Source organism: Phasianus colchicus, chromosome 1, assembly GCF_987193195.1.
Source record: "Phasianus colchicus chromosome 1, bPhaCol1.hap1.1, whole genome shotgun sequence".
Classification (NCBI taxonomy): Eukaryota; Metazoa; Chordata; class Aves; order Galliformes; family Phasianidae; genus Phasianus; species Phasianus colchicus.
Window position 1 is genome coordinate 22,383,840 of NC_143436.1, and position 144,179 is coordinate 22,528,018.

At 38.0% G+C, this 144,179-nt stretch overlaps 2 protein-coding genes across 6 annotated transcripts; both read left to right on the forward strand.

Moving 5' to 3' along the window:
* Nucleotides 1–25,619: 25,619 nt before the first annotated feature.
* On the forward strand, nt 25,620–88,571 carry POT1 (protection of telomeres 1). Of its 5 annotated transcripts, none has more exons than XM_031615053.2 (20): nt 25,650–25,768; nt 33,566–33,697; nt 37,864–37,936; nt 39,348–39,433; nt 43,000–43,110; nt 43,928–43,975; nt 45,170–45,284; nt 54,917–55,047; nt 60,161–60,451; nt 63,417–63,572; nt 72,413–72,576; nt 73,224–73,312; nt 74,364–74,408; nt 74,816–74,972; nt 79,181–79,386; nt 81,338–81,473; nt 83,162–83,256; nt 83,693–83,784; nt 85,774–85,879; nt 86,891–88,571. In XM_031615053.2, the coding sequence occupies exons 1-20, from the start codon at nt 25,652–25,654 to the stop codon at nt 87,001–87,003; spliced, it is 2,463 nt and encodes an 820-aa protein (XP_031470913.2). In that variant the 5' UTR covers nt 25,650–25,651; the 3' UTR covers nt 87,004–88,571. The 5 variants fall into 5 exon arrangements, with proteins under 5 accessions (XP_089992975.1, XP_089992992.1, XP_031470913.2 ...); XM_031615063.2 differs by lacking the exon at nt 25,650–25,768 and adding an exon at nt 25,928–25,961; XM_090136860.1 differs by lacking the exon at nt 25,650–25,768 and adding an exon at nt 30,865–30,885.
* Nucleotides 88,572–128,105: 39,534 nt separating this feature from the next.
* On the forward strand, nt 128,106–142,492 carry GPR37 (G protein-coupled receptor 37). Its single transcript, XM_031615092.2, has 2 exons — nt 128,106–129,241; nt 139,437–142,492. Exons 1-2 carry the CDS (start codon nt 128,615–128,617, stop codon nt 140,253–140,255), a joined length of 1,446 nt encoding a protein of 481 aa, XP_031470952.1. The 5' UTR covers nt 128,106–128,614; the 3' UTR covers nt 140,256–142,492.
* The last annotated feature ends 1,687 nt before the right edge of the window (nt 142,493–144,179 follow it).

Genomic DNA, 144,179 nt, shown 5'->3' on the forward strand with positions numbered 1-144,179 from the left:
TGCTCTGAGTCTCTCTCCTCACTGTTAATCTGGAGATTCCAGAGCTAGGCACTTGTTTCCCCCAGACTGGACTGCATCTATGCATATACATGAGACTGAGTTCAAAATGATGACTTCAAATTAAGTGACTATTCACGGGGAATAAACTTTCCTAATACTTGTGTTGTATGTTCCAGCAACATGTCTATATTCCACCAAATAATGAAGTTTTTGGTTGCCAAAGAAGGCCATCTGAATCTCATCTATCCCCAGCAAGGTTTAAAAGACAGAGGTTGTTAAGACCTTCACTTTCACAAAACTCTTTTTATCATACCACCAGCATTTCTTTTGGGTTTCGATCATCTACTCTCACTTGTTCCCTTAAGCTCATCTCCACTGCTTGTGGAGAAGTGTTTGAGGCAGAAGCAAGACAGAACAAATCAAATGAATGGTAGCACATTTTATTTGAAAAGTCAAAGACAGATTAAGAAAATGGGCCATGCTCTCAGAAAAAACCCAGTTTTTTACCCCTGGCCAATTGCTGATGCAATTCTTTCATTATTTTTCAAACCAGAGATAAGGAAGGTATACACTTACAAATGTGGTGTTCCCTTCTAAATTTATTTACAAGTGTGTCTATACAAATTTGCCAATATGTAAACAACTGCATGTTTACCTGAGGTGAATCTAATAAATGTTTAATGCATTCCAAAGCAAAATAACCTTTTCAAGCCAGTGCCACAGCTGAATCTAATGCTTGCTGACAGACTCTATTTTGGCAATTATTTTTAAAGGTCTGTTTCTCTTCATTTTATTAGTGCATGATAAAGTCAAGCCCTAAGGCGTCCGATTTCTGAGGTAAGTGATGAAATGCAGTAGTTACTGAAGAGGACTAAATTAAAAAGATATAAATGTATTATATTTGATAAAAAGATCTCCACGCAAAGTGAGTTTTCAGAAACTTGGTATCTTACATACTGTAGCTAGTATAAGGGGACAATACTTTATTGACAACCCATGCTTTATATTTAAGTTTGTATGTCTTCCTGTTGTACTAGGCGATAAGGTACATGCAAGGGAGCAGATTAACTCCTCTGACTTTATGCTGTTTGGAGATAATTGTTAACTGACTTGGTAGGAAAGGTATTGACAAAACTAGTAAGAAGGGCAGAAAGCTGGCAAACCATCAGCATCTATTTTGCAAGCTATTGATGATAAACCTCTTCATTTTGGAATTGCAATGACAGACATAGTATTCTGAACAGAAAAACTGTCTATCATTTCAGAACATGTTTTCTTGTCCAATAAAAAAACAGGTTTCACTAATTATCTACATGTTTCTAATACCAGGAGAAAAGGATTTATAGTAGAATGCTGTTTCATCTTCCTAGGACTACCTATTTACATTGCATGGAAAAGTCTTAAGACTAAATAATGTTGTGAAATATATAAATTTAAAAGGAGTTTGACTGTTTTTTGGATGCATAAAAAATACTAAAGCGTCAGTAGAAAACTAATCAATACATGTAAACATCTTTTGAATGTAGATGTGATGGGAAAGCTTGTGAGATCAGCGATAATCCTCACTTATATTATTCAAACTAAATGGCATTTAGTAATAGCACAGCAACACTGTTTCTAAATGACCTATGAGTCATAGTATCATAGAATCATTTAGGTTGGAACTAAACGATCTTAAAGGTCCCTTCCAGCCCAAACCATTCTATGATTTCCTGTGTTTGTTGCCCCAGACTTGGATACAGTACTCCAGCTGGGGCCTCATGAGAGCAGAATAGAGGGAGACGACCCTTGCCCTGCTGGCCACCCCTCTTCTGATGGAACCCAAGATACCATTGGTCTTCCAACCTGGAAGTGCACGCTGCTGGCTTAGTTTCATTGCATTGCATGATTTCCCACTCAAGAAAAGAGACCAACACCCTCCTCACTGCAACTTCTTTTCAAGTAACTGTAGAGAGCGAGGAGGCTTCCTTTCAGAGATTTCTCCTTTTTTTTTTCCAGACTAAACAGCTCCAATTAATTCAGCCTTTCCTCATAATCACTGTTTTCTAATGCCTGCCTCAGCTTCATTGCTCTTCTATGCACACACTTCAGCAACTCCATATTTTTCTTGTAGTGAGGGGACCAAAGCCGAACACAGTACTAGATACAGTACTAGATGTGAGGTCCCCTTTTATGTGGCAGTGGTGAAACAATTTTCATACTGACTGGAATGGTGCTATGGTGCTGTCTTTTGGATTTAGGAGAAAAACAATACTGATAACATACTGATGTTTTAGTACCAGCTGAGCAATGCTTATAGTCAAGGACTCTCCAGCTTCTCCTGCTTCCCTTCCAGTAAAGAGGCTGTGGTACATAAAAAAGTGGGAGGGCACACAGCCTCGACACTGGATTGTGGTATGTATCATGGTAGAGTTCTTACTTAAAATAAACTGGATCAAATTTTACTGTTTTTCCCTCTGATGGTGTGGGATATATGCTGTGAACATCTCAATCGTAAATGTATCCAAAGAGAATATCATGAATTCCAACTCCAAATACAATAGAATTGAGTGGCCTGTGTACATATCCATGCATGAGAAAGCAAGAAATGAAAAACATAGCTATTTTAGGAAGCATGCACTTTCACCACATGGACACCTCTTCAACTTGAGTGAATGGCTTTCTGCAGTTCCATTAGTAGGAATGTATTTTTTAAAAGCTTCTTCGACCTCACTGACAATTCTAACATCTCTTTTTCAAGTAAGCAGAAGTATGACTTCTAAAATACGCAAACCAAGCCAGTGAATTTTGTTCCGTTATGGTACGAATTCAGCCATAGTGAGATGTTCCAATCCAAGTATTTTTCTCCAAGAAAGATGCAGACCAAATGAAAAGGTGAGAGGAGAATAACGAGAATACATAGAAACATGCCACATGCGGTAAAGCCTGAAGAAATAGGATTGCTTGCAGTCTTTAAATATATAAAACTGTTGAGAAAGGAAGTAAATTGTTCATAGCTTCTGTAGTGGATAGGAATAATGTGTTTCAGTTTTGCCAAAACACATTTAGACAGCAGGCAGTAGGGAAATATTTCATAAAATCAAATGATTAAACACTGCCAGTGTAAGCTAGGTTTTTTTTGCCACTACAGGTTTTTAATTGGTCAATCAATTCCTCATCAAAAATTATTTACTTCTAGTTTATCTTGTGCTGAAAATAGTAGCAAACGGATTACATGGCCTTGATTCTTTCAGGTGTATCATCTATTAGGCATATTTGCAAGACTTGAAATTCTTCCCAGAATCTAGGAGAATTTACCATTCAGAAAAGGCTCATTATTCTCTACATTCTGATCTCCCAGCAATTAAACTGTCCTCAACAAAGACAGACTGTGAATGCACTTACTCCAATAAAAATAAACAAATCTACTTGAAGAAAGAGGACTTGACTCACCAATAACGTAATCATAATTCAGGTTCAAAAGGAACTTTAGATATCATCTAGTCCTTTCAAGTCCTCCAGGCAGCTACCTAAGTGCACCAACAGGGTTCAGTTGCCCTGACCACTCTGTAAATCACATTCTATGTAATCTCTTTGCCAAGGATTTGCTGCCTGTGTCAATCAGTTATGATGTGGCACAGCTGTAAAATCCTGGTTCAGACTTCTGTGAAGACAAATTGTGATAAAGAGCAGTGAGAAGCTTTATATGGTTTTCCTAACCATGCACACTCTGCACACTGGACCCTAAACTGCACGTGACCTGAGGCTTTTTATCTCTGACCAAGATATAATGTAGGTGTGCTGTTTGTGCTTTATATGTTGTTAATTCCGGCGTTGTTGACTTGAGTTTCTGGCTTGACCTCAAGCATGCCTTGTCACCACAAAGATCTCTGGTGATCTGCCACCACAAGGTCTACTCTCCTTTTCTCTGCAAGGGAACAGTCTGTCTGCAAAAAGCAATTTGTGCCTGTTGCTTCTTGTCCTACCTGTGAGCACAACAGAAAACAGTATGGCTCCATCTTTTCATTCTCTTCCATCAGGTTTTTACAAACATTGATAAGATTCCCCTGAGACTTCTCCAGGCTGAAAAGTCCCAGTTCTCTCAGCCTCTTCACATGTAAGAGATCTTTTTAGTCACCTTCTTGGCCCTATAATGGACTTGTTCCAATATTTCCTTCTCTTATACTGGGGAGTCCAGAACTGGACATCATACTCCAGCTTTGGCCTTACTAGTGCTTAATAGATCGAAAAGTCCCTCTGACTGGCAGTACTACTGTCTGGCATATCAACCACTCTTCCCACTGTATCATATTAACTTGTATGATATTAAACTTGCTGACAGTAGACTTTGTCCACTGTCCAGATCACTAATGAAGGAGTTAACTTGTATTGTTCCCAGGACTGAATCATGAGATATTCCACAAGTGATTTTTACACCAGTGATCACAATTCTCTGGGCCAGTTGCTTAGCCAGTCTTCAATCCAGCTCATTGTCAGCTTATCTAACCTATATTTTGGCATCTAATCTGTGAGGATGTTATGGAAGACTGTGTCAAAAACCTTACTACAGTTGAAGTATTGTAAAGGACTATCAGGTTGGTAAAGCATGATTTCCCTTTTGTACATCCATACTGACATCTCCTGATCACCTTTTTCTGCTTTTTCATTGTGTGTCTCCAAGAAGAGTCTAGCTCAACCATCCTCGTTTCAGCCTTAACCTAAACAAATTTAGCTTTGCAATCTCTACATCTGAATTACATGCTAAAGTCCCATAAACGCCTCAGTGGCCCTCCACTGGATCCTTTCCAGTTTGGTGATACTTATCTTCTACTCAGGTAGCCAAATAAGGTGATTTATCCTGGCAGATGAGGGAATGGTTGTTGATGTAGTCTACCTAGACTTCAACAAAGCCTTTGACACTGACTCCCACAGACGCTGTCAGCCCATGGATTGGACAAATACACTCTTTGCTGGATAAAGAACTGGATGGAGGGCCAAGTCCAGAGAGTAGTGGTGAATGGAGTTAAATCCAGCTGCGACTGGTCATGAGTGGTGTTCCCCTGGGGTGAATATCGGGTCCTATCCTGTTTAATATCTTTATTAATGACCTGGATGAGGGAATTGAGTGCACCCTCAATAAGTTTGCAGATGACAAAAAGTTGGGAAGAAGTGTTGATCTGCCTGGGGGATGGAAAGACCCTACAGAGGGATCTGGACAGGCTGGATTGCTGGGATGAAGCCAGTGGGATGAAGTTCAGTAACACCAAGTGCTGGGTCCTACACTTTGGTCTCAACAACCCCAGGCAATGGTACAGACTTGGGGCAGAGGGGCTGGAAGACTGTGTAAATGAAACGGACCTGGGGATGTTGACTGACGATTGTCTGAACATGAGCCAGCAGTGTGCCCAGGTGGCTGAGAAGGCCAAAGGCATCCTGGCTTGTATCAGAAGTAGTGTTGCCAGCAGGAACAGGAAGGTGACCTTCCATCTGTAAGGGCAATGAAGCTGCTGAGGGGTCTGGAGCACAGGCCTTATGAAGAGTGGCCGCAGGAACCGGGATTATTTTGTCTGGAGATGAGGAGGCTAGAAAGGTGGGCCCAGGTGAACCTGATGAGGTTTGACACGGCAAAGTGCAGAGTTTTACACTTAGGCCAGAGGAATCCCAGGCATCCATACAGACTGGAAGGAGTGGTCCTGCAGAGAAGAACCTGGCGGTCCTGGTGGATGAAAATCTTAACATGAGCCAGCAGTGTGCCCTTGTAGCTCAGAAAGCAAAAGATATCCTGGGCTCCATCAGAAGAGGGGTGGCCAGCAGGGACAGAGAGGTGATTGTCCCCCTCTACTCTGCTCTTGTGAGGCCCCATCTGGAATATTGCATCCAAGTGTGGAGCCCCCAGTACAAGAAAGACAGGGAGCTGTTGGAGAGGGTCCAGAGGAGGGCCACAAAGATAATCAGAGGACTGGAGCAACTCCCCTACGAAGACAGGCTGAGGGAGCTGGGCTTGTTCAGCCTGGAGAAAAGAAGGCTGCAGGGTGACCTCATTGCAGCCTTTCAGTACCTAAAGGGAGCCTACAAACAAGAGGGGAATCAACTCTTTGAAAGGGTAGATAACTGCAGGACAAGGGGAAATGGTTTTAAGTTGAGGGAGGGAAGATTTAGGTTGGATGTCAGGTGGAAATTCTTTACAGAGAGAGTGATGAGGTGCTGGAATAGGCTGCCCAGAGGTTGTGGATGTCCTGTCCCTGGAAGTGTTCAAGGCCAGATTGGATGGGGCCCTGGGCAGCCTGGTCTAGCATTAAATGTGGAGGTTGGTGGCCCTGCCAGTGGTAGGGGGGTTGGAGATTCATGATCCTTCATGACCCTTCCAACCCTGGCCATTCTGTGATTCTGTGATTCTCTGAGGCTCAGGTCAGACTTTATTGCTCTCTGCAACTACCTGAAGGGAGGTTGTGGAGCGGTGGACAGTTGGCCTCTTCCATTTAACCAGCAGTGGGACTAGGTGGAATAGCCTCCACTTGCATCAGGGGAAATTCATGCTGGATGTTAGGAAAAAAATTCTTGTCTGAAAGAGTGGTCAGGCACTGGAACAGGCTGCCCAGGGCGGTGGCAGAGTCACTGTTCCTGGAGGTGTTCAAAGATTGTTTACATGTACTGAGGAACATGGTTTAGTGGGAAATATTGGTGAAATATTGGCAGTTGGACTGAGTAATCTTTGGAGGTCTTTTCCAACCTTGGTGATTCTATGGTTGTATGATTCTATGCTTGGTTAATAAGACATACAACAAAAATAATATAAACTATCTATTCCTTCTCACTGGTGTTTCTCATTTCCATAACGCTGGGATGAGGTGAAATGGGATGGACATTCAACAAATAACAGAAACAGGGAAACTGAAATTAGAGTAAGGCAAACCTGAGATGTTTTGCTTTTTTGAAAATACTTGCTGTTCCTCAGAAAGTGAAATTCTTGTGCATTTGCTTTTGTTTATTCTTTCCAACAACAAAAGAAAGAAGAAAAGGTCTTCAATTATAAGATTTTTCAAGATGCTTTCAGTCAGTGTCATAGCTTTTATCACTGTCAAGAAAAAAAAAAAACAAACAGAAAACAAAACCAATAATTTTATACAACCTTGCTTTAATAAGTTCCATGTGAAAAATGGGACTGAAAATTTTAGGCCAATTGCTGAATCTCATGAAAACGAACCACGAACAATTTTTTTTTTTTAAAGAAACAACACATCAACAGATCATAATAAGGAGAACAAAATTTATAACATTTACTTGTATAAAAATGACTGACAGTATTATTGATAATGTTCTAAAATATAATAAAAATTAAATGAAGTCATATAAATGTATGTCTAATAAACATTTAAAACATTATCTAGCCCTCATAAGCCATATGCTGGAAGGTTGTACATATTTTCTTTCTACATTTTACTACTGTATTTCCAAAAAGCAACATTTTAAGGTTTAATAGACATAGTCTGTAATAAAATGGTTAAAGCAGGTAGTTTAAAATGCAAATTGTGTATTCTCATGCTTTGTGTGAAGTGGGCCCGTATGTGCAATATGGTTACGGTGAGAGTTTCCTGACAGCAAGAAAGATTTGCCTGTTTTTTCAGAGGTAGTTAAGAAATAAAGCAGCAATCAAACAATATTACCATCATGCCACATTTCCAGCCCCTAGTCTGAGGAGAGCTACTACTCTCAAGTTATAATTATTATTTATGATTCATTCTTATCTCATATAATCTGTCTGAGATCACTGATTTTCTATAGAACTCAGATTGTCTCAGAAGAGTACATTTAAACTAATAGCAAACTAGACTGACTCTGTGATGAAACTGATGCCAAAGTGTTTTAAACAGAAAGGGCAGAAAAACAAAGAATCAAAGCAAAAGGACAATGTGCAAAATTTACATCTTTGTTCTTGCTTTTCAACAAAGAAATGCAATAAAACACCTGTCTTAAAGTCTGCTTGCTCCTTTCACTATCTTTGCCCCTTTGTCTTTTAAAAATAGCTCTGCTGAATGACTCTATGCTTTGTCTTCACTCTGAGCTCCTTTTTAGTTTCTCATGCTACATAAATTGTGGCACATAGACAGCTTGGTTACATGTACTCATACAAGCTCACACTTATTCCAACCAAATTAAAGTTCTCTTTTAGACTCAGGGCAGATTATTCAGAAAGCTCTGTTTAAAGCCTCTCTGCTTCCACTACCATCTGGTTGATCATTTAAGCTAACAGATTACATGACTGCTAGTGCAGATGAAGTCTTTAAAAGCATAAAAAACTTTAGCCTATGCTTTCATTGAAACAATAGGGACTTATTACTAAAATTAGTGGGTGCTAACTTCATATATATGCCATTTATTCTGAGGCATTTAAAGATTAGGATAAATAATTTTGTAATGATAAATCACAGGAATAGTAGGCCACTGGAATAGATTTCAGCTTTTTTTTAAGGCTTTCATCTTAAAATGAAATTACAGAAGTGGGATTTGGGTGGCATTCCAGTCCAAATCAGCCTTGACGATGTGGTTGAATTGTGCACCAGGGACCCAGCTGCTCTGGGGATAGAACTGGATCTCCCACAATGCTGTAGACCATGTGTCCTGTTGAATTTAGCTTTACAAGAAAGAAACAACCACCGGATTAACAAAAGATCCCAAGACTAAGCCCCATTCCTTATCAAAACTACTGCTGTGGAGCAGAAAGGGGCAGTCTACTTCACAAGGAGGGGAAGCCACAGGTGAGGTTAGGTAAGCAAAGGCGTCACAGTCTCCATCAGCGCACAAGCCTGTGGTATCTGAACAGGGTGAGCATAGCAGAGATGTCCACTGAGAGTCCTGTCAAGCAGACAAACCATAGGAAACAAATCAGGCATGGCAGCCATCCAGAAAATCAAATCAACAGCTTAGGAATGGCAGTGGACAGTAATGGAAATAGGTAGCTGTGCAGTATAGCAGTGATGAGGACAAGGGGTCCAGGATTTAGGTGAAATGGGGTTCATGGCTGTGGACAGGGTGGGTGGATGGGGGACCCAGGTGTGGCACTAAGGTCTCTCAATGTCCTCAGGATCCTGACAGCTATTTCACGTCAGAGTTCAGGAGCCAGGAGCCTCAGCAGAAGATATTTTCACTGCTAGTAAGAGGAAAATGTTCTCAGCAGGGCCTCTAAGTTGTCCCCCTACTTCTGTAGCAAAACATCCCAGTCTCATTAAAGTTAGAATTACCCTGGGTAACAGACTGTGAAGGAAAAGTAAATGACTGTAGATAGACCCATAAAACCAAAGAAATAATTAAATAGGTCCTTGTGGATAAGTAGCATTCCAGAAAACACAGCAATGGTTCAGCCTATTTATTATTTGGTAGATGGTGTTCTGACTTTATGGGAAAGTGCTTATTACTTCTCCCATTTTCAGTATTGATCCTGGTATTGTAAAAAATAGTACTTGGATTACAATGCCAGCTGGTTCCTGGAAAGATATAAAGTACACAAACACATACCATCCTGGCCATTTCATCCATGATTAGAGTTAGTTAAATTTAGAAAGAATAAAAACCTAGAAATACAGATCAAAAGAGATATTCCTGTTCACCAATTCTAGACTCTTGCTTTCAGTTCCATTATTCAATTCATAAGCTTGGCATTTGAAGTACTGGTGTTTTTGCCATCACTGTTTTTCCATTTCTTTGTTTTTTGTTTGCCTTTTGGAACGGTACTGCAGGCTTCTTTGCATTCCGTGTAGTCAGGATGTGCAAGTGCCAGCACTAGTGGGTCTAAAGAATAAAACTTTCCTAATGGATTTTAAAAAGAAATGATTAATTATATGACTGGCAGTAACAAGCTATGAAAAATAAATAAATAAATAAATAAATAAATAAATAAATAAATAAATAAATAAGTGATCAATTCTTATTCTTCATTGAATCTGTGAATGCAAAAGGATAGAATATTACACAATTGATAAATAGTGTCACATGCAGTGGGGCAAGAGTGCATCAGTGCAGTGTCCTCAGAAGCATCACTGATTCACTCTTAATGTTGTTTATCAAACAAGTTAAATAAATGTTCTGACCAGGATTAACAGCTCCATTTGATATCCAGATAGCACTGAAGTGTTGCAAATAACTGTGGTAGAAGGACTCTTCAGCTGACAAAAATTCAAGACAGTACAAGCTACCAAGTGAGATTATTTTGTTTATCAATTTTGCTTCACTCTCTTTGTCCTCCTCCAACTTTTCTCTAGTCTGGAGCAGAGGTATGCTAAGAGTTGCCCTATAATGGATTAACATTTAGAAGTATTTGCTTTCCTCCAATTTTACTAGTTAATTCAACTATATAACTATTGCCACTCTGTGTTTATATTATATTTATTTTATATTTAAACTACCATGGCTACATCACCACCACCAACAATGAAAGGTCACTAGAAGCAGCATTAGTATTGGCAAAAAAATTGAGTGCTGGAGTAATAGATTGCTGTGCAAATTTGGATAACCTCAAGCTAGTCTTAATCATAAGAGAAACTAAACTGGCCTCTGGCTTTCTAGGATCACAGAAACATAAATTTACCTTTGAGCATTTTTCAAGGGAAATAGTTTGGGCTAATACAGCTACTCATTAGTTTTGTGTAATGTCTGATTATTTTTTAATACAGTTATAAGGAGACTTATAAAAAGTAAACATCCCAAGAAAAAATGCTAGTTTCTTCCATTTGAATTGCCGGCTGCCACTCTGAATGTTGTGAGCTGGATCCATAACTTTGTGAGCACCTGCCAATACTTTTGAGGAGGGAAATCTGATCTAGAACAAAAAGAAGAAAACACAAGGCTAGTCAGAAGGGCTTGTAATAACTTACCTCAGCTACTTAATAAAATTATGATGGTTTCCTTTGAGGGAAATCACATTTTTACAGCATTAGAATCCATAAATTATATTTTTTAAGCCTGAAGTAAAATTTCCGAGGGGATAATTCTTTTCTTTCTTAGATGAATTTCCACTGGAAGAGAGAAGCAAAATGGTATGCGTTATATATACACTGATTATACAATTTATGTATCTATATACACATACATATTGCATTAATTATATAATATCATATATAGAATCATGTAATCGTTTGAATTGGAAGTGACCATTAAAGGTCATCTGGTCCAACTCCCCAGCAGCAACCTGGGACACCTACAGCTAGATCACACTGCTTAGAGGGTGCAATTTTTTCTGCATGGAAGAATTCAATGACACACCTTTGCTTCATATGCACTTTCATGTCAGACATCATTTTGTCAGACTGACCCTCTGCTGCCATCTCTCACACAGTAACACAATAATGGAATACTGGCAGGAAGATGCAACCTCTACTGCTGTACCACCACTAACCGTCTCATTTCATGGGCCAAAATAATGCAATAGGAGACATTAATTTTGGGACAGCCCTTGTAATACTAGTGACACACTGCTGGCTCTTTATGCAACATGTAGTGCTTTTCCTGAGTTGTGGAACTTAACTGTCTGTGCTGGCAAGGTTTTGGGGGGTTTTCTGCAAGATTTTGTCAAGTGCCATCTGTAACTCATCCAAAGACTTCCTGGGTGTCTGGATTACTGGAGTTAGAAAATTCCAGTGAAGGCTTCCAACAGGTAGTTTTCATGCAGCCACTGTATTTCCCAGGATAACAATGATTAGGAGCAGGTTTTTTTGTATCAGCTGGTGGCAGGATCCAGAAATATTCTCAGTAGATTTAATTTACTAGCATAATTCTCAAGTTCTCATCTTCCCTTAGTTTTTACCTGATCTCTGTAAAACTCCCTCTGATCTTCTACAACCCAGAATTAGTAATACTGTGTTCAGATAAAATAAGTTGGATTTTTCGTACTTCTTTTTAGTAACAGAAAATAGAAAGGGGAATGCTATGGCTCCTGTTTGCTAAAACAAGCAATGATCATTTCCTGTAGCTGTTTTCAGGAGATGAGCAGAGTGAATAGTGTACTTACATACAGGAAATCATTGAAGGCTTTGTGAACAATCTGCTTCACAATTTGCAAGCTGGAACAAGTATCTGGGACCCAAAGAAAGTAAAAAAATCATCCTTATATTATGCAGCATTTTTCATCTCAAACAACATCAGGCTTTGTGAATTTACAAGCTTGCCAGGTGAAACAGTCAAATTGATTTCCTGAAAAGTGTTTTGAGAAGAGTGGTTCAATTTGTCAAATTTGGTAGTTCTCTTTGCTGACAGAGAAATGTCTGGTGTAGTAGCATAAATCAAACTACCTCCAGTAATGTTTGCATGCATGTAGCAAGAACAAAAGGATTTTGTTATTACCCTGGGCTCTCTGACACATAACAGGCACAGCAGAGCCAAGAATGCAGGTTAGTGCCAAGGCTATGAGGCAAAAGCAATTCTATAAAAGATTGAAAGACACATTTCTAGTCTTGTTTGTGCCATAAATCCTTCAAGGACTTTTGTGACTTTGTGAATATCAATTACACATCTCTGCCCACACGTCCAAGTAGTCTTAAGCTTCTGCTTACAGCTGAAAAGAGTCCTGCTGATTTGGTCAGCACTGAAAGATCACTTACAGTCCTCTGAAGCAACACCGTGTACGTTGCTCTGCTAAACAACAAATTTGCTTTGTCTCTGTACAGAGCCAGCTATTGTTAGTCAAAAAAGCCAATGCAGTTCTCAAAAAGCTGACATAATCACTTCATGCAAGAGACCACCAAATCAATACAGAAAACAGTAAAAAAAAAAGTTGGCATTCCTCCACATTTCTACATCATATCATGCAACACAATGCACTGTCAATAGGTTATATCATTTGATGAAGTTTAATGATCTCAGTGAAACTTAATTCTGCCTTGGAACTCCATAGATTCAGACTTGTTATATATGTTTAAATTTTTAGTTTTCCTTTTCACTCTTTTTAGATAATTTTGCTTCTTACAGCTTTTGGTAACTGTTAAAACATTGACAAAATCAATTTGAAAAAAAACACAAATTATATATAAATAGAAAGTAGGAGAGAAAACCTACCTTTTTTTTTTTTTTTTTAAATTTACTGCTGTATATATTCCACTAGTTTAATACCCTGTTCTTCTCTGCAGGAGGGAAATAAAAATAATGAAAACTATTGTTGTTTCAACTAAGTTGAAAACTTCTTTGCAAACACAACTTCAAAAGAATAAAAATATTTCAGTAATGCAAGACTGAAATTGTTTGTATCCAGTCAGCAAAATAAGTGGTTTTGTTTTTATTGCCTGTTGAAGTGCTTGAAGTTAAAGGCTGTATTCTCCACATTTTTTGAATACACATGCCAAGAACTTACAGATATGGACCAAATACTTCCTCAAGGGAAGTTTGTTGAAGCACTGTTGTTTTTTTTCCTAGATCAGTGAGATTTTCTGAAGTAATTCTGCTGCATGGCAACGGTTGTTAGATAATTTTTAATGAAGCCTTCCTATTACCTTCCAGATTCCTTTCTTTCATTGAGATTTAAAAATAGCTTGCACTATTTCTGAATTAGTCATATTTGAAGCCAAGACTGGAGGTTTCCTTGCAGGTCTCTCAGAATTGTTTGCTGCACAGAAATGTTGACTTCATGAACGGTGAAGAGAAGGAAGAAACTGACAAATTTTTCAGGCTTGAATTGGAACATAAAGACAGATTTCTTCATGAAATAAATCATGTGAAATCCATTTCCAAGGAGGCATTTGACAAGCTGTCAAGATATTGGCTGGACAAGCATTGGGTAGCACTACACAGGAGTGAGACAGTGACAACAGTGAGGAAACATGTCATTTCAGCTCTGTATTCTATTTCTTGAGAACCAGATGTCATTGGAGAGAAATCATTCTTCCTGTCAGATTGATTTTATGTACTAGAACTCTACAAGCTGACCATTTCAAAGATGCACATTCACAAAGTGTAAATTTTGAGCCTGAAGTATGCAGATTCCTTTCACAACCAATGGGTGAGACACACAGGTGATTACTTTCACAAGTTCACTCATCTCTTGGGTTCTTGTTGGACCATTTCTCTAGTCTGTCAAGATCCCTCTGAAGGAGAGATAACACACAACCACGCCTCCCAGTTTTTTATCATATTCAAACTTACTGAGGGTACAATCTTTGCTGTTATCCTGGCCATTAAGAAAGATGTTACACTGCATTGGACCCATGATTAACTCCTACATCTCTATCAACTGTCCTCCCACACGATTTTGTCCTGCTGATTACAATCCTTTTAGACCAGCTGCTCAGCCAGTCTTTATTCTGGCTGTCAATTGTCTCTGAATATATAAGAAATAGAGTTGATAACTCTACTAAAGTCAAGATAAACTCAAGTCAAGTCTCCATAAGCAAGCTTGTCACCCCATCATAAAGAGTTATCACATTGGTGATAATGATATTCCACTTCAGAAATGCACGCTGACTATTCTCTACAATCTTTTTGTCTTTTATATATTTGGAAAAGGTACCCAGGAGGATTTGCTCCATCTTCAACCTACTTCAACATTCACAGGTTCATCTACCACAGCATGTGTTCAGCAGTACTCTTTCACTAAAGGCAAGTCTTACTTCCTCCAGATTTTCCCATTGGTCTTACCACCTGGAATTCCTCTTACCAATAAAGACAGGCAAAGGGGTCATTGACTAACTCAGCCATCTCTATGTCTACTGTCACCATGTCTTTTGTCATCGTGCCTTTTATCACCCCATCCCATTGAGCAACATGCATTTTCCTTAGTCTTCCATCTGCTGCTGATACATCCAGAGGTCCTTCTTGTTGCCTCTCATGTCCCTTGCCAGGTTCAATTCCAAGTGGGCTTTAGCTGTCCTCCCTTTCAGTGACTATTTTTATTCAGAGGGATTGAACTGTCAAAGAGAAACATCAAACCAGGACATATCAGCTGTATGTCAACTGGGCTTCCTTTTCCAGGAAATTTCCCAGGAAATATTTTGGCCAACTTTCTGCCATAGCCGCAGTAAAAGTTTTTCAGAACTGAGGTCAACATCTAAATTCATAATTTAAGTTTCTAAGTTCAAATTCAATATTCAACATTTCTGGAAACAAACAAGAACAGTTAAGTGTTGCTAACCTTCATTAGAAATCTCCCTGAGAATGAATAGTTTACAAGTGTGACCTTTCCTTCCTTTCCATGTCTGCTTGAAAAAAATATGAAGTTAGGACGCAGACACGTATGCACGTACATGGCGGGCTTTATTGTGCATGTTACATCTCCTGCACTTTAAAATCCTGATGAAAAATCATGAACATTTTTTCAACAGTATTAGAGAGTATCATTATTTTTCCATTGATTTAAAGGAAAGGTATTATGTTAATCAGAATCATGGCCTCACCTGATGAGCTCTTACATCTCACAAGACCCAACTTTACTTAACATCCTTTGGGTTTTTATGAGAGCCTTATAAAATAATAAATTCTGTGGGGGGACTCTTCTGCTTAAATAATCAATAAACGTAAGACCTAACCGTTAGTCTCCTCTTTCTTGAAGTTCTTAATCATCTATGCCCTAAGGAATATTGTATTTGTATTTTTTAAACATCTTGCTTGTGAGTAAAATGTTAAATGTCTCTTTTACTGTTTCTCATAGTCATCTTTTTCTCGTCCTATTCACTTTCTACCTCACTTTCCATTTCATTTTTTCATATTGCTTTTGTTTGGACTTCTATGTAGACATGCCTATGACAGTTAAATAATTCATATCAGGACTGTTTATTACTTTCCATAAATATCCCTTAATTTCTGATATCTCACTTTTAAAGAAGTCCTGAATCAGTTCTCAGGTGACAACAAGCAACACTTACTGATGTTGGTGGAAGCTGTGCTCTACCATAGGTTATCATCTTAAGTGGTACTGTTAAATTAAACATTTCCAAAGAAATGTTTTCTGACATCCATACAAGAAATGAAGACTTTTAATATTCCAAGCAGTGTGTGATACTTTCTTTTGCAAATACACTGTGTGGAGAAATCACTCTATATTTCAGTGATTATCATGTTACAAGTAAAATTATGGTAGTAAACAGACTACCAATTCATCAATGTATTACTACTGTCTTGCCTGCGATCTTCATGATTGTAATCTCTGCATCTTCCACAGTACCCATGCCCTGAGAAAACTGCAGAAAACCCTCTCCATAGGGGCCACAACACTGACCCTCAGTTTACAGAAACTCTTGCATTCTTGTGTTCCTTCTCAGACACCAAGAGTTTCGTGAAGCTTCAATGAAGAAGGCTAGGTGAGTTAAAAGGCAGAATTAATAGGCAGGGATGGTATTTTCAGTGTTTAAAGACATTTACAAAGTAATTATCCTTAATCACTATTGCATTCTTTTCTTTTCCTGAAATGATCTCATTTTGTGATTTCCAATATCATTTAACCAAATACACTAGCTGCAGGGTATTTGAATCCTCTGAAATGGTTATTGGATATTGCTCCAATGAAGTTAATGACTTATACTTTTTTTTTTCTTTTTTTTAATCTCGTCCACCACGGTTCGTGCCTTCTGGATTTTTTTCCCTTCTAACTTTTTCTCAGATGTGGAGACCAGTTTGTGTCAGACTAACAGGAAAATGGACAGATAACTCACTTAGAAATTTGACCGGTGACACCGCCATTGTTCAATGTGCTGCTGTTTTAAAGTTATGTCTCATCAGGCTGACTACATTACCTCACTGCCCTTCTTCCTCTCCCAGTGTTTTTCTCTTGTCTTCTGGCTGAAAGGACTAACTGTCAGTAGGTGTTGCTCCCTTTACTACAATTTGGTTTTAGTTCTTATTTTCTACTGTAATAAAAATAATGAATAATAATCAAATTTGTCCACTCAGAGAGAGATTTAGAGCAGAATGTCAAAAGAAATGATAAAGTATTTTTTTCTATTAGATAGCAATGTCTGTTGAATATCAGGTAATCTCTTCAGCACAATGTGGTTTTTGTTCTCATTTTCTACTCTAATAAAGATAATAATCAAATTTGTCCACTCGGAGAGAGATTTAGAATTGGATGTCAAAAGAAATGATAAATTATCTTTTCTAGTACACAGCAATGACTGTTGAATATAAGGTAGATCAGACCAATAAAATACATATCTCATATATTATTTATTTAAATTAAAATCCACAGGCTGAAGCTGAGCCCATCAGTGAACCTGTTGGCACCTCTGTGAATGCGTATTTAAGAAAGAAAAGAAAATGCTAGCTAAAGGAGGAGAGAACAGGGATAATTACATAATAGAGATGGAAACAGAAAGAAAACATCAAGGTCAGAGGGGCAAAGGTGGTGCAGATTGCTGAAGGGCTGGGACACCCAGGAGACCCACAGCACAGCAGGAGAAAAGGGCAAAAAGGAATGGGCGACAAACAGAAATGTCTATGCCATGACTGCCACCTTCTCTGAGCCCTTCATGTTTTCTATGCATATACCTGGGAAAAGGAGGGATTGGATCTCACTCCCATTCTCTCTATTTGTTCTCCACTTAGTTGAGGGTGAGGAGAATGAATGAGGCAAGGTGGGTGCTTGGCTGCCAGGCAGGGCCATCTCACCTTGGTTTTTCAGTAACTTTTTTTTTTCCTATTGTTGCTGACCTCTTCACCAGTCCCTACCCTTAAAATGAAATTAACTTTCATTGAAGAATCTACCTATATAAGTCACAGTAGCAGAAACTCACACAATCCTCACTAAGTATTTTAGAAATAGTCTGACATTTGATAAGACATATTTAGACATGGTGTCTTTGATCAATTATGATGTTGTTTAGTGAACAGAATCACAGAAAAAACAGTCATATTAAAATAGCAAATAAATCCTCATATTCACTGAGGTTAAGAAAAACATGACTACATGAGTGTTCCTGAAGAAATGTCCTGTTTTCTTAAGGCATACCTACATCCCCCTCAACACAATCTCTACAGCCATGAGTGATATCAATATTAATAATAATATGCAAACAAATTTATCTTCTCCTCTAAGAAAAGACTCTGTTGGCAAGAGCTGCAAGCTCCAAATTTGGTGTTCTTTTTTGCTTCTTTAGGCTTGACTGCTTTCTTAAAGACAATGAAATCAGAATCAGGAAGCCTTATCCATATTCATTGCAAATTCAACATCCAACTGCAATTGTTCACAATAATGAGATGCTTGGCTGAACACCTAAGTTTAGTCAGTACTGGTGAAATTATGACATATCAGAAAACATTGCTTACAATGTTTATTGCTTTATACTACTAATCAAATTATCAAATAAATTAATGCAAACTATTTTAACACCACAGCATTTCTTCCTGGGACATATAAAAGATAACAGTCAAGCCAATAACACTAAAACACTAAATGCACAAAACTGAATGACATCGTCAATAGACAAAACAGAAAGAACAAAGAACTGATGTGGCATGAAAATGTGACAATGAACAATCATGCAAGATGGTGTAAAATTAAACTAAATGATAGTTTCTAAGCATTTATTAACCACATTCAAATAGATGCAATGAACAAATACTAAGCCACAAAAAGATACATATTCTAAATATTTATTTCATGGTCTGCACAGGAAAAGACTCCCTGACTAGTTCCTGATTACTGGCTTCTTTGGGTTCAAGCAAACAGCTCTGAATAATGCCATCTGGGAAAAATACAGCTTTAACATGTGAATAAACTTGAATTATATAAATGTTTTATATAAAATCTTAAAGAATCATCAAAAAATGAGTTGAAGTTGAATCATCCAAAAATGAGTTGAAGTGACCTTAAGAAGATACCTTACCCATCCATCTATTCTGAAACAGATCAGCTAGTTAAACTAAATCTTCTATTAATCTGGTCCAAAAAAAATCCACACATCAATGCAAATTTGGAGAAAATTATTCCACACCTCAACACTTTATTTTTTGTCAGAAAGTCTACGTAAGGTGAATCATTCATTTTGGAATTTAAGCTTATTATCTTCCTTTTTAATATAGCATGGACATGGAGAAACAATTATTTCTTCTTTAGTTCCATTTTTTTTGTATCCTACATAACTCCACATGAGAAAAAATACCCTTGACTTCAAACTAAATAACCCCAGGTCTCTCCATCCGTCTTTGGAGGTCAGGTTTTCTAAGCCTCTCATCATTCTCACTGGGATCCTTTCAACTTTCTCCAACTGACCTATGTTTTTCTTGAAGTTTTATGACAGAAATTGAACACATTACTTCAGCTTATGAGAGGCCTTGGACAGGAAGGTTACTTTATGTCTCTTACAGGTTGTATATGCCATTTGTTCTTCTTCAGAATAGAATGACATGGCTGACTCACATTCAGCTTGTGAATCAGTCCTTTTTTTTCTCTAAATGGGTTTCCATTTAGCTGGCCCTTTATCTCTACATGTTTATGCAGTCGATTATTTTTGCTTAAGTGTTTTGCTTGTCTCTTTTGACTGCATATTATTTTTTTAAATAATTTTCTTCAGTTTCTCGAAATGCTTTTGTATTACAACAAGGAATCAACATCCTCAGTACATGACATTTTTTGAGAGCTTTTCTTCAGATTACCATGCTTCCTAGGTGTGCTGAATTTTGGAGACCATAACAAAAGCTCTGTTGCCAAAGGTGTCAGATCATAAAGGTATATTCTTATAATTCTGGAGGTCCTGAAAATCTGTTTTGACAGCATTATGGAAATTAAGCCTGTTAGCTCTCAGATAAAGCTGAGTAGTTTATTAAATGAGCTCTTAACACAGATGAAGAATCCTCACTCTTGCAAAATTTCAGGTGGATTTAAGTCCTACCGAGTCCACATTAGAAAATGAGGACCACACTGGTTCACTTAAAAAACTGGCCAGTAATGAATGAACAATGAACTCTTAAGCAAACACCAGAAGTAAAGATGAGTGTATCATCACTAAACTGTTTTAACTGATGTTATCTTAAAGAACAGAAGTCTTTCCTCTTTACTCAGTGGTTGATGGACACTTACTCATTTAATCTAAGGTCAAAACCCCAAAGGTATACTTTAATATTTAGGATATATATAATATATAGTAGAAAATGAACAAACGCTTGGGTGGATATTTGATACATACAGAAACTCCAAAAAAGCCTGAATTTTCCTCAATTATTATTATTCTTTTTAAGTTTTCTCTGGGTTGGAGAATCTAGTAGTGTCTATAAAATCAGCACCGTCAACTTATAAGTGAAAACCAACTAGCTTACTCAATAGAAACAGGCTCTCCAGCAACATCTCCTGCCACACTTCCTCTTGTTTCCTGATGCATTTTTTCATTTCAACGTAAGTGTCTCACTGCATTATAGATTAACTCCAGTTCTAGTGGTCTTAGTGTACTTTGACTGTAAACCTAATGGGGTGGAGGCTGGCTTTTTTGTTCTCTATTAGATTGTTAAACACAAAAGGATTCTACTTCATAGAATTCCACTGTGAGGACAGTAATGCCTGTGATAATAACCAAAGTTAGACATTCATTCCTGAAAGAGAATATTTTCAAAATAAACTGGTTCATAAAGAAAAATGCTAATAATAATTCTCAGGCTTTAGTACATATCAGAGGAAAGCAATTGCATCAGTTAATGAAAATAATAGAGCAAGAAACAATTATTTTGCAGGTAATACTTGAACAGCTCTTGCAGAAATAATTCTATTTATCTGTGCTCACACAATTGGACCCTTCAATAAGTTCTTTAATGACTTCCTTGAAAATATAAGCCTAGTTTCCTATCTGCTGTTGTATACACCTGAAGCAGACTTACCAAAATTCACACACAATAAATGACATAAAAAAAACTTCTCTGATATGAAGCACGAGCATAAGATTTTTTTAAGAAAAAATCAAACACTTCAGTGGTACCATATTCATTTTAACTATCTTCTATGTACAAACACTGCATATTATTTTTTTGTTGTTTTATTCTGTTGAACAGATATTCTTGGTTTTATTCCTGTGTTTGAAATGAAAGAAAAGGTCAACACATCAAAAATGTTGGGGTTTCCTTTCATTATCCTACTCCCAAGACATGCATCACACTAGCAGGTCAACTTAGAGAGAAATAAGCCTTTAAGTATCAGTGAAGTAAGTACTAACCTCTTCAGCTGGTCAGACAGGTGAGGTGTTAAGGTAAAATACAATATTTTCACATTCTTAAAGCTAAGGAGTATTTCATGTAATGAAATTTAATGAAAAACAGCTACAAGTACACATTATTTCTCATTTCTTCAGAAAGTTGTTGGATGGCTGCCTCACTGGAAAATAAAATCCTATTGCTAAGCAAATTGCCTAAGAACAGAATCACTAAGCAAGCATACTTAATGACTGTATTGAATTTAGAAAAGAAAAACGTCTCAGATTTAATAATAGTAAACAAAAGTCTAATTTTCAGTATCTCTAATGATTCAGTGGATAGGAAAGCTTTGAAAACAATGGAAAAACTAACAATGACTTTCAACAGCTTTGGGTCAGGTTCCAAACTTTATACCAATTACAATAACTCTTCATTTGCTATTAATGTCTATCTTAATGCTCAAAACCCCTGTAAGTTTTGAAGCGGCCAGCAGGCACAAGAGACTCCACATATCATAAAACACCCTCCTTAAAGGAGAACTTGGAGATTTTCAGACTTTTTTTAAAGCTGCTGAACTACAGAACTGCCACAAGCAGAGATATCTCCAGAATCACAACAGTAGAGACCTTCCTTCTTCACACCACTGCCAACATTCAGCCTCTTGCTTTTTCCTAGATCATCTCCTGTTTCATTTACTTATCTTGTAGGAATGGGAGAAAATTGTTTCCTGCCCTGAATCTTTCTTCACCCACTACTTCACTCATGAATTATCTGAAGCTGGCTTCTTCTGGCCAGGGCGCCAGTTATGATTCTGCAATGTAAGCCAGCTACTGAAATACCAGCAATAGTCTGTGAAAGTGTTTCATTACTATCATATAGCATATACAATCCCTACCCTATGCAATTTGGCCTAATAAAAGGCATTATCCTTCTTTGCAAAATCTTGTTTCTTAAATTACAATAATTTATCCATTAAATAGCCATTAAATGTATGCTCTTTTTTTCATATCCATATAAGCTATAACATAAGTGAGCTCAAATTACACAGAATAGTATTATAAAACAAACTATGAAGAATTAATTATTTGTATTTTTGTATTATTTGTATTTATTTGTATACTTCTTGTACACTTATTTCAAAAGACTCTCTTATCCTTGTCTTTGCATTTCAGGCTTGCCAGCAGTGATAAAAAAAAAACTTATAGATGTGACTACCTTTTAGAGAAGGAAAAACATTTAAGCACAACACTTTGTAGGCAGACGTATGACATAGTCATATGATTCCTTATTGATTCATTGCACACAAACTATATTTATAAAGATGCAATTAGTCAAAATGTTTTCTGGGAAATCGCTAAAATTAACTAAATACTTACACAGTCATCATCTTAGTCATTTTAATAAATTTGAACTAGCGTCTATTAGTCTATCAGTTCTTTTAATATATAATTCTAGATGTACTACAAATGATCTCTGCCCAATAATTGATTGAACTTGGCTTAATCCATAAAAATCTACTAAAAAATCAAGTGCTGTGAACAAAAGCAAGCATTAAAGGAGCTGAAATGAACTGTGTTTAGATATGGAAGCAGTTAGAAATAGTTTTGATTATTTTACTCTTTTACAGTAGCTCTAAAATGAAATCAAAGCTGACCCTTTTTGAGATCTGCATTGTTTCTCATCTGTGTATTTCATTTTCACATTTAACATTGTTTCAGCAACCTATAAAATGTCTCATGTTCAACATAGAAAACATGATACAGAGACAGCTGCGATCAGACAATTCTGCTATTATTTAATAAGATATTGGAATAAAATAAAGTTAGGCAGTATTTTCAATACTGCTTATGGACTTGACTGTCACTACAACATGTGCTTTTTAAAACATTTGGAAATCATAGAATAACAGAATTGTCTTAGTTGGAAGTGATCTTCAAAGTTTATCTAGTCTTACTCCCCGGCAATAAATAGGAACACCTGGACACAGCTACATCATGTTGCTCAGAGCCTCCTCCAGCATGACACTGAATGTCTCCAAGGACAGGTTATCCACCACCTCTCTGGGCAAGCTGTTCAGTGTCACCCCACCCTTATTAAAACATTCTTTCCTTATATTCAGTCTCAATCTCCCCTCTTTTAGTTTGTAATCATTTCCCCTTGTCCTATCACAACAGACCCTGCTGAAGAGTCTGTCCTTTTCTTTCTTAAATTCTCCCTTTCGATTCAGAAAGATTGCTCTCAAATCTCCCTGAAGCCTTCTCATTGCCAGGCTGAACAGTCCTTATCATCGCCAGCCTGTCCTTATAACGGTGGTATTCTATCTCTTGGATCATTTTTGTGGCCCTCTTGAGCTTGCTCCAACAGGTCCATGTATCACCTGTACGGAGGACTCCACACCTCAGGTGAAGTCTCACCAGCGCAGAGTAGAAGGGCACGATCACCTCCCGCATCCTGCTGACTACTCTTCTCTTGATGCAGCGTAGGATCCAGTTGGCTTTCTGGGCTGCAAGTGCATATTGCTGGATCATGTCCAGCTAGCTATGCACCAGTACCACAAGGTCTTTTAGCAGGCCTGTGCTCCATCTTTTCATCCCCCAGCTTGATTTGATAGTGGAGATTGCCACAACCTAGGTGCATGTCCTTGCATTTGGGTTTTTTTAACTTCATGAGGTTCACATGGTCCACTGCTCAAGCTTGTTTAGGTCTCTCTGGATGTCATCTCATCACTCCAGGCCTTCAGTTGCAACACATAACTTGGTGTCATCCACAAATGTCTTAGTTTCCTTATCTAGGTCCGTTTCCTTGCCTTTTCCCTTCTCCTTCCACCTCCCTGGGGCATGGATCTGTGGGTCCCTTCACCCCCTTGTCATGGAAACCAGGCCAACCATGACAAACAATTTGCTAAGGGAGCACTCGATCCTACTGTCAGTGTCATTGATGAAGATATTAAAGAGCATCAGCACCAGAACTAAACTATGAGGAACACTACTGATCTCTGTCTGGACACTGACGCATTGATCACCACTCTCTGTGTATAATCTTGCAACCACTTCCTCATCCATCAAACAGTCTGCCCATGAAATCCATATCTTTCCAAACTGGACAGAAGGATGCTGTAGATTTAAAAACAGAGGTCATAGGAGAGGACAGAAAGTACTCCACTAGAATTCCACAGCATTTCATAGTCTAAGTATGATTAAGTTGATTTCTCTGCAGCTTTTAAGATAAACAAAGGATGTGGGCTAGTGATACCAATTTTCTCAGCCTATTAACTCTGCTGCGTCTGGATTTTCAGGTGGCCAGATCATTTGTCCTCCTGGCAATCAGATGTGCTTAAATTCCCCATTATTTATAAGATACCAGTTACTTCAGCTTCAGCTCATCAGGCAAATAAGCTGAGAATCTACTTTGTTATCTACCACAGTTTTTATTAAAAAGTTGAAATTTTTGGCCTTCCATATCTGAATTGGGACATAAAAAGTTGCATGGAAATTATTTATCCAGTCAGCTCTAATTTGCTGTATGTAGTCAGCAAAAAGTATTTTCACATCAACTTGATGAAATCAGAGGACTATAGTGATGATCTCCAGAGGTGCTTTCCAACCCTTGCAGGTTCTATAAGTAGCCAAGAAAGGCTTAGTAACATTAAATATACTATTTTTTCCACATTGAAAAAAAAAAAAAAAAAAAAAAAAAGCCATGACAATTTTATTTATTTATTTGTTTACTTATTTATTTTAATACAGTGGGCTTTTTTGAACCTCTCCTGTGATAGCAAGGTCTAAATAGCATTTTTGCTTCTAAACAAGCACACTATATTAATGTACAGTGAAAGCTACGGAATTAATCACAGAATATTCTTAGTTGGAAGGGATCACAAGGATCATCAAGTCCAACTCCTGTCTCCACATGAGACCAACCAAAAATCAGACCAGATGCCTAAGAGTCCAAACAAGTGCTACTTGACCTTTGGCACCTTGATATCATGATCACTGCCCTAGCAGCCTGTTCCAGTACCCACTGAAGAACTTTTTTCCTGATATCTAGAGTGATTGTTCCCTGGTTCAGGCTGGTGAACAGTGAAGCATATGGAGAACAGTGATGATCATGGCACAGGAATCTGTTTCAGAAAAGGCAGTGAAGATGGGTACAGAACATAAATTGGTTACAAACCCCTCGCTAGAAATTTCTTGAACATGAACTGACAGAAGTTCCAATTTTTGAACCATCTTTTAAAGTAATCAGCAACTTAACTGAATGAATTCCAGAAGAGCATGGAGAGGCAACTGCAGTGGGAGAATAGCACAGGTAGGAAAAGGAGAAAATGATTTCCTGTGGGATTTCTGGCGAGGAGGAGCAAACAAAAGAAACCAGAGCCGAGCTCCCAGGACTACAGAGATGAGAAACTACAGAAAAGCGAATGCCCAGCACGCCGCCACTTTTCCCTTCCCTCCCGCCCACCCAAGACCTCCCCGCCCCCCACCCCCCCGCTGGCCTTCCCGCGCTGCCCCCCTCCTCTCGGGCCGCGGCTGAGTAGCGCCTTTTTGCCTTCTCACAGCGCATGCGCCTTCCTGCCTTCTCACAGCGCATGCTCTTACTATCCATCGGCACGGGCAGTACGCATGCGCGGGTCCTCGCTGTGAGCAGCGGGCGGAAGCGGGAAGGCGGTGCAGCGTTGGAGCGTTCCTGCCGCGCTCTCGAGCAGGTAGCGGCGGGACGCGGAGTGCTGTCCTCACCCAGGGCTGTGGGGAGGAGTGCAGCTGCCCTGTGCTGCCCGGACTCGGTTTTGCTTTCAGCGTGAGCCCTTGCACTTCTCTTCTACTTGAACTGCCCCGCAGCCGTTCCCTATGGAGACCGAGTGACAGATACAGTGTTACAACGGTTGGAAGTATCCATATGTATGCTATTATTTCTTTTTTCCTAACCCTGTTTAAGCCAGTTTGACCCCGAGTACTCAAAAGAAAAACGTTTCTATCATCAATGCTAATAACCTTGTAGTTCTAATACTAAAGTAACGCATCCAGGCCGTTGGTTTTAAACCTCGTGGTTTCTGGCAGCCGTTGGCTTAATGGCAGTGCTCACAGTTCGAGCGCTGAGCTTCCTCTCTCTGCCTTCACAGGATGCGTGCGTAGTGCAGTTCTGCTGCTTCTCAGGGCTGAAGTGCTGCCGAGATAAATGGCAGCAACAGTACATTTTCCACCAGATATGCATAGATTTGGCCTCTGCTAAGCTGTACAATTAGTGGATTACAAATTGAAATGAATAAATGAGTTTGTATTAATTTCTAAGAATTCTTATTGTATGCTAGTAGTAGCATACAAAAATGGGCTGAACTCAGTGCTGTGCGTGTGCCCCTGAAGGCATGTGCCAGCACATGTTAAAGTCCAGCAGCCAAGGGAGCAAGGTGTCACGCTCCTCTCTTGGCTTTTCCTTCTGTTTAGTTAGCTGATGTTGTGTTTTCTCCTCAGGTTACAACATGAGGGGAAAAAACTTCCAGACTAGATCTTTCTTCTTAAGTTGTCCTCTTGGTTTTATTAAAACTGCAGTACAACAGAAGATTGCTCCTGTGAATGATGGGAGGATCAATCCAAATTGCAGGTGTTCTGTCTGTTCAATGTTTTTTATGAGAAAACTGAACAGAAACTGTAAGACTACATTACTGTGTCTACATATATGTTTGTGTTAAAGGTGGACCATGGCCTCCTTCAGTCTTGTTTTAGGTCTTGCAGAGTGATCCCAGATATTGTGTTGACTCCTTTGTGTGTTTATAGGGGCTTCAGAAATCTACCATTTTGGCTCACCCCATCAGTTATATGCTGATGTTCTTGGCTGTTTCTTCATTCTTCATGGCATTTTGGTGAGATTTCCTCCGAGTCCACAAAATCATGCGTTTATTCTCTGATCTGGAGAATGACTTAAAGCACCTCTCTGCAAGTAGCATCTGCTTTGATAGATAAGGAATTTCCTTAAATTGCCTTAAACTGCTACAGCTTCCTTGTCCCAAAATGACATTAATCCTCTTTATGGTATTTTCAGTGAAATGTTTCTTGGTTACAGAGAAAAAAAGTAATCTTTCCAGTTTATCTGTTGCTTCTTGAGATTTCTTTATTTTTCTGCTCCAGAACTAATCTCATTTCTGGAAAGATTGTACAGAGGAACAATCCATTAGTTGTAGTAATGCCTAAAAATAGGACCCAGTAGTGCATGCGCACCTTTGACTTGAACAAAAGCTAATGTGTTGGATGGGTCTGTGTAATCCAGGTAGAAATGTAGTCCTTTTCTATCCTGTGCTGGATAATCTATCCTGGATTAATGTACTGTTAGGATAAAACGGATGCAACTTTGGTTTCCTCCGCTTGAACTTAATTCTGGAGTCAAGATGAAGAGTATCGATGGATTTATTTTTCAGTGTTGTTCTTCTCATGATTAAGAGCAGTTGCATTATTCACACTTGCAGCATCTGCAAGGTACTTCTATTGTCTGTAGTATGTATTTCATATTCTGACTATTTTGGTATGAGCAGTAAGCGGTAAAGGTTGTCTTATATCAATTAGGATTGTAGTATGAGCTCTTGTTTTTTTGTTTGTTTTGAAATGTCTTTTGACTCCCCTTCTGAAGATAATAACAGAATTCTATGTTTCAGAGAACTAGACATGGAAGTCAAAAGTGATGGACCCATTCAGCAAATAAATGCAGCATGTAGTTCTTCCTTTGTAATCTCTTTGTCATATTTTTGAGTAAATGCTTGTTTCCCTTGATCTGGAGTGGGGAAAAAAATAGGACATTAACTGTGATTGTCTTTATGTTATTTTCTTTATATTACTGGTTCCTCATATTTACTTAGAGGTATGAGGTCTTTTGAGTGATAATTCCATTACTAGTGAACTGAGTTATTTATAATTTGCTATGATTGTAAAAATTCAGTTGATCTAGGATACTTCATAGCATCCTAGAGATTCTCAAAAAGCATTTTCCAAAAGAATTCAGCAATCCGTACATCCAAAATGTATGTGAAGTGATTCCTGATTCTAACAGGAGGTTGACTTGACCTATCTGTCATGGCTGATGTGTTTTCAACTGCAAGAATGTCCTCTAGACTGTTACGGCATGTTGGTATATTTAATTTAACATCAGCAGTATACGAGACTGTTTTTGTGTACCAAGCATGCAACCTACAGTTTTCTGTGTTGAAATACTGTAGGAAATTTTTACCCCTTTACTATGCTAACTGAAGTGTAAGATTTGCTGTTTTGTGTTTCTTAGAGATACGTGGAGGAAGATTAGAAGTAGTGATTAATTCTTTTGATGATAAGAACAAATTTATATTTCTTCTGTACATTTCCTCTTACGTTTTTCTTAGTAAGAAAAATATTGCTTACTTTTCTGTTGTTACTCTCTCTCATTCATGCTGTGATACTGTTCAGATCAACAGTTTAGTTTGTGACTGTGTGGTGTTAACTGCGTTTGCCACTGCAGCTTATGTTGTCTTAATGATTTGCAGTGTGTATTAAAGGATTATAGAGCTGATCTGAGAGTTCAAGTTCTGTTTTTTTTTTTTTTTTTTTTTTTTTTTTTTTTTCCAGACATATTTAAGATCTTTTTCTTTTAGATTATCAAAAGTTTAAAAAACCTGCAAGGGGAAAAAAGAATATGACTTTCACAAAAGGACTTCAGTGCTCAGGCTCTGCCTAACACCCTATTTTGCAGTGTTCAGTTCCAAAATTACAGTAGTTAAACCACATCTAAGCTACTGCTTGATTCTGTAAGTGCATAGGCTTTTGGTTATATACTTTAAAACTGAAGTTACCAGTCTCTCAAAGCTTGTTTCTGAGGTGTGTTGCAAGTAAAACGAAAAGCTAGTTTGCCTTCTGTCTGAATTGATGAAAAGACTGTGAGCCTGACAGCTTTTCTTGTGCCTGCACACCAGACAGCTTCTTATCTCCCTAAATGAGGTCTGAGATTGTTAAAGTTAAGCTGCAAGAGAAAGGAATGAGGTGGAGTCCTCTTTATTAAAATTTATTATTTTGTTGTAGCATACTGTTTTTGCTCTCAACCTTGAGATGGAGACATCCTATGATTGTGTTATCTTGGTGGAATATGTCTCAATGTATCCAAAAGAACAAATTGTAAAATTACTGCTTATTTTTGTTGAAGGTTAACCTTTGTTTAAAGCTTTTTCTACTAGGCAATTGTTTTCCAGTGTACTGTGGTTTAAGATGTTTTATATGCTTTTGGAACATATGTTAATATTCCCTAGACAATTAAGATAGAACTATTGGATTATAGTAGACTGTTCCACTGTCAGAAATATAAAAGCTAGAAAATCATTAGGTAGAAAGACAGTTATGGGGTAGAGCAGAATGTGAAAAGTTCAGCCCATAACTATCTTCAAAGTTACATTTCACTTAGCAAATGATGAATGATTTCTTTTTCTCTCTCTTGTGAATTCACATGCAAGATGAAATCATTTACATAATTCTTTGATTGCTAAAATTATTAAGTCTTTACAGAGACTGATCTGTATATTTGTCACTTTTAGCTTTTGGAAGGCAAAGGTTTTTAGTTGACTGCTTTTTTCTTTCTGCTGCGTATGTTTTGAACCCATCCCCTTTTTCTGCTGTTCAAGGAGCGCCCCATGATGCTTTCTACCTATCACAGCCTGATGAGTAACTCTGCACATGCCACTTAGAGAATTCTATAGCAGCAGACTCAGATTTGAAGGGATGCCTGTCAGTGCTATGCAGTTAGCCTTTTGAGAACAAAAGACACCTGGCAGACTTATTTTCACTGAGCTGCTGTTAACACAGAGGAGAGCACTACAGACATCTGCATCTAGATTTGGGATGCCTGTGCTGTATCAATTTGATCTCGAAAATGTATTTCTGTGGCTCTTAGAACTGTAGCATATACATATGTACACGCATCCACACGAATGTCTTTGTGTTTTAATTGCAGAGAACAAAAATCTGAAAGTGTCAGTGATTATTAGTTAAAATACATGAACTTATTTTCACATGTACAGAAACTTAAGATTTTTTTTTTAAAAAAGAACACCACAAACCACACTTGTTTTCAACTTGTATATTATTTACATAAATTACCTAAATTGTAGGAGTAAACATGAAGTAAATAGTGGAAATAATATGGCTACGTCCCACTGCATCAACTGACATTTGGCTTCTTTTCATAAATTTTCCTTTCTTACCATAGAGACACTGGCAGAATATTTGTCCAATGACATAAATGGCTGTCATGGTTTTGGTTGACTCTCTAGTTGATTCGTCAACTAGAGAGTCAGGGAGTGATCAGCAAAACTCACTCGCCTTTTAACAGCCCCATATGGCCAGTGCGTAAAGCCAGCGGAGAATGGAGGCTGACTGTGGACTATCGTGGCCTGAATGAGGTCACACCCCCACTGAGTGCTGCTGTGCCGGACATGTTAGAACTCCAGTATGAACTGGAATCAAAAGCAGCCAAATGGTATGCCACCATTGACATTGCTAATGCCTTTTTCTCCATTCCTTTTGCCAAAGAATGTAGGCCACAGTTCGCTTTCACCTGGAGGGGTGTTCAGTATACTTGGAACCGTTTGCCCCAGGGGTGGAAACACAAATGTCATGGTTTTGTTTTTTTTTTTTTTATTTGATTTTCAATATTCCACATCAAAACATCATGTACTGGAAGTGTTAATGCTCTAATTCTACGTACCTATCCCTATACATTACGGAAGTCATGGGATCTGACCCTTCCGGGGGGGGCGGTCTCTTACTGCCTGGCAGTGGGTGCTGGAGGTGCTTTCCCAGCCGTTCCAAGCTTTTTCAGGTTTGACTCGGTCTCGGGAACTCTCTCTCATATCTTATTTGATTTATTGGTCTCAATTTCAATTAGATTGTATTATATTGTATTATTTTGCATTCCGATATCATAGTTAGTAAAATAAGTTTACCTCCATAGATTGTTGCCGCTGTTTTTTTTCCTTTTCCCCCTTCCTTCCCATTTTGTGGGGCCAGGCAGGGGGTGGGGAGGGCAGGGGCCTACTGCCCCCTGTCATGGGCATAAACTGATCTAGTTAATTCCGTGACAGATTTTTGGTGGAGAATGTGGGCATAGCTGCCTTTTGTTTTTTGGTTTTTGCTTTTTGGCTCTTAGAACGAATCTCGCTCTCTGCTCTTAGAGAGCTTCGTTAGGGAGCATTATCAGTAGTTCAGGTTTTTGTGCTGGAAAACTTGACCTTGAAAGACCAGGCGTACTGCCAGTATTCTGGGATATTTGTAAACTTTGAGCACTGCTTAGTCTGGGTAGTGCCTTTTTTTTTTTCCTTCCCCCCCCCTCTTGTTAGTTTCAATTCATTAACCCTTTTTGAGCAGAAAACCAGCAATGAACCCACTCTTTTTCGTGGGAGCACTGAATAAGGGATTAAAAGCTATGGTGTTACTTGCGACCTACTGGCGAATCATCAATGTCATAATTACTTGTTGTGGAATTGTGTACATATATAACCACATAAGGGCACTGACGGAGACGCCTGTATGGTACCTATATTGGTACCTATATGCAATGTTTAATAAGAATTTTGACACTAGCGTCCCGGATGGAATGGCTAATTTCACAAGCAACTACATCCCAAATGGAATAGCTAATTTTTCAAACCACACGATGTTCAAACCAGTTTCCAGGTTTTCCTTTTGGTTTATCAGACGTTTTTCCAATGCTGAGTTAATTCTCATGCTTGTGGGCATAACAGGCGTAACAGCCCTGTTCATATCAGTCTTCCTGAATGTATTTCTATACAGGACTATAAGGACTATGATTAAGCAGGAATCTCCTCCAAAACCATGACAATGGCAAAATCTTCTGTTTCAAAAGAAAGCAAGGGGGCTGCAAAATTTGTAGGTGGTTTTTAAACCTGAATTTCTTTCTTTGTTTTGATTTAACAGCTATCTTTGAACTGTAACAAAATGCATCTTACTGTTACACATTTCTGGGAAAAACAAACATCTCTGTAATTGCTCAAGTACCATAACTGCAAGAAATTTAAGAAGTGTTAATTCATTATGTTGTACATCTTCCTTGCTCATTATAATGCTGCTGAATGAAAAGTAATGTTGCTGATTAACTCTGAAGTTCGCTATTTTTAGATGAAATAGATCAGCTTGTCATCCTGCTAAGAGCTGTAGTATGAAGTAGAATCATGGCCTGGGTTGAAAAGGACCACAGTGATCATTACTTTCAACCCCCCTGCTATGTGCAGGGTCACCAGCCACCAGACCAGGCAGCCCAGAGCCACATCCAGCCTGGCATTGAATGCCTGCGGGGATGGGGCATCCACAACTTCCTTGGGCAACCTGTTACAGTGTGTCACCACCCTCTGTGTTAAGAACTTTCTCCTAATATCTAACTTAAACCTCCTCTGTCCCAGTTTAAAACCATTCCCCCTTGTCCTATCCCTGTCCACCCTTGTAAACAGTCATAAGTAGATAATTCCAACTGAAAAGCTTTTTAAGGGTAACTTGTGGAGCTCTCTTTTCTTGTGCATGCTGGGGAGGAAGTTACAGAGAAAAACTTGCTGACCTAAAGTAGGGAAATGTATGTTGTGAGCAGGTTGGATGCATGGCGCTGTGACCTTGTTGCTGACTTTCCTGAGTACAAGTGACTGCTTAGTGTTTTTTTTTAAATTGCTTTTGTGGTTCTGGGGTTCGGAGAAGGCTGCTGTAATTAATTCTAGGGATTACTGCATTGCATCTTGGGATCAGTGTGAGTACTGCCAGGCGAGGCAGCCTATCTGTGTCTTGGGCAGCACCATGAATGCAAGTCCTCAGTACAGGGATCTGCTATGTGACTGATTCTCACTAACAGCTTCCCATTATTGTAAGGACATTTTACAGCCTTCTGGTGGTCTTTGCTTTCTATAAAGTGTGTGGTAAGCCTAGTCAGTTAACATGCAGTAACTTAGCTGGTTTTAGTTTTGCAGAGTTGAAATCTTTACTAAAGCACAAAATATTTTGAAAAACAGAGCAGTACAAACATAATTTGTCACTTGTGCGGCCTCTGATCTAAATTACTGTACTGTGAAATACTGTACTGATTGAGCTCTAGTTTTACTTCTGCTTTTCAACTGGCAACATGATTCTGCTTTTGCCATTCAAAGTCCCTGCTTGCTTTTTAGCATGTATTTTGTGTATAAAGTATTCATACTCTTTATCCTTTATATTCACCAGCTGATATTAATCATGAGTAAAGTAATATTTTGTTGCCATTTTCAACACAATGGAATGTTAAAATAGTCATGGTGGTCTATCAAATGTTATCAAATGTCTAGCAAATATTACTGTCTCTTCCTGACGTATTTGGTACTGAGACTGATCCCTCTGAAGTTTTTTAGTCATTTAATAAAGCTCTCCTTTTAGAAAATAGATTTCCCCTTCTGAGTATGCTGGAACTTCTAGTAACTCTTAATTTGATGTATTTGGGTAACATCAGAAGTCTGTTTCTCGTTGTTTAGACAGCAGCTATGCCTGTTCAATTGCTAAAGATCGTTAAAGGAAAACTTGAGACTCAGCTTCCCAGCCACTTGCAGAGGGAGGAGTTAAAACATTTGCAAATAGGACTTGACCATACCAACAAATATTTCCAGGTAACTTACTAACAAACAAATTTTGGTTTGCTTTGAGATAGCTCCTGCCTGATTTGTAAAGTGTCTCCGTATTTCAGCTGTGTTGGTGACTTACTGTGCTCTGTTTCTGTTCATCTGTTGCATCTTTTTTGTTGGCAGTGTTGAACTTAATTGCACTGTTGCTATTGACTTGATTGGTTTGCAGTTCTGCCCCTTCCTCTTACCTAATTACAGTAGTATGCAGAAGTCTGTGCTGAAAATTGAGGGTTTAGGGGAGGGTGTAAATATGTATATTTAAATAGCAGTAAGCACTACTATCCTCCTTATAGATCATGTTTCTCTGTTATGACCATTAAAGCAGTTTTCCTTTCTTGTATGAAGCAATTGAGTATCCATTTTTATGAAAAGATGTCTCTGTAGCAACTATCTGCACCAAGATGCTATTAGTTTTGTTATTTATTATCAGTTGTGTACTATATTTCTCTAGAAGCCCCAAATACATTTCAGATTCAAAGTACAGTCCTGGTGAAGTGCAGAAGTAATATTTTCATTCCTAAAACGAATATATTATATAAAATGCAGCATCAGTTCTTGAGGGTTTTCTTTTTCAACCGGTTTAATTTTTTGCATGTATGCTACTGAAAATCCTGTTTATCATCTTTGGTACTTAAGAGGCAAAAAGTCAACATTATCCCAAGCTTACCTTCTGACCAGAATGAAAACAAGTTCTGGAGAAAACCTTAGGTGGCTTACATCTTAAAGAAAATGGCGCAAATATTTTAAAAACATAAACTGGACCAGTTTGTATGCAAAAAGAACATCTTGCTTCCCCATCCGTGTATTCCTAGGTCCAGCCTTAGTGCTTTTCTGACCCTGTGGTGAGTCAGTTCAGGGAAATAAATTGCACAAGACTAATCATATTAACGGAGAGAGAGTAGTTTTCACCTATTCTTTTTCTCTAGACTGATTCATTATGGTGTCAAAGAGATGCCAGGAGTACTGCAATTAGATAAATTAGAAAGAAGCAAAACTACCTTTTTTGGAAGCACAGCAGCATGTGATAGGAGGTGATTTGATGACATAAATGAGTAAGAGTGATCCAGTCTCCCTTGGGTCATGTAAAGGGACAAATGGAATTATCAATAAAGAGTGCTGCTTCTAAGCAGGGTTTTTAATTCCTCAGGATATAGTTTTCTGTCCTCGTTCACCTGCAGGGCATATAGGCTATCCTACTTTTAAAAGCAATTTCTGCAAGAATGGTTGGACACTGACAGGGATTCTTGTTTGCAAAGGAAATACTGAAGTAGACAGAAACTGAATTAGAAAACGATTCTGCCAAAATAAATGTTTCTAATAGGTGAGCAGAATGATTGTTAACAGACTAAGCATATATGTGATATTGTAACTGATTGCTGAAAGTGCCCAGAATCTTTCTCAGAATTTTGCTTAAAAAAAACCTTCATGCTGCATGGATTAGTAGGTGACTGAAACAGCTTGACGTAAAAACAGAACAGCAGTAGGGCTGATAAAGCTTGTGCTAATACACCATTAATTGTGTTGGAGATTCTAGTTCCACAAGCCAAGCTTGAAGCAAGTGTGAGAATGCAGTGGTTGCAGGTTATCTTAGTGATGGCACAGCATGCTGTTACTCCAGAGTTTCAAAAAATGAGGTCCTGATGTGAGGAGGAAAGAAGAGTAAAGGAGGATTTTATGAACTGTGTTCTTGGAAAAATATGACAAAGATCACCCCCAGTGCTTCTCTCTGACATCTGCATCTTGGTACTTTCATTCCTCTGAAAATTTTTGGTTTCTAGCATCCTTCTAAAGAATATGGAGTTTAATCTGAATTTATGGGAAAACAGTACAAGAAAGTCCTTACTTCCTCAGTTGAGCTGTGCCCTGACTGAACCTGATGCCACCTTCTGTTAACTTACTATCCTCTGGACTTTACCCTGGCAGCTGAACCAAAAGTTGAGAATGTGCTGTCATGTCCTTACGGCACTGCTACAGCTGCCAAGTCAGCTGTTGGAGCAGGCTGAGAACTAGGCTGTGGCAAGGAGGGAGACAGATTCACTAGAGGCATTGCACATAAGCAGTGTGAGGGTGAGTCTAGTGGCATATGGAACGAGGAGGGATTTGGAAGAAGTTTATTGAGTTTTAATGTACAGTGCAAGATTTGTGGGGGAGGATTGAATTTGAGCAGGTTTTTCCAGGGCAAATTTTAGATAAGTTTGGAGCCCAGGGGTTTTAGGTGAATTAAGAAAGCAGTAGGTAGTATTTCTGCTGGGGAAGAGGATTAGAGAGTAGGTGTTCAGAATACAAAGAAAACTGATGGGGGCAGGCAGTTCTATGTAAGAATGGGGTCCCAGAATCTGAGAAATCATTTGAAGATACTGGGATGTAGGAGGAAAAAAGCAGAGTCCCTTTCTCATAAATGTATGCTGTTTTTTAGTGAATTGAGTGTTCTTTACTAAAAGAACATAGTGTTCCTGAAATGATTTGGTTTTATTGCAGATTTCATTACAAGAAAAAATCTGTGGAATTTCTTTTACTGGTGAATACAGTTCAAGACAAATAATCGCAGCAAGAACAATTGTACCTAGTAATTGCAATTCTAAAGTTGTGATTTTGAGAATGAGTGAAAAACCTGTCTTTAAGTATTCATACACAGATCTCAAAACATTATTCTGTGGATGCTGATTGCTAAAATAAATATTTGATACTTCAGTCCCTCTACAAAATGCAACTGTGTTCCCTGTGAAAAGCAGGAGCTTAACTGCTCAAGACACAGAGTCATAGATCTTTAACCTTTATTTTGGTCTAAGTTATTCCTACTGTCTAAGAAGCAATAAAGCAATATGGTAAATATTAAATTAAATTCAGCATAGGGTGTTTTGTTTGTTTTAGTGTAATAAAATTTATATGCTTTGGGGTGGAAATGGAGAACTTGTGAATTTTAATTCTTTATAGAAAATAGTCAAATAAGCTATGTTGAATTTTATTTGGATTCTTCCTTAATTAATTTGTTACTATAGTGTTAATGTTACTCTGAAAAGCCTCTACAATAGCAATTCACTGCTGTATATTTTATCTTAATATGGTTTAAGAGGTGTTTACTAACATTTAAATCATGTTTCCCACAGAATATGTGCATTATAAGAACACAGTGATTTACCTGACTGTTGTCTTAGTGTTGCCTTTGTGCACTTATAGATGATTGTATCTGCCATCTCCTTACAAGAACCTTCTTATTTTATTTGCTGTGTTGTTTTATAGTTCTCTTAGATGTTCATAGACTCAGTTTTCAAATTTCTATATTTTTCTTCATTGAACCAATCTCTATGCTTTTATCTTTGAAGTAGATACAGTGCTTTATCTACCATCCTGTGTAGAAATACATTTGGCTAACATCTTTTTTTCTGCTGAAGATGAAACTTTATTGATGAGATGCCATGTTTCTGAAAAGCAGAATAAAAACCAACACGTTTGTTCCAAAGGAAAGTTAACAAAAATTGCTACAGTTTGCTTCAATGCAAGTTGGAAATTCACTGTAATGATTGAATATATGTACACACACATACATATATTTGCATCTTTTAGAGCATTAGTGTTATTGATAAATCAATATATTGCTGAGTTTCCAAGTTTTGTGATGCATTCTTTGTCATCCCAACTCTTTTTAATATTGCAGGATATTATTTATCTCTGTGTCTTTTATCTCTTGACTGTGATTTCGTTTAGATACTTACGTTTTTATCTTTTGACAATAATTTGAGGAATTGCTATATCTTTTAAGATTTTGAATGTCCTATTTATTTTAGCAACTTTTTAGCCTTTGTGCAAAAAGTGTAACTGTTGTGTTAGTGATGTAAGCAGTAAAAAGGTATTTCCATAGCTACAGTTTCTGTTTACTATCCAGATGCCATAGCATCTAAGTAATTTAGACTTGTACTATTTCATTCATAAAGCTTTCTTTATATCTCTAGAAGCTCACCTCACTTATGCTGGCTTGTGCATGTTTCACCAATTAAAACAAAGAAAGATATGTTCTCTCTTCTTTTTTTTTTTTTTTTAAGCCTATAGACATTTCATTTGTTGTCAGTGTTTTGGTAACCTATAGGTTGATTGTATGGTCCCAGTTCATATATTTATATATATATATATTTAATTTTGTTTTTACTTTTTAGGGAATAGTTATTCTTTCCTACCCACTAACAAAACTTGGAGATGGTACAGACTTTTTCAAGATTGTTCTTCAAGGTACTCCATCTAAATAGACTTTTGTTTTTGCTAGACTTCTCAACCTTTTTTTTTTTTTTTTTTGACATCATTCTGTTCCACCACTATTGCTTGCTTTGTTTAGTATTCAGTAAAACTTTTACACCTGAAACTTGTTCATTGCCCATAAAAAATAGATTATTTTAAACTGTTACATATAAATTACTGGAAGCTATATGGTCTTCGGATTTTTGGTTGACTTCTTGTTACAGAATCTTTTAAAATACTGTTCTGAAAATTCATTAGTTATGAGTACAGCATATTTTTAAATTTCTTATCATAAAGAAGGTCTAAGAAAAATACAGAGTTAACAGTTACCCAGTATATGCTATTTCAGTACACATTTGATACAGAACAGTATGCTAATTTGCAGTACATGTATTGCACTGTTTTAAACTAAGCAGTTCAGAAAGGGATTTTGAGATGGTTTTGAGGAGCTCGCAATTTCCTTGAACTTCTTTCTCAGCTTGTTCTTTCTGTTAGGGAACCATCACTTGCTCCTTATGAGCCTTTTTGATTATATAAATTCTGTGGCTGTGACCCAATTGTAGGCTAGGGAGTTAAGATTCTACCTGAAAGTGGTGCTTGTGATTAGTGTTACCAGAGGTGAATGAAGTTGATGAGAACAAAGACATTTTTCTTCTGGCTTTGGGGTTACCAAGGACAGCAACAAAACTTCTCGAGTCGTGCTAATTTCACAGGGCTTTTCAGAAAGGTTAAGAGTTTTTATATATTCTGCACATCTCAAAAATAAATTCACACATTAAATCATTAATGTTATTTCTGCAATGATAACAGCTAGAATAACCTTCTAAAATAACCTGATGTCTGCCTCAGTCCATCCGGAAGACTAGGTATTTGATAGAACCATGCAGTGACCAGGGTTGGAAGGAACCTTAAGGATCATCCAGCTCCACCCCTTCTGCTATGGTCAGGCTGTCCAAGGCCACATCTGTCCTGGCCTTGAACACTTCCAGGGATGGGAAATCCATAACTTGTCTGGGCAACTTATGCCAATGCCTCACAGCTCTCTGAGTAAAGTGATTTCCTCCTAATATCTAAAACTCACCCCTCTGAGTTTAAAACAATTCCCTCTTGTCCCATCATTATCTGCCCATGTAAAGAGTTGGTCTTCCTCCGGCTGATAAATTTCCTCCAAGTACTGGAAGGCCACAAAGACGTCTTCCCCAGAGCCTTGTCTCTTCACCTCTCTCACCATGCTGGCCACCATAGTTAGCACACAAACCCGATTGCACAGCTATTTATGTAATTTTCTGCTTGTAAATTAATTGGAATGAAAAATGTTAAGTTCTGTAGATGCATTTATTTTGGAAACCTTCTCCCATTGCTGTTTTGAAGAAGGAATGATAATTGGATGCATTTTTTTTCCTAGATGACACATGTTCAAGGATTAACAGTCTCAATGTTCTAATATATGGAAAAATGGCAGAAGATTGTGCAAAACTTATACGTAACGGGGTAAAATATATTCACTTTTTCTTATATTATGAACTGTTTTTCAGAGATCTGTTACTTTTTTATTTTGTCTTCATACAGCTATTATAACATTAGAAATGGTCTATTCAGTCTGTTCATCTTTATAATTATAAACTCGAAAAAAGTATTTGCTTATGTAAATTTTTTGACAGTAATACTGAAATAGAGCAGTTCTTTTTGTCTGTCAGTGCTGTTTCCTTTACCTCGCAAGAAAAGGATTGACAATATGAATGAAAGAAAAGCCATCCATTTATGTTTGTTAGATGTCTTGCCATACTTTTGATAAGATTTTAAATTTTAACTGATTTAAGGTTTAAGTTACACTAAAACTTTTCTTTTTTATAATTTGAAACTGCATACACAGTTTTTTTTATTGTGTGTGTTGCTGGCATCTTGCTTCATTAGAAAAGAAAGCTTGGTTTGATAGCTCCAGGGTAAAGGACATTGGCAAATCAGTCCGAGTTTGAGAGTGTGTTGCAAGCTGAAAACAATTACCTCAGCTTAATAATTTTGATTAGATTGCCTGTCAGTTTGCTGACAGATAGCCAGGTATCAACTTAAGGTATACTGTATGCTATGGGCTCATGTTAGTGCTTTATTATTATTTATGTAGAAATTCACATTGAAAATGGAAAGTTATTTAGCTTTAGCAAAGAAAACTGGTCTTTGTTTGCAGGTTCATAGAAATATTTTTATGAGCAACAATTTAAGGCTTTCTCAACCATGGAAATAGGAACGATTAAGTTAGAATTTTATCAAAGCTTTTCAGCTCAGATAATAGAGCCATAGAATAGAATGTCCTGAGTTGGAAGGGGCAATCAAGGATCATCAATCCAACTTTTGGTTCCATTCAGCATCACCCAGAACTCAAACCATATTTCCTGAGATGATTGTCCAAGTGCATCTGGAACTCCAATAGGCTTGGTGTTGTGATCACTTCCCTGGAGAGATCCAGTGCCTAGCTACATTTTCAATAAAGAACATTTTCCTACTTTCCAGTGTGGCCTAGAATTCAGTTGGAATTCACTTGATTTGAAAAGGCAGAAATTTCAGCAAAGAGGAGAGTCTATTAATTTGACCTTGACATTGATGCACAGCTAATTTTAGCCATATGTGTGAACTTGGGGAAAAGATACAGAGGGTCATCAGACTGGATGGTAATGTGTGCAGATCAGAGGGTATTAAGTTGTACAGGAGATTCTGTTGTGAATCAAAGCGTGGTTTTGATATTTGTTTTATTCCATGCTGTTCTGCTCATGAGGAAGCAAAATTGTTTCTGACAGGTTCTTGGCAATACCAGGCAAAGTATTTGCAGGTAGACCAATAATCATATAGGGAAAGAAGAATTGAATTCACCCAGCTGGTAAAAGGGACCTCTGGCCATGCAGCACTCCTTCCCAGGAAGCAGCCTAGATCTAAGAGATGCTCTCCTTTTGGAGGCTGGCCATCATGTGAGCCTAGGGTGGCTCTGCCCTGTGTCCATGCCTTCTGGTCACATGGGGAGCGCGGATAAAAACAATCTGCCTGTGCTACCCAGGCCAGCCACACCCCTTCACCAGGTACTTAATCACCAGTTAAGGCCCTGACCTAACAGTTCTCCTACACATGCAGAAGAAAGGAAACATACCTTGAAGATCAGCAGCCAGTATGGGACAGAAGATCTTTCTTTTGCAAATCTTAGATTCGTATGTGAAATAACAACAGTCTTTATACAGATTCCTGTGTTCCAAGAATTTTGGCAGTAATTCCTGGTTGGGAGGTCTTGGACTTAATTTGCTAAATATACAGGATGCAGAATTTTTAAATATGAGGAACTGACTATTTTTATTGTCCTCATTAAAACATTCATAAAAGGCCCTGAGCAGCAATGAGACAATAGAAAGATGGGTCCCAGAGAGTGCTATAGGAAACAACAACTCTTAGCAACCCTTCAAGTGATAGTAACCACCAGTGATTCTATCATTGTTAACAAGAAAAATCCTCAATTTATTATCAACCTGTGTACACGCTTGAGACTATGTAATACTAAAGTTCCTCCTGACAAAGGAGAACAAGTCAAGTCAGCTCTACAGAGCTCCAATCCTGACTCAGCAGCCAAGTCCCAGAGCCTTATGCCTCTTGTAATCTAACAAAATGCTGAAACAGGAATAATGCATGAAGGTTAATTGCACTGTTGAAGGAACACCATGAAAGAGCATCAGCAACCGAGAAAGAAAAGATGTGCTGAACCTGTTTTCTGAGGAAAAAAAAAACAAAAAAAACCAACCCTAGTTTTCCTGAAGTTTGTGTTTCTGTATATCGTTTCTGTCTTATATGAAAAGAATGAAACAACTTTAATGTACATTAGCTGGATAGTGTGTTTCAGGTCTGGTCAAACAAGCTTTTTTGCAGGGCTTTTTTTTTTTTTTTTTTTTTTTAACTCTAATAGTTATATTGATAAAACCTGAGGTAACAGCCTTTTTTTTTTTAATTATTGAGAGTAGCATTATCAGATTGCTGAAATAGCTAAAGGAACTATTGTAATGCAATATTTGACAAACTGTCAGCTTTAATCAGAAAACGTATTACAACATATATATGTTGTAGTATTTATAGTATATATATGTTGTAATCAAATGAAAACATAAACAAAAGTCATTCCTTAAAAACTTCAGGAAGTGCTTTTGGTAGAAGCTTGGATTAAAAGGACACCAAGTTCAACATGGTAGTTCTCAGGTGTGTTTGCATGTGTGTGGAAGGTTTTGCAAGAGCAGATATATTGGAAGTTTGCTATCCTGTTCTGACAAAAAAGCAGCTGACTCTAAAAGCTTCATTTTGTATTGTAGTTCCTAGTATTGTATTTCTTTTGGTCAGAAATAAATTTCTTAACATGTCTGTCTCCTACATGTGTTTTCCTTCATCTGTCTTCTCTCTTTTATTTTTTTTTTTGTAAGGTTGCTACTAAAAGATCTTCTGCAGGAACTTAAATCTTTTACTGCTTAAGTAATTCTTTTTCTTTGCTTTGTGATATGTGAGGAATTTTATACCAAAAGTGAACATGCAGCAGCAAATGAATTTGCTTCTTGTGCCAGAAGATTAATAAGGACACCACAGAAGTTTGTAGTATCTCTTTTGCTACCCAAAATCTAGTCATTTACTTAACTGTTGTACCCCTAAGGAATAAATTGGAGGATATTGATCCAACTAAATTGAAAGTATCTAAAAGAAGACTCTCTTTGAAGTGAGGCTGTAATATAGTAACAAACAACCTCTAAGACAGGAATGCTTTATCGATATTAATCAGATGTGTGACTGCTTTTTTTGGCTTAGTTAATTTTATGTAGGAAAGAGTCAATGTTCAGTGTATTCAAAGCGTAATGATTCTCTTTGAATTAGAATTAGGGTAGAATTGCTATGTAGAGGAAATTAAAGGCAATGTTTGGAATATTTTTTTTTTAATTGAATGTCTTAAGACTTGAGAGTGAAATTTGACTTTTGAGTGAAATTAAATCCTCTTTTAAACATAATGCCATGCACAGCACTCATCTGTTTATCACCTGTCTCCGTAGGACACATTTGTGGTTGCTGGATTTAAGGTGGCAGAATCTCCTACAGCAAAAGAAGATGGTAGACATGCTTGCCACCTGCAGGTGTCTGAAGAAGCTGGATCAGCCATTTATGTAAGTGGGTCCCTAGATTTTTTTTTTAACCTCTTTTTTCCAAATACCATCATTAAAATTATGCTTTACAGTAGAGAAAAAATCCATTAGAATTTGAAGTACTGCAAATTATTACAGCATGACCACGAGGAAATGGTCTGGACACATTTGTGTGTGTGCCTACAATTATGTAATACATGCTTCCATCCATTTTGTCAAAGTAGTAATTATCTCTGTATTTATCTCTGATGGATGAGAATGGGTGTTATCCTTTCTGTCCAATACTCTGTAGGATCTGGATGGGGATTGTGTGCTTGAAAATCCTTCATGGTAATACTCTGTGCAGAACAGTCCGTGGCAGTGAATAACATTTTGTAATAGATGACAAACTGAGAGTACAGTGTCTGTGAAGTGCTGTGTGTCCAAGTATATGATATAGAAGTGGTGCAAGGTGTTGCCAGATCCAGATTATCTCTATCTCCAAGGTAAATTTCTACTTGTTGAGTGCAGGAATTTGACATTAGTTAGCTTGAGATAGCTCCTTAGAACTTTCTGAACTGCTCTTGCACATAATGGAAGGGAATAATGCATATAAGGTAAAGGGTGCGAGAGGGGTTTCTGCTTCAGAAACTGTTGTTTAAAGTTGATTTTGTCTGAGTGTATTCAGAACAGATATTGTTTATTGTGTAGAATAAAGTTTTAGTAGATTCAGAGGTGTCAGAAGTTATTCCAATAGGAAAGGTGTTTATTGCTGCAGCTGTATGAAATGTTACAATATTTGTACTGCCTTCATTTTTGTAATCAGTTAAGTTTGTGTTTGTTTTTTTTTCTTCCTCAGATTTGTACACAGCCAAGCATAACTCCTTTTTCAGAAACTACATCTGCAGTGAGTTTATATTCAGGATATTTTTTAAGCGGGGAATTTTTAAAAATTCAGGATATTTTTAATATGAGGTGAACTGCATGTAAATAAGAATATATAGAATTCTTTTTCTTTCCTATTCCAGCAGTCATTTGTTTAGCTTTTATTTCTACAAATGGTATGCCTAGAAAACAGAATGAAATATGATAAAATAGTATTTCTCTGATATAGTTTCTGTCTGGTTCTCAAAATAGGCTGCACGTTGACTTAGGAAGTATGAATTAATAAGGTACCTTCCATACCAAAGGAGGTTGTTTTATTTTATTTTTATTTTTTAAAGAAAAAGGATAATCTTCCTTTGATTAAAATCAGACTTTGTGTTTTAACATTTCCTTTGGTTTCTGCTAGGAACAAGCCTTTACCTATTTAAATTACAATTCTGTAGGAAGTAGTACATTAAAGGCATAAAATTTGATAGATGAAATTTAATTGTTCCTTATCGTCAGGTTGAAGATTTAGTCCCGAAGATAACACAGCTTGACTTTGTATTAATTATCTGAGAGTTTTATTTTTTTCCACAGTTCAATCAGTAAAATGCAGTTTTCAGTCAGTTTGGGAGAACTTGCATTCTTTAAGAGAGTTGTGTTCTGTAATCTTAAGTTGAGAAGAAGTTCCTTAGATAGTAGAAATTAGTCCTTGATTTCTTTTAATCCTCTGACAGTAGTGCTATTACAATATAAACTTAGGCAGTAACTGTGAGAAGTAAGATGCCCAAAGTGGTTATTCTGTGCGGCAACGCTGCCAATATTAATTTAAAAATAATTTGTGGCTTTAAAAAGCCATTTGAATAGATGTGTTAATACCAGCCTGTAAAAACAAACAAACAAAAAAAACATTATGATGACTTTCACTTTCTTATTCATCTGTCTTCACTTTTGTATCTTACTTGCCCCTACTGGCTAGTTTGTTGTAAGAAATATTTCACAGAAGAAATGGAATGAGGTGTGCTTTTTTGTCTGTGAATGGATGAATAAAATTCTAAATAACATTTAGAAAATCTTAACTGAATAAGCTGGGAAAAGAATAGGTAACTTTTAGTTATTATGACAAATTAAAAACATATCTGAGTCTGAATGGTGTTAAAAGCACAGAATTCTAGATGAACATTTGCATAATTTTTTTTTTCTTCTGTCCCCTAATTTTACCATGCCTTTCTAGTCTGTTGCACCAAAATATGTGTATACTCCTTTGAATTGTCTTAAAGATGGGACTGTAGTGAATTTGTACGGCATTGTGAAATTCTTCAAGCCTCCTTATGTAAGCAAAGGAACAGGTATGTACTACTTTCAAAAAAAATTAAAATCTCTTTTCATAGAACTAATTTCATAGTTATTTCTGTTAAAATTGACCACAGAAGTCTGGTGATCCTTTGGATGTGGTTCTCAGATAACACCAAGAGAACAGAATAAGTAATGGATGTCTGAGCCAGATTAGGCACACTGGTGCAGATAGCTAGTGAAGTAAATATTTATCAGGCAGATGACAAAATTTGCTCCTAGAAAACCATTCCCTGCATTCTTAAGAAATGTTGGTGAGGCAGTAGTATTTCTCAAAAGAAACTGTGAAACAAAAAATGAGCCTGAAGAACATAGGCAATCTAATTTTAAGTATTAGAATTTAAAAATAGATGTTCATTTAGGAATGGGACAAGTGATGATCCATCTGTTTTTTAGCAACTACAGTGCATGTATTTTTATCTTCTTGAAAATAAATAAAAATGGTAACTGTATTTTACATAGTCGTTTATACACAAAACTTACTAAAGGAAATTATACACTGCAAATGTTTCAGATGAAAGTCAATTTTCGATTTGTGTAGCAAGAAATAAACGGTTTAACATTTTGCTATTTGATCAATTCTAAAAACTTCCCTTGTATTGCCTGTGAGGAAAAAAAAGTCTTCTCTTCTAGTTACTCTTTTCTTTTTCAACACATCTTATATGGGGGCATAGTAGAGAAAGGAGCAAAGCATTTGGAGAGTAATCTGTCAATTTTGCATGGCAATATGATGGTTTCATAATTCAAACCTGTGGAATTTTTTTACATATCTAGAAAAACAACTAGGAATATCTGTATAATATGCACTATGTTTAGACATCTTAGTATTCATTTTAATTTAGTATTACTTTTTTAGATTTACTGATCTGTAGGCAGTTCTCATTTTCTGAATGTTCGATGAATGCGGCCTGATGTTACAATTAGAACCCCTGCCCAAAGTCTGATTAAATTCAGCTATTTGAGCAGTGAGTTGTGTTTTCTGAGAAATAATGTTATATACATCTTAATTTTTTCTGATTGTGAAAAATGTTTTCTTTACAGTGCTGGCAGTGGCAGGTTACCTTTCCTCTTCTCTTAAACATTCTAATTCTCTTATTGTATTTTAGTTGCTGAAATAATTGTTAAAACCTCATCAAACCAACTGAAAGGCCAGCTTTGGTTTTTAGTATCTCTTAGTGATTGACAGACAAAATAATTGTAAAGCAGTGCCTCTGTAAAACAAGCTCCATAGATTTGTTTAAAAACATGCAGAGCTGAAAAATTGTTTAAAATGGACTTTGTAAGACGTTATCCGATGCTGTTCTTTGCAAGTACAGCTTTCTAAGGCAGATGAAAGATAATAGATTTAAATGATAAATTCAGGCTACTGTCTTCCCACACAAAGAATGTCATTTTATACAGTTTATTGTATATGCATACTTGGACTCCAATTTGAGACAAATTACTGTGGGGGGAACACACTTGCAAGATTCTTTTAGGTTTCATAGCTACAAGTGTGTGTGAACAAGTAATTGGAAAGTGTGTGTGGTGTTTGTCGAAGTCGTTTGTCCAGGAGCAGTATGGACCAGCTTGCCAAGAGGTGCTGGTTCTTGTCATAGTCTGCAAGTAACCTTCACATCAAAGAGTTTTGTGGACCTTTCAAGACTTGCTCCATGTAGTAGTTCAAGGCAACAGGCAACTGAAGCGTTCCACCATGCAATAGCAGATACTTCATCAACTGCTGGTAGCTGGGAGAAATACAAGAAGGCCATCAGTCTTATTTTTATGGAACAGAGCAATTACCTTGCACATTTTTACAAGAGAAAAACTTAGTTCAGTTATCATTGGAAAGTATGTGACAATTTGTTTCAGTGAAAATTTACTTATACTTCATGATGTGTGACAACACAGAAGTTCCACTGTGGATTTGCATGTTCCATCAGACCACTTGAAAAGTATGGGTGTTTTCAAAGTGCTGATGTGTAAGGTACTCTATACCAGCCCATTAAAAAAGTAAATGTTCTTGTTTCTTGTTCAGCTTGAAAGTACTTCTTTTCTTTTTTGATTTTATATATATATATGTGTGTGTGTGTATACGTATGTATATATGTACATATATATCTATATAGGTATGTATATATATATGCATATATATATTTAATTTAACAAATGTGATTTTTTGTATGCTCATGCTCTTTCTGTAACTTTATTTTAAAGAAGGAGGAGAGGGACGGAGAAAAAAAAGCTAATTGAAACCTAAGGCAGCATTTTAACATTAATTATGCTCTAATACGTTGCTTAAAGACAAAAAAAAAAAAAAAGTTAAGGGGAGAGTAAAAGAAAGAATAATTTGAGTAATTTAATGTCATTTTTAAAAAGAAACAAGGACTGAGAGATGAAACAACTGCAGTATATGAATGAAGTCTGAAGTATATTGCATATAGAAAAAATCTGGTGACATTTAAGTCTGTCAGCATATTTTATAAGTATTTCTCATGGCATAGTAATAGAACAGCTAAGTTTTGTGTTCCATGTCTTCACTCAAAAAAAAAAAAAAAAAACCGAAACAGAACAGAAATTGTTTATTATGCCCAGTTGTTTGTTTTCATCACCTTCAGTGAACCATAATACAGCAGTTCGAAGATCACACTTCAGCACAGGTCTTAACATTTTTTTCAAATATTTGTTGTGTTTACATACAGAGTTTTTTATTTTTTTTAAAGGTAGTTAACTAATATGAGGAAAAAATAGATTATATTAAGAGGTTGTTTTTTAAAATTACTAAATTTTCATATTCTTCATGGATAATTTCAGATCTGCATAAGGCTCTCCAAGCCTTAGACATCTGGAAATGGGTGAACTTCTTTCTTGAAGGTTCTTCTGTAGAGTTTTGTAAACTGCTTTTCTTACTGTGAGTTTTCTTACTGTTGCGGTTGTGATTCATTTCATACTTCATCATGAAAATCTCTAAAACATTTTTAATTGATTTAGGTTTTTGTGTAAAGATGTTCTCAGTTAAATATTTCAATTTTTGCATGATCCATGGCTCTGAGAAGGTGCAGAATGCTTTGATGATTGCTCTGAGTTGCCAAGGCATGAAATAGCTCTTGTCAGAAAATTCTGTAGTCACGTTAGGTCTGTCACAGTCCTGCACTAATGCCTTCTATTTCTGACACAGTGTTAATGGAATCATGTAGCTTTAAGCTTGCCCCTGCTGGAAGTGTGGGTGGTAGAGCCACTCTTGCTTCATCCATCTGGATCTTTATTCACCACATGGATATTCCCCTAGATACATTCCTCCTTACATGTATTAGAGCTTAAAGCTGAAGCTTTGCTTCCTGTTCCCACTGAAAGCAAATAATTAAAGTATCCGTTTAGCCAGATGCATCTCATTGTTACTAAAAATTTGAGTACCTCTTAAGTGCAGTGCCACATTACATTAAAGCATCTTCCATTTGATTATTTAGTTTGGACTTCAGCAGTATCAGTGTGTTTCTGTGTGTATATTGGAAATAGGTAAGTGCATAATATATGTATGTTCACGTTTTGTTTTGCTTTCCCTATTTTGTTGCACATATTTAGTAACTTAGCTGGTTCAGCTGTTCAGTTTCAGACTGTTCTCAGTAACACTGGAAAACGTTATTCATGGTTAGTGTATTTTTGAAGAGAGAATAGTTTGCTACAGAAAAATCTTTTTTTAGTATTGCAATATAAGAAGCAGAAGGCAATCTCTGAAGTCCTTCCTTACCAGCAACCTTTTTATCATTTTTGTGGGAAGAAGTTATTGATCCAGGATAGTCAATTTTGTAAACTCAGAAGTTTGTGAATATATATGCAGTTGACCAAGAGGGGATTCATAATTTGATCAATGCTTCCTACCTTTAAAATTGATTTTACGAGCATATTTGTTATGGACTGCTGAAGTCCTAAATAAAACCAAAATAAATGCATTTAATCAATAAGTACTGAATTGCCTTTTTACAAAGCTTTTGCTGCAGTTCTGTTGTTTTTTGTTTTTTTTTTATGACTGTAAGTGAAACTGGATTTTTTTTCTGGTATTGCTACTCTGTGCAGAGCGCTGTCTTTCTAAGCATGCTAATGACTACTGTAATACTCCAAAGAGGAGTGCAAATGCTAATGCATTTTATAAAACGAAATCTGTAATGTAGAGAGCAAACTTGAGTTGTCATAGCAGTTGAGAAAACTTTGGCTTTTCAGTGACTGTTAAAGTTACACAGACAACACATTTATGTTTTATGCTATTTTAAGTTAGGGCCCAGAAGCTTGGAGGTTAGCACCCTCCATATCGTTAATGTAACTTTCTGTTGATGTTGCCTTGGAATTTTACTGATTTTCAGATGGTCCTTGTAATAATAATGAATTCCTTTTGTTTCCTAAAATATTTTACAAGAGCTGTTTCACTACACAATTGTGTTGTTGTTGTTTCTTTTAACAAGATGAAATGAAAGACTTCATCTTGTAAAATTACTTCAACAAGTCAAAGTAGTTGTCTTGAAAGAGCCTTAAGGAGTAGTCTAAAAGAGTATGGGGAGTGTGTAAGGCAGACAGTTCACTCTGTGCTTCCCATTTAAGCCAAATGTGGCTTCTCTCTCCTTGTTATTTTAGTAAGTGCCAATCCTGATATGTTACAAGTGTCCTTGTAGGTTAACTGTCCATTCCTGGTTGTCCATCACGTGCAGTTAATCTCCTCAGAATAAGTGTATTAAAAAAAAAAAAGAGAGAGAGAAAAGAGAAAAAAAAAATGATGCAGTTTGGAGTGCTGTTATTGTAAGACCAGTCCTTTTGCTGAGTCAATCTAGTATTGAAACTTAATAAATTTGATAATTTTCTACCATTCAGATGACTGTACTATGCCAGTTTTTATATTGATTGAGCTAAGGTGTTGCTTCAGCTGACCAGCTGATCACTTCTCTGAACTGAATAGTACAGAACTTGCTTATTTAGAAGTCCAGAGTTTAAATTTTGCTCTGGGTGTTTGCAGGCACAGTGCAACTCTGAAGTCCTTGTCTGTTACTGAAAGCAGATATTGTAGAATGTAATAGTTATGACTAAAAGCAACAACTTGAATTGCAGCAGTGTTCATGCTGCCATAATGATTCTTCCCTCTCTTTTCTTTTCCCTGTTCACTTTTAACTTTTTGATTTTTTAAGACTATAGATCTGTAAAACAATAAGCTCGCCCCTCATATAGTTGTCATCATTATATGCATCAGGACAATTTCAGTTCCTGGAAAAGTAATTCAGTTACGCCACAGGTGACTGGCTTTTATTTCAGACTTTCTTAAAAATTCAGTTATACTTTCAATAGCTAAGAGACTCGTTCCATAATTGTTTTGTTCATTAAAAAAAACTGGTTTTGACATGCAGATCCTAAACTGTTGAAATTTTAAATTCATTTGTGTTGTTAGGAATGATTTCATTATTCATTTTGTTAGGAAAATTCAGCCAGTAAACAAGTCATCAATATTTTGGATTTACTTTCAAAACAGTTTAAAACCTTCACTATTTAAAATGTTTTTGATCTGGATGTGGTACAATATGCAAGTAACAATCAGTAAGTTTTTTAACAGCTTAGATTTTATGCATCTGTGGTTTTTTTTCATTAAGGACTTCAGTCAGAAACACCAGAATTTTTTTTTTTGTATAATAAAACTCCAAGCCAATCAGCACTTAATCACATTGAAGAAATTAACTGAATTGCTCAACATTACCTTTAATGCTTAATAGAAATCTTCAACCATCACAAAACAGCTGTGGTGAGAAGAGACCTCCAAAGGTCATCTTATCCAACAAGCAGGGCCACCTAAAGCTGCTTGCCCAGGACCATGTCTGAGTGGCTTTTGAGTATCTCCAAATAAGGGGGCATATATCAAGCAAGTTAAAGCATTTTAAAAGGTTAAAGATTTCTTCTGTAGTATATAAATGTGCTGAGCTTTAGATCGATTTTGCCTGCTTTTTGAAAGGTATCTGGTCCAGGGCCCTTTTGTGAGGCAGTAAGTACAATAAGGCAGGGAGACAGCGAACCAAGTGTGGTCAGCCACGCTAATTTATGAGAGCGTATGAGAATGTGAGATTTTTTTATACCAGCAAGGTTATCTGATGGAGGTCTTCTTGGCTGGGAGACGATCTCAAGAAACAAACCTGAGTCACTAACTGGCAGACTAGAAAGCTACAGGCACCACTTCTAGCATCACTTATTGCTGATCATGTTGTGAAATGGGGACCCCGGACTGGGAGGATGCAGAAACTGCAGAGCTCTGTAAACTCATGTGGGCATGCAAGGGGAAGTGGGAGCACGAGGAACGTGGAGGAGATAGGTAAAAAAGAGCGTAAAAGAGAGCGCATGTAAAACAGGGCTGGTCAGCATACCTATCTGGCTGAGCCCTCCAGCTGAACGTTGCAGTTTGTCTTATCCTCTTATCTTTCTTAAGTCTTTGAATTCTCAGCATATTCACACTCCCTCTCCTTTGCGTACACAAGCTGCAAGGTGAGCCTGAGGTCCAAGAAGGGGTGCAGTACAGATGGAGGGACTGTGCCTCTGTTTGAGGGATCTGTGAATCTGTGGCTGGAGAAGGCATTCGTGCTCTTTGCACTCTTCACTTCACTTAGGTGTCGTATTTTAAAGCGAAGTGTTATAAGTAAATTACCAGTGGTGAAACTTCCTGTAAGAGAAGAAAATTGTCCCCAGTATGTAAACTTCTTTTTTCAGTAGTTTGGTAACTGAGGAGTTTTTCTTCCTTGAAATGTATGTTGTAAAATAAAAAATCAGAAGTTTGAGCAATTATATTTATGATGTTGTTTCATCTGACACTAGGACACTATTTTATTATTTAAATTCATCAGTTTGACTTACCATTTGTACCGAGAAGTAAATTCAATCACTGAACTCTCATACTGCTTTGGAAAGCAGAAAATAATTTTCACGTTCCGTGTGGAAAAGGAAGGACAGATGACTTTTTATTTGTTCACCTTCAAAAAGGACTTTCTGGTTGAGGATTTGTTTAAAAGAAGATCAGTCTTTATGCTTTGTTCTTGAAGAAAATTAGCTAGGTTTATTGTAGAATTGATGTTTTGAGGTCTTTCTTGAAAGTGAAAGACTATAATCACAAAAGCAGAGAACCTATATTATGTAGAAGGTCTTTTCTGACTGTTTAAAGTGCAATATTTTATACTATTTAGAGTGGTAAGGATACTGATCTTCAGGGCGTGATAGTTGCAAAGAAAATGGAGGAAATGTGTTCACTTTCCTCCCCTTAAATAAGTAGCTGCAGGTGTATGAAACTGACTAGGGTGTATAATCACAGCTTCAAACAGTAGCAGAAATTTTAGTGTGGTCTTGTGGGCTTGATATTTCACTTTGGATTCCTGGTTGAATTATATCAATGCACTCTAATGTGCTATCGTGTATCTTTACAGAATTGTAAATCAGTGAACCATAAGTTTTTCTTCTTTATAGCTGATTTTGCCATTGTCTCTGTGCATCTGATCTGTTAAACTTAACCCAGAGAAATAAAACAATCAGTATTTGGATTACAGTAATAAATACTTGCAGTTTCATATCAGCCACTGGCTATACTTTATTCATATCTGCTTTTCCTAGCACAGAATATTGGATTAGATGATACATAACATTGACCTTGTGTCTTTTGTGGAAGTGTGCAAAAGAATGATGCTTAGCAACCCCTAAGCACAACAGATCAGAATTTATCAATGTGAGAAAATATTTGAGAAGAAGAGGAGCATCCGTTTTATGGAAATACATCAATTTTTATTTCCATAGGAAAATTAGTTTTATTTCTCGTCGTAGTAAGCCTTCAGTGATTTTTGTTCTTTGAACAGTCATTCAGATCAATAGAGAATTTAAACTTGAGTTTAAATGATAGTAAGATTTAGGGATGTATTTCCTGAATACAGTGGAGTATTTCTTTTGAAAGCACAGTAAGTATACAAACAAGCATGTATTCTAATTCAGTTTAACATATCTGTTGTCTTCAAGTTTGTGGAATTTTTCACTATGAATTTACTCATGCTGATCATCCACTTTTGATTGCATTCCTGTAGTTTTTTACATTATACTAATCTGTCAGTTTCAGTAGACTGATAGTTTTCTCTTTTTCAAAGCTGCCTAGAACAAATCATTTATGTTTGTATCTTTATAAAAAATAAATGATCAGGATTTTATCAGCTTTGTTTTAATGCTTACAGCATCTTTGTTCAGTTCTCAGACAAGCAAACTGGCTTGGTGTCGTTATTGCTGACTACCACATAGAATTGTAGCAATTTTAGCTAAGAGGAAGGTGGGAATTTTTTATTTTTTTTAGGTTTTGAGAGCTTGGGAAATTTAATTCATTACCAGTTTACGTAAATGTTTAATTACTGCTTCAGATATTGAGAAACAAAGAAGAAAGACATTTAAACTCTTAGGGAAGATGTGTTTTCTTCACCTCTTCCAAGCTCATCTTCACTCTAGACATCTCTCCTTGTCGTCTCCAGTCTCCTTTCAGTTCAAACTTTAGAGTTCCAACTTCAGAAGTTTTAAACTATAAATTATTTATTACTGTTAATTTAATGCTTAAAAAGTGTACTTTTTGCTGGAGGATCTTTACTAGCTTTATTAAAGCCAAAATGTTGTGTACCTTAATGTATAGTTAAAAATAATAAGTTAGGATGCAACATTCTACAGTTATTTATCTGCTTAAAAAGTTGTAATTTAGCCCTGAACTGTAAGTTTCAGTATAAGCCGGCATAGTAAATAACCAAAGGAAAAGTACTCCATCTTGATTAAAATTAATTAGGATGAGATTCACAAATGTTTTAGGTTCTGAACATATAGCTGAGTTAATACTGGGTGTTTGAAAAGTTATCAGGAAAGTTAACCAGCTGCCATACCAAGAAAGAGCAACTGCATGCTCAGTGTGCTTCATATATGGCACAAAAGAATACGCATTCTTCTTTAATGTGAAATGGCAGATAGAGTTTTGCTTTTTGTCATGTACTGGACTGTTTTGTTCTGTCCTATTTGTCTTGCATTGAATTTGATTTTGTGGGTTATAAATAAAAATAAAATTCTGTTATGAATGTTTACCTTTAAAAGGGCGCTTTTCACGTTACTTTCTACTACTCACTATACTTTCTAATAATTACCTTGTGACTGTGTCCTTGCAGAAAATACCTTGTTTTCATATTTTGGACACAGTAATATATAAAAATAACTTATACTTTAATTTGCTTTTAGAACTTGTAGAACTCATTGCATCTTCAGAAGATAGTGAAAACAAAAGTCTTTGAAAAGAATTGGATAAGTGGACATACACGTCCTCCTCATTTTATAAAGAAGATCATGGGAAATTTAAGAAAATAACATGCCTGTCAAGTACTGGAGAAAATGTTTTGTGTGTTCCTGGCTCACAGACCTGTGCTTAACCACACATTTTGTTTTCAGTTACTTGTATTAATTATTTGTAAGATTGGCCGTATGCCAGTTGTTCTGCTTCTTTAACTTTGGGAGAATTACAGAGATGATAGCAGGAAAGAATTGTCCATATGATTGTTCAATCCAAATGTAACATCTGTATACCAATAACTTATGTAATGTCTATTATTCATTCAAACACTTCCATATTTTACAGATTATTGCTCAGTTGTAACACTTGTGGACCAATCGAATGTGAAGTTAACATGCACTCTTTTCAATGGAAATCTAGATTCTCTACCAAAAATTTACAAAAACGGAGATATTGTTAGATTTCATAGAGTAAAGGTAGGTATTGGGTATTTGTTTTTAATGTGTTGTGGGTTTTTTTCTTGTTTGTGTGTTGGGTTTTTTTTGTTTGTTTGTTTTTTGCAGTGAGAGAACTGTAGGAAGAATTTAGTTGTTCATACCTTAAAATTCACGTATGGAAGAAGAAGATAAAACGATCAGTTGATAAAACTGAGCTGTGGTTATGGTGTGGGCCAAAACAAAATGAACCATCAAATTCTTACAACAGCAACAACTGAAAAAAAACAGTGTTCTACAGATAGTTATGTCAACTCCTGAACGACATCTTCAGTTTTGAGACTCATTTGTTCATGCATATTGTAAATACCTAAATAGAGACAAAGCTAGCTAACCTGTTCCTGGTTAGTATAAAGCTTCTTTAAAGGCTGCTTCATGTATAATTAAAGTAGAATTAAGCTATAATTAGGTTTTGATGCTTGTGTTGCTTATCAGTACCTGATGTGTTGTCAGTCTTGGAAGTTCATTGATTTTTCAGAGAGGAAAGTCTAATGCTTAATTTCAAATTCTCTCTGAATCCTGTAGGATAAGCATTACAAACATACTGGTTTCTGAAATTCAGTGGAGGTAGAAACATGTTTCTTGCATCGGAAGTAAAATTGTGTGTTTTATAGGTGTATATATATATGTGTGTGTGTACAAAAAAGGAGGAAGTAACACTTAAAAGAATTGAAAAATTGCATGGGCATTAGGTAAATAATGGATTACTTTTGAGATGTGAAGTACAGGTTAAAAAGTCCACTTCCGGGAGGTGTTATGTATGCATCTCTGTTATGCAAATCTAACAGTGTTTCAGCCTAACTGGCATGAACAAGAAAACCTTATTCACGTGATTTCGGAACAGATCTTTGGGTATTGATCTGAAATACTTGTTAACTGATAAATCATTCTTCAGGATTGTGTCAGTATTTCAGTTATGTTCCAAAGTCTGTTAATGTTCCCCACACACAGTTTTTTCATCACTGCTGAGCTTGTTTAGGTGGTTTCAAGTCTCAACACTTCCAGCTGCCCACAATTCATATCCCCTCAGAGGCATAAGTTTAACAGCTTGTCTAATTACTTACTAATTTAAAATGAACTACAGTTTAAATAGTTATATTTTTCTGGACAGGCATGTCTTGACTATTTTGAGATAACAGTAACTTTGTAAGTTTTGTTCTCCAATCTGAGCAGGTAAAAAGCTGGTGTGGGAGTCTGTTGACAGCTGCTTGGAGATGTGGGAATAGGGTGACCTCTTCTTTCCTTTCAACTATAGCCAGCTCAGGATTTATGATTGCTGTGTAACACAGTTTTCAATAAAAACATGAACAACAACAAAAAACTCTAATTAGAGTTCTGAGTATGTCTGCAATTCCTCATTTACTGTCTTCTCATTTTGCTTTCTGGGCTTTTCACCCTCTCTTAGCTTGCCAAATGGAAAGCATTTGAGAGTAGCAGAGGTTCTAGCCTGTCACAACTATGTTTACCAGCAAGAACAGATATACATATTCTTTAGAGTGTTTATTCACATTTCTATGTCCCAGAAATGCTCTGAGAGACTTCCAGGGAATTGATGTTGATAGCAAACACATTTTAAAAATGGCTGCTCTGGGCTACTTCATAGTAACAGAAGTGTTGGCGAAGTCCTGGAGGAGATTCTGTTGGTGTTACTCTGGGTTGAGAATAGTTTTATTTGCTCAGTATTCGTTTAAGAGAATGAAAATTTTAATTGTCTTGTTAGCTGGGTTGACTGATAGTCCAGTTTTAATTACATTTTTGTTAATATTTCTTGAAATACATTTTTATGATGACTAATGATGATGTTTCATGAATTATAATGCTTAGTGAATTTCAGTCCCATATTTGGGCCTTCAGCCATAGTCAGTACTCTGACAGTGCGGGGATCTTTTTTGCCTCCTACCATAAAAGCTAGGCCTGTGGTTTTTCTAGTCCCCCTTTATCTTTTGGCAAAGAAGGAATTATTTCAAGTCTGTTTCTTTTTTCTTCTTCACTGTGGATGCCCTTAATAAATTAGACTTAATGCTTACTACTTGAGCTGCTAAATGGAGGGAATGGTCATCCAGCTGCTACTGACTAAATCTGTATTATTTTATCCTCACTTGACTTTGAGTTTTGGCTTGTTCTGCATTCTTAGCATTAGACAAACCCTGCCATGATGATAGAATTGTTCATTTCCTCATCGACTTTTCTTTCGTATTCCTTATTATCTCTGAATGATTCTTGAACAAGAATTTATTTCCACGCTCCTGGTGAAGTGAATTGCTGTCTTATTTCTATTTCAGTGTTTGGGGACTGGAAAGCAATGAGATAATTGAAATAAACCAGAATACACTTTTGAATACACATCTTGTTCAGCTTGTTCTCCTTCAGTCATTTATTAGAGTCACTGGACATTTTCTGTTGACTTTTTTTCCACACAACAGTATTGAGCACTTTGCATTTTCAAAACACTGTATTCTTTGGCATCTAGTACAATCATGAGTGCATATTTCTACTACTCAGACCCTGTGTAGTTGTAACTCAAGTTGAATTCTTGGAATGTGAACATTGATGAATGTAATGAGATGACCTCTCATTATAAACTCTACTTACTTGACTTCCTCAGCATAACACAACCTGTAATAATTGTGAATAAAAAGATGAAAATCTTAACTCTCTGACCTATTTCATAATATTGTTACTATTATCTTTTCATGCTTTGACTTCTGTACCTAGGTTGAAGTTAGTGCAACAAATGAAATGGGAGTCTTAAAGATGCCAGCTTCTTCATTACACATCACTTGTTTGTTACCATTGGTTTATCAGTCATGCACTGCATAGGAAGATGTTCTGTAGAAATACGCGTGGTGGAATGAGTATCATAAAATAATTACATCATGAGCTGAATTGTGCTTACATAGACAACAACTGTGTCATTCCAGTGCTTTGGAATGCGTATGGTTTACAGTTTTAATGTTCTAACTTCAAAGTTAGATGGAGAAAAACAGTAATTAAAAAAAAAAAATCCTCTCTATCAAGTGCATATTCAGCTATTCAGATTTGCAATATAAACACATTGCTCCTTTGAGCAAAAGTACTTTATAGCCATGATACATGTGACTATACCATCTGTGTAGGTCAGTCAGTTCAATAGAATAAGATATGTTTTGCTAGTGAGTTTCAAGGCTGTTTGCTTGTCAAGAGTGGAGCGATACTTGGCAATCTGATTATCAGACATAAGCAGCTTGCCTTTATAAATACAGCAGAATCAATCACACATCATTTCTAATATCCCTGCTAGTTCCATCTCTGTTCTTGAGCATCACTTTCTATAAACTCTGTAATACTTAAGAAAACATTTGTTCCATTATATTACTAATCCTGGTCTAAACCAGTTTGCCATTATTTCCAGTAGCATTCACCTCTGCACTTGCCTAGAGATTTTCTTGTCTCAGTGTATTCTTTCTTTCAGTTTAGTCGAGATTGTCCCATTAACATTGGTTCCTTCTCTTGCTACCTGGTGCACTATGGAAAGTACTGAGAGACCAGTGCAGAATTACACGCTTGGTCTTCATTCCTAGGCAGCTCTGACCACAGCTGTCAAGTTGTAAAACATAACGAGAGGAAAGCAAGTTTATAACATCAAGAAGTATTAACTTTAGGCAATTACAGTCTTCTTCCATAATTAGAAGTTCTTAGAATTTCATATGTTTTCTGAAATTTTTGTTCTGAGTTGTACTGGGTCAAATCACCAATTCTGTCTTAAATACTTAGGGATTTTTCCAAAATACAGTAATTTATTACTTTATCCAAATTTTCTCAAATATACAGGGCCACTTTCTCTGTAGAATATTTATAAAATAATCACCATAATAATTTAGAATATTTCTAAAATAATAATCATAATACCTGCTGGTTTTCAAATGATAACCAAAGCAGAAGTTATTTAATCTGGTTTAGGTATGTATTCTTTGTACATACAGTTTTTGTGGACATCATGTTTTTTGAACTGGTAAATGAAATGTGCAATGTATTGTTGATTGTTTCCTTTAATTTGTGTTTAATTACTACAGAAATTTCATCTCATATTTTGAGCACAGCAGTTCACAAAAATAATAGAAGATAAGTTATAATCAATGGTCCTGGTATCTCTGTATTTTTATATTTTCATTAAAATTTATTCTGCTTCCATATGACTTCTTAACTTTTCATAGGAAGGTGTCTGCAGTTTGTGTAACTCAATTTCTTGTTGTTATATTTAAACATGTTGAAACTGGCTTAATTTGTATGAGCGCACAGATTATTTATTGTCTTACTTTAAATTGCTTCCTTAGTTCATTGCTGCTTCTTTCTCATTGCAGCTGAAGCTATATGTATATTAGTGCAGTATTAAAATATAAGGAAATGTAATCTACATACAATATTATCCAAACTTGTTTAGACTGTAATGACTATACTTGATGTGAGAAAACTATTTAAAAAATATAAGAAAATACTGAAAATTTGTTTGACTCTTTCTCTAACAGGGCATATTTTTCATTTGAATAGAATTAGTGACAACTTTCAGACTTTTACAGCAAAATTAATCTCTGGATCTGATAGAAAGTTAAGGTGCAGGCTCAATTGTCTGGCATATTTCTGAGCAATAAATTATTAAATTAGTAACAATTCAAAAATATTAATTGTTTTGGTTCTAGAGTACTTGTTTGTCTGTGGCTATCTTAAGGTGGCTTGTCTCACAAATGACATTCAGAAACCTGGATGTGATTTCGATCAGCTAATTTTAATTTTATGAGAATGGGTCAAAACAACTGGTTGAAAATCAAGGTTTGAGATTTCTGGATGCTAAAAAGATTTTGAGACATGTGAGTGAAATAGTCTGCACTGATGCTGATTTTAGTCTGCGTCTTGAAATAATTTTTGATGTTAGAACTTCCTTCTTATATGCTTTGCTTACTTGTTAGCATTAATTTGCTTTTTTCTTTATATTTTGTCTCTTCTACTGGCACCTGGAATGAAAATGATTAGTGATCCATTATTTATGCACATGATAAAACAGAAGCATAAGCATACTACAGTGATAAAGTACAATCATTTATTTCGTGTTTTCTTGTAGATTAGGGAATACAATGGACAAATGCAAGGAATTACCAGTGCAGGATTTGCATCCTTGACATTTGATGGAACTGTAGGAGCACCAGTAGTTCCTCGAGCCTCTAGCAAAGTGTACACCTTCATAGATGAAGAACAGAAAACAGTAGAAGAATTACGTATTTGGGCAGCCAGTAATCTTTCTGTCTCTGGACCAGAAGCAAAATTGTCTGATGTTAAGCCAATGATGTTCTTCGATCTCACTTGTCAGCTGGTAGGGAAGGCAAAAGTGGATGGATCATCTTTTCTTCTAAAGGTAGATTTATTTTCTTTAAGTAATTTGTTATATTGCTATGTGGATTAATATGTAGAAATTAAGGAAATGTGTGATTCTGTACTAATTTGTTTCTGTGGAGACAAAACAGGAATCTCAATTCTTTTTATCTGTTTTATTTATTTTGAAACTTTTTAAGGTGGCATTGGTATGGATGGTAAGTACTACAAACATTTCTAGGTAAATATTGTAGATTTCTTAAAGTTGAGAAATAATTTTAGTTTTGAATTGTAACCTTGTTTTCTACTCAGTAGCAATTATTGCTCATTTTTCTAGATCTACAGTATATAACTAATTTAGTATGTTGTACTCTCCAAGCACTTTGGGGGGATCATTGCTTAATGAAAGCACAGAATATAAATGCCTCACAACAGGAGAGTACTTTCTGAGGAGTGATCCTTAATATCAGCTAAATATGAACTAGCTCTCCTTATTTTTCTTGGTTTAGCTCCCTATGCATCAATTTGATGCTATTCTGAAACACCTCTGTATTTATTTTCAGTTTTTTGAGTTGATTGTTAAACTGTGAGCATTGAAGAGCATGCTACAAATTTATAAAATGGAAAATAAAAATATTTAATGGTACTTTTATATTAAGCCTCGCTGATACAATCTTTTTAGAAACAAATTGCGTTGTTCTCTTAGTAAAGCAGGAAATACTCTTCTACGTGCTACACAAAAGCAAACCTTGAGTGTCATCCTGTAACAGGCTTTGCAACTGTTACAAATATTTCCATTTAACTGTCTCTTATGAAATGGTTGTCAAATGGCATGCAGTAAAATTTCAGAACTTTCTGGCCTAATTCTTGTTCATTAGTTTGTGTTCAGCATTAAAAGGCCCTTTGCAAGGAGAAGTACAAGGACTTTCTAAAGTAAATATTATTTATTTTCCCTTTTTTTCTGTGTTGTACATTTTGAAGACTATTTTGTCAACTATGTATATTAAGGAGGTGAATTTCACAGGGCGGAGCTGTGTGGAATCAGAATAATAAAGTCTTAATGAAATCCACTAGCACTAGATCGGTTTTTCTCATACTGAATCCTCTGTCAATATCCTCTTTTTAGCACTTTAAAATATTAAGTACTTAAATTTGTATGAAAACGCACCAAACAAGCTAAAAACCAATAGATTGACATTGATTAGCTGTTGCTAATTTCAAACAGACCAAAGTTCTTTCCTTACATATAGAATGTTGGTAATGCTGTAAGAGAAGTGTTTTTATAAGTATTGTAGACAGAGATCTGATTATTTTGTTGATTCATTAAACAAAGAAGCAAAGCACAACAAGTTCAGTTCAGTTGATCATTACATATCATATATTATTAACTTTCTGTTCTTAGGTTGTACATTTACTGTGTCATTCCAAGACACAGTTATTTTCATGGTTGATAATACAGTTAAGTAAATGACAATTTTAAGCACTCAGCTCAAGTAACTCGTGTGATTGCTTCAAACATAACCATAATGAATTTTGGTGATTTCTGTGCATCACCCATAGCATAACCTTTAATATTACACTCAATAAATTATTCTGTGTAAGCGTGGCTCCTTAAGCTGATGTGACATGAAGCTGTGTTGCTTGTTTTATGAAGGTAAGCTTAAATTGAAATGAGCCGGCAGTTAATTATTTCTGAAAGTTTTAATTTCAAATCAGAGGAGACTTCACACTGGAAGTGCTGCTGTCATTTATCCATTTCATAAGGGTTTTTTATTACTATTCTTCTGTCTGTCAGTTATCTATGTTATGTCATACAATCAGTATATTCTGTTGGAGGACCTTAATGAGTCCGGAAAGCAGGGTTCATGGTGCCTCCCTTTTTTCAGCCTTTTGCAACATGGTGATCAGATGTCATCACTAGCTATTCTGTAATTCCTGTTTGTTCATGACTAGTGATGAAACTATTTGTTGTTTCTTATTCAGAGTTTGATTATTGTTGGTAAGAATGAAGGCATGAGGATAGCTGTTCATAACTGTGGCACTAGCAGATACAGAAAAATTAATAAAAGCCATGGCTCCTGTATTTTTATCTACAATTTAAGTAGAATGAAGCTGGTAAGCTCCCAAAGTAGCTGTGCTCTTACTTGTACAAGTTTAAAATAGTAAATAAATAAAAACACATTAAAACACATAATTTTCCAAAGAACTTTCTTTTCTTGTAAAGAATGCTTATTGGCTTAGAAATTCTTCTAAAATACAGCCTGACATCAGCCCCATTAGTTCCTCTTGCAAAAGACATTGAAAGCTTTGACTTGACAGGGCACATTCACATTAGTTCAGTTTGTAAGATCCTTCTTACAAGTGTGGAACTACCAATGTATCCCAAGCAAAGCCAGTTTGAAGAACAGTAGGAAACTAAGCATCTAATTTCATAACGTTTGCCTATAGCATTAAATCTATGTTTCTCTAGCTCAATTCTGTAAAAGCTTGGCTAATTCCAGGAAAGGGCAGAATCTCAATCAAAGGTGGTTTTAAATGTTTCATAACAGGCCTTTGTTTGTTTGTTTGTTTGAATCTGTGGGAGCATGTGCAAGCTCATTATGTGAGTCCTTCAGAATACACTACACTCTTATTTGGGAACATTAATTTGATGTTATGGGTCATTTTAACTGTAAATAATTTCCCCTTTTATCTCTTGATTTGACATGAGCATTTCAGCCATGAGTTGTTCTTCGTGCGTGTACACATTGCTTTGCTGCTTCCTAGATCTTTTCTTTTGTGTCCTTTGATTCATAGCAGTTAAACATTCAGAAGGGGGTAGAAACCCTTTAAAAATTGACCTTTGGTGTCTTCACCCTTCCTTGTCCCTCTTTCCACCCCACCTGAAGAGCGTAACTCATTGGTATCATGAGCTGTCTTATTTTCTGTTGCACCAGTATGTATGAATTCCTATGCATTAATATTTTGAGTTGAGTATTGAAATTTTTTTTTGTTTGTTTTGATTGCAGATATGGGATGGCACAAAATGCCCCTACCCAACATGGAAGGTACCTGTGGAAGCAAAAGAACTAGAGGGAGACAAAGTTCTTCTTCATCATCTGCGAAATCTAGCAGTGGATGTTTTAGTCTATGACAACCACGTACAACTGGCAAAATCACTCAAGGTAATGTACAATTCATTGTTTCCAGCTCTCAGTTTGTGGTCTGTTTTCTGCCTGGAACTTCAGAGAATGTATCCATGCAGTTCGGTTCTTAATTAGTCTCAAATGTTGCTCTTCATTGTTCAGTGTATTTCTCATGTCTTTTATTTGAATACAGAACTCCTTCAACATGTGTAAAACAGCCTCATTACCCTAAAATTGCCATGGAAGAAATTCTTCCAATTAAGCAGTTCTCTCCAGACATTGTAATATCATACATACTCTGTATGTAGTGCATTCTGAAAATGTATTCTGTGCTTTAAAATTATTTTTAAATGATATAAACAAGGATTGAATTTATTGTTCCACTAAAGGCCTGTAATTCTGAATAAAATATTTTATCTGTTTTGTAAACTTCTGCAACTTGCAGTGCTGTCTTCATTTAGTGGGTCAGTAACGTTAATTTTGCTCAGAGAAAGCAACAACGTGATTAAGCTCTTGATCTTCAGCAATACTGCCATCTTGCTTCTAAATACAGCAAATTAGCCAATCAGTACATCTTTAATTTTATGGCTTGTCTTCTGTAGCCAAGCATAGTTTTTAAGGTAGTGTTTGCCACAAAATAAAGGTGCGTGGTAGACATTTCGTAGGCTGTGGGTATCAGCAGACATGAAATCAGTTTGACAAATAATGCCCAGTTGTAAGTAAATGACAACAACATAACTTGTCTTTGTGTAAAAATTTGTAGCAAACATTACTCACGGAAGTAATTCATTACCTACAGATTATCTTCCAGAATTTTTCTTTTGCTAAGGACACCTGAGAGCACAGGAAATCTCTGTCCATCAGTGTAGGAAATCAAGCTGATGAGACAGGAAACAGAAATGACCGAGCAAGGGCCTGCATTAAGAAAGGAAAATGCAGGCAGTAGAATTAGGAACATGTGTCATGGGAAGAATACGGAGATGCCATCTCAGTGTGCAGAGCCAAGCTTTTTTGATTGAGGAAATTTTTTGAAAAATAACAAGAATGTGTTCTATAGACTTATTAATCTTAAGAGACAGGAAAAGGAGAGCATACCCCTTGATAAATGAGAAAGGAGAACTGGCTTCAACAGGCATGGAGAATGCTGCCATGCTCAATGAGTTCTTTGCCTCAGTCTCCACAAGCAGTCTGGCTTTCCACGCTTTTCATGTCCTGGAACTTCTAGGCAGGGGTGAGGTGAGCAATATGCCTCCTATTGTAAGCAAAGAACAAGTCAGAGACTACATCGTGAGGCAGTATGTGTACAAGTTTGGGGCTGAGTGACATGCATCCCAGGGTTCTGGAGGAACTGGATGTTGTGGTTAGTGAACCACTCTCCATCGTACTTAAAAAAGTCACGGCTGTCAGGCAAAGTCCCTCATGACTGCTAAATGGGAAACATCACTCCAATTTTAAGAAAGAGAAAGGAAAACTCAGGGAACTACAGGCCAGGATGCCTCCCATCTCTGCCTGGAAAAGCATGGAGCAGATCCTCATGGAATGAGAGATTGAGGAAGTGATCCATGATAGCCAGCATGACTTTCACCATCCTAACCAATCTCTGGGCCTTCTATGATAGAGTGATGGCATCAGAGGACAAAGGAAGGGCAACTGATGTTGTCTACCTGAACTTGTGCAAAGTCTTTGACATGATTCCACACCACATCTTGATCTCTAAGTTGTAGAGGGAGGGACTTGAAGGCTGCGCTTGGATGGTTGTAGTCAGAGAGTTGTGGTCAGCGACCCTGTATTCCAGGTGAAGGTTGGTGATGAGTGGTGTCTCATAGGTGTCCATCTTGGGATTGTTCTCAACAACCTCTTGCACTTCGGTTGGTGCAATCCTAGATATATCTACAGACTGGGGATAGAACTCCTTGAGAGCAGCCCTGCGGAAAAGAACAGTTGGAGTTCTGGTGGATGTAAAGCTGGACAGAAGCCAGCAATATTAGTTTTGCAGCCTGGAAGGCCAAGAGTAACTTCAGAAAATCAAAAGAGAAGTGGCCAGCAGGACGAGGAAGGAGGTTGTTTGCCTCTGCATCTAGGCCTGAGGCCCCCAACACAGGGATGATATGAAGCTGTTGGAGCAGGACCAGAAGAGGGCTGCAGGGGTGATCAGAGAGCTGGAGAGCCTCTTCATGAAGGCAGACTGAGGAGCTGGGCTTATTTAACTAGGAGAAGGCTCTGGGGAGACCTCGTTGCGACCTTCCAGTACTTGAGAGCTTTTAAACAGGAGGGAGACCAACTTTTTACACGGTCTGATAGTGATAGGACAAGGAGGAGTGGTTTTAAACTAAAAGAGAGACACCAGCACAGCCTGCTCAGAGAAGCTGTGGGTGTTCCATCTCTAAATGTCTTCATGGTCAGGTTGGATGAAACATAGGGCAGCGTGATCTAATGGGTTGCATCTCTGCTCATAGTGGGAGATTGAAGGTTGATGATCCTTAAGGCCCCTTCCAACCTAAACCATTCTATGAAAATGAAGAAGGAAAACATTTAGTGTTAGAAATTTTAATTAATATTTAATAAATGCTATGTATATTCAGGAATTCCTGTTGATTATGTGCAACATGGGAGTTTTTCATCAATTCTCTCTCTTTTTTTTTTTTTTTTTCCAATCTTATGTGTTCTTTCTTAACTTGAAGTATCTGTGCTTTTGTTGGATACTGCATAGTGTAGCTGAAGCTCTGATGTGAAACTGTTCAGGAACCTGACTTGACCTACTGAGCAGCACGGGTTCTGTTTTTCTCCACAGAAACACAGAAAGTGTTACTTTCACTCATGTAAACTGTAGAAGTGTTAAGATATTCATGTTTTGTGGGGGCTTTTGTTTGTTTGTTTCCACTTTTTAGTGGATTGCCCTAGTAGAGTTATTGAAGAAAAAAAATGATACCCTTATAATTAAACTTCAGAAAAATTTACTGAGTTTGGATTACAATTTACACAATTTTATTTTACTAGAAAAATCTAAAAATAAATTGCTGAGATGGCTTATAAAATTTAATATAATAAAAGGGTTATTTTTAAATACTAGTGAAAATCATATAGTGTTATAAGAAAGTATGACTAAAGTACTCTTCTTTTACCCATATAATATTTTATTTCAGAGTTTTGTTATACAAAGATTTTTAGAAAATCATTTTTGTGTACTGTTGAACTGGTGGATATTTACTGCATCTGTGTCCACCTTCTGAGTGTAAACACTAGGATAGTGTGGACAGAAACTGCGTACTGAGTGTTTTGCCAGTTTATTGTTTCAGAAACAATAAAAGTCCTTGATTCTTGAGCCATCTCTTCTGCATCTGAATGTAACTTAGAATTGCCTTTTTATTGCATGTTGTTGAGGAGCTGTTAGGTTACACTCCCATGTTGTACTATTTGCAATGACAGTTGCACTTCTGAAATGAAGTTTTATGTAGGAACAATACACTTTATGCAGTTTTTCAGTCTGCAGAAGGGCAGAAAAAAACACAATCAATCTGAATTATTTGTTCTTACATTAAAATTGTATCTGTAGTTTACATGCTCAGACAAGAACGTTGTAAATAACCGATGCACAGTGTAGAGAAACTGGTTTATATATTACAGTCAGTTCATAGTAAATCCTAGAGCACAGTGTCAGAAAGCAATCATTTGTTAAAGTCTCTTTTAAGGTATGCTACAGTTGATACTGAAAGTGGACTTTTTGTCACCTGTTACTGCTCTCCCTTCATGCTAATAAAAGTTGTGACTTTTCAGCATTTGCTGCCTTAGCAAAACACAAACAACATTTTCAGAAGTGTTATCTCTCTGAATAGATTATTTCCTGGGACAGAAAGACATAAACAGAGCTACAGCTAAGCAGAGATAATGGTGTTCACTGCTTTTTCCAGAATTTCCCTCTCCTGTGCACCTTGAGTGCAGGGGCTTTCCCATTTTTCAAGGAATCCCAGCCTGCAGCTAGCTCTGCAGAGTACCCCTTCTCCCTGTAGGTCTTACTTCTTTATCCTTCTGTCTTTTATTCCTGTATTTCTAGAGGTTCTCAGGATTCATGCAGACTTTAGTATACTGCTCAAAAATTAGATCTGTGGCATGCATTTTTCCATTGGTGGTATTTTGTTAGGTACTAGATACCTGATTTTCCCCCCTATGATACGGGGATTGGAGTTAGATGACCTTTAAAGACCATTCTGTGATTCTACGATGCTAAGTGTCTCAATGAGTGTCAGAGATCCATCCATCAGTGCACAGTAGGAGTCCAGTGTCCACAGCTGGTTAGAGATTTCCTTCACATACAGACATTCAGTAATATGCGGTACTGAGCATTCCTCTCATGAGGAATTGCCAATTTTGTTTTAGGATAATTTTCTAGTTAGCATAATAAAAATGAGCATATGTAAAGGTCCTGGTCTTTCTAGTTTCATGACATTATTTATATTCTGTATGTTCAGGTACAGACTTAGAATAATTTCTCCTGTTCCTCCAGCTGTATAGAATCTCATGACTTTTTTGATGATGCTTTGGACTAAGAAGTCTTGCTTGCTTTTCTAGTGACTGAGTTACATGTCTAACCTGTGACTTAGAGGTGTATAATTGTGATATCTAGCTTTGTATTTTTCAGGCCTGGGCGGCATTCCTGTGATGTGTCTGTGGTATTTTCTTTACTTCTGTTTTTGTACTCCAAAAGACCAAAGGAAAAAAAAAAAAAAAGCCAACCCAGATTCTCCAGAAAAGTTGGTGGTATGGTGGTATTCCTTGGATGTGAAGGACCACACCCAATTACAGTATATGTGCTTCCTGTCATATGCAAGAAGTGCACAATTAGTGAAATTGAACTGCTGATAGGATAAAATGATTACAGAAGAATCACCTTGAATATCTGCCATAAAATATGTCTAAAAATCAATACAGATGAATTTAAGTGATTCCTGTGCATAAAGACAAGCTCTGGACAGACACTGGTGACAAAACATCAACATTTAGCTGTCATGACAAATCACTTTCAGGAATTCACCAGTGCTAAATGTAAATGCAACCCTTTGTTTTGAAGAAATTGCGAGAATTTGCTATGCTAAAAAGTGTTTTTAAGTTGACTAGTTACAGGAAACTGTGTATGGGACTTGTTTTTTAATTTTCTTTAGCTTTGATATCTATTTTTAAAGTAGTCATGTTTGAATTGTCCTGCAAATAGGGTATCATTACTGCTATATTTTATGATACTGCCAGATTTTTTTCTTACTGTTTTAATTTCATTTGAAATAAATTTTCTCTGAAGTAGGCAGATAGTTCGTAAATAGAATTGCTGTCGACTCAAATAATTAGGGGACTTTTGTACTAGATTTCAGTGATGACTTTGTAAATCATGGATTTTGCTTTAATTTAGATTATAATTTGTTCTCAGACAAGTATACAGTGTATACTGTGATCTGCAGGCATTCAGTAAACAACAGAAATGCAGTAATATTTTAGCTGTAATACTCTCACTAGTTACTCGCTGCTGCTAAGAGTAAGCAATGCTGCCCCCCCAAGGAATTTATGGAAAACGCAGGTCTGTCTTGCACAGTCAGATCTGTTACTTTGTGTTTGTGTTTATACCTTCCTGATTTTTTTCAGTATTTGAAAATGCTGATTATAATGCATCTTTGTAATGCAGTTGTGAGTGAATATAAACTAACAATAGTGCCTTCAGAAGAGATTTTATAAAACGCGGATGGAGAAAATAATATTTCTGTAGTGATTCTGCATCTTGGGAAGTTAATTGTTGTATTGAAACATTACTTTTTGCATTAATTTCAGCATGCAGTTTTAGAAGGCAAACCCAGCATTTTATGTTTTTGATTTCTTGGCTCTCCTCAACCACAAATAATGTTTTAAGTTTGTGCATGTAATTACCAATATTAAATACTTAATTTTTTCATAAGGTGCTTCTGAAAGAAAAAAAACTTCGATTACAACAGCCTTTTTTCTGATGACATATACACAGGTCACTCCAAAAGTACTATCTGCTATTTATTTCTATGGAAACTACAGCAGATTCAGGGAGCACAACAGCACTGTTTTGATAGAGCAAGTACTCAGCTACAAAACACTATTTTTCAATGTAGCCACTGCCAGTAGCTGTGCATTTTTCACCAGCAGTGAACAGGAGCCTGTGTGCCATGCTCATAAAAATCTTCACCAGCAGAGGTGACCCGCTGTCACTGTTGCCACTGCTGAAAGATGCCATCCACCCCTCATTGTGCTCACATCCACTATTTGGTCTCCATAAGTATTCAGCAAGTGTCAATGTCACTGGGTGCAGTTTTTTTCATATGGAGGAATTTAGTGTTGCTTCATATGCACTTCCATGTCAGACACCATTTGTCATATTGTCCCTCTGCTGCCATCTGTCACATGGCAACAACATGTAGCTGAATACTGTCAGGAGGGTTTGTCCTCTACTGCCATTCCACCAAGATCTGCCTCTGACATAGTGAGCCATATAGTAAAACAGGAGGCATTATTGTTGGAGTAGCCCTTAAATTGCTTTCTAGAAGCTTGTTTGTTTCTGTTGGAGATTAGCAATAAAAAGGAAAGGATGGCTTGAAAAATGCAGGGAATTTTTCTGGCATATTGCCATAGATGTGTACATTATTGTATTGATACAACTGTAAGGAGTGTTTCTGTTCCAGGGTGAATTAAAATGATGTAATGATATTCAGTAGCATGACTGAGTCATAGTCAAAAGCCCTTTTGTTATAATGAACATAATGCTAGATATGGGTTCAGTTTCAGCAAAATGGCTTCAATTCAGCTATGACTTCAATTGCATGCCAAATCCACTACTTTCTTCTCTGCAGAAAGTTTGTGTATTTAAATTTCTTGACTGAGGTTACGGAGATGTACACATCTACTCTAATTTGGGGAGGAGAACTGAAAAGTGAATTATGTAGAGGTTAAGACAGGAAGAACAAAATCAGCTACGTCTGGTGCTTTTTAAGCATGTATTTAAAGGAAACATTTGATAAAAGGTCAATGATGTGATGCTTTATAATGTGACTGTAAGATTTTTTTGTCTGTTGAGTGGGAGATGATATGAGTAGTGGAACACTGATGCTACCAGTCTGTTGCCAGTAATTTAAGTGGTTGTGGAAAATACAAAGAATGACTTGTGTGAAATGAGCGTGATGCTTTGAATGAACAAAATGAGCAGCCTCTTACTAGTGCACATTAATTAAAACTCTATGTTAAAAGCCAAGTGCACTTTTTATGTCCCAGGTGCCTGAATTTCAAAATATGCTACCTTTTTCATATGTAATTATTGTTTAAACAAGCAGTTTGATACCAACATTATATAGTCATAGGCTGTTCTGTGATACAGAGGGGGATTCAAGAATCAAGATGCTGCTCTATCTGATTTTATGCATCCACATATGTGTCTACGTGTAATCTGTAAGACCTAGCCAATTCCAGTCTAATAAGCACACTTCTTCACTTTCTGAGATTAAAGTTACTCTGTCAGTGGCTGTTAGTGTATCTAAAGTGAGAGCTGAAGCTGAAATGAGACTTAACAGACTGGCTGCTGTAATATTAATGCTAATGGAAGTCAATTTAAAATAATTTATCATTTATATAGTGCTATTTAAAAGATACTTAAAGCAAAAGTAAATCCAGGTTATTGAATATAACTTGCCATCTATCACCTGAATCTTTGATTATGCTTTAAAAAAGTTATTTGGGGGCTAGTAAATTCGTTTCAAAGGCCTTTATACCACATCAAGGCTAAATTAACAATATAATTCAGTCTCTCGATTATCTACCTCTCGCACCACCATCCCCCCTCCAAAAATCCCCAAACCAAACATTAAAACTCTATGCTAAAAGCCAAGTGCACTTTTTATGTCCCAGGTGCCTGAATTTCAAAATATGCTACCTTTTTCATATGTAATTATTGTTTAAACAAGCAGTTTGATACCAACATTATATAGTCATAGGCTGTTCTATGATACAGAGTAGGTTTGGGGATTTTTGGAGGGGGGATGGTGGTGCGAAAGATAAAGGTAGTGAAATTTTGAAGTAAAATCAAAGTTGCAAAATTATATTCAGTGATCACCAATCCTTAATTTCTTTCTGAATAGGCATTTGTGTAAGGGAGCATAAAGTCCCTTTGTGTAACTTGACACAACTTTTAGGGAGAACGCAAAATGACTAAGCAAAACAGGAAGCATACGCTCTATGTCCCTGAGGAGTAAAGCTGAGAGAGTTTGGGATAGCATCAGAATCACTGAAATTTTAACACACATCCTTTTTTTCTGACACTGAAAAACATTACCTTTAGCATAAAAGTGAGAGATGGTTGATAAATGTGTATAACCGGTTGTGTATGTATACCTAAACAGTATGCCATGCATGGTGATGGACATGAGGTAAATTACTGAGTGTTCATCATACTTGGGAAGATTACAACACCAGTCTCTTGAAAGCTGAATGATGAATATAGAAGACAAATTATGCCCTTACAAAAGGAATATATTGGCTTTCTTGGTCTGTCTTCCTATTTGTTTGAGAATCAGATTTTGTAAAAACACTGGTTCTGGATGCAGCCTTTGCTGCCGTTAATGTTGTCTGATAAAGCAAAATACACAGGTCACCCTGAGAGCTTCTGGTGTCTCCATGTTTGAAAATATTCAAAGTCCAGCTGGATAAGGCCTCAAGTGACCTGCTTGAGTTAACTCTGCTTTCAGCAATGAGTTTGATCCAAAAAACATCCAGAAATCCCTGTCAACCTCAGCTATTCTGTGATTCTGTAAAAAAAGAGAGAGCTTTATGAATTTTCAAATTAAGTAGCTAACTTTGTGTTATCAAATCTTTGTTTTCTCTTTAAGATTGGAAGTTTTCTGAGAATTTACAGTATTCATACAAAACAGGCAAGTGCTAAAAATGAAGATATATCATCACATATAGAATTTCATCTTCATGGTGGCACTTGTTACGGTCGAGGAATCGGAATCCTACCAGAAAATAACCCAGATGTTGAGGAACTGAAAACGTAAGTTCTATATATTTTTTCCTAGATGATTCTGGACAACAGTTATAACTATGCAGTTCAGAATTGTAAATGGATGTAAGAACTGGGAACTCTGGAACAGAATATGACTTCAGCACTGTTAAGATGAAGAATAGGTATTTAGGAGGGTAGGTAAGTGAAAGCTAATTTTTCAAATTGAAAATTAAGATTTTATCTTATAGTGCTAGAATGATAAATCCAAGGCACAATAATACACTGTTTCATAGTGACATAATTTCTAGAAGATGGTTATCCAGATGATTTGAGGATATTTTGAGCATGTGCAGATAAGTGCTTTATTGAGCTGAATTTGTACATGAAGAGAAGGTAAGTAACTGACATCTCTGTTTATATTGGGAATTCTGTTTCCAGTAGTACAGATTTCTTTTGGCACAATATTGTGTTTGAAATTCCAGAAGTGCTTTGGAAAGGAGGCTGTTGCCTGCATCATTAATATACATTCTTCCTGCAGCTTCTGATTCAGTTGAGTTTTCTCTGTTGAAGAATTTATCTGGGCATTTTACCTGTGTGTTGATAAATCACAGGTTTCGTTCATGTGTAATTTATATGTCTATCTGTGTATGAAAGTCTTCACTAGACTATGAAAATGTGTTGCCCTTTATTTTTAGGTTCTTAGAATGTGTGGAACTGACAGACAGTCAGAATATGGAAAGCACATCTTCATTGGAATTAGGTGACACTTTTGACAATGATACAGGTAAAAGCAATTAAAAACTCACTTGCTCTTTCTTCTTTAATATATATATATATATGAATAATATAGTCAAGATATACATATGGTCCAAATAAGTGTGTGATGTTACTTTGACAAAACATTAGGGAGTTCTTTTGGATTATTAAACTGGACTTCAACATAACGGTACAATCTCACAGCCGAAGCATTTCGCATATAACAAGAAATGCTTTCTTGAGAGGGAGTGAATGAATTATTAGATACAAATAGTGTCCTTAAATGTACTATATAAAGGTCATAAAGTGGAGTGTGATAACTTCCTTACTCTAAAGGAGGATTCCTCAAAGGCAGATGCTTGAAGCACCACTAAACAGCTGCTAGCAGCTGAGAATCCTTTCTAAAGCCATTGGATGGAAAAGTTATGGTAGGGGCAGAGTTTCAAGGTGCAACACCATGGAAGAGTAATAGCACAGGGACAGTCCTCCAAATTCAGTCTTACTTTTTAAAGGTATTTTAATCTTAAAAATAACTGAACATTATTTAAACCTTAAAGCTAGAATATAGTCCTTTGTTATAGTGAATATAGTGCCTTTGTTGCTGGCTTTTAAAATCCTACATTACTTAGCCATCAGTAAAATATTTAGAGATTTTTGCATAGATTTGCTGCTCTGTATATGTGTAGTAGAGGCTGTTCAAAGAAGGGACTAGGCAATCTTTTTTTTTTTTTTTTTTTTTTTTTTTGAGTAATATCTATATTTTTGTCCAGAAAGATTGCAGAGGTATAAATATGATTACTATTAGCAGCTATTCACTGTATACAGTCTGAAAGTGTTTATTTTCATGGGTGTTGCTATTTAATATATGCACTAACTTCTCACCAAACATAATAGCTCTTGACATCTACTATTTGTCTCTTGCATGCTTTGCTTTTATGTATTATTTCCATATGTTATTAGGATTTCCATTCTCCCTTGCTCAGCTTTTTGTTTTGCATGCGCATCTGTCTGTTTATCTGGTTCTGTGTGACTACATGATAAAGAAGTAAAGAAGGAAAATAATTCCTTCTTGATTTCAGATCTTGAATCACCATTACAGAGATGTCAGCAATTATCTGCTACAGGTAGGAAACATTTTGTTGTCAAAGTAAACTTTATTTATACTAGACAAAAAAAATTTGTTGAGCTCAAATGTTGAAGTAATGTCCATTACTTACTACAGTAAGAACAATTATAAGATTGGAATCTTACAAGTTTATGAATTGTTTTTATTTATAAGGAATAAAGCATATTTATATATTTTGTTTACATTTAGTTCTTTCTATATGTTGAATTTCTACACCCTGAAGTACACCACAGCTTACTATGATTTTATTTAACATCTGAAGTATTACGTTGTATTAATAAAACTGGGGCTGCAGTTGAGGAGAAAAAGCAGGGAAGTAAGGCAAATGCTTATCTGTGCTGATGATTCCCCATGTTCCAAATGTTATTTAATAGGTATTTGTAGTTTTTTTTTGTTATTTTGCAGTATTGACAGATCATCAGGATATGAGTAACACGATGCTGAAAACTGTTCTGAACAGCAGAGCTCCTCAACAGTATCGAATTAGAGCAAAGCTGAGATCTTTTAAACCCCAGAAGCTTTATCAGTCTGTTAAACTTCATTGTTCCAAATGCAATACTTTGTAAGTGTTCTAGGTAATTAAAGTAATTTAGAAATTGTTGTATATGTTTTAGGTTGTCTGTATTTTCAGTGTATTTTCATCTTTTTGTGCAAAAAAAGCTGTGTTTAAATGTATTTCATTTCAAGCAGAGATTTGAAACTTACTGGTATAAGAAAATTTGAAATCATCAGATGATGTGCAATTGCAGAATCCTTTGAGTGCTTTCAAAACAATTTTTCTTAATTTTCAAATTTGACAGTGAAGTTTTTCCCATACTAACACTGCATTAAGTATTTGTTTCTGTCATGCAGTTTTAAAATAGGATACGCAAAAAGATGTGATAGTCTCCAAATTATGGTCTGCATTAATTAATAAAATACCTTTGACTAAAGTGAATCTTCCGGAAAAAATATCTTATCCTGATCCAGAAATATAAGAACAGTACCATTCACTTTAGCTTTTTGGCCTTTTTTCTAACTTGAATCAGTTCACTTACCCATTTTATCAGGTGATGTGGTTTCTTGTTGTGACAAATAATGCTTACTTAAATAATCTTACCTAGAAGATTCTGCTAATAATGAGGGAAAGTTTTTTTGACATAGCCCAATTTTGATTAAAATATTGAATAATATACTTTATAGTGCTATCATCTGAATCCTTTTTTGCCTGGCTTAGCCTTGCATAAGCTCTAAGGAAGCAGTTTTATAGTTACTGGTGTAAGTTATTTTCTTCTTTAGGTGATGGTGTTTTAGCATTCTCCTGTCCATTTGAAATTTTTTGTATGATCGAGTTTTATTAGATGCACTTTGCTGAGACAACAGAATGCTCCTGCTACCCTTCTTGTAGTGCTCTGGGTACAAAGTAGCATGTTTGCTGCTTTAACTATTTCTCCTTGTCAGATGTTATTGTATTATCTTGGTTGCTAATGTGAAAAGTGCTTCATTGTCTTCACAGTATACAAGTACCTGATCTTTATTACCAAGTATTAATAGAAAATAATCACTATCTCTCTACCATTTCTGTCACTCTTTTGGATATAATTGCCTACTCTGTATATGCCTATAAAATTGACAGGAATTTGTTTGTTCCATATTAACTGTGTACTTATCTTACAGTTTTCCTTGACTTTTTACTTATTCTTTACTTGTCACATTCTGCATTTCAATTTCCATTTATACAAATTACTGCCTTCTCTTTGCTGCAGAATTGGGACAGATTTTAAACCAGAAAGTTTTGCAAGACTTCAGTTAGCATATTTCTTATTCATACTACCATCCTGCTGCAAAAATTGGACTCCTTGCAATTATATTCTAGAAATTTGATTTCTCTTTTCTCAGCTGTATGCATTAGGTGAAAATATTCAAGAATATGTAAGTTAACAGGCCAGGTAAGAAAATATGATTTGAGCTCCTCTTTCCTTCCTGTTACATATTGTGCTGTGGTGAAGAAGTTCTTTGTCTGTTTTTGCATACTTAGCATATTAAGCAGGAGCTTGACTGAACAAAATTCAGTGAGAGTTTGAATCTTTGAACATTTTATGCAGTAAGGTGTATACAGCTCTTCATAAAGTCCTTGAGAGAGGTGTATTTTTGTTTTTCAGACTTCTACTGAAGTCTTCCCTCTAAATAGCAAAACGTTCACAGAATCATCGAATAGTTGAAATGGGAAAGGACTTCTTGAAGTCATCTGGTCCAGGCCCCCTGCTTAAGCAGGGCCACACAGATTATGTGCATGTGGCTTTTGAGCATATCCCAGGAAGGATATTCCACAATCTTTCTAGGCAGCCTGTTCAATTTCTCAGTTACCTGCACAGTAAAGTGTTTCCTGATGTTCAGACAGAATCTCCTGCGTTTCAATTCATGCTCATCACCTCTTGTCCTGTCATTGGGCACAACTGAAAAGAGCCTGGCTGTCCTCTTTACAACTTTCTGAGTATTCATTTATGTTGATGAGATGTCCCATTAACCTCCAGGATAAACAGCTCCAGCTCTCTTAGTCTTTCCTTGTAGGAGAAATACTTCAGTCCCTTTTTTTTTTTTTTTTTTTTTTTGGCCCTTTGTTGGGTTCTCTTCAGTATCTCCATGTCTCTTCTGTACTGGAGAGCTGAGAAGTGGACAGTATGACTTCATCAGTGCAGAGTAGAGGGAAAAGATCACATCCCTCAACCTGCAAGTGATAATTTACAGCAAACCAGCATACCATTAACCTTCTTTGTGGCAAGGGCACACTGCTGACTCATGTTCAAGTTGGTGTTCAGCCAGGACCCCCAGGTCCTTTTCTGCAGAGCTACTTTCCAGCTGGCTGGACCCCAGAATGTATCATATATGGAGTTATTTTCTGAGAAAGTGCAGCACTTCTTGAATTTCATGAGGTTCCTGTTAGACAATTTTTCCAGCCTGTTAAGGTCCTTTTGGATGGCAGCACAACTGTGATATATCTGCCACTCTTCTGAGTCATCAGCAAATTTGCTAAGGGTGCACTCTACCCCATCATCCAGATCATTAATGAAGATGTTAACAGGACTGTGCTCCATATTGACCCCTAGCATACTTTGCCAATTTCTAGCCTCAAGATAGATTTTGCACCCTTTGCACCACTGACTACTGTCCTCTGGGCCTAGCTGTTCAGACAGTTCTCAGTAACCTTGCTGTCTGCCCATCCAGCACATTCATCAGTGACTTCTTTGTGAGGATCTTTATGAGTGATAATATTAAAAGCCTTACTGAAATCCAGGTAGCCAATATGTGCTGTTTTCCATTCATCTACTAGACTGGTCATTTCATTGTAGTAGCCTATCATGTTGATGAAGCATGACTGCTCCTTGGTAAATCCATTCTGACTACTTCTAATGATTTTGTTGTCCTTCACATGCCTGGAAATGGTTTCCAAATTTAGCTGCTGAGTCACCTTACAAGAGACTGTGGTGAGATTGACGACTGTTCAGTTCAGTGGGTACTTCTTGCCTTTTTTTTTTTTTTTTTTTTTGTAGGTAGGAGTATCATTTCTTTCCTCTGTTACTGATAAAAATTGAACTAGTTACATTTGTATATCCACACTAAGGAGATTATGACTCCTGTGTTTCATTTAGTTCAAAAAATAGTTCATTCCATTCCCATCTGTGCAAGAAATCTACAGACTATAGAAACTAAGAGAGTTCATTGGGTATTCAGGGGTAATGACCTATTATATTAGGTCCATTGTTTTCCCATTTAAAATAGTAATCCAGAAACACAGGTCGAAAGAGTTCATGTTTACAGCACTGTTTTCATGAAATAAAAGTTGGGATTTGTCAAGACTTTTTGTGTGCTAGTTTTGTAGTTATAACAGAAGAATGTCAAAGTTTGGGTTTTATGCACAAAAATTATTCTCCTCAGTGGTGAAAGCAGATGCTCTTGGATTTGAGAGAGAAATCATCAACATAAACTTCAGGAGTTTCGTAATTTTCTTTTTGACTCTACTCTGAAGTTTGCTATCTACTTTTCTTCAATGTTTTATGAAATAGCCCAAACTTTTACTTATTCTGTCATTGTCCATGCCACAGTTAAGACAGCTCAGGCAGGTCTGAGGAGAAAACATTGTAATGTATTTTTTTTTCTATCTATGCCAGCTGCTGTCTCTTTGTTTTTGGCAATAGTGGTAATTTTTGAATTTCTTGTCTTATTTCTCTGTGTGTGAAACAAAATATATGAGTAATGCATCTTAACCTGATAGGAAAGAAACTGTTACACGGAATTGCAGATTTTCCATTTACAGTGCATATGTGAAGTTAAACTGCAGTTTTTCATTCTTTCCCTAAGCTACACAAAGTAAAATAGGCTGAACATGGATGTTCATATAACTAAATGTTATGTAAGCTTAAGTGGTCATTCAGTTATACTACAGTGGAATGCAAATTTGTGTGGGTTTTTTTTTTTGAACGGCCTAACTGAAATCCCTTAAATTTCTCATTTGTTTTCCCATGGATTTGCATATGTGTGAACAATGCTGCCATGCTGCCTCTGCTTATATGTAAGCTTATGTTACTTAGTGTTTGTTAAAATGGAAATGAATCATCTTTCTATAATTTACTATATAACTCTAAATGCCTTAACTGATATAAAAACAAAACTACTATTCTTTTATGTACTTCTAAGTGTTGTGACTACATTGTAACATTTATTTAGAAGTCTGCATTCCTTTTTGCTAGATTGTTGTTACTATTTACTTATTAATTTTGGAAATGGTTTTAGGCAAGAAGTTCCAAATGGAGATGCCTTTGACTTCATTTTGCAAGGCTGTGAAGCCACTGCCCCAAACCCAGAATTACAGAGTATGTCCTGGTATGAGTCTGTAATGTGGACTACACAAGACGAGAACCGAAGGAAAATAACTATTCATTTTGTAAAGCATTATGAAATGCTTCAACGTCCTGAAAATACCTTGCTTATGATAGAAGGTAAGATGAAATTGCAAATATATCACTTCTTATGACAGTGCCCATTCTGAGTTTACAAATAACTAAACAAAGTTAAAATATGCTAAAGTTGTATTCAGTATAAGTAGCAATGATCATTAAGGCATTTTATAACAAATCGAGAGCTAAGCTGGAAATTTGTTACTGTAATGTACACACAGGAAAAAGTAATTTTTGAATGTTCATAAGATTGGTCAGGTACTTCTGTCTGCTCCAAGCTATTCCCAAAATTAAAATGTTAATATGTTATGTTCCATCTGTGCTTACTGATTTTTCAGTTCAGATTTGAAATCTGGTTGGGTTGTCTAAAAGTTTCAGTCTTAATATGGAAAAGGTTTGGAAGACTTCTGCTGCAAGGAAAAGGTTTGGAAGGCCTACAAGCCTACAATTAACTTTGTCAGCCTCTGGATGTCAGTGTTGTTTCAGACAAATAAGGCATCTTATAGCATGTTTTTGTAGTTCTGGTTTTGTTTTGTTTGTTTTTAAATCAGGTTTGCCTTAGGGAAGAGAAATACCCACTGATCTTTAGACAAAGCAATTTAGCAGTACAAATAAGGAATGTTTTGAGTAGAAGAACAGTAAAAATGTATGTATATAGTATCATTCTGATTCCAGAACAAAGTCCTCAGTTGTGCCCAAGTATAGAGGTGAATAAGTAAATGTGAGTCAGGGAATCCTTTGCAGAGGGTTTAGGACAAACCTACTTTTATTTCCTGCTGTTTTATGTTTGACTAGTTCTGACAGCAGACTTATGTCTGATGTGTATGAAACTGGCTTTTTCTATGTAGTACAAACTTATCTTTATGAAAACAAAATAAAAGAATGATATAACACGGTAAACCTTTTTCAGATATTAAAATGCCAGCAGCCAAGTATCTTTGTCTGTAAATTTAAGTACTTCATGTTGGAGCATAATGAGTGTTTGAACTTTTTTTTCCCAACGCATTGATTATGAACTTTTCCCATGCCACGTGTTATTTTAAGTTTTTGGAGGTTAAGATTTTGAAGTCTCCCTAGAAATCTTCTCAATGCTTTTCTGGATACTGACCATGCTCAAAGGGCAAATACATTACATCACTTTCTGGGCAGATCAAAATCAAAGTTATTTGTGTTTGTTAAACACAAGCAAATTGTTCTTGTTCTATTCCTTACCATAATCTTTATCAAGAACTTCTCACCTCGAGCTTGGCACTTATTTGGCTGCAACTGAGGAAACAGTTGGATAACAGACAAAACTTTTAGGTGGGCCTCCAAAGGGAATGAGGGAAATCAGTAACTACTGCTGCAGAATAGTTGAACTGAAGAATTAAATGTTTCAGTTAACAGCTAGTGTAATGTTCCTTGTGTATTCTTAATATTTCTACTCAAAATCAGTGTGATTCAAATCGCTGCTAACCCCTGCTTGACCCTCTTTTATACTCCTCTCTTATGACTAAGAATACATTCAGTTGGTGCAGCTTTATATTTAAAAAAAAACAACTCTGGAGGCCTCTTAGCAATGCCATAGTTAAAACTACTCTGAATTTTATGTATTAATCTCTGGGATGAGAGTTCAGGTATATATGAAAGGTATAAACTGTGTCACTGGACTTGGAAGACCTTTTCAGAAGCAATTTTAAATATCTGTCTGTTCTACTTATTTGTTTGTAATGAGAAACGCATTTTTGAGGCTCCATAATACTGAGCATTTTATGTCAGTAGTAATAATGCACCTTTACTTATTTCATCTATAATTACCTCATCAATACAAGTAAGAGATATATACCATAAATATTTTACAACCCAGTGCCATAATTACTTGTCATAAAGTCTTGATTATAGTTAGTGATAAATATCAGTTGTCCTCAAATGAACATCTAATCAGCCAAGAAATTCAAGTTCTTCTATTTACTTTTGATTACAGTTTAAGAAAACATTTTTCCATTTTTAATAGGTGGAACCTTAAAAGAAATCTGGAAGCTTACGAGAAGATTTAAATGTGTTATTCCTGTGAAATCCAAGGAAGATGATCTTGAATTATTAGATCTTTCAGCTCCTTTTCTTTTACAAGGAAACATAAAATATTATGGGTAGGTTGAAAGTATTTATTGATAAGAATTGCAGTAATAGAGATCAGTAATTCAAACTGCAGTGCTCAAAGGATAACTTATCTAAGAAGTCTTTGATACAAAGCAAATATCAAAGCATCCTTTTGGCTAAATTGCATTTGGATTTTATCTTGCTCAATTACACTGTAAATCTTATATCTTTAAGTGCACGGCACCCCAGCTTCAGTCTTGCCTGTGGTCCATGGTTGGGGCAGTAATTTCAGAAACTGAAACGTGTGTATGAGTCTGTACTGACTGCGGAATGTCCAAATCTTCCATTTTCTAGACAGACAAATAGCATTTTTTTGGTCTTTCTTGGTAGACAAAAATCAAAATATAAACACATATGTTGCTTTGAAACAGTAAGCTGTGGGCTGTTTTCCACATAGATAAAAATAGAGGCCCCAGAGGATTATTTCAGTCTTAAGTCTTACTCTCTTTTAAATTCCCAGTGTTGGGAAAGCCTTCTTTGCCATTGCCATTTATTGAGATTCACAATAGTGTAAAAAAAGTTGTCAATTTGTAGATGCTGATCTCTACAGGGAAAGCTTCAACAGGTATCTGAATTCCACAGTTCACAGAGAATGTGGAATGTGATACACAAATCTAGGTCTGGTATTTGCCATAACTTTTAATACTGTATTCCTTTTCAATGACTGCTAGCTAGTATGTTTTCCCAGTACTTTGCAGGAGCATATAGTTCAGAAAACTCAGAAATATTTAGGTCACTCTGAAAGTAGTACCTCCTGTTTCCTTGGAAATGACAACAGATACAAAGAGAACAATAACACTATTTGAAACCTGAATTTCTCAGCTACAAGAAACTACTTCTCAACATAGTCACCGCCATTAGTTACACATTTTTGCCAGCAATGAATAAGAGCCTGCATGCCACACTCATAAAAATGTGCACCAGCAAAGGTGACACACTGTTGCCACCACCGGAAGTCACTACATACCTCTCACTGTGCTCACACATTCTGTTTGGTCCCCATAGAACTTTAAGCAAACATCAATAAATGTCAGTGGGTGCAATTTTTTCTGCTTGGAAGAATTCAGTGACACCTTCACTTCATACATGGTTCTTTGTCACATGCTGTTATGTCAGACTGCCCCTCTGCTGTCATCTGTCACACGGCAACAAAATGTAACAGAATACTGGTGGGAAGATTCAACCTCTACTGCCATACCACCAACATGCACCTCCAACATTGTAGGCCAACATAATAACATAGGAGGTATTACCTTTTGTAGAAACAGTTTTTACTTTTGTAGAAACTTGTATTTGTTTGAACACAGGTAAAGCCAAATTTCTATTCTAACCCTGTTGTGTTTTTAGAGCCTGCCACTAGTTCAGATTCATTCCATCTTTTGTAAAATAAGATGTTGTCTGCATTGCTAAACAACAACTGGTAATATACAAATAGATGCTTAGCTATGTAAGATATACAGACCAAGTTTGTTTCTACTCAGGAATGATTGAAAAGCAGCATTAAGGGTTTTGATTTGGCCTAAGTCTCTTGTTTCCAGTAGAATAGTTGTTTAAAATAGCAGGAAGTTTAAGCTGCCACAGATTAAGGAAATTTGAATTATTTCTTTCTGTGTAGAATGTCTCCGGTATAAATGTTGCAGTGCTTGGTTAGTCTCACTATTCTTGTTTTAAATGCTAGATGTAAGAAGTGTTCAACTCCAAAGAGTATCAAGAATCTAAGTTCTCTAGCAGAAAAACGAGAACCATCGTGGGAACCAACTGAAATAGCACAAGGTCAGCTGACATGATACTGTCCTGAAACAATTTTGTGCGTCGATTCTTAAGTGTGTATACAAAATGCCTTGGTTATCACTGACTTAAGACTTTCAGCTTGTATGGGTAAGAGGAGTAGGAGGATCCAACCAAAAGGTAGAATCTAACATCTAAGCCAAGGTTAGCTGTTCTATTAGGATAAGAGTATCTTAAAATCTTCCTGTATTTTTACTGTCTCACCTGTTAAAGTGTTTCTAGGCAAGTTGCAATGCACTCTCAAAGTACAAACCAAACCACTCTTTGACATTGGGAGCCTTTGCTTTTTTGGCCTATCAATGTATGATTTAATTAGAATATTCAAAGTAAGTTACCACTGAAAGAGAGGTATTGTCTGTGTGAGTTGTTATGATTTATCTTGCATATTCACTGTATAAAGCAGATCCATCTTTTCTTTCAGTTTTAGGTATTGAACCTCTCCAGTATGTTTTCGTTATGAAGTTTACACTGGTTGATGGAACAGGAGCTCTAAATGCGTATCTTTTTGATTATGTAAGTAACCCTAGGTAAAGATAAGCTATATGGATTATGTGGATTTGAATTTTATTTGTTACTAGAATAGCAAATGTATGTTTAGAAGTATTCATTCTATGTTACCTGCAGCATTTTATGGTGTCCATTGCAAGTGTTATAATGTTACTGATGTTGCTCATCAGTGAAGATGCTCAGGATGCAGATTCATTTATTTTCCAATAAAATGTACAGAATATCAAAGCATAAAAACAAAGCTGAAGCTTGTTGATAATTTTGTATCTCCATAGACGTTTATACTTTTCTGTGGCTAAATTTTGCTTTTATTGGCAGCCTGAATGCTGCTTGAATAAATTTCAGGATTTATGCAAGTAATTTATCAGTTCAAAATGTCATTACTTTTTTTTTTCCCAACTCCAGATAGATTCCATTGAGTAATTCCTGATTGTTTGTTTCATATAACCATGAACTAGAAGAGACCTTTCTTTCCCTGATACTAGGTTATAGCTGTAGTCATGCAAATATATCTTTGATTCCAGAAGCACTTTAATACCATTACTTTGCTTGCCTTAGAATTAATCTACTTCCAATCTCCTCTGAAACAACTTAAGACCATTGAGACATTGAAGAATACATACTTTGCCTGATACTAAATGCTGTACAAGTTTTCCTTCTGAAGGCTGTAAAAACACAGCTAATTTAATTTTCTTCCATCTAAAAGTTTTTTATCAGTATCAGAGGTGGGTTTTTTCTTTCGTATCAGAATTTTTGTAGGCTCTGAATATTCTCTCTTTTGTTCTGAGTTCCTCCCTGTTGGTCCACATCTTCTTTGAATACCTTAGCATGAGTCATTAACATACAGTGCTTCTATTCTGTAATTATAATGGGGATGAATAAATTTCTTGCTTACTGATTCTTGTTTGGTACATTCCTCTCATTTCTAAACAGAACCTCAGCTTATTTAATACACAATATATAATAATATATATAATATAATAAAATGAGACATTTTCTCATTCTTTGTGCAGTTGATTTGTCTTCCTTAAAACACAGTGTTTTCTATATGTATCTAGTAAAAAGTGCTTGTCATCTTTTTACTCTTCATTTTCCTTTTATATGGAGAAACTAAAATGCAGAAGGGAGGTGGGGGAAAAGATTTTAAACTCTCTCTGCATTTAGAATTCCAGAAATCTATAGTTTACAGTAGCCAAGAGTCTTATCAGATACTGTTTACAGCTCAGCTGCAGGAAAAAGAAACAAGTTTCTTCTGAAATAACAACTGCTAACATCTCTGCTGGTGGTAACTTCAAGGACAGGCTGTACCTTCCTAGCCTAAACTTCAGTCCTTCAGCATCGCCTCAGAAGAAGCTGGGATACTTTGAAGTACAACTTTATGCTACCTTCCAGTCACGCTTTTATTGGAATGTTGTCAGTTCTTTTCTCATTATATGAGTTTTGTAGGAAAACATTGTAAAGTTGTATAGTCAGAAGAACTCAAGGAGGGGAAAAAGTAGTTACTTGTGTCAGTTTTGCCACTGGATTATCTGCTGACTTGCAGTCACTTAAGTGTCTCATACAAAAATTACACAAAGGATAGATTATTGAGTATTTTTATATTTTTAACATATGATAAATTGCCATAAAAAATTTGAGTTCACTTTGTGAAGCTCTAAAGTGAATAGCCCTGAGGGATACAAAATTAGGTAACAAGAACGGAAATTATAAAATTGGAGTTTTGTCAGTGATGTTACTGTAAATAATATCTAAAGAAAATGTTTATCTAACATCTCCTCGTTCCATTATTTACTTTACTCTTCCATGCAGAAATGCATCCTGCAGTATCAGCCCTTTGCCATAGTTTTTTCCTATATGTGGACAGTAGAAATATTTTTTTCTATTTCACTAACTTTTTGGATGATTTTTACTTCTTTAAAGGGACAAGTAATCAAGTTCTTGCTAATGAGTTCATACCCTTCTTTCAACACCTCACTCTCTTCTGTTCTCTTCCAGGAAAAGTTTTTCCAAATTCCTGCCTCTGAAATCTTAACTAATAGTTTTCTTCAGCAAAAGATGGAGATGACCATGAATACACTTTCTCCTCCAGGAAGAAAATTAGGTCAGCTTTCTATTGTTATAGAGGGAGATGAAAATGGAAAGGGTCTTTTGGTCTGCTATTACGTATACAAAGTTTTAGAATTCAAGTTATGCTTGGGTAAAATTCAGAAATGAGAAATGCTGGTGTCTGTAAGGGGAGTTCTAATCAATTTGTTTTGATACGTTTCTCTAATAGTAGAAGTCCCTGTTGAGGAAAAAAAAGTAATGATTCAATAAATTCTCATGTGGAATGCAGTGATGTGTGAATACAGTCATGTAAAGGTAGACACTAACTTGTCATTTCAGTTTATATGGAACACCCCTATACTGAGTGTCACAGCACGTTAGGGAAAACTGTAAGAGAATTCAGTGCCTGGCATGTGCAGTGAGTGAGATTCTGTGTTTGCATATGTACATTCTGATTTAGATGATCCCTTGCTGCAGAAAAGCCCCTTAGAAATTAAGCAGAAAACTTCAGTCTAGATCCAGACAGGTTTTTATGTAGTAGTTTTGTTGTGACAGAAAGTAGCTTTGTCCAAACCAAGTTCATGCAAGGTATCTGTATGTCTCTGCAACAGCTTCAACAACAGAAGCATGGTCCCACAAAGTACATAAGTATCAATGGCAACCACACCAAAGTCTTTTTTTTTTTTTTAAAGTGGTCCTTTTCTAAAGGGTATAGAGGATTCCCTTTGTGACCAGTTTCATTAGTCTTAGTATCACTGAGATTTTGTTTTAGAAAGTCTTTATAAATGCTATAGTACTGTAGAACTAATGTTAGCAAGAGCTTTCAAGGTAGAAGTGCTCTGAGAGGCTGCTTGTCACTGAACAGCATTTCTAGTGTTGCGTGAAATTTTGAGATACAAACTGGAATGCTAGTTATGAATTTTAATTTCAAATGAGTAATTAATTTTTCTTCTCTTTAAATATTTTATATGTTTAAGTATCATAGTTAAGATCCTGCTCTAGTTGTAATTCTCTCTTACAAAATTTGGAAATGAGCTTTAAATTGTAATTTGGTTTTGATTTGTAGATGACTTGCCATGGCTGGAATGCTTCATCAAGTCCTATAATATTGCAGATGGAACGAAACATCAAGTTTATTACCAAATTTTTGACACTACAGTTGCTGAAGATGTTGTATAGAAATGTGTTACTAACAGAAAGTAATCCAGAAAGAATCCAATTATTTTTTATATATGAGAGACAACGTAAAAAAAATCCATGTTCCATTCTTATCAGTTCAGCCTGTATATATGGCATTTTAGTTTCTGTTAAGGTGAATGGAAATTATGTTTTGATGTATTTTCTACATTTCTATATGCAGTCTTGTGATCTGGCTGCAACTGGAAGAGGCTAAGCTTCACTGGAGGCTGCTCAGCTCAGGCTGGAAGAAATCTAATACCCAGCTATCCTTCAAAAAGGCAGCAATAAACTGATCATTTTACTCAGAAAGTATAATCAGAATTATACTGCTTTGTTCATTTCTGTATTAAAATAAATGATGTTGGTAGAGATAGAGAGAAGGAGCTCTACAGTAAACCTTAAGACTATTTTCTGAAAGTATTTTGATGGTGTTACAAATCTGACTATGTGATGCTTATTACTAAAATTGAAGTCAGGTCACGAAAATAAGAGTTTAAAATTATAAAATGAATGCTGAAATTCAGTAAACCATAAAGATTTTTAAAATGACCCAGTTGTGAACCAGAGTTTATTACCTGGGTTTGTGTTTTCAAAAGCTCTCATATCTGGGTTAAATTTACTTCAGATTGAACTGCCAAGATCTGCCTTTTCTATCTTACATAATCAGATTGTTTGACTAAATTTAGAGATACCAAACTAATCTAGTGATATCATGGCTTGAAAGTACTGCTGGAGAAATTACTTGATGGTTTTATTTTGCATTCAGAAGTACGTAGGAGAAATTCAGGACATGTTTCACCACTGATAATTAATGTAGAAATCCCAGACAAATCAAGTGCTTCCCATCAGAGAAAAATCTCATAATATTTACAACAGCTGTTTTTTAAAGGAGTTCAGAAGCAAGATACAGTACTTGTAAGCAGATAATGTTTTAATAATAGATGACATTTTCTTTTTTGATTTTTTTCAGCGCTTGCTGGTAATTATGCAGTTTGTCAATTTACAAATTCACCAAATGTCTTCTGATAATTTTCAGATACTCTAAAAGATTGTAGTGAATTTATGTACCATAACCCCAGAGAATATGAACTTTATTGATCAGTGTGTATGGGGAACCACTACTAAAGGTGATTAGTGCATATTTCCTTTAAAGGAAAATCTGAACTTCAGAATGGAGCTGGCCATTTACTAAAGAGCAGTACTGGTTCATGAAACAGTGCCTGAATCTGTGAATAACTGCATAAGCAAAAATATTGTGTTATTAAATGTGTATTATTAAACCTGAGGCACTGGCAGGATCCAAATGACTTCAGAAGTTAAAATTTAAACTGAAGACAATCTTTTGTAACTTTTCTTGTATATAATGCATGAAAATAATGGAAGGAGATATTTTTGTTATTTTACTTTTATTTTTGTTACCAACTGACAGCAGTAATTGATAGTCTATGTTTTTTGTAATGAAGTCTTTTCATTGCGTCTGATGTCTGAGATCCCTGCCAGAAAACTGGCACTTCTGTGCTGGTGAATATTGTAACTATTAAAATGTTTAATAAAGTCTTTTTCAAATACTGAGGTGTTTTGTGTTTGACTTTCAGTTTCTAGTTCATAAGATAGTGAAAACTTTGCTATCACTAGTCTTGCTTCAAATGAATACGTACAGTTTGTTGGATTGGAACGTGTATTTAATTCTCTTTCCAAATACAACTTGTAGAAATAATTGTAATTGGTAATGAATATATATATATTTTACAATACTAAAGATCATTATATAGAAAGGAATTAGTGCAGAGTTGAAAATGAACATGAACTCTGTTCCTCCCCCACCCTACCAATTACACAGGTGAGTGCATAGAAATGGTGAAAATGTAATTAAAATAAGGACTTGAGTCTTCAGGAAGAAACAGGCAAAAAAGCAAAATATATGTAGGAATAGTGTTTTCAGGAATTTCTGTATGATTGGGCTCCTGAACTCCTTGTTTTGAGGTGGTTTAAACAATTAAGATTGGAAGTCTTTCAAAAGTCATTTGAATTTAAGCTCTTGGTTCCCTAAAACCCTCTTGAAGTTTCCAAAGAAATTGTAAGGATGTACAGTAATAACACACATTGCAGATGCAAGTAGACATTTCTGATGGGTGACCTGCTGTTCAGTGATTGAACTTTCTCATCAGCTTTAGCTGTTACAGGATCCAGAGATTTACAGACAAGACTTTGAAATGCTTTGCTTAATACTAATCCTTTGGCTACCGAGCAGCAGGAAGTGGGATTGAAAACACAGTGGAGCTGGGTCTGACAAGCTGAGGTTTGCAACAGAAGGAAGAGAGTTTGTTTTAGAAGGGATGAGTTCTTATCTATTCATACCACAGTGTTTTACATTGCAGTGAATTTATTCATTATTCGAGTATATGAAATTGGCATGAAGTCGGACATAGCAACTGCAGAAAATTTTCTTCAAAGGAGGAGAAAGAAAAATCGAGTAAGCATTAGTTTCAAATAAGTATTATTCCAAGTGTACTGAACAGTGAGTGTAAAGATAGGAAACAAGGAAATTCAACAGAAGATAAAGGAGAGAAGCAAAGGCAAGATGTAGTGATGGGAGAGAGGCTTCACGAGACTCTTTGCTGCACACCCTGCTCAGATAATTTCCTACATACTAAATACCCAGGAAGTACTGTGGTTTGTGGAAACATCCACCTGATGAAGGATCAATAGGTCTGAGTTACTTTAAAAATGCAGAGCAGAATTATGTTATATAATAATAAATATATAATAATAATATAATAAATATAATAATATAATTATTAGGGGTTTTTTTTTATGTTTTTTTTTTTTTCCAGCAAAGGTATGGATGGGCCACAGAATTTCTTGTATCTCAGAGCAGTGCCATAACATGTGTTCCTTCTTTTCTGATACAACTTTGATGACAAGTTAGAAATGCTGCTTGAATTTTTCAGCTAAAAGAGCAACAAAACAGAACAATGAAATCTGCTGACAAAACAGATTTGAGTAAGGCCTTTTGCTTCCTTCTGTCCACAAATGACTCCTTAAGCAACTCAAAGCTCCTCTGAAGCAATGTTTCAAGTACCAAATATGATCGGTCACACACACGATGTGTATTAACAGGGGGGTATTGTTTTTAACTGGGGAGGGCAGCAGTGTTTAATGCTATTATCGCATAACTGTGCTTTAATATGACACTTCATCTTGAAAAACACTCTTCTTTGTCACCATTTACTGTGTTAAAGGTGCAAAATCCCATAAGAAGTTGGAGCAGTGATCGAGTTTGATGTAAATCCACAATTTAAAGAGAGGTCAAAGATTGTATTGGCATGTCACTCTTTAGATACTCACTGTACTGTGCTCAGGTACCCTATTTTCTGTTGTCTGTAAGATCTCATTGCTCATAATGCTACAGTTTTCTTAAAGGTAGATGGTTGGGTTTGATTGCTTTTCTGCTATATACTGTTCTGTTAAGGTGTGCAACTAGCAAAGCAAGTAATTTTAAAATTAAAAAGAAAGGTGTGGAATGATCTTCCCATAAAGGTCAGTGAATTCATTTATTAGCAGTGTGCCACTGCTTGGGTTCTTTTTGCAGGAAAAGGCAGCCAAAAAATAAAAAAATAATTGTTTGAAAACATGGGGAAGGCCAGAAGCTTCACATTAAACCTTGAAGGATAGTTCAGAATGAGGAATGCCTGTTAAATAACTAACAGTGCACTTCTAAAAAAATTCAGATAATGTAGCCTGAAAATTTTGATGCAAACCTATTGCTTGCTGTGAGCTATGTGATTTGGTAATTTTTAACTTTTTTAATATTATTCCAATCTGTATGCAAGTGATTAGCTAGACTACTAATTCACTAACTTGTTTGCAAATTAGTTCAATTCTTCTGGATCCATTTCCTGGAAATTGGTTCTATTTGACCTGAGAGAGATCTGTTTATTTTTCTATTAAAAATTGAATATGAGAAAAAAAAAATCTTGCAAAAATACCATATCCTCTATTGACTAGATACATTCTTGCACTTATCCAAGCGACCGGAAGAACTCACATCAAGTAATTTTTTTCCTTACAAAATGATACCTCACAAATATATCTTTTCACAGCAATCTTACAGCATTGTAAAAATAGCAATAGTTTTCAAAGCTCATTTAGCTTCTCTAAGGCCTGGAAAAAATGGGAATGCCTTTGGCCTACTTTTCAATCTGGGTAAAGAGATGGCTGATCTGATGTGATGGGGCAGGGAATTCTTAACTCATTTCTTAGTGGCTGTAGTGAAGGTACTCATAGCCTCATTTTACATATTGAGGTCATTGGCTAATATGTGTCAGGAAAGCATAGAGCTGTACCAAATACTGTCAAGAGCACATGCGGCAGCACAAATCAGAATTGGAAATCAATTCCAATTGAAACTGACACAAGGAAAACTAAAGCAGAGGGAAGTGTGACAGTGATATATTCTGCTTTTTGTAATTCAGCTTTGGTAGAGAATTCTATTCTGAAAGTTAAACCAAATAATAACTAAAAATTTACTATGACATAAAGCTTAATGAAAATACTCAGGCCACAAGAGACAGTATACTGAATGTGTTTTTATTTTTGAAATCACAGAATCAAAGAATGGCCAGGGTTCGAAGGGACCTCAAGGATCATGAATCTTCAACCCCCCTGCCACATGCAGGGCCACCAGCCTCCCCATTCAATATTATACCAGGCTGCCCAGGGCCCCATCCAATCTGGCCTTGAACATCTCCAAGGGACAGGGCATCCACAACCTCTCTGGGCAGCCTGTTCCAGCACCTCATCACTCTCTCTGTAAAGAACTTCCCCCTGACATCCAACCTAAATCTTCCCTCCCTCAACTTCAAACCATTTCCCCTTGTCCTGCTGTTATCTACCCTTTCAAAGAGTTGATTCCACTCCTGTTTATAGGCTCCCTTTAGGTACTGAAAGGCTGCAATGAGGTCACCCCGCAGCCTTCTTTTCTCCAGGCTGAACAAGCCCAGCTCCCTCAGTCTGTCTTTGTAGGGGAGGTGCTCCGGTCACCTGATCACTTTCGTGGCCCTCCTCTGGACCCTCTCCAACAGCTCCCTGTCTTTTTTGTACTGGGGGCTCCACACTTGGATGCAATATTCCAGATGGGGCCTCACAAGAGCAGAGTAGAGGGGGACAATCACCTCCCTGTCCCTGCTGGCCACCCCTCTTCTGATGGAGCCCAGGATACCATTTGCTTTCTGAGCTGCAAGGGCACACTGCTGGCTCATGTTAAGTTTTTCATCCACCAGGACTGCCAGGTCCTTCTCTGCAGGGCTGCTTTCAAGGACTGTTCCTTCCAGTCTATAAATGCCTGGGATTCCTCCAGCCCAAGTGCAAAACTCTGCACTTTACTGTGTTGAACCTCTTTAGGTTCACCCGGGCCCACCTTTCAAGCCTGTTGAGGTCCCTCTGAATGGCATTCCCTTCCTTCAACTGTGAAAATTAACTTATTTTTCTTAGAAGTATCATTCTTTTGGCATTTTTCTGACAGTCAGTATTTTTAGGTTCCCAATCCAGCCAGCTTCTGGATTTTCCAGTTTAGCCTATCCAGCAAGGTTGTCAGCTAGGTATTTTACAGGAATTGAAGTCTTAACTGTCTGTGTCAGCACAGAAGCTCCACTGCCTGGAGACTGATTGTTTTGGGATCTAAGAAGCCATCCTGATCGCTTCAGGTGATAAGAAATGTCACCAGTGTTCATTAACAGCTCCTCCATGCAGTTTTCCCTATCTGTATTGATGCAGCTGGAAGACTATATTGTACAATGAGTTGATGTGCATGCTTGCTGCCTTCCCACATATGCAGATGCACTCTTAATAGCTTTTGAGTGCTTACCAACAGAGTAATTCAATTAGAACACACCAGAACTCACCTGTTTTTCCTCAAACCGATTCAGGAAGGTTGAATATTAAAAAAAAAAAAAAAAAAAAAAAAAAAGGAACAGTTGGTCATGATCAAAATAACAGAAGCATATTAAAATCTAGTTTACAATAGCTGTGTCTGCACAGTTGCAAAACGTGCATTTGAGTAACGTGTAACGCCAGCTGGTGCAGCACCTTAATTCCTCCTTTTCAATTTGTGCTTACTTTCAGGTTTTTTATTGTAGTAAAACAATTTTATCCTCAGTTTAAAAAAAAAAAAAAAAAAGTTCTTGGTTAAAAAAAGATATTTCTGATCTTAGTCTAGGAGTAGAGAAAAACAATTCCCAATTGTCACTGTTGTATTTTTTAGAGGACAGTAGAGAATTAGGAGCTGTAACAGATGGGGTGAATGGTTATAGTTATATTTTCAATAAACCTAGGCAGTATGCCACCATATTCTGTGGCAGGCTAGAGTAGGGGGTGGGATATATATATGCAAGCATTGTTACTGCAGACAACTCCAGCAAGGTTATGACTTAGTCGTACTGTCTTCACAAATTACTCTCAAGCAAGGAATGGAGCAGTGCTTCTGTCTTCTACAGGAAAGGAAGGTCCTACCTGAAAGAACAAGTGTTTTCTCACTGTCCTCTTGTCATACTATAACTGCTACTTTTTTCAGTTAAAGAAAAAGCATCAAAACTTGTCAAGACTTTTGTAGTTGGAGTGGTGGGTCTATAATATGCTTAAGGCATAGAGATATAGGACTGATAGAAAATGCAGTGGTGCCTCAAAACAGTACAAAATCTTGACTGATACTCTTGCTTAATGGAGAGGAGAGACATCGGTGAAAATGACAAATTCAAATATCTGATAGAGACAGTGAGATTTTATCAGCGCGAATTTCGTGATGGTACAGCCTCCCTGCTCTGAAGATCTGAGACTTTTTTTTAAACCAAATTAGGAATAAAGAAGTTTATTCAACTTTGCTGAGAGCAGTGAAATCTACATCTATCCAAACTTCTGCATCTTTGTGCTGATGCCACAGTGGAACAAGAGTGCAAAGCCCATTTCTGTGTCTGGCTGTGGGGGTTCACAGAATCAAAGAATGGCCAGGGTTGGAAGGGACCTCAAGGATCATGAATCTCCGACCCACCAACTTCCCCATTTAATACTAGACCAGGCTGCCCAGGGCCCCATCCAATCTGGCCTTGAACACTTCCGGGGACAGGGCATCCACAGCCTCTCTGGGCAGCCTGTTCCAGCACCTCATCACTCTCTCTGTAAAGAACTTCCCCCTGACATCCAACCTAAATCTTCCCTCCCTCAACTTCAAACCATTTCCCCTTGTCCTGCTGTTATCTACCCTTTCAAAGAGTTGATTCTACTCCTGTTTATAGGCTCCCTTTAGGTACTGAAAGGCTGCAATGAGGTCACCCCACAGCCTTCTTTTCTCCAGGCTGAACAAGCTCAGCTCCCTCAGCCTGTCTTTGTAGGGAAGGTGCTCCGGTCCTCTGATCATCTTTGTGGCCCTCCTCTGGACCCTCTCCAACAGCTCTGTCTTTCTTGTACTGGGGGCTCCAGACCTGGACGCAATATTCCAGATGGGGCCTCACAAGAGCAGAGTAGAGGGGGACAATCACCTCTCTGTCCCTACTGGCCACCCCTCTTCTCATGGAGCCCAGGATACCATTTGCTTTCTGAGCTGCAAGGGCACACTGCTGGCTCATGTTAAGTTTTTCATCCACCAGGACTGCCAGGTCCTTCTCTGCAGGGCTGCTTTCAAGGGCTGTTCCTTCCAGTCTATAAATGCCTGGGATTCCTCCAGCCCAAGTGCAAAACTCTGCACTTTGCCGTGTTGAACCTCTTTAGGTTCACCCGGGCCTACCTTTCAAGCCTGTTGAGGTCCCTCTGAATGGCATTCCCTTCCTTCCACATTTCAACCGCACCACTCAGCTTGGTGTCGTCAGCAAACTTGCTGAGGGTTCACTCGATTCTGTCATCAATGTCATTGATAAAGATGTTAAAGAGCAGCGGTCCCCAAGACAGACCCCTGGGAGGCGCCTCTTGTTACCAGCCTCCAACTGGAAATAGAACCATTAACCACTACCCTCTGTCTTCAGCCTTTCACCCAATTCTTTATCCTTCAGGTGGTCCACCCATCACAGAATTAAAATCATAGACTCATAGAAGAATTGCTCAGTTTGGAAAAGACCTTAAAGATCATCGAGTCCAACTGCAACCTAACCATACTACCCTAACTAACAACCCTTTGCAAAATCATGTCACGAACACAGAGCAAACATTTAAACCAGAGATACTGTAGATCATCTACAGGTACAACATATTACAAAACCTTTCTAGCACTCTTTAACTTCTCCTGTGTTAAAAACAACCAAGCAAAAATAATGCACAACTATAAACTGCTACAGATGATAGGAAATATGTCGTATATTCCTGGATGGGAAGGAATTTTGGTGGGTAAAGTTCCCAGCTGATACTAGGAAGAGGACCACTATGGAATACACAAAGTCCTATGTATCTTTGATAAAATGACCAAGCAAATAACTCTTCGTTATTCTAAATCTGGTGACTACAGATGAGAAGGAGAGGGTGGCTTGCTGACCTGTGACAGGTGCTACTAGGAGAACCAATCTACATTTCCCCTGCTGTCTGTGTCCCTTCCAGAGAAGGTAAGTAATGAAATGCATCCAGAAGGCAAGTAATTTAGAGGAAAGGGGGAAAACAAACAAACAAACAAACAAAAAAATACAAAAAACTCACCTTTGTTCCTCATCCTCCAATTTGGAGATAAGGATATGAGTTGATCTCGGCTGGCTGGTGGACGTCCACCACATCTCTGCTGCTCCTTCCTCCTCACACATATCCCCTGCTCCAGGTTGGCTCCTTCCCACAAGCTGCAGTACCTGTCAGAAGCCTAATCCAGTACAGGCTGTCTGCTGGCTACCGTGCTTTCAGGAAACATCCACCAACTCTATCTTGCTCTCCTTTGTAAACTTCAGGGGAATCTCTGCTGCAGAGCCTGCAGCACCTCCTCCTTTTCCTTCCCTTCTGGCCTTGATGTACACAAGGTTGTATCTCACATCTCTAAGGCACTTTGCCATTTCTTAAATACATTTTTTCCAGGGCACTGCCATATTGGCTGTGGGGCCCAGCTGTGCCGTGTCACAGGGCTGTTGGAGCTGGCTGGATCCAGCTGTGCCTAGAACAGAGCAGCCTCAGCATCTCTTCGCAGATGCCCCTGCATCCTCTGCCAGCACATGGGCACTGACACAGCACCCTGTCTAAACTCTGTAGACAGAGAAGCAAGCTCACAGGCACTCTGTGAAGCCTATTTACATGTCCTTAGAGTGACCAGGGGTACAAAAGGCTGATGGACTCAATTTTCTTTCTGTACCTCTGGCAGTATTCAGGTTCCCAGGCTGATAAGATACTGACATCTTGCTATTGCTGGCTCGGTTATTCTGATTTAGTTAAAGAGAACAGCATGAAAATTGACAGTGTAATAAATAACGTTAGAAAGCTGTTAATTCGAAAATCTTAGCCTGTTCAATGATGGAGCTGAGCCAGACCGTTAATGAGAAGTATGGTTTCGGTAAACAGAAATACATTTGGTCATGATCCATAAATGGCTTTATTTCTCAAATAGAGAGCAGAAATTATGTGGGACAGAAATGTGCAGTGTTCTACACTTTGTTCAGCTGTCTGAAAAACACATTATTAAATACTTACATCATTCTTCCCTGTAATAGATGCACGTATCTTAACTTGTAGTTGGCAGTAAAGGACTTGGACATTTTAATCAAGAGAAGAACTTAACATTTAAGTCCTAATTGTGCAAATAACCCATCTGGTTTGAACAGTTCAGAACCAAAGTGATATTTTTAAAGCTAAATCAAGCCCTTAGAAATTAGACGATCTGTTGCCAATTCTACCCAGTACTTCAAGCGATGGCACTATTATTCACATCTACTACTAAGCAACACGCAAGTGAAAGGGCTTCAAATGACTGAGCAAATATTGGTGATAGATGTATGGTTGGCCAGGATGATTTTAGAGGTCTTTTCCAACCTCAATGGTTCTATGATTCTAAATGATTATCACATTTCTTCATTTGGTGGTACTATCGCAGCCCCCAGAGGTGATACTCACTGAATGTTGTTTCACTCATAAATGTGCAAAACAAGACATTAGGAAATTTTCCACAGCTTGGACATGGATTTTATCATTACTTGCAGATACTGTGTAGTAAATGCTTTTATTTAAGTAAGATCTTCATGACAAACACTCTAGCACCAACCTTTGACTCTTCCCTTCATTCTGTAATGGGAATGTCGTTGTCAAGTATCGGAAAGATATTGAAGCTTTTCTTGTTTATTCTCATTTTTCAGGTCATAGTAAGATGTTTTCAAAGGGAAATCAAATTTAAAGACAGATGTACTAGTTAAGGGAGATGACTGAAAGTTGGATCAACAGAAAAGAGACATAAAAACTATCCAATTACATTTTTTGAAGTTCTTCTGCATTATCATCCAGCAAAACTACCACATTTATATTATGTTTTGCCATAGGCTCATTCATTTAGCTAGCCATGTGTACACCTAGGTAACATCTGAAGTTAAATTCTATGCTTCAAAATTTACCAATAAGTTCTGATATTCAAATGGAACAGATGAATTAAACAAGCGGTTGAGCACAGTTCCTCAGTACCTGAAGAAATTACTAATATCTGAAATAAACACTCACTTTAATTCACTATGGTCATACTTCAAAATTAGCTGAGAAGATCAAGTAAGACTCATACACGGAAAAGGAAGGAAAAAAAATCTCACACAGTAAGCTGAAAGGAAGCAAGTATTCGTTATAAAAATTGCCTTTACACAATTAGTATATATTTCATTGTAATTTACCTATCAGCCTTTCTTGTTAGAATTTCTTGTTAGAATTATATCTGAAGTATTTTCTATTTGATCTCCATGGACAGAAAATATCTAAAAAACATTACTTTTGAGGCAGGCAAGCCAGGGATCACAGCCAGTTGTGAATCCTTTGTGCTACGCTACTCACAGACAGCTATATAGAGGTAGTTCTTACCATAGATTGGGTTTGTTTATAATCAGATGAAACACAAATGAAAGAAATGAAAGCAAGGAATGTGAAAGAGGGGATATCAAGTTAACAGTGTAATTAATAAACTTGCATTGCAACTACAGAGCAGCTCACCATGTTCATATTCCCTGAAGGGGCATCATTCTGTCTCAAGTCTACAAAATACAAGAGATTTTGGTTTCCTGTCTTAGCTGTGATAAAGATACGTAGCCAGTGTTTCAAATATTGCTTATCCCCCACTTGAGAAAGTGACTATATTTTAAAAGGCACTTTCGGAAAAGCTGTTCAGCTTGTCTTCCAGAAAGCTGGCTATGTTCTTGCACTATGACTTTATTAGAACCTGTCATTCAGAGCTCCAAAGCATTATTCCTTTTCCTGGTATGGGATCAGATGTAACAAGAATTTATACTGTCTTTCATCTTATTATGGGCTAAATCTATTCAGATGTCAGGTGGTATAAAATAGTCAACACTATTTAACCTCAGCACTTCACCTTCTGAAGATAAATCACTGACAGATTTCTTTGCTAGTCTTTTAAAAGAGATGGGTGTGTATATCTATTTGAATCTTCAGTGTTAATGTAATTCATTGATTCAGTTAATTGTACATTTGCACTTAAGGAAAGATCCAGATTTCTGAACATGATGAATAGTATATACCAAGCCACTGTCGGAACTGGTTCAAATTCATGCAAGCAACTACTGTGTTCAAGAATTTCAGTACTGATTTGGACTATCATGAATAGTGGATTGGTGGTAGCTGCTATTTGTGATCTTCTTTTAAATCGATAGGCTGATATGAATGCATTTGTCTGAGGCCTTAATCTAATCTCTAACAGAGAAATGTGACAAACTCGCTACCTGCAAAATCCTGATTCACTTAAAACTTGAAGGTGATCCTGGTCCTTCTGGGATTATAGTGCATATTCTTGATATTGTGCATAATGCTGTGTGGGTATGAAAAGAGGCTAGGAACTTGAATCTTTACAACTTCTTGATTGTGCTCTGTGTACATCCAGGTCAGGCAGGAATCAATTTTTGAAAGTTTGCCCAGTGTTTCCAGTGCTGGTCTTCATTTTCAAGCAAGCTAAAGATGTTTTTTTTATGCCAACAATCTTAGAGTTTGAAGTGAGATTTACACAGCCCTTCTTTGAATGCTAATGAATGATTACCGTCTTTAACATTTTATCTTTGGAAATATAGTAAAGTGTCCTCTTCTTGTTTCCTAAAACTCAACAGGCCTTATTCATTCTTTCAATAATTGCGGTGCTTTCAATGCAGTTAGACTACAAATAGGTTGGACAATTCATGTGAATCAGATGCACTGTATATGGGTCTTTCTAGATAATGAATGAAGACTTAAAACTATTGTATTTAATAATAAAGATTTACTGTTTTCTTCAAAGGATTCCAGCTGATTGCTGATTAGACATTTGGCCTTAACAACAAAATTTCATATGAACACAGAAAAGCTTTAATTAATATGATGTTAATCTTTTTAGAGTGACAGTTACCAAACTACCATGGGAAAACAAGTAAGGATATTATAAAAATAAAGGGAAAATAACTTTGAATTTTATTTAATTGGCAAAAGGCTAGACCCCAATTCTCACACATCACTGCTGGTAGCCTGAATTGTCATCACTGGATCCTAAAAACAATTGGTGCCCTCTCTAACTTCTCCACTGAAGGACATAGGCATTATCAGGCTATGCATAGATACAATTATTTCTAAAGATGCAATTTCATAAATCGTTTATGCCCAAGGTTGTTTGTACTGCCACCCAAAAGATCAACTCTGGTTGTAAATTCCCAAGCTCTCCTTCATTTTAGTAGTAAAAAGGATGCATGATTTGGCTGATCAGTTCCCTGATGTAGCTCAAAGCTAAGCTTACTAGAGAGAGGAAAGGAGGAAAAACATAGAAGTGATCTGTCCTGATGTAGGGAGAAACCATCCGTTTTAGCAACAGCACTGTCTTAAGGTCTTAAGCAATTAAGACAATTAAATCTATACCATCTATATCTAATCTATACAATCTATAATCTAGCCAGAGGTCACTACAGGAGAAAAAATACTTATAATTTTCTCTCCAGAGCTCCTAGAAAGAGATCAAATTTGTCTCCACTTCCTGCCAGAAAGATTTGCCATTCACAGTGGTCTGTGCAGATTTTGGCAGCATGATTTGTCATTTTAGTGTGATTTGATCAACAGTAAAGTCATTAAGAGTATGACCATAAATTGCTCTCATTAACTGGTCATAGCTAAGATGAGTGTGGCTTTTATGTCTCAGGACTGTTATTTCAGATTTTCTCCCTGCAGACTGAAGGAACGGATCCTGCGCTTCTTAATATTCATTTGGCTTTTGCTTACCAACTACTTTTCTTTATTACTGATTTATTTACTTATTTATTGGGGTTGTAGCAGGAAGAATTTAAACTTTGGAGGATAGTACTTTGGAGGATAGGAAAATATTCTTCTTGCACTGTGCTTGCTTGTTGCACTGATGGACATCAACTAAATGTGCCTAAATCCTAACATCAGTAGATGACCTCTGAATATAAGAAAGTACAAATGAGTGAGTTCCAGTCTAGACCGTTTACTGCCAGTTCCAAAACCCATTGCTGTGGCCTCAAACTCCACATGGCAAAGCCCTTACTCAAAGAACAGCTTTGGATATTTTCCAAAGCACCCAGATTAATATAACAGTTAGAGGCTGGAAACGGTGCCTACCAGGTAGCTCCACTCCCCCCAATGGAACATAGAAACCCACAGAAGTGCTGCTGTGTGCTATTGGCCTAGTACAAACATGGGTTATGATGTGACAAGAGCAAGCTAAAAATTTCTCAATAAAGTGGAAAATGCCATATATATTTAAACTCAAGTATTTTGCAGAAACTCATCCCATTCAAGCCCTTCTGCTGGAATGCAGACAGTGCTTAGCTGGACGCTTGACAGTTGGCTGAAACAGCAGATGCTGAAGAGCCTCAGCATTCAGGGTCTGTTCTCTCAGGCTGCATAACCCTATGGATGGTTCTGGGCCTCCAGGGCTCCCAGATTATCTGCTTCCCATCATGGCGTCTGGAAATTAAGAGTCTATACCTAAGGTGAGTGTCTCAAGAGTTGGCTTCCCTCTCCTTAGCAGGAAGCCCCCCATTCACAGCATTTTCATCAGAGATGAAATGTGTCTTTTTAAATAACCAATTTGGAATTTTCTGTGCATCCAGAATTTTTCATTTGTTAATAATAAATAGGTGGTTGCTTTGAATCCAGTGGAAAGCAGGATTTCAAAAGGCCATCTAGTGCTTCTCCTTCCCTCATGCAAAGCCAGCTATGCCTAGGCCACTCCTACAAATGTTTGTTTTGACCAGCTATAACTGACCTTACTTTTCATGGCTGAGTTCAGAAAAGAACTAGGACAGTGAATTCCATGAGGTCAAGCAATGCAGAATGGCAGCATTTATCATGTAGAAGTTGTTGTGGCAGGCACAGCACTCACAAAGTTTCTTTAAGTTTGTAGTACTGTATAGCCAGGATCACCTACAGCCAATCGATACACCTTCATATTTCTGGTGGGGAACATTGGATGAGTCATCTCACATGTATGCACATGAAAACCGCAAACTTAAGTTTATGTTGGAGATAATCCATGATGAATTTTGTGTAAGCAATAAGGGCTAAGTAATAATGAGCTAATTAAAGAAGTGAGGAAGATTGAGGGAAACAAGAAAGAAGGAAGCAAATTGCAAAAATGGAAGTGCTGAATAATACTTCAGTAATCAGTGCATAGCATATTGCATGTCTTGTATGTCTTTTTTTCTTAATTAATCTGGAGGAATTTATACATGAAGTAGGTTTCATTCACATATTCTAAAATTTGGCCTATTACAAGAAATTGTTCAGAAACAAAAGCAGCCTTAATATCTCTTCCCATCTGTCTCTAATGAAAAGTGCTAAATCACTAAACAAAATCTTGCTTGGGGAACTTCTCTTTCTATCTAACCATCAACACTGGTGATTGCCTCACGTTTCAATAATTTGACATGTTCTTTGTGAGATTAAAACTTCACATTTGGAAGTCAAAAAAAAGAAAAGCATGTTTGTTAATAATCTGCATAAGCCCCGATTTCAGACAAGAAAGTACATATTTGTTGTATTAAAAAGCCCTGCAGATTGAAGTGGATACTTTGGGAACTGCCAAAAATGAGGAACACGAGCAGCTAAAATCTTACCAAAAAATAGTATTTACTTTAACTGTGTCAAACCTGTAGTCAAGTTAGTAATAAGCATGAAGGTCATTAAACAGCTTCACTGAATTTGAGTGACATCTGCTTCTGAACAATTAGATGGCACAGCATATTTTCACAAAGAGAGAACTGACTTAATTTCCTTCTTCTCTCACTGAAAGTTTATTAAGTGATGCATCCATTAAAGTACTTATTTATTAGTGAAGCCCAGATGGCCAAACACTATAAGTGTAAAGAAGAGCTGAGCAGCGTCAGGCCTTAATTAAGTAATTACAAATTAGAGGAATATCATTCAAAGCACAGAAGCTGAAATTACATCCTTTTTTGCTACTATAATTCCATAATGCTTAGTGGGGAGAAAAAAATATAAACGTATGACACATTCTGAAAATAAATATAACCACAACAGTGTACAAAAATGAGTGACATACCTTTATCCAAACTCTGTCACCGCTTCTGTTGAACATACCTGAGTAACTTCTTATGTGTATTTATTAGGAGCTTTCACTCCTGTGTTTCATGTGCTCTCAGTGGGAGCTAGAGGTGCTCAGAAGCTGAAGAATTAGGTGAGAAGTCTGACACACTAAATTATGTCCATTTTCTTTCCTCACTCTTGAAGGAAGTGAGCATATAATAGTTATGCACACTTTTTTTCCCCTAAATGTAAGTAATGTCTGTGGAGTGCGAGACTGGGAAACACACGCACTGGGTTAGGCTAATTATTTTAATATGTGCCAGATATTGTGGGTCTGTTTTCTTGGGTGAACATAGAGCAGAGATTCAAACCCTCCCAGCTTAGCAGTTTTTTGTCCCAAAATACCTTATATATATGGATAGAGAAAGATGTAATGGTTTAGGCTGCAGGGGGGTTGCATTTCCTGATGGATTATGCTCAGGCCAGAGAATAGGCTTCTTTGGGCAAAGCTGGAGGAAGAGACAGACAGAATCCAGGTTTATTAACAGAGGTGATGACAACATTAAGCCCCTTCTGTATAAGGTTTTATGTACATGGATTTACGGCAAAACTACCACAGCTTAAATAACAAACACGAATTTTGTTGGATGTTTGAAGTTCCTCTGTAACCTCATCTCTCAGAAGTGTAAGAAGAGTTTCCATAACAAAACATAATTTTAAACAAGTAGAAAAACAGTTGCAATCCAGGCATTCAATACAAATGTTATTTAAATAACTGCAGATACTAATTAGGCCCACTGTCCAAGCTAGTGCTCAAATACTGAAAATCAATTTAAGCTTAATGTTGCACATAACTCTTCCTAATGTAAAGACTGCAAATCTATAACACAATTTCCTTTAAACATTTAGAGATTTTCTGGTTTTTGCCATCAGCAAAACAACTAGAACACAGCAACTTTTAGTTGTATGTGATCATGATACAAGCCCACCAGTCCTTCTGTTCCCAGAACAGAGTCCTCAGTTTTTGCAATGTCACCAGCAAGGATTTATCAGGGGATGGACCTGTCCCATTTGATTTTGACTTCTTTTATTTCCAAAGACCACAGGCACTGAAGATTGCTTTGCAGCCAACAGTCCTGTGCCACTGCAATGACTGCACCTCACTGCAGGAAGCACCAAATCATGCTTTGATGGCTAAACTTCTAGTGTTTCACTCCTTTGAACTGAAAAATCCACTAGTCACACCACCTTTCCAGCATGAATTAAAAGGTGAGTTTCACAGTGGATCCACTAGGGATGAAAAAAGCAAAAGATCATGGACAAAATAGATGATCAACTGGTGAACAATGCAGTCAGTGCATTCCTGGTGTAATAAGTAGGCGTGTATTACTATTAATTCTGCAAAAGGTTAGATTTTACCAAAAGTTTGCCTGTACCTTACTCCTGGTAGGATTTATGACTAGAGTTAATTGCTTAGCAGTTCCTTCTTCCAGTCAGTTCTTCACTAATTGTAAATATGAACGCTCTGGCACAGGGCATCCCTAAACAACTAAGGTGCATCAACGGAAATTTTTCCTCACTGCTTTTTCTTACACTCCTCCTCAGCTTCTGAAAGATGAAAGAAGTAGGGCTATATCTTATCAGACCTTTACAGTTAAATGTCTTGAAACTCTCTTGCAGTTAGATTTGGAGGAAAACTGAAAAAGTTTAAGGTTCACAATTCTCACTGCAAATTTATGATGACTGAAAAAAATATTCCTTTAGCTCATGTTGATTACAATGTCTCAGCATACTCCATTGTGTCTTACTACTGGGTCTTGTAATACAAAAGTATATAATTTTCTTTTTGTTTTACAGAACTGTAGTGTATTTATTCAGCAATTAATATCCTGAATGGCCATCCATCTTTTCAATCTTCTTAGTAAATCCTGCCTTTGTCTTTATAAGATGGATTTGGCTTCTTGTTTTAATAACTATCCTCATTATTTTGTCTTTGATAAAGGGTATATTTGAAAGATCAGATATGCAGCACTGGAAGCTATACATATTTACATAGTTTCCTCAGCTATAGGCCAGTCCACCATTTGTAAGAAACCAAGACAGCACAATCAGTCTCAGTAAGGCTATGCCCCTTGTTGTGGCTGACTCCACAAATATATTGTGCAACCCATCAATTCAGAACCACCGACACCAAAAAGTAATTGTGTTTTAAAATATTTGCTGGATGAAAGCAGAAAAGGAAAGAATGAAAAGTGCATCAACATTTCAGTGTTAGTAATTCTGCCAGATGTATTTCTCTTAGTGAAGTGATAATTTGTGGCCAGATCATAAGTCCTGCTGTACATTTGTCTGGAAAGGTTCTTCAAGGAGCGAAGAAAAGTATCAGCAAAGGTTACATAACCTCAGTGACAGAAGGAGACCTAAGTGCTTTGTGCCCTGTGCTCAGCCTCGTGCCCAGTACTCAGGGAAACAACAACAGAGATGAAAACTGTTAGCTTGTCTTCATCTCTTTACAGATTCTTTTAGAAGGCTCATTTTGTCTCATCAGTTTCTTCATAAACTCATATGCAAGTGTGAAGATTTCCTATTTACTGTTCTCTTGTGCCATATAACACGGTCAAAAGAAAGAAGCCTAGCAGTACGCTTCATACATAAACATGCCTTGATATACTTTAGATCAGATGCTGAAAAATGGTTGACATTCACTTTCATCAGACATGTTTAATACCTTCTTATTAAAACAACATATGTCTGGATTTACTTTTTTAATACTAATGGATTGCTCATTATTTATATTAAGCATATGTTGAGAATGATGTGTTTAAACACTGTGAAGATTCTCTTCAGAAAATAAAGGAAGAGGATCTGAAGTTGACATTTATTAACTGTTCTACCATCATAGAATCCTCAGAGTTGGAAGAGACCTTTAAAGGTCATCTAGTCCAACCACCCTGCAATGAACAGGGACACCTACAACTGCATTGTTGCTCAGAGACCCGTCCAGCCTGGCCTTGTACATCTCCAAGGGCAGGGCATCCACCATGTCTCTGGGCAACCTGTTCCAGTGCCTCACCACCCTTATTAAAACACTTTTTCCATATATCCAGTCTAAATCTCCCCTCTTTTAGTTTGAAATCATTTCCCCTTGTCCTATCACAATAGACACCACTAAAGAGTTTATCCCCTTCTTTCTTACATCCCTCTCCTTTAGATATTGAAAGATTGCTCTCAGATCTCTGTGTGGCCTGTGAGAGCCACATCTCTCTCAGCCTGTCCTTGTAGGGGAGTTGTTCTATCTCTTGGATCATTTTTGCGGCACTTCTCTGGACGCGCTCCAGCAAGCCCACATCTCTCCTGTACTGAGGATTCCACGCCTGGACACAGTACTCCAGGTGAGTCCTCATCAGCATAGAGTATAAGGGCAGGATCACCTCCCTTGCCCTGCCAGCCACACTGCACCACACTGCTTGCTTTTGATGTAGCCCATGATACAATTGGCTTTCTGGGCTACAGGGGCACACTGCTGGTTCATGTCTTGCTTGCCATCTACCAGTACCCCTGAATCCTTTCCAGCAGAGCTGTGCTCCATCCTTGCATCCCCCAGCTTGTATTAGTAGTGGGGATTAACATGACTCAGGTGCAAGACCTTGCACTTTGTTTTGTTGAACCTCATGAGGTTCTTCTCCTGGTCTCACTGTTCAAGCCTACCTAGGTCCCTCTGGATGCCATCCTGCCCCTAGGGAGTATTTTCAACAAAGCAGATGCACTTTCAATTTTTGTAGCTGAGGAGGATGTTTTGAGAACATGCATTAAAATTTCTAAAGGTAAAGAAATGCTCCTTTGCCATCACCCTTTCAGTATCAATAGAAATATTTTAGAGGGAATAGAAATAATGCACTCTTCAGTAAGTACTATATAGCAAGGTTAACAGTCTATTCTACAGCTGTGGGCTGGTAAGATAAGAGAGCATCAGGCAAACTTACAGGGTCATACTAATTTTTAACTGCAGTTTACAAGTAAACTTTTGGTTCATTTTTCAAATCTGAGTGTCTCACTTTTGCCACTCCCACTTTACCCAAAGGAATGGGATGCATTTTGATTCTCAGGTTCTCTAGTGAGAACTCTGGCTCAGCACTGGCTGCTCAGGATTTTAATTCTGCTGTTATTTGAAGTTAATGGCAAAACTTCCCCAGATATCATTGGAGTACACTCAAGATTATAGTCTTGTCATTTGAATTCCAATTCTGGGAAGGTCTTTGATATGACAGACCAAGTCTGGATGAGGAATATATGGATTGAACAGAACGGTTTTAGGTAAGAGCTTAGAAGCTGGTTCTTGGCAATCCCAGACAGCATGCTGGGGAACAGAATGTAACTATGGGCTACTGAAATGTAATCAGCGCACAAGGGAAGAGAAATGGGCTCTTAATGCTGTGCACTATTAACAACTGCTGCAGTCCCATTTCAGATGTACTTTAAAAAAAATAAATGTGGAAATATGTTGTGATTTGTAGGACAGAGAGAAAAAGATCTGCTGGACCACACAAATCAAACCTCCGATAAAAACTTCCTCTCAGCTGCTGGCCTGAGTTTATCTTGGCACCTTTAGCTGAGCATTAAAATGTATTTATAAATCTACTGGATAAAAACAGAAAACTTTATTATTGTAGATGTTATTTGAATTTGAAATGCACCTCAGTGTTTCTTGTAGCTTCATATCATAAGCTTAGCACTGGGGGAGGAGGAGGACTTCAATTAATGCTCACATCATTTTTATTATTTGCACTGCTGTTGTACCCAGGGGACCTGGGAAGCTTGGATATTTCCAAACACGAGTTGAGCAAATGCAAGCAGAAAATAGTTTCTAAAACACTTTTTCTCATCTTTGGTAAATCCATTAATTATGTTGCTTCTTATAAAAGACTGCAGGACATACCTCTTATAGAGGGTGCATAATCCGTTAAACTGCTTCGTTCTTGTAAACACTTGTAATGTTAGAATTGATCAAAATGGGTTCTCAGGCATCAAGCCCTGATCTTGAAGAAAGTGGGCCTCTTAGGAAAAGATTATTCTCTGTGTATGCTGATCTTATGCTATTCTTGAAGCACTGGACATCAAATACTTTTTCAGGCAAGATATCGTGATGGATGGACTGACCGAGCACCTGCAGTTCTTGCAGCTTTTTACTTTTATACCATTATGCTCCCTGCATGCTGACTGTGAAACAGATGTTTCTTTTATCTCCATTTTACTGGAGAACATCTCAGCCTCCAACCAGAAAAGATTAGTCTAAGAGATGCAAAGTATTTTTTATTCTTAGGGAAGAATTTCCTTAATGAACTGTTTCTGATGAGTGTCTTAAATACTCCTATTATATTTGTAAATGAAGTTACAATGAAATGTCTGACTGTAATTACTCTAAATAGAGGAAACACTGTACAAATGGATCAGCAGGTGCTGTTTGTTGCTGTAGCTCAATTAAAAAGGTCCATCACTTTTCCCTTTAACACTTAAGGAATAGGTGTGAGATTGCTCCTCTCTGGCTTGCAGTAATACCTTCTGTTTTGCAGGGGAGGGAGCTATTCCCTACGTATTTTAGGATGTGATGTGTAAAGTCATTTAGTATGCTAAAGAGAACTACACAGCAAGTGCAGCCATGCTGGATAAGCTAGGGACCTATGAAATACATGCTGTATTGTTCTGCCTCCAAGATTGAAGCAGATAGAGATGACCAGAACAGTACACTTTTCTGCAGATTTTCAGCTGAACAATATTTTCCAACTACTCTCTCTATCTGTACATCCCCACTTCATCAAGGGGGAATGGTTTTAAATTGAGACAAGGGAGATTTATTTTAGATATTAGGAGGAAGTTTTTCACACAGAAGTTGGTGACACACTGGAACAGGTTGCCCAAGGAGGCTGTGGATGCCCCATCCCTGCAGGCATTCAAGGCCAGGCTGGATGTGGCTCTGGGCAGCCTGGTCTGGTGGTTGGTGACCCTGCACATAGCAGGGGCTTGAACTAGATGATCATTGTGGTCCTTTTCAACCCAGGTCATTCTATGGTTCTATGATTCAACTATATGTATAGAGACAGGACTGTTTAGCTGAGCCTTCCAGTCTGTATTTAGATAAACGTCTGCATACATTTTTTGGTGGTAATGCCACAATATTCTCCTACCAATACAAATGAAATACAGTGTTAGAATAAATCCTATCAAATCCTGGCTATTTGTTGGCATCGCAACAACATTGCAACTGCGAAAGATTTCATCGCAGTCTTGTGCCCTGCCAGAAGGTGAATTTCCCACAGGGACATTGCACTAAAGATGCTTAAAAAACGAAGCAGAGTCACAGAGTGCTGAAGGAATAATCCATACATTGGTAGAGACTTTATCTGCAGTACCAGTAGCACATGACTCTGGGAAAATTACAGATGTTTATTGCAGAGCAGACAGCGTGTGCTTTCTGATTGAGTTTGAAAGTGGGCAGTGCTGCCTGGGCAATGTATCCATCAGTTCATCCATCTGTGTTGAACCTAGGGGAAAGAATATTAGAGCCAAGAATGCCTTCCTGTTTTATCCATATGCAGCCTTAAACTAGTTCGTAACAAGGGAGAATTATGCTTAAAAATAAATAGGGACACAGATAAATATGTAAAGTAAATAAATAAATAAATAGATGGAAATATTGACGCTGGCAGCTGAAATTATCTCTGCCTCCTCTCATTTAGTTTCCAATTCAAATTTCCACGCGAGTTCCATTTATGCTGCATAACACTGCAGGCTGATGAGATTTCAGTACAGCCTAAACCACACGAGTGAAACATGCAGAAACATATTCATACATTAACTAGATATATCAGTCAATCATTTGCACCTTAAATTGAAAATCACAATAGGATAGATTGTATTGGCTAAACACTATGAAAGTGCTGAACACTCTCTAGATGGAAGGCAGGGGAATATAAATTAAATACTTAGGTTTGCAGCATCCCTCCCATCCTTCCTTTTCCTCTTCAAGATTGTATTCATTAGTGTAATGTGTTGGTAAATGACACCTACCTGCCTCTTCATGCAAAAGGTCAAGCAAAAAATTGAGCATCACTCAAGTTTATCAAACCTCAGCAATTTCAGAGTAGGAAGACACTGCTGAAACTGGCAGGGCTGGAAGGTAACTTCCCTGGTTCTTTTTTTTTTTTCTTTTTTCTCTGCAATGCTCACATCATTTTAAAATTCTTAGTTTTAATTCTTACATTCAAATTAATTCTTTTTTTTCTCCTCCTTTTTTCCAAGGGAGAGATATAAGTGCCAGAAGATCACCAGTTTATCTCAGCAAACCAATGTGGGCATAAAATGGATCAAAATAATTGTGATAAAGAATACAATTCTCTTTCATATCAACATATCAACTGATGGTTGTTATGGAAAACCAGAGAAAGAACAATTTTTATAGTGATTGTCATTATTTTGAATGGCATCTTCCTCTTTTTTATCCTTTTTCACTCTTGAGCAATTGTACTTATGGATGTTAATAGACTTTTTATTTCTGTTCAGATTCCTTTTCTGCAAAAACAGCTACAGTATAAATTGTCTGTAAAATCCTCTTTAAACCTCAATTTATGTCTGTAGTGAACACATTGATGTTGAAGAAAAAAATAAGAATTTCTGCTCATTATTAGGCAGAGAGAGTGTTCAGGGTAGAGAAATAGCTGTCCTTACTTCTTTATTGGAACCTACTGCTAATCATCTGCTAATATTATTTATTACTTATATACAACTACTTTTGATACAACCTTACATTTGAAAGGCCTTATAGTCTTCTGAGGTTGTTATATTCTTATAAGACAGACTCGTGATCAATATTTGCATTTTAAAAAAGATATTTATGTGCCATCCTTGGCACAGTAGTTACTATTCAATTTTGCAACAATTCACTCAGTTTTATGACAAATGTACTTGAACAAGCTCTTTTACTTTTGTGTTGTGGTTTTTCCAGACTGAGGGATAGCAGCTTCAGTAGCTTCAAGGCAATCTGATACAGTTATCTCGGCCCTTGCTGTTTGATTGTGATATGAAGCTGTTTATTCCCTCCTGTCAGTAAAATCGATAACAGCAATCTAATAAATAATCATGATAATACATCAGTTCAGGGATTCCAGAAGATGGAAAAATAATTAAATATCATGGCAAAAAACAAAAAACAAAACAAAACAAAACAAAAAAACCATCACATTGGCTAAATTTCAGCAGCTTGAATCTGATTTCACTCAGAGTTATTTGCCTGAATAAAAATAAGGAACATAACCTGGAGGCAATGAAGAATTATATCAACAAGTGTCAGATCAAGTGTCTGATCAGCCAGATACTTTTCTTGTTTCTGTTTGTTTTTCTGGCTCTGGAAGGCCTATTTAGATTAAGGAGTACTGGACTGAGTTCAAGCCAAAACCAAATACTTTATTCTTAGTATGGCGCCTTCAAGGCTATGGGTTCCACCAGGAGCTCAGCAGAGCTTAGTAGTTCCAGGGGTTCCTGTACTGCCAGAAGAGCAGCACTCCATTTTGGGGTGCAGCTTCTAAAGCATTTCATATGATCCATCGCAAACAAGTTTCCATTCTGACCCACACTAAGATTCCCATTGCAAATAAAGCTCAAAAGGCACTCCCTCCTGCTAGTAAGGGGATAGGCAGCATCTGCTAAACCACTGCTTGTTCCCAGAAGGCTCCTACAGGTCAGGGTCTCACATGGCTTCTCAGGATTACTTCTCAGTGATTAGATAATGCAATGTGAAAAACTTCCCTGGGGTATCAGTTGCTGCTTACTTCCAGGTGAACCGTCACCCTAAGAGCAGAGGTAAGCAGGGGACAGATGTCTGAGTGACTCTGTGCTGGAAGCTGAAGGTGGGCAGCTATTTCTTGGTTTCCTCAATTTCCTATTTCCCTAATCTGTTATGCAAAAAGTGAGTGCCTACGCTCTCCATTCTGGAGCCCCTCTTTCCTCTTTGTTCCTGTAACTTTTACATTCTTGCCTACAAGAAGGAAGAAGCTGTACTGGGCTGAGGACAGTCATCTTTCTGGGCAAGCACCTTAGAATATAGAATATATATTAGAACATAACAGAGAATTTGGCTGCTATTGCTACAGTGTCATCAGCTTCAATGGGTTTGGATCAGACATCTAAGCTATACTGCCTGTCAGCTGCAGAGCCACTAAAATCTCTTGCTCCTTCAGTAATTATCTATCTTTGCTGCTTCAGTTCTTCTGCTGCTCATTCTGCCCTCCCCAGCATTCACACTGCATGCTTCTCACTAATCTCTCTAATACTTGTTGTTGCATTCTCTGTTAGTTACAGCTATGAATCGCTAGACTGCAGCATATTTGATGATTTCAGTTGATATCTTATTGTTAAAGACTTAAGTTGCAGCTCATCAGTTTAATTTTTATTCTTGCTACAGTAGGATTGCTGAGTTTTCAGTGGTAATAACAGTAGCGTCCTTAGAGGATGTTCAGAGATGGCTATGCTAATGGCACTCAAACTTCATCAGTCTTGCAATGAGGTGAATATATTTTTTTAGAACTGAAAAAGTATCACATGAAAAAAAAATTGTCTTTTAAAGGTACATCTCAGCAGAAATGGCTAAAAACTCTCATTTTTATCCTGACTTAGCTGTTGTGCGATTTATAAAACCCTTGTGAATTTGTTGCAGTGATCCCAGGGAAAAAGAAGATCATGTTACGTCCCTTTCTCATTTCAATATTAATTTTACATCAGACTTCTAATTTACTTCTCTTTTCAACCATAGTCAATCTTGTCAAGTAAAAACTTGTTTGCAAGATTGGCAAGTGGGAGACATTCCAGCAGCCTTTGAACATCCTTGGTTGCTTGTTAAGAGAGAGGTTATCTCCTTCCATCTTACTGTAGCCTTATTTAAAAATGTGTGTGAGGTGGAGAGAGTTTTCTACAGGTATATTATATTGCTTCAGGACTGGTGTCCTTGCTTAGTCATTGTCTTCAAGATATCCAGCACAGGTTCCTGCGACAACTTAATGTAAAGTAAAAATCCTGTGCTTTCTGAGGTTGCTAACACACAGACTGGGAAATGTTTGCTGGACAGTTTTAGAAATGGCTAGTGGAGATAGCCATCTTTTATCCTGCCTCATTGGAGAATAAAGAATAAATTAGAGTTTTCTGAAGATCTTTCTTCAGGCTTCAGCTCTAGAGATGCCATAGTGGTATCCCACCACAGCAGCTTAGGACAATAGTGCTTTGTGAAATCCTCCTTTTACAAGATCTGAATGTGAAGATTTCAGAAATATTTGGGCAACAGGATAAAAACGGACATTCCTACACTTCTTGTGATTATATGCAGCAAGAGAAACCAGCAAGAAAAACTAAAAACTTGGGGTCTCAGTCTCTCAGTCACACTGAACTAAGTACCAGCATCCGTGAGTGACACAAAATGTCCCAGTTGCAGAAATATAAAAGACATATTTCTGCAGGGGGAATGCAGCATTCATATTTGTGTGTGGTCAGCATTGCCTTTAAAATATGAAACACTAGGGCATGTGTTAATGAAATGACAGACTGAGCCGGGTCATCCAACTCAACAATTACTCCCTAGGATAACAAATTACTGCAGACCCTGCACAGATGGCACCAAGATGCATCATCAAATGTATTTTCAGAAATTTGCTGTCAATCACAAAAATAAAAAATCAGAAGTGCATTGAAAAGTGTGAATTCAAGTTGAATCAGTAATAACATCAGCTGAAATGCTTTGTGAAGAACAGGTACTGTGTTATTGCCCCCTGGCTCTTTTGTGAATATACAATTAGCGTAATAGTTAGCATTCTCATATTAATAGGCCCCAATAATTTTCTCAGTTGTTGTCTGCTTGCTCTGATAATCTACCAAGCTATTAGTTTATGTCAGTCTGATATAAAGGGCACTCTAGAACACGTGGATAGAAAAATATCAAAAAGAAGCAGTCAGACACCACAATGAACCAGAATGATAGGGTGGTCACTCATTTAGCAGGCAAGTCTCTAAAATAACAGCAGGCCCTCATTATGTTATCCTGCATATCCTTCCAGGGAAGGGCTGCAGGGGATGTCAGCATAAGGATTTTTGAACAGCTCTCATTGCTGCCAGACCCTTGCTTCTTCTTGCTGTCAATACTCTTCCCTCTTTCCCATGAATACCAATCATGGAGATAGAAGAAAAAGATCTTTAGCAGCAAAGAGGGAGAAGATGGAAAAGCATTCTATTAAGAAGGGGCAAGATTTTATATTTCGCAGGGCTTGGTGTGTATTCCCTTTGTCCAGCAGGCACAGTTAGGGGAGCTGCCGATCCTCGAGGGGAAGCTGCTAACTGAGCATTTGCAGTCCTGTCCTAAATTCAGTGATGGGCATTTCTGCTGTTGCTACCAGTAGATATGCAGTGTAATTTCCTGACAGGATACATCAGGGCAGAATATTCAAAGCAGCCTTGTCTATGTCTGAATGTATGCATATGAGTGAGGGGAGGACTCCAAACACAGAGCTGCTGGGAGATCGCTGTGCCACAAGGTCCTGCCCTTATCACAGAATCATTAAATCATAGAATCACCAAGGTTGGAAAAGACCTCCAAGATCGTCTAGTCCAACTGTACACCTATCACCAGTATTTCCCCACTAAAAATCGTGTTCCTCAGTACACCATCTGAAAGTTTCTCAAACACCTACAGGGACAGTGTCTCCACCACATCCTTGGGCAGCCCATTCCAGTGCCTGACCACTCTTTCAGAGAATAAATTTTTCTTAACGTCCAACCGGAATCTCCCTTGGCACAACTTGAAGCCACTTCCTCTAGATCTATTGCTAGTTATGTAGGAGAAGAGGCCAACCCCCATCTCACCCTTGTGCCTGTTCAGAGCGTGCTTGGGCCCTCAGCACTGCTGGGGTTCCTTGGGTGGGGCTCTGCAGCAGCAGCCAGCTGTTTTAGGGAGTTGATGCTTGCAGCAGGTATTCACAGCCATAAGAGCTCAGACAAGAACCTTTCCTGCTCCTCTTATCCCTGTTATGCAGCAAAAACCTGGCTTCAGACAGACATGGTTGGAACTAGACTGTCTTTAATGTCCCTTCCAACCCAAACCATTCTATGATTTTGTGATAAAGAAGATAACATTCAATGTTGAAATAATTCTGTGTCTGTACAGGGCTACAACTGGTATTTTTGGTTGAAATATTTTTAAATGCAGCATATCCTGTATGAACATTTTAAATGTAAATAACTGGGCCTTTCTTGTGCAATTCTGAGAACTGACTGGGGAAGGAGGATGTGGTACCACAGAGGAACAGGGATGGGATAAGGCTTAGGAGTTCCTCTGCAGCTCAGTAGAAGTTTTACATAGAACAGCAGCAGATCTTTTGTTCTTTTAATTGTCCTCTGTGCTTGGTGTTCCAGCTCATTTAACTGCATGGCTGTGGACTGAGAAATGACAACCTGACCCCACTTCTTTGCCATTATCTGGTAACTGCCCTGTTTGAATGTACAAGTAATGAGTTACACCACCCCATCTTCCTCCTGAACACGTGGCCGTTCAGCATAGGTGTGTGCACCCCTCTACTGCACTCCACGTTTGCGCTGTGTCATATTGTGCATGTTGCAGTTGGCTCAGAACTCACTCTCCAGCTCTCTTGGGGTTCCTCTTCTGCATGCTCAGTCTCACAGAGAAAGTCTGGAAAGCAGAAGAAAAAGTCATTTGAACAGGTTTCATTTGACCAATCCTGAAAACATATGACGCCAGCATTTCGTGATCAGAATTTTCACAAAAGCAAATCTCTGTGAGTGCTGTAAACTGGCCCCACGTCCAAAGTGGGACTTCTTTTAGTAAGGTCAAGATTCCTCCTCAGAGCTCCAGAAATGACCTATCATCAGACATGGACTGGTGGAACAATTGGCTGGGCAAACCCAGGGATTGGCAGTCATCATTTAGGTAAGTAGTTCGTTCTGGAAATGCACATTTAAGTGTGCAACTAGTTTGAAAAGAGTCTTTTCAAATCTCAAGGTTGGAGTTCCACAAGAAATGTGGAATGCTAGCTTTGCTGTAAGTCCATTAAGGAGCTCAATAATGCGTAGGCTGGAGGTGGTTAAGAGTGAGAAAGTAGCTTTCATTCAAATATCTTCTGAGCATGCAACTTATAAATTCTCTTAATATTATCAACAGTATTTCCGAGACTAAAATGCTTAGAGGGTGAATTTCCCTGAAAAAGCCTTGACTGGAAACAGCAGTGCTCTTGGCACAATTCTCTGGCCTTGAAGGACAGGCAGAAGTAGAAGGCTATCATCCTCTATAATGCTTTCAGGATGTTTAAGAGCAACATTTTGGTCAGCAAAAGGCTGCCAAGATTTGGGATTCCTGAGCCCTTCTCCAGATTCTAGAGATTTTTGCCCAGCATCTCATCCAGCCTACTTCTACCCATCCGTGTCTTCTCCACCTCCTCTTTCTTTTTTCAAATCCTAGTTTTCCATCCAATGTCCCTCTGCTCCTGACCCATGAATTGTCATTCCCTCAATTTCATCCTCTCTCCTGTCCTCTTCTGTTCAGTCCCCCGACTCCTGCTTTCCCTGTTGAGCTCCTGTACTCTCTCCTTTCCTGGTGCTATTCACTCAGGTTCAAAGCACAAACAGTGGTGCTGGCTTATGTATGGCTTGGTGAGAGTGCTAGAGTATCTGTAGTGAAAACAGGATGTGCAGGCATCCTGCAGAGATAAAACACAGAGCAGGTGGAATAGCATTACAGGGAAACAACAGAAAGGGACCTTTCTTTGCTTTTCTTCATTGTATTTCAAGCTTCTGCAAGAAAGCTTCCAAAGGAGATGGATGTTAGCACTTTGTAATGATCAAAACGAGATTGATTGTTTAATACACTGCCCAGACATTTTCTAAGGAAACAGCCTAAAAATTCAGCCTGATGCAATTAATCCCAGTTGGCCAATTTCTAGGAAAATGAAAAGCTCCATAATGACAGTTAAAGGCAGCATGATTATAGATGCTTCTACCTGTGCTGCCCCTAAAAAAGTTTAGTTTTGCTTTCATTTTCTTTTCAAAATAAACTGTATTTCTAACCTGTAATATTTCATTTGATCAACCAAAGGAAATTGCTGATGTTTCTAAAGCTGTTCTCCTGTGGTCTGACTCGCAGTTAGGCAGTGCACACAGGCCCAAACAGCATGGGGACATTGTGTGTTCAACATTTTATAGGTGCTTTGCTGCAAATCGGTCACAGCCCTAAAAGCCTAGAAATACCAAGTCAGTAAAATCAGAAAGAGTGATCCTCTTTTGTAAATAATGGGCACTAAAGAGTGGCCAGCTGAAGCATTTCCTTGAGGGCACACTAAAAGAAGTCTATCGGAGTCTGTATCTCTCAAGGCCTTACCCAGAATATCTTTCCATTTCTATCTGTCTAAGAAGGGGGGTAGATAACTGGCTTTGCTGGGTTACTGTGTATCAGAGTAAAAGAATCCGAAATGTGGTACCTTTCAGGACTTTCTTCCTTTCCCATTTCCCATGCTGTAAATACGAAGTCTCTTAGTGGGATCATTACTAAACACAGCACAAAATACCACCATTACACCGATGAAGAAAGCTGTGCTTTTACGGCCTTGTAGATGAGGGGCTTGCTTTTAGGGAAATCTTGAAAGATACTGCTATCAGAATGAATCAGCAGTTATCAGTCCCCAAAACCTGAGAAGGTCCTTGCTCTCAGCAAAGGTCATCTGCCTCAAGAGAATGCTCAAAAGTCTTCAGTCTATCACCATGCTGTGTGTGCTAATGGAGTCTTTTATTATTTTTATTCAGTTTCATTACTCTAAGGCCCTGTCACAGGACTCTTGGTAGGGCAGCTGACGTCATTGCAGCTGTACATTATCTCAATGTGATGGGCTATTGTGACACATTATGTCCATCCAGCAATTTTTTTTTTTTTCTTCAGCTGCTACTTATTATTTCTGAATCTTTCACCAGGCTTTACTTGGGCTATATTTAAGAACTACTCACTGAGAAATACGCTCGTTTGCCTCCGCGCTCATACACCACCCACTGTTCAAAGTTTCGCTTTTGAATATAAAGTCAGACAGAGAGCTTAATCCTGACAGTCTTCCAGAATAAAATTCCTTCTACAACACATCGTTCCAGTTTATCCATTCAAATAGTTATGAATTTAGAGTGAAAATGTATCTCTGCTTTCTTGGTTTTAATACTGATGTACAAAACAACATAGAAAGTGTGATGAATATACCTTACCAAATCATCTATGGCATAGTCCGCGCTTGTGTGGAACAGCATGTTTGCATACGTGTATTTACAATATGCATTATTATACAAATGTAATGGATATTAAATTGGAATATGCAGTCTGTACCCCGAAAAAGCCCATAACTATATTTCAGGAAGTTAGTGTTATGAGCTTTTATATTCCCATAATAATTTTATAAGCACAGTATGAAATACTGTGTAACATTTCTATTTGCTCTTCTATGTTTGCAATTGCATTCCAAATGTTGTTTAATATTATACTATCTTGTACTATGCAGATATCACAGAATATGTGAATATTTTATGATAAAATGTACATAGTGCGACTTGTCCCCCAAAGGGAATCCCTAATTTATAAGTGCTTGATGAGGATGTTTAGATTTTACTTGATATTATTTATTTTTGATAGCATAGCTGGAAAGCTACCGTGCAGGGGATAATCTTGATGGATCTGCTATGACAGATCTGGTGTTTTATATTAAAAAGTTCTACCCCAAAGAAATCAGTTCTCCCATAACGTTGGCTCATGGGATACTCAGCTCCATTAACAGCCATGTGTAGGTAACCTTGCTGCATGCATATGCTGGAAACTTATTTTAGCTTAAGATTTACACAGCAAACATAAAGAAAGCACAGGGTTTCGGATGGACTCAAACTAGCTGCCATGCATTACTTCCCCACACAAAGTAACTGCAATATTTATATTCTGTCCTTTGTTTTGCCATGCCAGCCTTCCTCTGCACTGTTCCATCACCAAGAGCACTGCACGGCTCTCTGAGGAGAAAGCCCTTCCCCCATGCACGGCTTGAGACTCACATCTGTCTGTCTGAAGTCATTAATCCAAAGCCCTCAACGAAGGCGGGAACCCATCACTAACAAGCTGGCGCCTTCCCTGCCGGCATAGCATCAGGATCCTCACAAACATCACAGCACAGCCTTTGCCTGGCTAAAATACTCATTAAATACGTTCTTAAAACTCTCCACAGAAACCATTGCTGTTGCAGTGTTGGAGGGGACATGGCAGAAATCTTTGCTCACAGTAAAGCTAAATGATGCACGTATGCGCACTCATATGTCTCCCTCTGCAGCCAGCCAGCTCTCCCTCGCCCTTATTGACAACACCCGCATGAAATACAGTTTGACAGTGGCTGCTAAGAGCAAGAAATGAGCATATCAAAACAGATAACAGTTCTTTCATGAATTAGACTAAAATAATTCTTAACTTACAGCCTGTAAGTAAAATCAGAGAGAAAAATAAATGCCATTAGCTTTCTTTCCATTCATAGTCATATAAGAAGGGATTCATGGTTATCCAGTGGATTTTGGTTTATTATTTTAAAGCAATTTTAAACACCCCAGTAATATATACTCCTTCTGCAAGGCGTATCGCTTCCTCTGTTCTTCATGGTTCCATGGAATTAAGTTCTTTGGGAGGTCAGTAATGCACTTCTTAAGCTCTTTATACCCACCAAACCAGATTCTTGGCCTTTTTCTCCTGATCCTTTTTTACTATGAAGTATGCATTAAAAAGCAGATAAAACAAAACAGGTGATATTTTCCTGAATTAAGAAAATTGTTGCTTGCCAAACACCATGGAGGAAGGCTCTGTGAGCCCCTCGGGAGGAAAGGGCTGCAGACACCACTCTGCAGCACGCCTCTGTGAGCAGCCCTGACCCAAAAAGCTGTGTTTAAAAGCTTTAGAATCAACGTAGGTAAGAGATAGTTTGCTTTTACTCCATCTCTGTGTCTCCTCTGGCCTTATTAGCAAAGAACAGCTGCAGCCAAAGATCTGGACGTTGTATTGGTCATTTATCCACTGCTCCAGGGAAGGTATTTCTGGTGCAGGGAACGACAGCACTCTCAGTGTCAAGATATGTGTCTTGTAAAAAGTATCTGCAATCTATTAGTGGATACAGCTAACAAGTACCTTCTGATTACACGCCATTTGACAGAGAAATCCTGGTAATGATGGAGTGTGCTTCATGTAGGGCATTCACAGACTCTAAAGGGAAGAATATACCAGCTCATGCTGCAGCTGAAGTGCAGAAATAGTGCTGCTGCAATTTAGGTAGAAAAAAAGCGTAGCGTAAGATATCATGACCACAAGCAGTACTTGCCAGCACTCTCAGAAGCCTTGTGTGGCACATCTGTGAATCATATGACCAATGGCATCCCTGGCTACCTCTTCTCCTCAGTTACCTTCTGACACTACCAGAGACTTCATACTATGTCCTTTTTAAGAGATGGTGATGAATTCTATCGGTGCTAAGGAAGGAGAAAATTTTCACCTGTGAAACAAATACAGAAAATTGTGCAAATATAGAAAATCAAGCAAATCAAGCTACCTCTAAAAGAGGTAATAGATATGTCCCTCATAAGGGCATAACATGAAAATGCACTGTAAGTAACACTCGAGCTGCTGAGATGCAGTTAGTAGCTCTCTAGTAGGAATAATTGCAAATCTTCAGAAGCTATCAATTTGCTGTGGGATATAAAACAAGAGAGAGAGGAGGAAGAAGAGAGGGAGAGAGAAAGCAATAGAAAAGAGGACCAGAAGTTAAAACAAGATATGAAATTTGACAGCTAAGGGACTGGTCCAAATTAATTGCACTGATTGGGAATATTCTCACCAACTGTAACACACTGGAGCTGAGGGTAACTTAGAACAAAGAGGACACAAAACTGAGAATGTGTATGAGATATCATAGATTTCTAAATTACTCTTCTCCCCAAGGCAATGTATTTACTTGTAAAGAAGAAAGCAAACAAAATATACAGAGTGGGCTAGTATTCAGGGAGAAGATGAACTGTAGAAGAGGATTTGTATGAGCAAGAGCAAAGCATAAAATCTTGTGCTTAACCTGAATCTATGAAGATTTCCAAAGAAAGCTGATGACTTTGGTGATTAAAAGTAAACATATTCTTGTATGTTTTGTTAGACTGAGGTAAAAATGCTCAAAAGCTTTCAGAATAAAGCCAAGAAGAAGTTTATGATACCTAAGGGGATTGTTAAAACATATAAAATAAATGTAAATGTTGTCTCAAAGTAGGACTACTTTAGTTTGAGAGGGGCGAGCAAAAATCATAATTTCCACGCACGTTTATTTATTATTTGTCCTTATTGAAAGCAGAAGGTTGATGGAAAGTAAACAGTAGAAATTTGCTATTCATAGTGCAGAAATAAAGAAAACAGCAGCATCCATCCAAACAGCCCAAGTTAAAGACATCCCTGAGTGCACATGAAAATACAAGGCCCTTGAAAATTATTTCTGAAAAGTTACATAGCATAGCAAGTATAGCCTCAAACATCAACAAAGAAAAGAAGAGTGCTTTACTAAACAAGGAGTCTAATTCCAAGCATACTTTGTTTTGAGAAAGAACAGAACAAGTGCTGAGGGGAAAAAGAAAATAAGGAGAAAAAAAAAAAACAACAAAACACTTTACTAAACATTCAAAGGATAATGGAACTATAAACAATAAGCAGCATGGGTTCATAAGGAACATGTCGTGCCAAGGAAACGTGATTGCTTTTTTGATAGAACTGCAGAAATCCTGGATGAAGGATACACAGCATGATTTTAATAAAGGATTTAATACAGTCTCACTAAATCTCCCAAAATGAATTCAAATTGCTTTGGACATAAGCACTGTCATGTAAATTGAAAACAGGTTGAAGGATCACAAAGTCAGGCTGATGAGAAATGGCAGTGGGTTGCACTGTGTTGTTGGGAGGTGTGCAGTGGGTCTACTGCAAGATATAAAGTTGTTTCTTGTTGTAATAACTTCATTAGTAAGCTGGAAGGAAAGGTAAATAACATGTAAATGAGTTTTGCAGATGAAATTACAGTTGGAGAAACTCTAAACTGAAAAGAAAAGCAGGCAGAAAATAACAAACCAGGGTCTAACAGAAAAAAATAGAGTGAGAAGACAGCATAAGTCTACTTTGTTAGTGAAAGGACAGCCCACTACAGAAAAACAAATATCTTGCATGGGCAAAGCAGTGACCCAGCCTTAGCAATAGGAATGAAGAGGAGCATACATACAAGGGTTTGGAGTGCACTTCATTAGACACAAAAGTGAATGTATGTTTAGGCAGCATGTTCAGTAATTTCATGAGGAACAGGGAGGGAGAAAATCCTCAGAACATGGAGCCAGCGTAAGGTTTTAAGTGTTTACAAGCAAATACATTCTGGCATTTCAAACTAGAGAATAAGCCCAAGGGCCACACATGGTGTGAGGTGAAGGAGACCACAACACTGAAAGATTGTAAGAGTCTAGCAACAGATTTTCTCTCCACTCTAAAGGCGTGAAGCTGCGTCTACACCTCCCCTGGAGGCTCTCACGTTGTTTTGTTCTTTAGGCTGTCCTTCTTTTCTCATATTCTCTCCAAAGAATTACCACTTCCTCACTGATGACTTTTTTTCTTTTTCCTTTTCTTTTTTCTTTATTTCTGAAAGCCTTCTTGACTCTTGTCCCTCTTTCCCTCATTGTCTCCATTTTGCTTTAGAGCTGTATTGGCTGTTAAAAGCCAACTTCTGAGATGTCATTCAACTGCCTCTGTCAACCTGAGACCAGAAAAAAATGGTAATCAAATGTAGAAAATGATACCCAACTCTTGATAACAACATGCCATCTCTTCTTTGCCTCATGGGGAAATGCAAGAGATGACCACCTCTGTCTCCATCTGGGCTGGGATGCAGGTGTTGGGGAAGATATATTAGGCACTCAGGGCCATCCTAAGCATAACAGTGCTTCCAAAACCTTTTGAACCTATTAACTACTGCCATTACTTGGAGTTTCCCAGCATTGGGAGTTTTCAGTCTTCCATTGGGTTTCCCATATCAGCTCTGAAACATTGGCTTCCCACATAGCAAATTCATTCTTAATTCATTTCAGTTCTTAGAAGCCCTTACTGTTCACAATTTTTAATTTCCTTTGAACTTTAGATTTTGATTAAATAATAAACTAGTGCAAGCAGTGACTGAAGCAATGTTCCTGACGATTATCTGTATCACAAATGCAGAGTGACTTGGAGCCTGAACACCAGTTTGTGTCAATGTGCCAATCCAAATGAGATGAAATATTCAAACTTGGAAATGAAGAAGAAGAGCACCATGGCTATTTTTCTATACTACAAAAGTAAAAAGATCAGAAAGAATAGGAAAAAAATATTTTGTATAAATCATGTGGCAAAACAAGCATAAAACATCTAAGAATTTTCTGAAATGCAATGATCAAAAGAATTTCACTATGGTGAGTATTGTAGAAAATCAGTGATGTTGAAAGCTGATGCCAGCTAGCATTTGAAAAGTCTGCAAAGGTTTAACAAGCATTCATAAGACCTTCATTGCCCCTTTACATTTCCTAACGTCTGTAATTAAAATCTTGAATAATAGGTGAAAGAGGAAAGGTTTTATTCTTTTCCCAAATTCGAATTTCAGACAATGAAAAAAAATGTCTTTATATCTTACCTCTAGCACCATTGATTACTGAGATCTTTTATCTGTTTGAATACTATATTATACATAGAAACTTGTGAAGATGATCACAAATAGGGATGATGCCAAACATGAGATCCTGAAATATAATGATTTGATGTGGATGGGCATGACTCGTGGTTATGCCTTCTCCATGGCTTTATCCATGGTCTCTCAAGGATATTCACTAATAATAGCTACTCCTTTCTCCCAGGTTCATGCTATATAAATGTAATCTCTTTTCCAAGTAATTCACCTTTAACAAAATATTGACTTCTTCTGTCTCCAACAATCAATGTTGCTAGATATTCTATATATTGCCCTGCCTTTTGAATAAAACAGAACAGAAAAGCGGTAATGCAAGTATCAATCACATTTTAGTTTTCCATGTGATATAGATCTCTTGTCTTTTTATCGCTAATAATAACAGAAGGGCTGCTGGAAATTATGTTTCAAAACAAGGATAACCTTAAAAGCAAATCACTTTGGTGTACGTGAGCATCCACTGCTTACCTTTGAAAGCAGAACTCAAGCTTCAGAGGGAGAGAAAGGTTAAAAGGGAGAATATTATAATTTTAAATGTGAAGCAAGTCAGAAATAGCAATCTGTACTCAAGAGCCATCATAAGCTTTCCTAATGGACCTCAATAAATGCAGAATCACAACAGTAATTACAAAAAAAAGTTCCCACTTTTATCATCAAACTTTGATTTTCTTTTTGAATTTCATCTTCAACCTTTCCAACATTTATTTACTGAGCCTGGTTCAGCCATATAGGCAACGAAGTTCAACAGTAAAAGCTTTCCATTGACTGGGGGATTTGGGTCTGCCTGAAATAGTACTGGATCACAGAAATGATGTTCTCTCTGAACTCAGTTTTTTCTGATCAGGTGATACGTATGAAAACTCAGGGAGCTGTAAGAACTGATCAGTTTACTGAATGCAAGGAGAAATTTTGTCCTACTGCATTTGCCTAAATATTGAAAGAGAGTGTAGTGTGAGGCAGCCAAGCATAGTGTAGTTTGAAACCAAACAAGAATAGAAATTATTTTTGATTATTTGCTCTTTTCCTTCTTCATTGATGAACTGTTGCATAACAGCCCTGAGGAGGACTAAAAAAAAGGCAACACTCATCCTTTCCGTGCTCCGGCTGGGAGTACTGCAGTATCACCTATTCTGTTAATGGCTATAGGAGATGTCAAACAAAAAATCACACCAAAGCATTGAAAGCATATTGATTTCTTTATCATTGTTAAAATGTCATGGAAAACCAACAAGAAGAGTGTAGACTTGGAAATTTTTCAAATTCTGCTCTTTTTCTCTTTAATGTAGGAACACGTTTATTGGTTTTCCTATAACCAACTTTGGCTGCAAAAACATCTCAAATTTTAGTTTTCATTTCTCCATCTAACAGAAAAAAAAAAAAAAGCTGTTGCTGTTTCCTTCAACGTGTTATGAATCTAATTGTCTGCTGGTGGCTCTCAAGGCTGTTTCCAGGCTGATGCACGAATTGGTGGGAAGGGCTGTCACTGCTCCACAGCTCCTTCAGCAGCGGCGAACACTCTGAGCTGTGAAAGCTGACGGAACCGGAGGCGGCATCGCAACATGGCAGAGCAGAGCTTTGTCCTGAAGGAAGATCTCACTGCAGGAAATAGCTAACTGATCTGAAGGAATAAAGACATATGCAAAACAAACAAGTGAAAACACAGATAAACAAACAAACAAACAAAGTATACAGATTGCAGCAAATTTGTAATTGAATGTTTGAGATGAAAGAAACTGGGAAAGCCAAAGCTTCAGATGCTGGCTTTCAGCACCCAACAGAGTAGCAGTAGTAAACAGAGAGCCATAATGACAGCAAAGTAACTGTGCGGAGGCAACGAAGGGAGACCTTTGCAGACAGCAGAATGAAGTCATCGCAGTGAGGTGCAGAGGCCATCTGCCAGTCCTAAATCTGTACAGAACTGTGACCCAATGAGATAGGAAACCACTGGGGAATATTCTTCTGACACCCTTTTGTGTAAAGGTTTCAGCAAAGCAAAAGTGCGGAAAAGCTCTTTCATCATTCCATACAAATAAGACAAGATTCTCGGTTCCAAGCAGGGCTGCATGGCCACAAGCTACAAAACACTATATATATATATATATTTGGCCAGTGCTGCTCTCTGTAACAATCCAAATAGTTAATGAAATAAGAGAAATGTGACAAAATTGTAAGCAGAGAACAATAATTTATGGGACCTTTTTTGTGTTTAGAAATCAATTGTCTCTGTTATAAACAGGCAGACTGCTGACACTGGAAAACTGATGCAGGACTCAGTTCTTATCTCACCATTAAAGGATCACTGATGTAAACCGAGTGCTGCTTAACCTTCTTCTTCAGGATGCATAGCTCTTCCAGGAATATGCAGAAGGGCAGTGCATCTGCTGACTGCTGTCTGCTTCTCTATACAAAGCCAGGAGCAATACTCCTTGGTATCCTTTAAGAACAAGCAGTGAATTTATCATATCTGCTTGTAATGCCCTTTGGGACTCTTGAGGAAGAAAGGCGCAGTAAATGTAAGCTCATTAGCATCATTAACTCCTTTTATACACCAGCTGAGCTCCAAAGAATCAAATGGGAGGAAAAAAAAAAAAAAAAAAAAAAAAAAAAAAGGTAAAAATATATTTACCATTCCCTCATTTTCCTTCTCTTTTTCTATTCAAAAACACTCTTGTTAGATAAAAAATATTATTTATTATCTTGGCCATTAAAGCCCATGAGATGACACATTGCTAAGGAAGAATAATAGCATAACTTATATTAAGGAGCATTCCGTGCAGCAGTGCTGAATTTACTACACCTGTTTCCACATACTTAGAAACATTTCAGGCTGCCCACAGTTACATTCCAACTCTGTGTGTGAGAATGGTGTCAAGAGCAGGACGGCGCCTGGGTCCTGAGAGCTTTCTGTGTGACAGCCATGGAAAGGCGTTGCTCCTCAGTTAGAGTGGGACAGGATTCACTCCTTTTAGCCACTCTGAGGTCAATTTTTTCGTCCTTCTGGGGTAGTCAGCATTCAGGGACACCTTCAGACAGTTATTTGCATCAGATATGTCAGATGTTCCATGCAATACCTGATCCCAGACGCTTCACCCTCTGTTGAAGGCAAAGTCAGTCCAGCGAGTGCCTTGATGCAATGCTTCCCTTCTGCCACTTGGATGGGGTTGTGTTTGTCCAGCCCAGAAAGCCAACCGGATCCTGGGCTGTGTCAAAAACAGTGGCCAGCAGCTTGAGGGAAGTGATCCTGCCCTCTGCTCTGTGCTGGTGTAACACCACCTGGAACACTCCCCTACGAGGACAGGCTGAAAGAGATGGGAAGGCTACATGGGGATTTGAGAGTGGCCTTTCAATACCTAGAGGGGGGCTGTAAGAAAGAAGGGGACAGACTCTTTAGCAGGGTCTGCTGTGATAAGACAAAGGGAAATGGTTTCAAACTAAAACAGGGGAGATTTAGACTGGATATAAGGAAAGTGTTTCTTAATAAGTGTGGAGAGGCACTGGAAGAGGTTGCCCAGAGAGGTGATGGATGCTCTGCCCTTGGAGACATTCAAGGCCAGGCTGGAGGGGGCTCCAAGCAATCTGATGTAGCTGTAGGTGACCCTGTTCATCGCAGAGTGGTTGGACTAGATGACCTTCAGGGATTCCTTCCAACTCAAACGATTCTGTGATTCCGTGAAATAAACTATAAGAAACAATCCATACAAAGAACCCTTTGGGCACTACAGCTTGCCTGTGCCCCACTGCGACAAAGCGGCAGCAATGTGTCCCTGATTGCATCTGGCAGGTTAGCTCTGTGTGTGTGCAGCATGTATTTTCTGTCACTGCAGACTGACATTTTCCTTTGTTGGGCATTAAGACAGAAAGCCTGCAAACACACTCCTTGTGCACAAGGTCACAACACTTGCCTACAAGAGGAGCCCACAGCTCTATGAGATGCACAGCCACGAAGCGCAGCTCCAGCTGCTTACTGATCTCCTAACAGAATGGCTTCAGCTCAAGAGGGAACAAGAATACTTCTCAAAGTGCTTCATAAGAAGACTAGAACTTTTAAAGGTGGTGGGAAGGAGCTACATGGAGCCTCTTAAGGATGAAAACGAGAGACAGAGTCCTTCAGGCTACTTACAGGGAAATATGTGGTGTATCCAACTTTGTTAAGCTAAAAAATCGCTTGAATAATATAAAAGTCGGGGAAGCAAGAAGGAAGAGCTGTAAAGTTTATCAGACTGAGCAAAGCCAATAAACAAAAACGTTAAAAATGCTCAAAACAGGAAAACAAACAAACAAAAAAAAACAAACAGAGCAGCCTTCGTGAGCCCCATCACCATCTGGGGATGCCTCCGGCGTTGTCCAGTCATAAGGGTGATGCTTTCGGCCCCATCTCGCCAGCTTCCCTCACCGACCGGAGCCGGACCCGCCGGGCGGCGCCGCGGCCACGGCCGGAGTCGGAGCGCTCCCACCGCACCGCCGGGCGGCGCTTGCGCACTGCGTGGCCGCCGCGCTACTCGCCCGCCTCCCCGGCGCGCCCCCGGCCGCCGCTGCGCCGAGCCGGGCTGGGCTGGGCACAGCCAGACTGAGCGGCACCGGGCTGAACCGGGAGCGCCCCGCAGCCCAGCGCCCCGCAACTCCCGCGCGGCGCCGCGGTCGCCGCCCTCTCGCTGCAGCCGGAGTCGGTAGCATCCCGCAGGGGTCGGTCCTGGGACTGCGCCCACCCCGGGCGCGGTGCTCGCCGCCGGCCGGAGTTTGGCAAAGCGCTCAAACACGCTGCGCTCCGCGCGGCAACCTGTTCTCTCCGGGAGGAGCCGGTGGCCGCGGTCACCCGGGTAGGGGCGGCGTTCCTGCGGGACTTCTCCCCACCGACAGCCGCGCTACCCGAGGGAGGATGTAAATAGGCGGCACGCGGCGGGGCGGCAGCGCTCCCGCGGAAGGGCGGAGCGCGGGGGGGGGGTCCTCCCGGCTCCGCACGCGCTACATTAACTCCGCGCGGCGGAGGCGGCGGCACAACTTTCGGGCTCTGCCCCGGGAGGCGGCGAGAAGCTCCGCTCCGCGTGCGGGCATGCCCCCCGCCGCCAGCCCCGCCGAGCCGAAGGGCAGCGGCTGAGCCCCGCCGCGTCCCGGCCATGCGGCCGCTCCGCGCTCCCCTCGCTCTGCTTTGCCCGGTGCTGGGCGCCTGGGCCGCCTGCTCCCTGCTCACCGCCGCCGGCTCCGCGCTGCCGGCGCCTCCGCAGAGCTCCCGCTCGGCGCCGACCCCGACGCCGCTCGCCCCCCCCGGCCGCCGCGCCGTCGTCGCCGTGCCCGGGCGCGGGGCCGAGGCGGAGCCCGGGCGGCGGCGGGCGCGGAGCAGCGAGAGCGGGGTCGGGGCGGCGGCGGGGAGCGGCCCCCGGTGGCTGCCGCTGAACGGCTCTGCCCGCGGCGAGAGCGCCGCCGGGGGCCGCGGCAACGGTACGGGGCGCCGAGCCCGGCTCCGGAACCCCTTCTATCCTCTGACCGAGGAGTCGTACGGCGCCTACGCCGTCATGTGCCTCTCCGTGGTGATCTTCGGCATCGGCATCATGGGCAACATGGCAGTGATGTGCATCGTCTGCCACAACTACTACATGCGGAGCATCTCTAACTCCCTGCTGGCCAACCTGGCCTTCTGGGACTTCCTCATCGTCTTCTTCTGCCTGCCGCTGGTCATCTTCCAGGAGCTTACGAAGAAGTGGCTCCTAGAGGACTTCTCCTGCAAAATCGTCCCTTACATCGAGGTAACGGCGGGGGGAGCGAACCCCGGGCAACCCTCGAGTCGTAGCGCGGGGTCCCGTGCATCGGGTGGCGTCCCGCGGTCAGCCGGGCGGCAGCGCCGGGATCCCCGTACCTCCGGCTGAGCGCATCCACTCGCGCGAGTTCTGCCAAACTTTTATCGCTCCTCGTGGTGCTGAAAAGGCGAGGAGTGCTCGCAACGTTTGATTTTAAGTTTTAGTCTTTCCTTCTTTTTTCTTAAAGTGAAATGATTCAGAGAGTGACTTGGGATAGTTTAGAGGAGGGTTGGGCTCGTGTGCTGGAGCTGAGGGGTGAGGTGGAGTGGGAGCACGGAATGCAGGCTGCCTCTGCTCTTTCCCCAAACCCTTCTGCTCAGCGTTATTCTCTGTGTGGAAGCTGAGGAAGTAACTGTTGATTCGCTTGTAGTACAAATGTGATATTAGTGGTGTGAAAGAGGGAAGAAAAAAAATAACCTTGTTATTAAGACAGAGCATATCAGTCTCCACAGTTTGTTGGTACAGCTGCAAACTGATAGTTTTAAGAAAGTCTTCAGAAAGAGTGTGCAGCTGCTATCACTTCTGTTCTGTGTGATGCACTCTGTGTCACTTGCAGTACTGGACAAAGAGTGGAGCTGTGCTGTACTCAGAGAAACTGAGCTGGTAGTGCATCTCTGCCATGATCTGGAAAATACACTCCGTTGACCCGTGTTTGGGAAGAAGTGAAGGAAGAAATACGTATTTGCTGAGAACACTGATAGGAGATTTGGGCAAGAGCTTCTGAGTGCGCTGGATTCAGTTCTTGGGCTGCCAAGTTATCCAGTAGATGAGTAGTTCCTGCTTCAGTTCAAGTGTAACCACTTTAAATAAAGTAGCAGTCTAAGTTTAGTATTTCGGCACTCCTCCCCACCCCCAACCCTTCTGAATTACCTGAGCTGAAATGTAGCTGTCAAATATAGCTGTAATCCTGAAGGCATCAGGCAGCTGCTAACCCCTCTTTATTCTCTAATGACATCTTAGTTTTCACTTTTAAGTTCCTCAGATGCCCACAGCTTTTGTTCGAGAACTGTCAGCCATCCACTGATGATGGACCAGCCCAATGGTGTCTGTCTGAGGCTTAGTCATTACTGGGGTCTAAAACTGCAGCTATTCTCCTCTTTCCAGAGGAAATTTAATTAATTTGTATCTGAGGCACACAGCTGATAGAAACTTGAGGTACCATGTCACTCCCAGAGTTGTGTATGTTTTGTTCATTAGTCATTAAGTATAATACAAAAGTAAAGTATATTTGTCATCCTGGGAGTGGTAAGTAGAAGAAGACACTTCTTGTTGCAGGGGAGTTGGACTAGATGACCTTTAAAGGTCCCTTCCAACTAAAATATTTCTATGATGCTATGATTTGACCCTGTGGAGATAGAGGTGAGAATTAGAGCCAACGTCTGCCACTTTCTCAGTGCAGTTCCAAACTCACAGGCATTACCATCAATGTTGACTTCTGGGAATACTGCAGATGTGAAGCAGATCTGTCCCCTGAGCAGCCATGGCTCCACGAGCTGTGCCATCATACAGCCAGATGGCAGACACTGCCTTCCCCAGTGTAGCACACGTGGGCAGGCTCATGCTGTTCTTGTGCAATAGGAGGGGAATCAGCTTCTTGAGAAGGAAGTTGTAGACAGTTGCCTTCAGAGGAACTTCACAGACCTTTGTGGAATACTGCTAGTATTGTCCTGGAGATGGACACATTTTAAGATGTTGTCAGTGTCTTTTCTTGTAAGTTAACCAAATGTTTTGTTCTTTTTAGTATCTCTATTTCATTTTCTGCACCTCTTTTTTTTGTATGTCAGCTCTCCTCATATGCTCAGGGACCTACGTGTCTCGCCCAGAGCTGTAGATCTAGACACACCATCTCCCTTCCAAATACCAAAGAGCCTTGTTGAGCTGAACTCTCTTGTACTAGCCTGTACTTTCACAACTGCACAAACTGGGCAATGGGGGACAGCTGATTTTTTAGGGGAAGTAGTGTGGTGATCATTTTAACATAACTCAAGCCTGCTTTGAATTATGCTCAGAAGTTTCAATTAAATGAGGAACCTTGAGTATTCTTCTTGAGTGTTTAGCCTCCTGTGGCCAATTGTTCTTTTATTTGTGCTGTTCAATGGGTATTGTACAGAATTTCAACAAAACATCTGTTGCCAGTGATAACATATATGCACAAACTCTGGGGAAAATGTTTTACAATACCTTCAAGTATATTTGAATAGGCAAATGTTGAGCTTCCAGCAGTGGAAAGCTTCAAAGCATTTAATTTTAAAGGCAGTTTTCCCTTGCTTACTAAGGAATTGCTGTGACCAAATACACTTCAGCTGCATGATTTAAGTCCAGAGAGGTTGTGGATGCCCCGTCCCTGGAGGTGTTAAAAGCCGGGTTGGATGGGATCCTGGGCAGCCTGGTCTAGTATTAAATGTGGAGGGGGCGGCCCTGCATGTGGAAGGTGCATTGGAGCTTGATGATCCTTGAGATCCCTTTCAACCCAAGCCGTTCTATGATTCTGTGATATTTTATCACAGTTTAGTCACTTGTAACTATTCTTTAAGACTATGTCCTGGCTCTAGTTGCATAAGGAGTAATGTACGCATGACCAAGGAGGAACTTGAATGAGTCAGTCCTTCAACTAATCGTCTTTAGTTGATGAAGATGGCTGAAGTCAATGAAATTATCTCCATCAAGAACTTTACTAGGCTCTGATGCTGATACTGTTCTGGTAGAGTAAATTTGAAAGCACTAATTGAGAAGAAAAGTAGAAAAAATGAGTGTCCAAAGAAGGACAGCAAAGCTGATGAAGGGTCAGGAAGACAAGTATTGTGGGATTCTTTAGTCTGGAGGAGACCTTGTTGCTCAATACAACTATTGAAAGGAGGGAAGGGTCAACCTCTTCTCCCAGGTAACTATGGATAGGAGAAGAAGTAATGGCTTCAAGTTGCGCCAGGGAGGTTCAGGTTGGATATTAGGAAAAAATTATTCTCTGAAAGAGTGGTGAATTGTTGGCAGAGACTGGCCAGGAGGTGGTTGAGTCACTGTTCCTGGAGGTGTTCAAGAAAAGGCACTGATGGACATGTTTTAGTGAGTGTGGTGGTAATGGGTTGATGATTGGACTTGTTGATCTTAGTGATTTTTTTCTGATTTTAACAGTTCAATGATTCTAAATTGTGGCAACTACTCTACTGAAGGATGTGTGGAGATGTGCTTTTTCTTTACAATTGTAGTTCTCTACACAGTTCTTCACGTTTTGTGACTTTTCTGCAGATAGTTAGAAATCTAGTTTTGTGTAGCCATGTCTGAAGTGTTTTCCAGCACAGTGTTTATCTGTAAGTTGTCTTCCGTTCACCATTATTCAGGATCAGGAAATACAGGGTAAGCAGTGATACAAAAGCGACGACTTTGGCTAATTCCCTTTCCAGAAGATCTGCCAATCTGCAACCCTCTGCTCGTCCTTGTTTAAGCATATCCAGTCATTTCAGCAACAGAAGTAGAAAAAAAAATAGGAGTATGGAATATAGTTTCTTTTTACTTAATGCAGATTAATGCTTTACATTTTTCTTGACTTTGAATTAAGCCTGAAGTGTGGATGTAAACAAAATCAATAGTTTTACTCTGCTTCTATACGTTTCACATGTATTCAGTGTAAGTCCTGTAAAGCAGCATTTTTATTTTTTACTTTAATCCTGGAAGCCGATAGTGAAGAGGTTAAGTAAATTTCGTAAAGCCCAAAGCAGCTTGCCGAGATGACAAATGGATTGTGTCAACCAGAAACTGTCTTTCAGGCTTTAAAAAGAAGCTTTCTGAAATGGTGTGCATTCTGGTCTCAGAGGTTATGCGAGGAACTTGGTGAATTGGAGGGCAGTTGGAAGCAGACATCACACTGTGTTGTCAGACTGAGACAAACTACTTACAGAGGTGTAGGGATTTAGGATAAGGGTTTGCAGAGGCTATTTTATGGCCTTGTGCAGTTCTGGCAATCAACTTGTGGAATCTCTGGTTTCTGGTGGGTAACTTCCATTCCAGAAAAGCTATCGCTATTAGTATTCTGACTTGAAAGTCTGAGGATTGATTTGATCTGGAATATGAATTACTCTTTTTTTTTTTTTTTTTTTTTTTTCCTTCCTTGGAGCTGACCCTTTGAGGGCAATTTTGAGGTAAGGCTTTTTCCCATTTCTCTCTTTTATTTGCTAGAGGTGAATGAACAGCACAAAGGAAGAGGCCATTCTTTGCCTGTTCCAAAGCTGTCAGAAGACATCCTTGTTTTAAGTTTCCAATTTGTAATGGGAGTTATTAAAAGTTATGTATTAATCTGTCTGGTCTGAGCTGTTTGTTCTGTATCTTTACGTCTCTTCTTTGACTTACTTGGAGTCAAGTCTCTTAAACTTCCAGAAAGTCCTCTGGGCTTTCACAGATGAAGATCCACATAGAAATTTGCAGTTTCAAAGCTTCATGCTGGAGGTTTTCCAAGGCGATAGCTGCACGAGTCTTTTACTGAGCAGAATACTTCCAGCACTTATCACACAATAAATATTTTTTTAAGACAGAAGTGCTAGTATATCTGTGCCCCGTAGGCATTAGCAGCACGGTGATAGCTGCTATTCTGTCAACCTTTCTCTGCTCTACAAACCTTGTCCTTAGGGAGTCATAAATTGTCCATAAAATTTTGCTTTTGTCTTAAATTTTGCATGTGGCATTTCAGCATAGAAACGAATTTGTGTCAGGCCAGGTTTTAAATTAGGTCAGTAATATTTAAGTTATGTATGTGTGGAGAGAAAAAAAAAAAAAACAACAGTATCTGCCATGCCAGCACCACTGACTGTAGGATGAGCACAGGGCTGTCATTTCTCTGTATGACCAGATTTTTCCTGCAAAGAAGAGGCAGGTTTTTAGCAATAGCTCCATGTTGTTAATATTAGGAGTTAGCACAGATGTCCCTTGTGTAGAGCAATGAGAATGTGATCCTCAGTGGAGAAAAGTGCTCTTTTCTTTCTTAAAATAATAATAATAAAAAGTAAATTTAATTTTCTTGTATAGTGCAGGGTAGATTTCAAATAGAAAATGGACAAAAAAAAGTGTTTTGTGATTTTTTTTTTTAATTTTTTTTTTTTCCAGCCCTCTGCATCAGCATATGGTATAGTCTAATAGCTATTTCCAGTGCCCCGACAATCTGGTTGGCTTTTGTTTCCAACAGAATTCAAGAACAGCTCATGGAAGTTAATTCTGAATACTGCTTTTAGGATGTTTAGAAGGATGGGAAACACACAAAGCATACGTGCTTTATACCTTCTTGATATGAATGTTAAAAGTACTGGAAACAGCTGTATTGTACCCATTTTTCCATGTGTCTCGAACATCTTCATGACAGTAGTTTCCAGATTCTTGCTTATGTTGTATTTGTCCAGTCTTAGTATTGGACTCTCTACTGCAAGTGTAGAGTAGTACAAGAAAAACGTTGGCAGTGCTAACTTTGTTTATTTATCAGCAGAACTGATGACTTCCCAAAAGTCACTATGTTACTGCATTAACATACTCTAAGGCAATGACATTTGGTTTAGGTGTAGAACCAGCCATAATTAGATTATAGACAGTAATGATTCCAATTTAAAAACAAACAAACAAAAAAGTTTGTGACATAACAGGAATGGGTAAAGTTTAGGGAGTATCACTGAGAGCTGAGAAACAGCTGAGCTAGTCATGGTTGTCAAAGAAATACAGAAGTTTAGCTTGTGTATTTCTAATGAGGAAATGTTTAGGTACTCATTCTGCCTTGTAACAGTGAAAATCCAGCTTCAGCTGGTAAAAGCAGCCATTTTTCCTAATCATCTTGCTGTAACTGTGCAGCTCCATAAAACTCAGCCTACACAGTTTCCGTTCAGTTCTCCATCAGAAGGCATGCTCCACATCATCGTGCTTTGGCTGATTCGTGGTCACTCTCATTTCCGTGAGTTGCTCATGGTTAGTTGATTTCCATTCTGTTATATTAATTTGTCCTCCAGCTAAGGCAACTTTTGTATCTCTGCACAGTCTTATCTGTAGATAACAGCAATATCACTTCTCAGACTTCGCCTTGCTAGACTGAGTGACTTTTTTTTTTTTTTTAATTACCCCACAGAATTGGTTCTTCAACTTTTTCACTCAAGTCATCTTTTCTGATTTTGTTTTTGTTACCTTTATCTTGTCAAACAGGTGTTAGTGAGAGATTGCTCACCCTACATAACTCTTTCTGGTCCCCTGGGCAGCCGAGGCTTTGCTCCTGGAACTAAATGCTGTGGGACCACAGCCAGGAGAAGAACTAGGACAGGCCAGGGAAGACCTGGGAACATTTTGGTAATTGCTAAAGCTCATGAAAGGGGAATGTTGGAGGGACGGAGAGAACTGATGCAATTATGCTGAGCATTTCATGAGTTTACTGTTGCTCTCTGTGGCCTCAGTTGCTCAAATGAGCTTTGACACAGTTGACTAACAGCTGATGAGCTAATGACTGAAGGTTTATGCAGGGTCTCAAAGGAGCACCGCTGTGCCCAGTGACATCCCTGTCAGTAGCTGTCAAAGGAACCAGAATATTAAGAGACTCTTGCAACAGCAGGGCCTTCTTTTGTGTGTGTGCCATGGCTGGTATTCCCTTACATAGCTGTCCTCTGCTCAGCTCAGTTGAGGTTATTTTCCACCCACCTTCTAAGAGCAGATTCATAGATATCTGGGGACCTTTTTGATACCATCTAGGAAGAGAAGAATGTAAACTGATGTCACCCCAAATATTGAGAGGCTGAAGGAGAATCTTCTTAGGGACTGCATGGAAATAAATCAGACAACTAAGCGACCATCTGAAGCTACTGAGCCTTACTCAACCTTGCCTAGGCTTCATTTCTTGCCAGGTTGTTGGAATTAAGGCTGCAATCGTGTATCAGACACTCATCTGTTACAACAAGAAGAGCACCATTAAACTCCATGCAGCTTTACACTCTTTCAGGATTTGTTAATTTGTCCTTTTAATTTGTCCTCATCACCATTATTCTGTGATTATTTCAGGGTGAAGTAACAGAAGAAGGGAGACTTCTGTGGCTTCTTTCACATTTTCAGCTTAGACCTAATTTTTAGTATGACTGCTATGAAGAAACACCAATAAACTGAAACTGTATGAACATGCAGAATGTGTGCCCCAGTTCTTGCCCACATAGGTGGGAGAGCAGCAGCCATTGATTTTGCTGGCTATTATTCATACTCTGCATTGCAGAGAGAATGAAGGGGGGTAAGTAATTAGAGCCCCCTTACATTGCTGCACTGCCTTTCAACAAGTCAGCTGGAGTGAATCCCTGTTCATCTGCTTGGGAGTGCTTTTTTGTTTGGCTGTTTTTAGTAGGCTTTCCCATGTCATCTCTAACTCCATCAATCTACAGAAAACAGGAAAACATTGCCTATTCCAGGGAGGCACTAGTTTTTTTTAATCTTGTTTGATCAGTGAATCCATGGGAGAATTTTCAAAGCTGACTTCCACTGTTCTTAGTTGTTTTCTCTTGCTCTATTTCGCTGTTTTAAGCCTCCAAGTTTCTGGTCAATTAATGTGACAGGAGCCCCGTAGGTTATGTTTGTTCATGGTAGACATGTCTTCTTTCATTAGGCCAGCCTAACAGCTGCAGAGTTTAATGTCTTAGCTACTGTATAACTGCCTGTTTGTAATGGTTTGCTGAAACAATAAAAGTGTGTGTGTTAGGGAGTGGGGAGATGCTCACACTGCTGCATTAAAACAAGAGCAGAGAAGGAAAATATTAATGTACAGAAGTGCAGATTTTCTTCTGTTCTGAAGATTTATTTTAATCTCTCTTCATTTCTGAGTCTCAAATATTTCCCTGTCTCCCATAATTGTTGAGAGCTTGGTCCCAGACCCTTCTGTTATTTGAGCTGGACATAGTGGCAAAAGGCTCTGTCACTCTGAGGAAATCCAAGACTTGACACACACCCAAATGCTTTTCAAACAAAGTCTTGGATTTGGAAATGTGACTCTCAGAAGTGGAATGTGGAAATCATCTTTCATTAGCTAATGTTAGCACTGTTCCTAAAGTTTCCCTATAGCTGTGATTTTTTTTTTTTTCTAAAGCTGTTTTTTTTTTTTTTTTTTTTTTTGCTGGTATTTACCAAGCTTTCTTTGAACACTGTCCAACAGTTTATCTCCCTGTATCAATAGATTTGCCCATTAAAAATGTTTATGGTACTGTTTAGTCACTATTAATTATTCCTGCCACTGAAGGTTAGTTAATAAGATATTGTATCTTCATTCCATCTTCTAGGAAGCTCCTTCAAAGAATTATGCAACTAAGGCAATGCTTGATAGTTCAGATCCCAAGTTCCTAATATTTTTCACTGGTATTCAATTTTAGAAATATTAAAATTTTAGAAATTAACAGTGCATTCACATAATTGCGCGTAGTTCTACTACCTATCTTTGCAGAACTTTTTGCAAGAGATGCATAAACAAGAATGATCCAAAGCTGCGGTGGAAGTCATTGTATTTTTGAAATGTACCAACTTGAAACTTAAATATGTCATTATATAGCAAATTTGAGTAAGCAGAAATTATGGTGAACAACTTAATATTACCCTAGATTTCCCAGTTAATTGCATGGACATGTGGCTTACTCATGATAAAAGTAAGCATTCTTTAAATTTATTAGGAATATTATTTTAACAGTTTCTTTTCTTTTGCTTCAACACATTTCCAGCATAACAGAAGCACACAAACCCAAGAAAATAAATGAATTAGAATGCAACAGAGCACCTAATCCTTCTCTGATTGAAGTTAATGGGAGTTCTGCTTTGAATTTGAACTGAAGCTGAATTTATTCAAAACAGGATTAGGACAAAATGTATATAGTCTTCTTGCAAACTTGTTTTCAGGAAATTTAATTATAAACAGGATAAAATGATAGGAAATCATATTTCATGATAGTACAAATTTCTATTTATGCGTAGAATTATGCTAAAGCATACTCATTGCTCTCTACTTGCTCCTTATATAATTGAGAGGTCTGTCCAATTCATCTTTAAATAATATACAGAATGAAACTTGTGCCATTTCTCCTGGTTTGCAGTATCTTGTTGCACAGGATGTCTCCTTTGAAATTATGCCTAGTTTTTCCTGAGACATTTTTCTAGATTAAATATTGAAGATAGATTATTAAAGCTTAACTATTATAGTGAAGTCTTTTTTTTTTTTTCTCTCTTTTTTTTTTTTTTTTTTTTCTGCACAGTCTTTGGGTGTCTGAAGATTTCAACGTAGTCTTTTTGAACTTGGAGCCCAGGATGTCTTTATAAGCCCACATTCCATCCAAATTTCACTTAAGAGTCCAAGTCCACAACAGCAGTTGTGGAGCTCTACTCCATTCAGTGGATGCTAAATCCACAGTATTCCTAAATTTTGAAGATTGTTGATGCAATGATCCCCCATATGTTCAGTGAACATGTTATAGGGTATAACTGTACTTCTGCTGAAGTAGAACTCTCCCATCTTTCTCTTTTTGACTTCAGTTCCATTCCTTATGGTGGAACTGATCTTTCAGAAAACTACTCCTCAGAAAAATGAGGGAAGGAAGGGATTTTTTTGTATTGGTCAGTTCCCCGATGTTCATGTCACTCAGAGTTGTGTGGGTGCTGGTATGGACCTCCAAGACAGCATAATACAAAGCTGAAATAATTATCTGTAAACAGCTCAGCAGAAGGATGTACTCTGTGAAAAGCATGCAGGATGGTAGCGCAGCAAATGCTGGAAGCTAAGTTCGAAGTTTTACCTGTGATGCTTCTTTTGCTGGTGCTCAACTGTTTTCTACATCAATACCCCAAAACTAGGTTTTGCTTTGCCTTTGTCAGTCAAAGAACTGGACTTAATTGGTGCTTCACCTTGTGTATTGAGCTCTTTTTACCGTGAAAGAGTATAAGATTCCTTCAATGGTAAAATATCCAATGCACAATTTTCTCCTCTGCCTGAGCAAATTCAGGACTTCATCTCCTGTCTTTAAGAAGACTGCCATTGTTAGTGGACCAGGTGGATTTTGAAAGAGACAAAGTTTTTCCTCTCTCCGAGGCATAATGGACTGTAGCCTTGGAGCTGTTCTTTTCGTTCTTTTCTCAGGCAGCTCCTGTATTAACTGCCCTTGCCTTTCCTCCTTTGCAGGTGGCCTCCCTCGGAGTCACCACGTTCACGCTTTGCGCACTCTGCATCGACCGGTTCCGCGCTGCCACCAACGTGCAGATGTATTATGAGATGATAGAGAACTGCACCTCGACGACAGCCAAGCTGGCCGTCATTTGGGTGGGGGCCCTGCTGCTGGCACTGCCCGAGGTGGTGCTGCGCCAGCTGACCAAGGAGGACCCCGAGTACAGCGGCAGCCCGCCCGGGGAGCGCTGCGTGGTGAAGATTTCCACCGCACTGCCCGACACCATCTATGTGCTGGCTCTTACATACGATGGGGCAAGACTCTGGTGGTACTTTGGCTGCTATTTTTGTTTGCCGACTCTTTTCACTATTACCTGCTCCCTGGTAACAGCAAGGAAAATCAGGAGGGCGGAAAAGGCTTGCACAAGAGGGAACAAGCGACAAATTCAGCTGGAAAGTCAGATGAACTGCACAGTGGTGGCTTTGACCATTTTATATGGGTTTTGCATAATTCCTGAAAACATCTGCAACATCGTGACTGCCTACATGGCCACAGGGGTCTCTCGGCAGACTATGGATCTCCTCCATCTCATTAGCCAGTTCCTCTTGTTCTTTAAATCCTGTGTTACACCAGTCCTCCTTTTCTGTCTCTGTAAACCTTTTAGCCGGGCCTTTATGGAGTGTTGCTGTTGCTGCTGTGATGAATGCATCCAGAAATCTTCAACGGTGACAAGCGATGACAACGACAATGAGTACACCACAGAGCTGGAGCTCTCCCCTTTCAGCACCATCCGCCGCGAAATGTCCACTTTCGCCTCCGTGGGGACTCACTGTTAATCGACATTAGGACTTCATTTTTTGTATCTTTTTTCTTTCTTTCTTTCTTTTCTTCCCTGAAACTTCATATTTTTCTATCTGGAAGAAAAGTATAAGAAAAAAAAAAAAATTGATTACTGAAAACTACTCTGGAAACCAGTCTGCATACTAACAGTCATGCTCTGCAATATAATTTGTCTGGTTATTAAAATGAAAGAAAGGGAGAGAAGGAGAGCTTAGTACTCAGTTTTAAATCATGATATTTTGTATGGTGCTAGGATTTCATTATTTGGAGAGAAGGATCTGTGTCTGTCCACTTTTATTTAATTTCATGATTGTTTTGATAATCACTGTAAAATGATTATATAGACATTGTGGGTTTTGCAGGATGTTTAATGTAAAAGATGTGGTGGAGAGTATTTGAAGGTGGTTTTAATCCAATTACTGTACACTATTGTGAGAGAGCTTGGACTTCAAAAAACTGATAAAGTAGCATAAGAATAAATGAGGTTTTATTCTTTAACTTCCTTGTCAATCTGCATTCAAGAAGGATCACCTCTAGTATTAACTTCCTTTAATAAGTACAAAATCTTTGCTTTGCATAAAATAATTTAAATGGTCTTATTTAATTTGCCATTCATGTACTTATGCTTGGAGGCTACAATTAGAGTATTTAAGGAAGATGGTTATAAAGGCATTAGATTTACATGAATAGATTTTTAACACATATAAAGATCCAGTGTGCCTCATTAAAACTTTCCTTCTTGACCTAAAAGTATATAAAACCTGAGTTATTTTGTACTTCATAAGAAGGAAGATCTCCTTTCATGCTAAATTTTGTCTTGTGTGGCTTCAAAATCAAATTTCTTTCTGATTTGTTACTGGTTTTACATTGAGGTTGTGTTGTGTCCTCAGTCCCTGTGTATATACCTTCTGCTAGTTGCCATGAGTCCTGCTGCAGAAGAAAGGCATTCTTTTGCCAGGGGGTTGCTGACAATAAATGTGAGGGACTGAAAAATGTGGAGAGTGGATTTCTTCTTTAAAAAGAAAAAAAGAGATACAAACACACTTGGACATTTGGGGCTTGACCCAGAACCCTTTGCAGTCAGTGCAGAGCTTTCCAAACATTTCTGAGGGCTTTGGATCAGAGTGGCATCTCCTATTTATTCTGGGATATGCAGCATGAATATTAATTGCAGGGGCTGTGTATACAGGTTATAAATCATGCTGCTCTCACAGAGACTGCCATTCACCAGCAGCTCACAGTGCTGAAGCTGTTCTTGAGATCCACAGAATGTTTTGTGATGGTATCTTGCTGTCCACAGACTTATTAAAATGGGGATATGTCAACACTGCAAGCAACATTGAGGTATAGTAAAATCTGAGGTTGTTAGGAGCAAGCTGGATTGGAGACAGGAAGGAGCCCATCCATACCAGCATAGTTTGTTTAACCCCACTTCTTGGCTGAAGTAAGCAGACTGCTCTGGGCTAGCAAGTTGTCTCATATATACCCTGGGCAGTGGGCTGAGATGTAGGCACGTGTTAAGAAACAGAATTTGTTATTATCATCTTATATTTTAGTACTAACTAGCTAAATAATACAACTGCAAGAGTGCTTTTTGTAGTAAAACCACAGGCACTTGTATTCTGAAATTAACGGTAAGAGATGCAGTCTTTGTGACACCTGCCTCTAACTATGTTAAGGAACTTGTAACTTTCGGAAAGGAGTCTATTTTTATTTTCTTTGTAGATTCTGGATTTAATGTGTTCAATCTTTGTATCTGCTTGGCAAGCAGTATTCCCTCTTTTTCATCACTGTTTTAACATATAAAAAATTCAACTGAAAAGCAGCAGCATCTGAAACTGAATAAAAATGCGCTTGAGTTTCTCATTTTTGAATTAAGCTCTAACAGAAGCAGCGTGGTTTGAGCAGAGCCCTAAATTTGTGTAAGTGATTCTGTTTAGGACTTGCTACGATATGTAAGTTTTCAAAATAATTTTGTAAGAATGTCAATCACTTTTTAGGACAGGGGAACAGTCCCTTCTTTCTAAACTTCTCATTGACTTCACCTTGCTGGTTACGTTCAATACACTGTGAAATGTATCAAAGAGAAAAGGTAAAACTGAAATCTCTTCACTGTGGTGCCTGTCTCCTCAAATACATTTTCCCATCTCTGCAATTTGATTTGTACTATTCTTTTCTAGGTGCCAATATTTGTAAAGAATGGGAATAAAACTCCCTCTTTGTTTCTCTGTCATGTTGCTTGCGCTCGATTGTTTCTTTTCAGTCACAGCACAGTGTGGTTCAAGGACTTCAGAAAAGAACAGTAGAATATGAAGAAGCACTTTTTTTTTTTCTACAGAAATAAATACAGAAATTACTTTGGAATATTAAATTGTGATGTTTTGCTTAATGCAAGGCTACACTGGAGCAGAAGAAGTCCCCAGCAGCCTTGGGCATTGAGGTGCCTGCCTCCTTCTCTCCAGCCTGCAGTGGATATGTGTGATATCTACTGGCGTTCTCTCCCAGATAAGCACTCTGTATCCCTCAGTGTTGCAGTGCTTCTCCATTAAAATATTTCCTCAATATGTGAATCTTACTGGGGGGGAAATCTGGGGGAAAAAAAAAAAAAAAAGAAAAAACAGAGGTTTTAAATGTCACCGCATAGTGTAGAACCTGGAGATCAGTAATGCTGTGGTTGGGAATACACCCTCCTGGTAGTGTAGTGGAGCATTCTCCGGCCTTGTGTTCATTTGTATCCAGTGTAATCGTGCCTCTTCTGCTGCTGGAAGACCTTTCTGACAGCTATTTGTTTTCTGAATCTGTTAAACTAATCTCACATTAGCAGGTTTGCATTGTTGCAGCCTGAGACAGTGGTTCTGACAGGGGCATGGCTTGTTAATGCATTAAATGTCATGATAAAAGATTGCTTTTGTTAAAGATGGGCATTTTTTTAAAGATGGAGTACTGCAGTCTTTTTTTTTTTTTTCCTTCTGGATACACTGATGTGCTGAACGCTTGCAATTTCCTGGTTACTTTTTTTACATTTTTAATATTCTTAGGAGCCATTTCTGACTGTTTTGGATCTAGTTCTGTAAAGCATTAATCTATTAACATGGGAGATTTAATAGACTGATGAATGAATCGCAGAATCACAGAATGGCCAAGGTTGGAAGGGACCTCTAGGATCATGAATCTCCAACGCCCCTGCCACAGGCAGGGCCACCAACCTCCCCATTTAATATTATACCAGGCTGCCCAGGGCCCCATCTGACCTGGCCTTGAACACCTTCAGGGATGGGGCATCCACAACCTCTCTGTTCCAGCCTGTTCCAGTACCTCACCACTCTCTCTGTAAAGAATTTCCCCCTGATGTTCAACCTAAATCTCCCCTCCCTCAACTTAAAACCATTTCCCCTTGTCCTGCTGTTACCTACCCTTTCAAAGGGTTGATTCGCCTCCCCTCTGTAGGCTCTCTGAACTGTTTATGGCAAGAATTTAATTATTTTACATTAAACAGTGAAACACTCAGGGATGGTGACCAGCATAAAAGAAGCACAATGGAATGGAAAAACAGACTGTGAGATAAAAGTCTTATACTTCCCAGATATTGATGGGTTAATACCTATCATCCCAGCCCTGGTCACATAAAGAAATAAAGAAATATACTGCTGTATTAAGAGCTCCAGTATCTCCAGTGAGATTAGTTTTCATGACATGCATCAAAAAAGTGATCTGTGTGCAGACCAAAACCATAGAGATTGTGTATTATTGAAAAAAACATTACTCAGTTAGAAGGAATCTTGTGTTTTACTCTTTCCATGATAAATTCCTGCATCCATCCTGAAATTAACTCCTCCTTCAAAGTGTGACTTTTCCAGCTCCTGTTGTGTCACTGGAGCCTGCATGTAAGCTTCCACAGTTGCTGTGCCAGCAGCTCTGAG

What these genes read in the sequence shown, in the direction of transcription:
- GPR37 (XM_031615092.2), top strand. Translation starts at nt 128,615, where the DNA reads ATGCGGCCGCTCCGCGCTCCCCTCGCTCTGCTTTGCCCGGTGCTGGGC. An exon ending in AAATCGTCCCTTACATCGAG is followed by an intron (nt 129,242 to 139,436) that starts GTAACGGCGGGG and finishes CCTCCTTTGCAG; the next exon opens with GTGGCCTCCCTCGGAGTCAC.
- POT1 (XM_031615053.2), top strand. Translation starts at nt 25,652, where the DNA reads ATGCTCTTACTATCCATCGGCACGGGCAGTACGCATGCGCGGGTCCTC. An exon ending in GATCATCTTTTCTTCTAAAG is followed by an intron (nt 60,452 to 63,416) that starts GTAGATTTATTT and finishes TTTTGATTGCAG; the next exon opens with ATATGGGATGGCACAAAATG. An exon ending in GATGTTGAGGAACTGAAAAC is followed by an intron (nt 72,577 to 73,223) that starts GTAAGTTCTATA and finishes CTTTATTTTTAG; the next exon opens with GTTCTTAGAATGTGTGGAAC.